Here is a 115000-nt window from a genome sequence, read left to right as displayed (position 1 = left end):
AACTCTGTGTGTGTGTGTGTGTGTGTGTGTGCGCGCGCGCGCGCGCGCGTAGACGAAATGTAACAACAACAAGTAAGAGAGAAAGTTTATACGAAATGCAAGGTGGTATCTGAAAATGAAGCAGATAGATCTGTTCGCTTGTTTGTCGCTATGTAATGTGTGGACACAGATCTGTGTGGTGATGTGGGTGAGTAGTGAACATATGTAATGTGTGGATAGAGATATGTGTGGTGATGTGGGTGAGTAGTGTACAGTGATATGTAATGTGTGAACACAGATCTGTGTGGTGATGTGGGTGAGTAGTGTACATGATATGTAATGTGTGGATAGAGATCTGTGTGGTGATGTGGGTGAGTAGTGAACATATCATAATTCAAATAAAAGCCCCATAATCACACCGTGTCGATTCACAGCATACACATCTAGTGAAGTGCCTTTGGTCCGGTTGCTTGTTGTCCACAGCTGAATTTTTGTGTGACTTTTGTTGTTGTTGTCGTTGTTGTTGTTGTCCATCTTCATTTTCAGTTTGTAGGCTATGTGTAAGACATGATTTGTTGTTGTATCTGTATTAATTTTCATGCTTGATTTTATCGCAAAACAACAAAAATCTCTCGTGACCTTCAGTCACAGCATGTTTTTTGTTGTTGTTTTTTTCAAGCACATCTCCAGTCTACGATAGAAAATGCATCAGCACTATGGGACGACGCTAACACCATGAAGTCATTCAGTTACTGAATCTTCATAAACTGACGGGGGCTCAGGCTGGTACTCCTTAAAAGCACTTCCCTTTTGGACTCAGACTATAAACAAGCGAATATTCTCCCACTTATCCGTAAATTAGAGTGCAACAACAATGCACAATGTTATGACAAGTAATGCACCACCAATACTAATAAACTAAGTTTCTGTAAATTCGTCAAGAAACTCACTCCCAGAGACAATTAAACAACACCATTGCCCAACCACCTTCAAAAACACTACCTTTCCCACCACATGCCATAATGTGTTGTGTAAACTGCTCATTTTATTGAAAATGATTGTGACATGTGTACGGTTGACAGAACCTCCCTCACACTCCGTCCCCCATTCTGGTCTGTAGTGCGGTGTGTGTGTTGTGTGTGTTTGTTTCTTTCATTTTGTTCATTTTTTTCCCTATGTACTTTACTAATATCATGCTTGTACCTGTAAGCGTGCGCAAGTGTGTGTAGCTGTTTGATCAGTTCCCTCTGTCATGGATTTCTATCAACACCACGCTTTGATTTCTATTTAGTATTCCGTAGTGTTGACCATGTATAGGGCGCGGACTGGATGTAAAAAAGGACACCAGTGCTTATCTGTTATTCTCGACATCAAGAATTTTGTCTTAATTGCCTTGTCTTGTCTCTCTCTCTCTCTCGCATGTATTACGCGCGCGCGCACACATACACATACACATACACACACGCACGCGCGCACACACACACACACACACACACACACACACACACACACACACACACACACTGACAAGCATACAGACAGACAAGGAGTTTCAGTTTCTGAAGGATGTATCTTTGCTGTCAGTCAAACTCATATACACGCTCCAACGATCCACAGGTCAGATACCTCACTTTGCAGTCAGGCCTTGAGTGCATGTACATATATATCTATCACTCTCAAACTAGGAGGCAAAGTTGCACTGGCTCTTAATGCTGCAGCCTTGGGGGCTACAGTAGTTGGCCTTTGGGAACCATCCCAAAGCCGACTGTCTTAAATCCCTCTTGGCCGAGAGAGTGGGGATGTAACTTGGGCAAGACACTCTCCACCATAATCAAATTCTAGCCCAAATAGTCGGAACAGCAGTTGCCTCCTCTGCTGTTCTGATGGTCTTAGTCGGACACGACTGACTATCATATATATATATATATATATATATATATATATATATATATATATAGAGAGAGAGAGAGAGAGAGACTTCGTGTGTGTGTGTGTGTGTGTGTGTGTGTGTGTGTGTGCACCCCTCTGAGTGGAATTCTTCTACAGAATTTTGCCAGGGGACAACACTCATTGCCATGAGTTCTTTTTCGGTGCGCCAAATGCGTGCTGCACACGGGATCTCGGTTTATCATCTCATCCGAATGACTGCGACGCTCAGACTGATTTTCCAGTCTAACTTGGGAGAAAGGGGCAGAGCAGGGTTCGAAACAGACTCTCACAGACTCTGTGTTGGCTGATGAGTGTCAATTCAATTCAAAATACTTTATTGTCTGCTTCAACCAAAACAGAAACTTCTCTTTAGGCTCACTTAAAATAAAATACCCGTCAGCAAAAATCAAAGAGAAAAAACAAACAACTGACACACCCTTCATTGATCATGCACACATAAATTATTATTTAAAAAGAAAAAAAAAACCATGTGGGTAAGATACCATTACATTATGATTTAGAGTGAAACAACTGTGTGTGTGTGTGTTGTGTGTGTCCGTGCGTGTGCATGCATCGTTATGTGCACGTGTGTGTGTGTGCCTGCGTGTGTGAGAGTGTGTGCGCGCGAATGTGTACGTTTTAATCATTAACCATTCTGCCGCCTTCCTCCTTACATATATACATACATACAGACAAACAGATAGATAGACATACATACATTCATATATACATACATGCAGACAGACAGACATACATACAGACAAGGCAGACAGACAGGCAGGCAGGCAAGCGCTCACGCACGCACGCACGTATACATACATACATACATATATACGTACATGCATACATACATACATACATGTGAAATGAAATTATGGTGCTTAGAGCCTCGCCGACCACTAAGGCCATCTCAAGGCTCTCGCCACGTTAAAACCTACTACAAGTGTAAAAAAAAACAAACAATTAAAACGAGTCACCACTTCAAACTTTCCACTCAAAGTTTAAAAAACTTCCATAGTTTAAAACCTTCAAATCTGATTAAAAATGTTCACTTCTTTCAAGAAGTCCATCAGCGCCCACGGAGGGACATAACGACAGACATGTATACATACATATATGTCTATGTACAAATGAACTGTCGCGGGCACTTGTTATGATCGAGGCAATTCAAGTCGAGAGGGCAGTAAAAGGCATTGAATACCAATTGATTATTTGAACAAAGGCATAAACAAGCATTAAAGGACGTCGCCGTTCGTATGTCGGCTGACGGTGAACACACACACACACACACACACACACACACACACACTTACACACACACACACACACACACACACACACATACGCACACTTACACACACAAATACACACACACACACACACACACACACATACGCACGCTTACACACACACACACACACACACACCACGCGAGTACCACATATTAGATTAGTATATATCACACTATATATACACCTACTCTATCTCTCGCCCACGGACACACTACGACACAGACACACGCGCGCGCACACATACACACACACACACACTGGGACACACACACACACAACACACACACACACACATGAGAAAAAGGCAGACAAGCATACAAACAGACAGACAGAGATAAATACAGAGAGAAAAGAAGAAGAAAAAGACACGTACATACCCTTAAGTCAGCAGTCCACGACACACACTGAACATGACGGCCAAGTCAAATGCTTTCACGGAAGTGTCCTATTGCGGAAGGGACATAACTGTGTCATGGTTGTCAATAGCAACCAGTCAACACACGCGCACACACTTAGCTCTTTCGCAAGTCTGCGACTCGGTCGATTTGGATTGTTCAAGCATGCGTTCACTGGCTAAAAGCTGTTCCTTTTCTTTCTGATTTCTGTTTTTTCCTCCCTCCAAATCTAAGTGACCTGTCTCGCTTGTATTCTTCATCAGCTTTTCAACACAGAGACCTTTTTATTTATATTTATTTAGTTAGTTTTTTTGTTGTTGTTGTTTTGTTTTGTTTTTTGTAAATAAAAAATAAATGTCTATAGGCTTCTTGTTTGAAAAAAGGCCAGGTATGGAAGCACACAGGCGACCAGTGATGTCACAGCAGTAGTCTGTTAATTATAATTGTCTTCTTCTTCAGCTAGTGTATTCGACTGCTAACTTTGGGAATGTGCGTCTTTTTGTCTTTTTTCTTTCTTATCCTTCTCTTTCTTAATCTGTCTCTGAATGACTGTATGTCTCGTGTGCGTATGTGTGTGTGTGTGTGTGTGTGCGCGTCTGTGAGAGAGAGAGAGAGAGAGAGAGAGAGAGAGAACAAGAACAAAACTTTAATCTCCAGGCCTCCGGCCCCTAGAAAGAGGTCAAAAGTACACAATATGGTGATCACTCAACCACAAGAGAGAGAGAGAGAGAGAGAGAGAGAGAGAGAGCAGACACACAGACTGGATTACTTTTCCACACCCTTTCCTTCACATGCCCACAGATTCACACACACACACACACACACACACACACACACACAGACCTACACCTACACACACTGAACAAAACCATGAAAAAAAAAAGAAAACCCTGCAGAACTGTTCACATTTCTCTTTATTAGTATATGCTCCAATACAGTGATTTCATATCCTTCTCAACGCAGTGAATACTAAACCCAAACAAGGCATAGGGAACAAAGGGAACATAACATATCGCTGACACAATACATTCAACATGTCATCTCGTCACACAGAAAAACACACTGGATCACAATCTGAGACACATACTACACGGCTGCTAAAGCGCCATTCCATAAACCCCAAAAAGTTATAAACATTTCCATGCAAACTATTCATGCAAAATTCACATGAGAAAAAATAACAACAACAAACTAACTGAAAGTCCAGTCAGAGATGCAAAATTCACCTGCCAATTTGGATTGAAACCATGGTGCCAGTACAATCAAATGCAAGAAAAATGAAATAATGAGGACTGCAGTCCTGTTTTCTATGGAAGAAGAGACGTGTAGCAAAGAGGATGTAGCAGCAGGGTGCTCACAGCAACCTGATCAGGAAGTTTGGTTCGGATGGAGATTTCATCGAAACACTGTACTGTATTGTACCTGATCAGGTAATTTGGTTTGGATGGAGATTTCACCGAAACATTGTACTGTATTGCACCTGATCAGGTAATCTGGTTTGGATGGAGATTTCACCGAAACATTGTACTGTATTGCACCTGATCAGGTAATCTGGTTTGGATGGAGATTTCACCGAAACATTGTACTGTATTGTACCTGATCAGGTAATCTGGTTTGGATGGAGATTTCATCGAAACACTGTACTGAATTGTACCTGATCAGGTAATCTGGTTTGGATGGAGATTTCACCAAAACATTGTACTGTATTGTACCTGATCAGGTAATCTGGTTTGGATGGAGATTTCACCAAAACATTGTACTGTATTGCACCTGATCAGGTAATCTGGTTTGGATGGAGATTTCACCAAAACATTGTACTGTATTGCACCTGATCAGGTAATTTGGTTTGGATGGAGATTTCACCAAAACACTGTACTGTATTGTACCTGATCAGGTAATCTGGTTTGGATGGAGATTTCACCAAAACACTGTACTGTATTGCACCTGATCAGGTAATTTGGTTTGGATGGAGATTTCACCAAAACACTGTACTGTATTGCACCTGATCAGGTAATTTGGTTTGGATGGAGATTTCATCGAAACATTGTACTGTATTGTATTACTATTTTTTGTCACAACAGATTTCTCTGTGTGAAATTTGGGCTGCTCTCCCCAGGGAGAGTGTGTCGCTACACTTAAGAGCACCATCCTTTTTTTTTTTTTTCCTGCCTGCAGTTTGTTTTTTAATCTGTTTTCCTATCAAAGTGGATTTTTCTACAGAATTTTGCCAGGGACAACCCTTTTGTTGCTGTGGGTTCTTTTACGTGCACTAAAGTGCATGCTGCACACGGGACCTTGGTTTATCGTCTCATCCAGATGACTAGCGTCCAGACCACCACTCAAGGTCTAGTGGAGGGGGAGAAAATACTGGCGACTGTGCCATGCGGCTAAAAAGGGAACAGTTCGCTGGGTAATGGAGCTGGCAGAAAGGGGGAATCTCATCAAACACTGCCTCAGCATGAACACTGATCTGCCCCAAACCGGGCAATGTTCACATGCAAAGTAAAAAAAAAAAAAAGTTTTGCCACCTGGTGCAAAATAAAAGCCTTGCTTTGCGCAGAGACTGTGCAAGACTCGGGTCTTCAAGATTCATGTGGTGACAAAAAAAGGGTTCTAGCCAATTTCTTTCTTTCAGTGTGAAGTTTGATTGTGAATTTAGCATTTGTTTTTGGGGTCAGTGGAATTTCACTTTAACTGTCAGGTGAAACAACACAACTGTCGCTGAAACATTCTCATAACCAAAGGAAATCAAAGGAAATAAAAACCAAGAACACAAAGTTAAAATAAAAGACTTGACTCAAAGTGGTCTGGGATGACAACTCCTTCACAAAAGGTAAATGAAACAAACCAAAATAATAAATGACTACAAAACAAACAGGACAAAGCCATCAAGAATGTGTATGAAAAAGAATCTTTCTATCTCTAAACCTTGTAGAGAACCTTGATAGCCTGTGGATAAAATAACCAGGATTTTTTTTTTTTTTTTTTTTTTTTTCAATCACCAAGCATAAAATGATCTTTCCAACAAGAAAACTACAGATAACCAACAATATATAACTTCATAAAACTCTTCAGAGAACTACGTACTATCAACAACATAAAACTTGATAAAACTCTTCAAAGAACTACGTACTATCAACAACAAACAAAATAAACCCCTTTTTTCCCCTAGCATGTATGTGTATGATTCTTCATTGCAAAACGAAAAAAACAAACAAACAAACAAAAAAAACCCTGGAAAACCAACACCGTGACCCTGAATAAAACATTCTAACATAAAATGAAGTGAAATAAAATACAAAATAAAATCAAATTAAAAAAAGAAAAAAAACCACACAATCAAATGACTGTTGTTAAACATACACGGTGATGAAAACAAGAAAAAAGAAAAAGAAAAGAAAAACCTGAAAAAATAACATACACACCTCACAACTGAGAACCAGTCAAGCATCAGCAACAGCCCTATAGCAGTTAAAGAAAAACAAAATCTAGACAAAATCATGCCACATCCAGACACTTTCTTTTGTGAATATTGGAAGACGAAACACAAAAACTAAATGATAATGCCACCAATGCTACACACACACACACACACACACACACACACACACTGTATCTTTCCTTAGCAGGTGATAGTCGACAATTATGGGAGACTTGGCAGACCATGGTGAGGTACTTAATGTGATACTTCAAAGAACAAACATGCACATGGTTAATGCCCTTCACCGATCTATTCATTAAAGGCATACAGAAATATGTGCAGCTTCAGTGTGAGCTGTTCATACCACAGCTGACTGCGAAGGACACATATTAAAACAGGACAGACAATGCGTTAAACAGAAAACTTGATACTGTTTCGGTTGCGACTGAGTGGACAAAATATTATCATGAGCACCCAAATACTAAGTTAGAGAATGAACAAAAGAGCACATGACAAAAACGCGGATAAACTGGCTCAACAGCAAAGCTGGCGGGAAAAAAGCTACTTCTGGTTAGTCAGTTTTGTATTTATAGGTTTCTCCACTCTGTAGTCACTAAGAAATGTGGGCTTTTTTTGTTGCTTTTTTCTTTTTTTAAATTGTACAGCCGTCCCACATTCACTCACCAACTGAAACTATTATTAGACTGGGGTTTTCCCATGAGTGCATGTGTGCATGAAACACACATACACACACACATCACACACACACATGTACACACATACACATGCACACACACAAGTACACGCACACACACACACACAGACTCTCTCTCCCATCTGCACACATACACAGTTTCATTTACCAGCGACTGTAAATATACATCTTGCTGACTGGCGTCTTCACAATCCATCAACTTTCAAAATATGTACAAGAAATCAAAACCAGATAGCTGAAGGTAGGAAACTCCCCACTTCCCTGCAAGCAACCACACACACCATCAAGAATGATCAGAACCTGAACAAAAAGCAAACACAGGCTGTGCAGGCAAAGTGCTTGTTGTTTTGGACCCCCCCCCCCCCCCACCCCCACTCCAACACTGACTCTTACAGTCACACATCTTGTGCTTAGCAAGGGCCTGCAAGCAAAAGCCTTTCAGCTCGGAGTGCTTTTCTCAGCTTTCTAAGCAATCACACTTAAGTTTACATACATACAGCATTTACACAGGCAGGACCATTTTGGTGGAAAATGAAAGACACAGAATACAAAAAAAAAAAAAAAAAAGTAGGAGTAGGAGGGTAGGACAAACTTTTGAAAGAAAAATAAAAGTGTGTTTCTGGACTCGGGCAATGACCAAAAACAGAAAAAAGAAAATAATCTGCAAAGTCTGTTCCACCCCTCATTCTCTGCAGGAACTACGGACAACAAGTTTAGTATTTCATTTAATTCATCAAGTATTTGGTTTTGGGGTGTGTGCTGGTCTTCTTTTTGGGGGGTGGGGGTGGGGTGGGGGTCACTCCTGATGCTCCAATACACTCTGTGGTCAAATATACTCAAGGTGAAACAGCAGCCTAGTGGTAAAAGCATGTGGTTATTTGTATTTTGTATTTGTATTTCTCTTTTTGTCACAGCCGATTCTTCTGTGTGAAATTCGGGATGCTCTCCCTGGGGAAAGCGTGTTGCTACACTACAGCGCCACCCATTTTTTTTTTTTTTTGTATTTCTTTTCCTGCGTGCAGTTTTATTTGTTTTCCTATCCAAGCAGAATTTTGCCAGGGGCAACCCTTCTGTTGCCATGGGTTCTTTTATGTGCGCTAATTATATGCTGCACACGGGACCTCAGTTTATTGTTGCATCCAAATGATTAGGAATCAAATATCCATGGATTCAAGTCCCATATACATATGGAGATTTTTACTCAGCTCCCCCTCCCCCACCCTCTGGGAACCCCTGTCCTCCCCACATCAGACCTTAAGCCATGGGCTAGAGATGCTGGTCATTCCAGTGACGTCATAACCAAGGTCACAGTCCAGTGACGTCATAACCAAGGTCACAGTCACATCCTTTACCACCCAGCTGCAAGCAAAGGGTCAACGTCCCTGGCAAAATTCTGTAGAAAAATCTGCTCTGATGATAAAACAGTCACTTGCAGACAGAACAGAACACCACCAACAAAAAAAGAACAGGGTTGTTGCTGCACAGCGACAATGCACTTTCTCCCCAGGGAGAGCAATCCCAAATTTCACACCCAATCTTCCTGTAGAAAAAAAAAAAAAAAAGTAATAAGTACAGCACAATACAATACCATACAATACAATCTAACCTTGCATTAATTAACTTAAAAACAACAACTTAAATCATCAAGCAGCAACCTGGATTAATAATTATTTCAAACATGAAAAGGAAACAAGTATTACTTTATCTAAAAAAAACAACCAAACAAACTATAAACCAAAACAGCTCTCATAAAAACAAATAAAGCATTCCACACCCTGTGTGCCTCTTTTCACACTGAAAAACAACAACAACAACAACAACAACAAAAGCCCCCGATGTTTCCTTTCATTCACCGGCTAAGGAAAACGTTCCTCTGAACTGGAGCTAGCCCAGTGATGGCTAAGGAAAACGCTCCTCTGAACTGGAGCTAGCCCAGTGATGGCTAAGGAAAATGTTCCTCTGAACTGGAGCTAGCCCAGTGATGACTATCATCGTTAGTTTGCCGATAGTTTACTCACACTTGCTGACAGTCTCTGCTGCACCGAGACACAGTCTGAGCGATGTCATTTCATTTGCACGCACATGTACATGATGCTTTGCCCCTGTATGCTCCTCTGCTTTTCGTAATGTACATGGACACACACACACACACACACACACACACACACACACACACAAACACACATACACACACACACAAACTTGCAAGTATGAGTGTGCATATACACAGGAAGACACGAGCATACTCACACACAAACACACACACACATATATATATATACACACACACAGACACATACAATTCTGTACCAAAGTTATTGCTCTGCTCTGTGGACACTGTGGGCATGGAAAGAAGTACAGATATGTTATGCGCTTGTGCACACACACACACACACACACACACACAGGTCACAGTCAGGTTTCCTTTGGACTGACCCTGAGTACAATGACAGAGACTAGTTTGAGTACGTTCAACCAGAAACAAGAAGAAATCAACAATACAAATATACAAATACTGAGAACACATGCAAAAGGGGTTAAAAAAAAGAAAAAAGAAAGAAAAAAAAAAGAAGCATAAAAATAATTTTCACTGTTATATCACTGTTTATACAACAGTTATATTTACGTTATTGTTAAAAAAATAAAAAAATAAAAAATTTTTAAAAGATAAAAAATTTCACTCTTATATCACTGTTAATATGACAGTTATCTTAATGTTATTGTTGTTGTTATAAAAATTAAAAAAAAGGATTAAAATGTTTAGATCGAAGGACCCATACACATAACCTTTCATGGCTACAGGGACAGTGAATTCCAATCCACTGTGTCCAGGGCGCGGTGTTACAGGAAGCCAGGACCCTATTCCCTCCTACCACGCCCTGACTGGTCAGGTGAGGAAAATCCCAAACTCCCAAGGACAGACCGTCGTGACTGCCAAAACAGGGCCCTGAGCCCTGGTCACTGGTCAACACAAGATCATCACAAGTCCACTGCCAAGCCCATTCTGCCAAGATGTCTGATCATGATCATCATGTCACTGATCAGAGTCGTGTTATGTCCTTGTCAGTGCCACTGTCATCGTCTACTTTTCAAGGCGGAGGAGTGGATAAGCAGCATCTTTTAATATTAATAATGCTAATGATAATAATACTAATGTTAACACTGTTAGCCGCTCGAAATTTGGCCAAGCAGAGCAAACCAATAGGCCTAGTTTGCATCAGTTTGACATGGTACAGTATATGACACCAAAATATTGATAATAATGCTAATAATAATAATACAAAATTTATACATGGCGCAATTCCCACTACAAATGCATCTCAAAGCACCAAACCTGATCCAGCTGAAATCATACATCCTCATTATGACAGAATGACATGTCGCGATCACAGTTTTAAAATGTGACATCATGAATGTAGCGCCCTAACCACTGGTGGGGTGAAGGGCACAGGTAAGATGTGACATCATGAACGTAACACCCTAACCACTGGTGGGGTGATCGGTACAGGTAAGATGTGACATCATGAACGTAGCGCCCTAACCACTGGTGGGGTGAAGTGTACAGGTAAGATGTGACATCATGAACGTAACACCCTAACCACTGGTGGGGTGAAGTGTACAGGTAAGATGTGACATCATGAACGTAACACCCTAACCACTGGTGGGGTGAAGGGCACAGGTAAGATGTGACATCATGAACGTAACACCCTAACCACTGGTGGGGTGAAGTGTACAGATAAAATGATAACATCATGAACGTAACACCCTATCACTGGTGGGGTCAGGTACAGGTAAGATGTGACATCATGAATGTAACACCCTAACCACTGGTGGGGTGAAGGGTACAGGTAAAATGATGACATCATGAACGTAGCACCCTATCACTGGTGGGGTGAAGGGTACAGGTAAAATGATGACATCATGAACGTAACACCCTAACCACTGGTGGGGTGAAGGGTACAGGTAAGATGTGACATCATGAACATGAGCCCTATCACTGGTGGGGTGAAGGGCACAGGTAAGATGTGACATCATGAACGTAGCACCCTATCACTGGTGGGGTGAAGGGCACAGGTAAAATGATGACATCATGAATGTAACACCCTATCACTGGTGGGGTTAAGGGCACAGGTAAGATGTGACATCATGAACGTAACACCCTAACCACTGGTGGGGTGAAGGGTACAGGTAAAATGATGACATCATGAACGGAACACCCTATCAATGGTGGGGTTAAGGGCACAGGTAAAAAGATGACATCATGAACGTAGCACCCTATCACTGGTGGGGCGAAGGGCACAGGTAAGGGGAATGGAAGCAGAATGCTTCACAACTCTGCGTGTCTGAGCATAAACATCAGAATAAATGCACGACAAACCCCAAGAGGTCTTAACAGTCTGCAAACACACATGATATAGTTCACTGTCCACCCTCACTGCAGAAACCAAGCCAAGGTTTCAAAGCATGTAAAAAAAAAAAAAAAAAAAAAAAAAAAAAAAAAAAAAAGGTTAAAAAATCAACAAACTAAAACATGAAGGAAACACCCACCACTGACCATTCCTAGACATCATTCAAAAACACAGTGCTGTTGATAAAAGGAGGTATTTTCACTGCACTACCGGAGTCTACATAAGATTAACCCCTTGACTACTGCTGATGACGGTGTTCACCAGAGAAGGGCTGTCATTGACGTCACCTCACTGAGATAAACACAGCTCACAGATCACAATGTCCGTCACAATGCCCTTATTTGGAATATTTCCACCTGGGATTCAACAAGAGATGTAGAGGTCAAAAAGGAAGAATTAAAAAAAAGAAATGATGATTTCACATTGCCATATGGCAGCCTATGTCTCTGATGAGGAAACAGGCGTAGAGAGTTTCAGTTTCAGGGTGTCAGTTTCAGTTCCTCAAGGAGGTGAATCCATATATGCTACACCACATCTGCTCAGCAGATGCCTGACAAACAGCATAACCCAGCGTGCTTAGTCAGGCCATGAGTAGAGTGACGGTCTAGAGGTAACGCATCCGCCTAGGAAGCGAGAGAGAATCTGAGCGCACTGGTTCGAATCACGGCTCAGCCGCCGATATTTTCTCCCCCTCCACTAGACCTTGAGTGGTGGTCTGGACGCTAGTCATAAACCGAGGTCCCGTGTGCAGCATGCACTTAGCGCACATAAAAGAACCCACGGCAACAAAAGGGTTGTTCCTGGCAAAATTCTGTAGAAAAATCCACCTCAATAGGAAAAACAAATAAAACTGCAGGAAAAAATACAAAAAAATGGGTGGCACTGTAGTATAGCGACGCGCTCTCCCTGGGGAGAGCAGCCCAAATTTCACACAGAGAAATCTGTTGTGATAAAAAGAAATACAAATACAAATATTTGTGTACCTATCAGAGTGGATTTCTTCCACTGAATTTTGTCAGGGGACAACACTCTCATTGCTATGGGTTCTTTTTCAGTGCGCCAAGTGTGTACTGCACACAGGACCTCGGTTTATTGTCTCATCCGAATGACTAGTTGCTCAGTTTTGATTTTCCAGTCAAACTTGGGAGAAAGGGCGAGAGTGGGATTCGAACCCACACCCTCAGGGACTCTGTACTGGCTGATGACCATCTTAACCATTCTGCCACCTTCCTCCTCATGGTGTCAGAACATGCCCAGAACTCCCTACATCATACCTGCCAGAAGAAAAAAAAAAAAAAAAAAAAAGCGGCGGATGCCTGACCTCAGTATAAACCTAACATGCTGGTCGGGGCTTGAGAGTCATGTTTCCAGTAATGTTTGTTGTTTTTTGATTTTTTCTTAAGGGGCGGAGGGACGGGGGCAGGGGCAGGGGGGGTGGGGTGGGGGGGCTTCTCAGTTCTCTCCCTTCTAATTTTTATCAAAATGGCCTGTTACGATGATCTTCACCTGAAGTTTTTCTCATAGCAGAACAAAGGCAGAGCACTGAAGATTCATTCATTTATTTATTTTATTATCAATTTTTTTTATTACATAGAATTTCTACACTTAAATCAATGGATCCTTGTTTAAGATTTCTAGTAACCTTTTTGTTCTATGTTCTATAGCCAAAGCAATTGGGAAAAAAATCTAACAAGTTCAAATCTATTGGTTTTTGTTGTTGGTTTTTTTGGTGTTTTTTTTCCTTTTGTTTTGTTTTTTCAAGAGTCTAACCCTAAGACTTTACTCTATTGACAACACACACACACACACACACACACACAATTAAACAAGAGATGTAGAAAACTGAGGACGAAAAAGAAAAAGAAATGAATATTTGACACTGTAGTGTCTGACAAACACTCTTCACCAACGCTGGCGGCGTATGTCTTACACGGGGCAACAGTCGTAGGGAGTTTCACTTTCAGTTTCAGTTTCAAGGAAGTGTCAAAACATGCATGTCCGCACACGCTACAAGTATATTACATCTGCCGCAGGAAGTTTATCAACAAGAAAAAAAAGCATGTGGCTGACCTTGACGTAAGCACAACGCACTGATCTGGCCTTGGGAACCTATCCTAAGTTTGTGCAAAACAATAACGTAAAAAATGAAATAAAATATGACCCCCCACGCCCCTCCAAAAAAGAAAAAAAAAGAAAATACTTTAACTCTTTCACCACCAGGTGACTTTTGTTAACAAGACAGTGCACCGCCATTGGCAACTTTTGTCGACATTGAGGGGTCATGTTGATAAGACCTCCCCCCCCCCCCCCAAAAAAAAAACTTAGCAGTGAAAGAGTTAAAAAGAGTGAGAGAGAGAGAGAGAGAGAGAGAGAGAGAGAGAGTCTCACCTCTGTGGCAAGCTGGTGACAGGCTGTGTGCCCCATACAGGAAAAAAACAACAACAAAAAGCCAAAAATGTCAAAAGAATGGCAAACACACTGATTGATAAAACAGTAGTGGAAGAACACTGTCACATACTTTAAAAAAAAAAAATTAACACTGAGACACTTTTTGAACACATTATTGAGAAAATGCATTCACAGCCTGGTAAGCCAGGAAACTTGGACTGTAACTATCAACACAATGTATCAGTCATACACACAAAACCTGGTCACCACGAGACTTGGACTGTAACCATCAACACAATGTATCAGTCATACACATACTTGGACTGTAACTATCAACACAATGTATCAGTCATACACACAAAACCTGGTCACCACGAGACTTGGACTGTAACTATCAACACAATGTATCAGTCATACACACAAAACCTGGTCACCACGAGACTTGGACTGTAACCATCAACACAATGTATCAGTCATCTTGGACTGTAACCATCAACACAATGTATCAGTCATCTTGGACTGTAACCATCAATACAATGTATCAGTCATACACACAAAACCAGCACTGGGGAAAAAAATCAGTCACAGATATAAATATTCAGTCGCAAAATAAATCGAACATATAGAGACCAAAAATACTGATAAAACAAAAAAGATTTACATTAACCCTTTCGCTGCCACGAAAATAAGATTTAAGTGAAATCTATTTGCCAGGGTTTTTTCACAAAAAACGGGTATAAATTTTCAAAAAATTCTGTGCTCTTTGTTATTGGAGAAAGACTGATAAAAGTATATATTTTCTGAAAGGTAAATGAATAAAGAATATAAAACACATAATGTTTTCCCATTTTATATATTTTTAGTGACATGCTGTTGTTTTGAAATCAGTGTTTTGTTTTTTGTCACATTTTCAACTTGTTCACTGCAAACATTAGTCAGGTAATTTGCACTAAAATATCATATTTTCTGGACAAATGGATATCTGCACACACAAAATCATACTAGAACAACCACTATAATTTTTTTTTTAAAGAGACAGATACACAATGCACTGTGACTTCTCCAAGTGATAATATGGATGTGGGACCACGCCCCCTCAGTCTCCACCCCCCTCCTCTTCACCACTCTTACATGATCACTTGATCCAGTTCTCATCAGACCGCGTTGGCTGAGTGCCAAGAAAATCGCCTACACTGTGTCTTGCTAATAATTCGGTTAGTCTGTGTCGTCTGCTACGGTTGTGCAGCCGGCATCACTCACTGATAGTCGTATCTTGGCCACTCGCTTGATTGCTCCCTTTATTTTCTATCAAATCGTCCTATAAATGTTCATCACTGTCTTCTCCTTCGAATTTACGCTTCAATTCTTTCTGAACATCAGCTAAAGAAAGCAATCTTCATTGATTTAGTTCACCCTGATCGCATGTCTTGAGCACGGCGTCAGTCCGACATTTTGTTGAGCGAGCGGGGAAAGGAGCTAGGCAAAACACTGCGACAGTGACCCAACCAAAACGTTCAAATAAAGGACTGCCTCATGACGTAGATCGGGTTTCTACCCATGAATAGAATCCAGAAAGATTCCCCAAGCTAAAGCAACCAGCATTTTTGTCAACGAAACCTGGGAAAAGTCAGAATATTTTGATGACGAGTTGTCTCGTGATTGTGGCAGCGAAGCGTACATGCTTGTGATGACGAGTTATCTCGTCATATAGGCAGCCTTGGGGTTAAGAGAGACGGTAAAGAAGAAGTAGACATTGAAGACAAACACAAACTTCAACTAAAATGTGATCCATAGCTTGACAAAACAAAGCAGTGAAACAAATCAGACTGCCCCCCACAACAACCTCCATCCTTGTGACTTGGGTTAAAATGATAAAGGTTCCACAGCCTTTTACCACCATCAGGGCAGTGACTTCATGTCCACTGTGTCAAGGGCTGGGCACAGGAAGGCAGTGAATTCATGTCCACTGTGTCTAGGGCTCGGGCGCAGGAAGGCAGTGAATTCATGTCCACTGTGTCAAGGGCTGGGCACAGGAAGGCAGTGAATTCATGTCTACTGTGTCAAGGGCTGGGCATAGGAAGGCAGTGAATTCATGTCCACTGTGTCAAGGGCTGGGCACAGGAAGGCAGTGAATTCATATCCACTGTGTCTAGGGCTCGGCACAGGAAGGCAGTGAATTCCTGTCCACTGTGTCAAGGGCTGGGCATAGGAAGGCAGTGAATTCCTGTCCACTGTGTCTAGGACTGGGCATAGGAAGGCTGTGAATTCACGTCCACTGTGTCTAGGGCTCGGCACAGGAAGGCAGTGAATTCATGTCCATTGTGTCAAGGGCTCGGCACAGGAAGGCAGTGAATTCATGTCCATTGTGTCAAGGGCTCGGCACAGGAAGGCAGGGAATTCATGTCCACTATGTCAAGAGCTGGGCACAGGAAGGCAGTGAATTCATGTCCACTGTGTCTTGGGCCTGGATAGGAAGGCAGTGAATTCATATCCACTGTGTCTAGGGCTGGGCACAGGAAGGCAATGAATTCCTGTCCACTGTGTCAAGGGCTGGGCATAGGAAGGCAGTGAATTCATGTCCACTGTGTCTAGGACTGGGCATAGGAAAGCAGTGAATTCACGTCCACTGTGTCTAGGGCTCGGCACAGGAAGGCAGTGAATTCATGTCCATTGAGTCAAGGGCTCGGCACAGGAAGGCAGTGAATTCACATCCACTGTGTCTAGGGCTCGGCACAGGAAGGCAGTAAATTCATGTCCACTGTGTCTTGGGCTTGGATAGGAAGGCAGTGAATTCATGTCCACTGTGTCTAGGGCTCAGCATTGGAAGGCAGTGAATTCATACCCACTGTGTCTAGGGCTCGGCACAGGAAGGCAGTGAATTCATGTCCACTGTGTCTAGGACTCAGCACAGGAAGGCAGTGAATTCTTATCCACTGTGTCCAGGACTCGGCATTGGAAGGCAGTGAATTCATATCCACTATGTCTAGGGATGGGCACAGGAAGGCAGGTGCCCAATCCTCTCCTTCCACGGTTCTGACCTTCCCCACCCAATGTCAGGCACCCATTCACACCTGGATGGAGTGAGGAAGTCGGGTACCAAATCACCTGGATGGAGTGAGGAAGCTGGGTACCAAATCACCTGGATGGAGTGAGGAAGCTGGGTACCAAATCACCTGGATGGAGTGAGGAAGCTGGGTACCAAATCACCTGGATGGAGTGAGGAAAAATTAGAGCAGAGTGCCTTTCCCAAGGACACAGCACCGTGCCGAAACAGAACCTTGCACCCTGATCACTTCACTTGTGAACACTGGACCACAAGTCCAACGCCTGACCAATTCCACCATGACACCCCCCCAGGTTAGCCGAAGTACTGATAAAAAGAAGTTTTCATCAAAATTACCTGCATACATTGGCTACTGACAAACACAACCAACCAACTAACCAATCCTACAATTCATGATGCATTTCTTAATATGTGGTGAAAAGAAAAAGTGAAAAGAAATAAATAAATAAGAGAGAGAGAAAGAGAAGGAGAGAGAGTCAACCCTGAACACATGAAAGACTTGCAAAAGAATCAAATTCCACTTTGAGCAAGGCCACAAACACACTACAGAGTTCATAAATCAATCATACCTTCAGAACCCCCCCACAACCCCCCCCTCTCTCTGTCTCTCTCTCTCCTTCCTCACACACACAAAAAATGACCCCACCCCCAACATTTTAAATGTGGTTAAAAACACACACAAACAAACAAAAAAGAACAAAAAAACAAAAACAGTGAAACACACAACCTTGAAAAAATTACCTGATCAATCACAATATTCATCTGGTTTAGTCAACTTGTCAAGCTATTCTGTTCAAAACACATCATAGGACCTTCACTGAAATCCAACATGTTAGATTTATGATTATATAATTAATAAAGACCTTTTATCAAGTTAAAGAAAAAGTAAAGAAAACACACACAATCAACTGTCGGAAAGACAGTTTATTTCATGAACACACCCTCACACAAATACATTCATACGTATAGAAAAAAATTACCATAAAAAAGACCCCCACCCCCAAACAAAACAAAAAAAAATAAAAAAACAAAAACAATGTACTTTACAAGTTGTTCTGAGGAAAGAGTTCTCTTTCTGTGCACAAATCTGACCCTCTCTAAGCCAGGACAATCTCTGACCCTCTCTCAACCTGGGCAATCAATGAAACATAAAGTGCCCCTCCACCAATCCCTTAAAAAAAAAAAAAAAAAAAAAACCCACCCACCACGGCAAAATAAGAGACACAGATGGCATTGTGCCAGGGAGTTGGAGCACACGTTACGGGGACAAGGGAGATGTGGAGAGCAGGAATGGGACACACAGACACAGACACACAGAGAGGCTGAGACACAGACAGACAGACAGACAGAGAGGCAGAGACACAGAGAGGCAGAGACACAGAGCGACGGACACAGGCAGACACAGAGAGAGACAGAGACAGAAAGAGACAGAGAGAGGCAGACAAGACAGACAGAGACACTGAGAGACAGAGACACAGATAGCCAAAGAGAGGCAGACAAGACAGGGAGACAGATAGACAGACAGAGACAGAGACACAGAGAGAGAGACAGAGAGAGGCAGACAAGACAGGGAGACAGATAGACAGAGACAGAAAGAGCCAAAGAGAGGCAGACAAGACAGGGAGACAGACAGACAGAGACAGAGACACAGAGAGAGAGACAGAGAGAGGCAGACAAGACAGGGAGACAGATAGACAGAGACAGAAAGAGCCAAAGAGAGGCAGACAAGACAGGGAGACAGACAGACAGAGACAGAGACACAGAGAGAGAGACAGAGAGAGGCAGACAAGACAGGGAGACAGACAGAGAGAGACAGAGAGAGGCAGACAAGACAGGGAGACTAACAGAAAAAAAAAAGAGAGAAAAATCAGAATGACAGAGAAAGTTCAATTATCTGAACGCAAATGCAACATGTCTGAGATTCTCCCACGACTCAGAAGACTGCACAAATGATCACAGCTCGTCGCCCGGACGACGGTCTCTGGTGTTTTCTCCCCTCTCTCCACTCTCCTCCCCACCAGATGGGGAGACCTGAGTCCTGTCCACACCCTCACCCACCCCTGTGGCCCCCCTCCTCCCTGAACCCTCCCCACCCCCACCCTGCATCGCTCCTTGCAACCCTGCTGTCCTCGCCCCGCCCTCCCTGTCTGTGGAAGCTTCCCATTGGCTAGCTGACCGGCTGGAAGAAGCTGATTGGCTAAAAGATGACCCTGAGATGTCTGATTGGCTGGTGATGTCACTGAAAGTGGCTGCCTGGTCCCTGCTTTCTGGAGAGGTATGGTGGTGGTGGTGGTGGTGGTGGAGGTCCTTGGCACTGGCCGAGTCTTGTTGTTGCGACTGGCTGCTATCAGCCACTGTGAAGGACTGGGACTGGCCGGCGGAATCATCATCGTCTGTTATCTTCACACGGATGTTGTCCGTGTGCGCGTCAGCCGACACCTGTACGGAGACTGTCTTTCGTCGTCGCGGCTGCCCACCCTCCCCTTCCTGGCGGCCCTCCCCCTCCACACTTTCCACCAGGTTCAGCCTTCCCTCTCCGTCCACCCTGGCCCCGAACCCAGACTCCTGCCCGCCTTCAGGAGGCACGAAGCGCACGTACCGGTTGGCCTCGGCCCCCTCACTGCCACCCCTCTCACCCTGAGCATCGCCATTAGAGGAAGAGGAGGATGAGGAGGGAGACAAGGAGGAAGACTGTTCGCTCATAAAATCCTCCACCACAGCATATGATTTTCCTCCGCTGTGCTCAGACTCGGACTGGCTGTTGTCATCAGCCGAAGCAGAGCCGGAGGGAACGTGGGGCCTCTGCGGCCGGTCAGGGAAGACGTGCACATACTGCAGCTGGCGGCTGAGGCCCCGGAGGAGGGTGAGGGCGTCACGGTCCACACGGTCCAGGCCGAAGTAGCCGGCCTCCAGGCACCGCGCCAGCGCCCGCAGGTAGTCGGTGGCATGAGGCAGCGCCTGCAGGTTGGTATGGCGCTGAAGCAGCCCCACCGTGTCCACGTACACCTGGTTCAGCTGAGGCTTGCGGTGCTCATAGCCCGGCGACTGGTACGTCAGCCGCACCGTCACCATCTTGGACCCGTCCGGCAGAACGTCCAGTGAGAAGGCACCGCTGTCCCCGTCCCGTTCCGTCAGGGGGCGGGGCTTTTCGGCTGAGGGGCGGACTTCCACGTTGACGTGCAGATAGCGTGAACCAGTCTGGTTGGGTTTTGAGCGAGAGTGGTGGGCAGAAAAGAATGAAAGAAATGATAACATTGTGGGATTAATGTTTGTTTGTTTAAAGTTTGTTGCTATTAACATTGTGGGATGATGTTGTTTGTTTTAAGTTTGTTGCTATTAACATTGTGGGATGATGTTGTTTGTTTTAAGTTTGTTGCTATTAACATTGTGGGATGATGTTGTTTGTTTTAAGTTTGTTGCTATTAACATTGTGGGATGACACTGTTTGTTTTAAGTTTGTTGCTATTAACATTGTGGGACTGATGTTTGTTTGTTTTAAGTTTGTTGCTATTAACATTGTGGGATGACACTGTTTGTTTTAAGTTTGTTGCTATTAACATTGTGGGACTGATGTTTGTTTGCTTAAGTTTGTTGCTATTAACATTGTGGGACTGACATTTGTTTAAGTCTGTTGCTACTAACATTGTGGGACTGACGTTTGTTTGTTTAAGTTTGTTGCTATTAACATTGTGGGACTGGTGTTTGTTTAAATTTGTTGCTATTAACATTGTGGGACACTGTTTTAAGTTTATTGCTATTAACATTGTGGGGTGACACTGTTTGTTTTAAGTTTGTTGCTATTAACATTGTGGGGTGACACTGTTTGTTTTAAGTTTGTTGCTGTTAACATTGTGGGATGACACTGTTTGTTTTAAGTTTGTTGCTGTTAACATTGTGGGACTGACATTTGTTTCCTTTAAGTTTGTTGCTATTAACACTCTGTGGTGACACTGTTTGTTTTAAGTTTGTTGCTATTAACATTATTGGATGACACTGTTTGTTTTAAGTTTGTTGCTATTAACATTATTGGATGACACTGTTTGTTTAAGTTTGTTGCTATTAACACCGTGCGGTGACACTGTTTGTTTTAAGTTTGTTGCTATTAACATTATTGGATGACACTGTTTGTTTAAGTTTGTTGCTATTAACATTATTGGATGACACTGTTTGTTTAAGTTTGTTGCTATTAACACTGTGGGATGACAATGTTTGTTTTAAGTTTGTTGCTATTAACACTGTGGGACTGACGTTTGTTTGTTTAAGTTTGTTGCTATCAACATTGTGGGATGGATGTTTGTTTGTTTAACTTTGTTGTTATCAACATTTGTTTGTTTGAGTTTGTTGCTATTAACTGACATGGAGATTTTCTAATTTATACAAATAATGAAAACAACAGGATCTGTCTTGTCAAGTAATAATGGCACTGACAGCATAATCATAATGAAAATAGATTTAATAATAATGATAACAACAATAATGATAATAGTAAAAATGATAGTACTTCTACTACTACTACTACTGCTACTGTCCATCTGTCAAGTAACTGTGGTATCATGGTATAATAATAATGAAAATAAATCCAACAACAATGAAGACCACAATAAAAATGAAAATAATAGTAACAATAGTACTACTACTGCAACTGCTGCAATAAGTACATTTCTATAGTGTTTTTAAACATCTGAAAGCACTTTATAATCTCATGTCAGATACCAATCATATAAGAATACCCCCTCACACACACACACACACACAGTGCACATGGATATCATGTACATACACATTTGGAGATACATGAATTTCTGAACTTTTTTTTTGTTTTTGTTTTTTTGTTGCAAGTCTCATTTTTGTTTGTTGTTCAATGTGTCACTCTTTTTCATTTATATCTTTGTGTGTGTGTGTGTGTGTGTGTGTGTGTCTGTGTGTGTGTGTTTGTGTGTGTTTGTGCATGTGTGTGTGTGAGTGTGCAAGCATAGGTGCGTGCATGTGTACATTTGTGTATGTGTGAAAGTGCATATGTGTGTGTGTGTGTGTGTGTGTGTGTGTGTGTGTGTGTGTGTGTGTGTGTGTGTGTGTGTGTGTGTGTGTGTGTGTGTGTGTGTGTGTCTGTGTGTTTGTCTCTGTGTGTGTGCATGTGAACCATTTCTTAACTGAAAGATGTACACAAACATGCTTGACAGCATGCATGCAAACACACACACACACACACACACACACACACACACACGATCAGGAACGCACATGCATGCACACACATCACAAAAACACACACTTCAAACCCAACCCAAACCCACAGACCCTCACCTGTAAATAATACAGGTCTCGAAGCTGCGCCTCGTGATGATAAAACTTATCCTCCAGATGCTCAAAGAAGGGATCCTCCTCGTCGCTATCGTCGCTGTCGTCACCACCATCACCACCCTCCTCCGTCGTCATGCTAGACTTGCTGGCGGGAGCCGCAGGCTTCTGGTTGTGCAGCGGCAGAGGGGGCGTGTCCATCGTCTTCCCGCCTGGAGCTGCGATCCCCTGTGGCTCAGTGGTCCCTGCTGTGGACAGCCCCTGGGTGGACTCTGACGGTGGCACTGCGTTTGTCAGATCATCAGAACGGACGTTAAAAAAACACAAAAAAACAACAACCCCAAAACAGGTTTCCCATCAGTGTGGCCAAACAAAATTCCTTCCCCCCCTCCTCCCCAGACCACAATGAAAATTTTCCATACCAATCATTAGGCAATTTTTTTTTTTTTTTTTTTTTTTTTAATTGTCTGCAAAACCACTAACAAAACAGATCAGTGGATATCCTGGCATCGACATTCTATTTTCAATTTTTAAAAAAAAAATTGTTTTTTAAGCTTTTTCTTGAATGGTACTTGTCAGAAGTTTTAATATTCCAAGACTTTCCAGCCCTGGAAAAAGTTCCTTCATTTTTCCAGCACTTTTCCAGACTTCCATGACTGTACAAAGCCTGTAAAAACAAACATGTAAAGACTGCACTGAGATAGAAAAAATAGAAGTAAAAAAAATAAATAAATAAAAGCAAGAAAAAAATAATAAATAAAACAAACGATTCTATGTTCCAAATTCTACAAAAAGAAAAACAATACAATAATAATAATAATCATAATAATGATAGTATTTATATAGCACTGAATCTTGTGCAGAGACAAATCTAAGCACTTTCACACCAGTCATTCACATGCATGCATAACTCTAAAACTGAAGAAAACGAAGACAAGGAAGAGGCAGGGGAGGGAGGCTATCTTGTGAAGAGGTGGGTTTTAAGGCCAGACTTGAAAGAACTGAGTGCGGAAACCTGATGAAGCAAAAGAGGAAGTTCATTCCAAATGCAAGGTCCAGAGACAGAGAAAGAATGGCGTCCAACAGTGGAGTGTTTAAACCTGGGTATGCGTAAACAGAGGGGATCTGAAGCCGATCGTAGAGAGTGAGATGGACTGTAGAGGTGAAGGCAGCTATAAAGATAGGAAGGGGCAGATCTGTGAATACATTTATAACATAGAGTGCTGATCTTATACTTTATTCTGTGTTGAGACTGGGAGCCAATGGAGATGTTGCAAAAGAGGAGTAATATGCTCAGATCTTTTCTTTCTGAGGATGAGTTGGGCAGCAGAGTTTTGTATAAACTGAAGGGACTGAATGGATGATGCAGGCAAACCAGACAATAGAGAGTTACAGTAATCATGGTGAGAGAGAATGAGAGAAACGACAACTCCAGATGTTGCGTTGGTGGACAGATATTTCCAAATGGAACTGATGCATTGCAATTGACAGTAGCAGGATTGACATGTCTGACTGATAAATTTTTGCATGGACAGTGTGTTGTTAAAAGACAATGCTGAGGTTCCTGACTGAACTGGAAAGAGGGATGGACGTACTGCCAAGTTTGATTGTGTCAGTTGTGATGGAAGAGAGTTTTTGGTTAGTTCCTATGATCACTGCTTCAGTTTTGTCTGCGTTCAGTTGTAATTTATTTAGAGTCATCCAGTTTTGAATGTCCAGGAAGCATTCAGATGTTTCTTGCAAGAGTGAGGACAATTTTTCAGGGGTATCACTCTTCTGAAGTTGAGTGTCATCAGTATAGGAATGATGACTGACATTGTGGTGGTTGATAATTTCAGCGAGAGGAGCAGTGTACAGTGTGAAGAGAACTGGGCCTAAAACAGATCCCTGTGGGAATCCGTGTTTGATTTTAACAGGTTCAGACAAGAAATTATCGATGATGACAGACTGGAATCGATCAGTGAGATCAGATTTGAACCAGTTGAGAACAGTGCCATTTATGCCAAATGTAAAATGAAGGCGGGAAAGAAGGATTGAATGGTCTGTTGTGTCAAAGGTGGCTGACAAGTAAAGAAGAGTGAGAAGGGGAATTTTTCCCGAGTTGGACACTAGCAGTAGATTGTTCAGGATGTGGAGGAGAGTGGTTTCGGTGCTGTTGTCAGCACAATATGCCGACTGAAAAGGGTGGGGGAGACTGCTGAAACAAAGATGGTAGTTGAGCTGCTTCAGGACAGATGTTTCAAGGAGTTTGGAAAGAAAGGTTTGAAACTGGTTGATAATTTTTCAAAATGTTTGCATCAAGGTTGGGTTTCTTCAGAAGAGGCCGGATGATTGCAGTCTAATAAAAAAAACAACAATAGACACAATGCCTTAAAGACTCACTTGTGATACACTTCAAAAAAAAATCCAAGCTTTTTATATATTGAGTATAATGCATTTACTGTTATATTTATATCTTTTTGTATTCTCTAAACTTGGCACTTTGATCTGATATTTGACCCAACAAAAGATCTGTCATTATTATCATTTTTTGTTCAAACAGGAACTTCTTTTGCTAAGCATGGAAGTTTTATTTATTTTGCAAACGTTTTGGTGCAGATAGTAAAAAAGGGAAATTACTCTAAATTAATGCTAGGGGACTTAATTTGCTTTAAACTGATCTTTCTCATCTTAAACATTACATTTTGAAACAAGAGAGGCAAGGCCTTCAAGACTCACTTGTGGTGCACTTTTTAAAAAAAATCCAAGCTTTTTATGTATTGAGTATAATTTCAAAATGTAATGTTTAAGATGAGAAAGATCAGTTTAAAGCAAACTAAGTCCCCCAGCATTAATTACAGAGTAATTTCCCTTATTTTACTGTCTGCACCAAAACGTTTGCAATAAACAAAACTTCCATGCTTAGCAAAAGAAGTTCCTGTTTGAACAAAAAATGATAATTATGACTGCTCTTGTTGTTGGGTCGAATATCAGATCAAAGTGCCAAGTTTAGAGAATACAAAAAATATAAATATAACAGTAAATGCAGTTTGCATATAATTAGGCTTCATTTTTTTTTTTTTTTTTTTTTGTGCCCATCCCAGAGGTGCAATATTGTTTTAAACCAGATGACTAAAAAGAACTGAATTTTTCCTATTTTTATGCCTAATTTGGTGTCAACTGACAAAGTATTTGCAGAGAAAATGTCAATGTTAAAGTTTACCACGGACACACAGACACACACACAGACAACCGAACACCGGGTTAAAACATAGACTCACTTTGTTTACACAAGTGAGTCAATGAAATGAACCAAAATGAGAATTAAATACAAAGAGAGTTGTGGGGTGGGTGGGTGGGGGGTGGGTGTGGGGGCGGGGGGATGTACTGCTACCTGTCTTGTACTATTTTAGCTTGCTTGCCACCTTCACCCACACCCCCCACTCTTCCACCCTTCCCCAGGAAAACAACCCTCCAGGTACAGCCAATCTCCAGCCAGTTCTTTTTCAACAACTGTTCTACACCATGTCTCCCTTGATGGTCCTACACTCCTTTTCCTTCACGTCTGGTGTCCAGTGAACAGGGACTGGGTGAGTCTTGGACGTGCATCTGGGGGGCACTGCAACTTGCTGCATGTGCAGTGTGTGTGTGTGTGTGTGTGTGTGTGCTTGTGTGAGCGTGTGCGCAAGTGTGTACAGCCCATTTTTTTTCCTGTTTTATTTTATTTATTTTACTTTCTACGTTATCTTTCACTCTGTGATGTTTTAATGTATTTACTTAATATTAGTTTGTTTATTCTGTATAATGATTGTATGTTAATGTTTACACAAACCTACGGCTAGACTCTTTAGGCCTGACTGATGCATTTGGTTTAATTATGTGAAGGTGGAGCATCTGCTTCATTTTACAGATAGCTATATACATATACACACAGTATATCTGGAAATATCTATCACTCTATCTCTCTCTCCCCACTCGCCTTTCTTACCAACATACTCTCGAAGATAAGGCCGGTTGTGCCAAAAAAAGTGCAATTGCTATCTTCAGAATTCTGTGGTCCACTGGAAATAGATCCAGCGTGTTTTTTAAAACTGTTTGATGGACAGATTCAGCCCATATTAATCTATGGTGCTGAAATCTGGGGTGCAGAAGGGAACCTTAAGCTTATCGAGTCTGTTCATCTCTTTTCTATAAAAAGGTTTCTTAGTTAGAATCCATTCTCCATACATTTTAGTTTATGGAGAAACTGGCCGATATCCTCTTTTCATAAACATTTATCTTAAATGTGTTAAATATTGGTTACATCTTTTGAGAATGCCTTTGAACAGACTCCCCTTAAAATCTTACAACATGTAACTAACTTTGCATAATCAAGACAAGATTAAGTGGGCATCCTCTGCAAGTTATCTTTTCTGTCGTTATGGTTTTGGTCACATATGGCAAAGCCAGGGTGTTGGTGACTGTTGTCAGTTTCTATTAAGTTTTAAAAATAGATTGAAAGAATGTTATCAGCAAGACTGGCATTTTGAGATAACTACTAGAGACAGGTTTTCTTTTTATAGTTCATTCCAGTCGAGAGAGATAAGAGAGAGAGAGAGAGAGAGAGAGAGAGAGAGAGAGAGAGAGAGATATTCTTTTCTTCTTTTTCTTTATACAGCAGATGTGGTGCAGCATAAACAGATCAATCCACACGCTTTTTGTCACCTCTTTGAAACGCACACTGAAACTGGTGGTACTCTGATTAGGAACGTGTACCCTCCCCCTCCCCCCACTCCATACCCTTCCCAACACCACCCAGCGTTTGTCACCTGCGGTGGCCGTGAGTGTGACCTCCAGGAAAGAGTTGTCTGCCAGCAGCCGTAGGAGTTGCTGGCCCTGAGCGTGGTACAGGAAGACTAGTGGGATGGTCACGTCGTTCGTCCCGTCACCCGACATGGCGAACAGCGGCTGGCTGTCGCTCGTGCTGCCCTCTGTGTGGTCTGTCCGCAAGGAAGGCAAAAAAAAGAGGAAAAAAAAAGAGAATAAAGTAAAATAAAATAAAAATGAAAACAAATATAAAGGTTCCAGGGCTTTTTATGGCCAACATGGCAATGAATTTATGTCTACTGTGCCCAGGACCAAAAACACCTTTTAATAAGTTTAATGATCATCTTATAGCCTTTAATGGCCAGTGGGGTGATGAATTCATGTCTACTGTTTCTAGGATCTAAAAAAGCCTTTTATGGTAATCTCATGGCCTTTTATGGACAATTGGGCAATGAATTCATGTCCACTGTATCTAGGACAAAAAAAGCCTTTTATGGTCACCTTTAGCCTTTAACCCCTAGGTTGCCTACATGACGAGATAACTCATCATGGCAAGCATGTATGCTTCGCTGCCACAATGACAAGATCACTCGTCATCAAAATATTCTGACTTTTCCCTGGTTTGCATTCACTTCGTTGAAAAAATAGTGGTAGCTTTAGCCTCGGGAATCTTTCTAGATTCTATTCATAGCTAGAAACCCCATCTATGTAATGAAGCAGTCCTTTATTTGAACGTTTTGGTTGGGTCACTGTCCCAGTGTTTGCCTGACTTCTCTCCTCGCTTGCTCAACAAAATGTCGGACTGACGCCGCACTCAAGACATGTGATCGTGACGAACTAAATCAACCAAGATTTCTTTCTTTAGCTGATGCTCAGAAAGAATTGAAGCGTAAATTCGGAGAAGACAGTGATGAACATTTATAGGACGATTTGAAAGAAAACAAAGGGAGCAATCAAGAGTGTGGCCAAGATATGACTATCAGTGAGTGATGCCGGCTGTACAGATGTTAGCAGACAACAGAACATGACTGAATTATTAGCAGGACACAGTGCGAGCGATATTCTTGGCACTCAGCCAACGCGGTCTGATGAGAACTGGATCAAGTGACCGTGTGAGAGGTGTGAAGAGGAGGGGGGTGGAGACTGAGGGGGCGTGGCCTCACATCCATATTATCAATTGGAGAAATCACAATGCATTGTGTATCTATCTCCTAAAAAAAATATATATATATATATTGTGGTTGTTCTAGTGTGATTTTGTGTTTGCAGATATCCATTTGTCCAGAAAATATTATGTTTTTGTGACTAATGTTTGTAATGAACAAGCTGACAATGTGACAAAAAACAAAACACTGATTTCAAAACAACTGCATGTCACTAAAATATATATAAAATGGGAAAACAGCATGTGTTTTGTATTCTTTATTCATTTACCTTTCAGAAAATATATACTTTTATGGGTCTTTCTCCAATAACAAAGAGCACAGAATTTTTGGAAAATTTATACCCGTTTTTTAAGGAAAAAACCCTGGCAAATAGATTTCACTTAAATTTTATTTTCCTGGCAGTGAAAGGGTTAATGGCCATCAGGGTAATAATTCGTGTCCACTGTGTCTAGGACCAAAATAACCTTTTATAGTCATCCGACTTTTATGGCCATCAGAGCAATGACTCATGTCCACTGTGTCTAGGACAAAAATAAACTTTTACAGTCATCCAACTTTTATGGCCATCAGAGCAATGACTCATGTCCACTGTGTCTAGGACCAAAATAACATTTTATAGTCATCCGAATTTTATGGCCATCAGAGCAATGACTCATGTCCACTGTGTCTAGGACCAAAATAACCTTTTATAGTCATCCGAATTTTATGGCCATCAGAGCAATGACTCATGTCCACTGTGTCTAGGACCAAAATAACCTTTTATAGTCATCCAACTTTTATGGCCATCAGAGCAATGACTCATGTCCACTGTGTCTAGGACCAAAATAAACTTTTACAGTCATCCGACTTTTATGGCCATCAGAGCAATGACTCACGTCCACTGTGTCTAGGACCAAAATAAACTTTTACAGTCATCCGACTTTTATGGCCATCAGAGCAATGACTCATGTCCACTGTGTCTAGGACCAAAATAAACTTTTACAGTCATCCGACTTTTATGGCCATCAGAGCAATGACTCATGTCCACTGTGTCTAGGACCAAAATAAACTTTTACAGTCATCCGACTTTTATGGCCATCAGAGCAATGACTCATGTCCACTGTGTCTAGGACCAAAATAAACTTTTACAGTCATCCGACTTTTATGGCCATCAGAGCAATGACTCATGTCCACTGTGTCTAGGACCAAAATAAACTTTTACAGTCATCCAACTTTTATGGCCATCAGAGCAATGACTCATGTCCACTGTGTCTAGGACCAAAATAAACTTTTACAGTCATCCAACTTTTATGGCCATCAGAGCAATGATTCATGTCCACTGTGACACAAAAACGTGCCAAAAGGAAAGAAACATTAAATTCAAGACACTGTCCCCTGCATTTGTGGGTTACAAACTACAATATCCATTCCATATCTAGAGATGGGCTTTTTTTTTTAGCATGATTTTTTACATGCATATTTGATCTTGTGGAGTCAAGTGGCAGCCTGGTTGAGACGCTATTTGCCGATACAGTGTCCCTGAGGGGCCTGTCTCCTTCTTTCTCCCAAGCTGGACTGGACAACATCTGGTCATTTCCTGCGTTCACTCGTATGCACACGAGTGGGCTTTTAAGTGTATGACCGTTTTTACCCCGCCATGTAGGCAGCCATACTCCGTTTTTGGGGGTGTGCATGCTGGGTATGTTCTTGTTTCCATAACCCACCGAACGCTGACATGGATTACAGGATCTTTAACGTGTGTATTTGATCTTCTGCTTGCATATACACACGAAGGGGGTTCAGGCACTAGCAGGTCTGCACATATGTTGACCTGGGAGATCGTAAAAATCTCCACCCTTTACCCACCAGGCGCCGTCACCGTGATTCGAACCCGGGACCCTCAGACTGACAGTCCAACGCTTTAACCACTCGGCTACTGCGCCCATCCCTCAGATGAGACGAAAAACTAAGGTCCCATGAACAGCATGCAATTGGCACTCTGAAAAAAGAACCCATGGCAACACAGGTATTGCCCTCTGGCCAAATTCTGCAAAAGAAATCCACTCTGATAGGTACACAAATACACACACACACACACACACATGCACTCAAGGCCTCATCAGCACATTGGTTAATGCTTCTAGTCAGACATCTGCCCACAGATGTGCTGTCTGGACACGGACACTTCCATGAGAAAGTGAAACTTGTGCACGACCAGTTTCTGACCCTGTCGTGGAGGAGGCCATGTTCTGACTTAGGGGTAATCATGTCAGGTGTGTATTCCTGTCTCTATTACCCACACATCAGTGACGGAATCTTTCACATGTGCATTTGATCTTGTGCCTGTGCGTGCACATTAAGGGAGTCAAAGCACTGAACACGTCTGCATGCTTGTTGACATGAGAGACAGCCAAAAAGGTCGGCCCTAATCTCCTCCCTTAACCAAGTAAATTTTGGAAAAAATTGAACTTTATACATACATAAGCTGCACTGGTTTATAAGCCGCACTTATTTCCGGTACCGGAACACATACTGATACTACAGAAAAGCTGCCAATACTGTAGGTTATGAAATAAACACAAGCGGGAACAACACAAAGAAAAGCAAGCGAAAATACTGCTAGTGCCACAAAAAAATAAGAAATAAACACAACGTCATCCTGCTCACTGAATCCACTAAAATCTTCGTCTTCAGTTTCCGAGTTGAAGAGAACCAGCACAGCTTCCTCCGCCATCTTGTCACTGACTTCAGCCTCGCTTTCACTTCATGAACATGAAGGTGGAGGTCGCTACTGGTTCGTCGCTTGCACTGTCGTCTGCTAGGTCGATTGCCTTCAATTTGAAGGCTGCATCATAGGCATAACGTCGTGTTTTCGGCATGATGAGGGTGTACGCTTGAGAAGAGTAGAACTGAATGCTGATCTGAAGGCTTTAATGTGTGCGGATTTGATTTATAAAACGTGAACAGTTAGCACACTATCCCGAAGCTCATCTAAAAATTCATGGACAGAAATCATGATTTTGGTGAGTTGAAGGGTAGCTAAGAATAGATGAGAATGTGACACTCCCGGGATCATTAAAATCCGCAAATAAGCCGCATCATTGCATAAGCCGCACAGGTTGAAGCTGGGGTAAAAAGTCGCGGCTTATAGACCAAACTTTACGGTAGTTGCCCAGTCTGGGATCAAACTCAAGACCCTGAAATCAAAGTCCAATGCCCTGCACACTCAGCTACTGTGCTCAACATTTTTTTTTTTTTTTTTTTTTAATCAAAACCTTTGTTTGAGTCAGGGCAATGAGAAGTCCAATACCCTGCACACTCACCTATTGTGCTCAACATTTTATTTTATTTTATCAAAACTTTTGTTTGAGTCGGGGCAATGAGAAATGCCTGCTGACAGATGAAGTAGACATGCTCATTGCTACATTGTCACTGGCATGCTTTTACTTAACAAAAAAACCCCAAAAAAACACCACCAAAACACGAGAACTTTCAAGGCATATATATATACTGTTATACACTGTCATCAAGGAACTAGTACTGACCATAGAAGAGGAGTATTTCAATGGTGAAATACTGTGAAGGATTACACTTTCCCAAACACACTATGCAACAGATGTCTCATTACTGTGCTGTGTAAGAAACAAACAGTACTGTGGAAACTACTGTATTGTAATAATTATACTGTACTGTTTTTCTTGCACTGTATGATCATTTGGTGGAGACCATGAACAAAGGTCCTGATGTGCAGCTTGCGCTTAGTGCACACAAAAAAACAAGAGAGGCAAGGCCTTCAAGACTAACTCGTGACTGAGAGTAAAACACACAAGCTTTTTATGTATTGAGTATAATTTCAAAATGAGAAAGATCAGTTTTAAGCAAATTAAGTCCCCTAGCATAATTACAGAGTAATTTCCCTTTTTTTTTACTACCTGCACCAAAACGTTTGCAAAATAAATAAAACTTCCATGCTTAGCAAAAGAAGTTCCTGTTTGAACAAAAAATGGTAATAATGACTGCTCTTGTTGTTAGGTCAGAATATCAGATCAAAGTGCCAAGTTTAGAGAATACAAAAAATATAAATATAACAGTAAATGCAGTTTGCATATAATTAGGCTTCATTATTTATTTTTTTGTGCCCATCCCAGAGGTGCAATATTGTTTTAAACATGATGACTGGAAAGAACTGAATTTTTCCTATTTTTATGCCTAATTTGGTGTCAACTGGCCAAGTATTTGCAGAGAAAATGTCAATGTTAAAGTTTACCACGGACACACAGACACACACACACACAGACAACCGAACACCGGGTTAAAACATAGACTCACTTTGTTTACACAAGTGAGTCAACAAAAACCCACAGCAACGAAAGGGATGTTGTCACTGGAAACAATCTGGAGAAAACTCCCTCTAACATACATGTGTGTGTGTGCATGAGTATGAATTAAGTCTGAGTTTCAGTTTCAGTAGCTCAAGGAGGCGTCACTGCGTTCGGACAAATCCATATACGCTACACCACATCTGCCTAGCAGATGCCTGACCAGCAGCGTAACCCAACGCGCTTAGTCAGGCCTTGAGAGTCTGACTGAACGACACAGGAAATGATTGATGAACGCCTAAAGGCAGCTCTCAGTAGGCTTTACCCAGGTCCTGCGGTAAGCAGCCTCTTGTGCAAATTGCTTGATTTTCATAAAGCATTTAGAATTTCATCTCTGACCATTGATAGGTGCTGAATATACATCAATGCTAATCAATACTATTAATACCAATACTAATCTTACCTACAACAATGCCACCTCTGGCTCCAATTCGTTGAAGATTTCTCGCCTGAACATGAAAAAGAAAAAAGAAAAATCACACATTCCACATTATAAGGAAAACAATTTTTTTTCTTTGTTTTGGTTCATGCAACAGAATTTTATAAATGAAAGTATTTTACATTTACTACACAGTATACATGTACCACTCTGTGAGCACTGATTTTTGTTGTTGTCCTGTGTATCCAAAAGTGTGGTGTCTTGTGACATGTTCCAAATAAAAATATTGTTAAAACCAACAATTTCATGTTGTTGTTTTTTAAAACTTTTCATACCTTGTATATAAGCTGCAGAATAGTCAAGCTGTGACTCAGCACCTTTGCTTTCTACAACCACGCTATCCCACCACCGTCACTGTTCATACCTTGTCCACAAACATGCAATCCCCGCGCTCCAGAATGACGATGTGTCCCGCAAGCTCTTCCACGTTCTCCACCTCTTTGCACACCCGGAACGGCCGTGCGATGGCCAGCATGCCCGACACCTGACACACAACACACAACTTTAGTTCTCCACCTCTTTGCACACCCGGAACGGCCGTGCGATGGCCAGCATGCCCGACACCTGACACACAACACACAACTTTAGTTCTCCACCTCTTTGCACACCCGGAACAGCCGTTCGATGGCCAGCATGCCGGACACCTGACACACAACACACAACTTTAGTTCTCCACCTCTTTGCACACCTGGAATCCGCTGCCTTTTTCAGTTCTTCACAGACCCTTTCCTAAAGGTCCCACAGCCTTTGATGCTCCTCAGGGCAGTGAGTATCACTGTGTTCACGGTGTTCAGGGCACTGAGTATCACTGTGTTCACTGTGTTCAGGGCACTGAGTATCACTGTATTCACTGTGTTCAGGGCACTGAGTATCACTGTATTCACTGTGTTCAGGGCAGTTAGTATCACTGTATTCACAGTGTTCAGGGCAGTATCACTGTATTCACTGTGTTCAGGGCAGTGAGTATCACTGTGTTCACGGTGTTCAGGGCAGTAAGTATCACTGTGTTCACTGTGTTCAGGGCAGTGAGTATCATTGTTGTCACTGTGTTCAGGGCAGTGAGTATCACTGTATTCACTGTGTTCAGGGCAGTGGGTATCACTGTGTTCAGATCACTGTATTCACTGTGTTCAGGGCAGTAAGTATCACTGTATTCACTGTGTTCAGGGCAGTGAGTATCACTGTGTTCAAATCACTGTATTCACTGTGTTCAGGGCAGTAAGTATCACTGTATTCACTGTGTTCAGGGCAGTGAGTATCACTGTTCAGATCACTGTATTCACTGTGTTCAGGGCAGTGGGTATCACTGTATTCACTGTGTTCAGGGCAGTGGGTATAACTGTGTTCACTGTGTTCAGGGGCTCGGCACTGGAGGGCATGGCCCAATCCTCTCCTTCCACCCAGTTGTTTTTTTCCCCCAGACGAAGTCAGGGACTTATTGACATGTAAGCAGAGTGAATAAAACTGAAGTAAAGTGCCTGTCCCATGAACACAATATCATCGTCAAACACGGCCTCGAACCCCTGGTCACTGGTCAACACTGGATGAGCCCAACACCTGACAAATTCCGCCACAGTGCCTCCCTGTTCCTCATTCACACCCTGTCAAACAGGTCTAAAAACATCCCTTTTCAACAACTGTCTCCTACAGATTGTATGGATACACATCTTTTTTTTCCCTTGCATGCTTGTGTGCGTGTGTGTGTGTCTGTGTATGCGCGCAAGCATGTGTGTGTGTGTGTGTGTGCAAGCATGTGTGTGTGTGTGTGTGTGTGTGTGTGTGTGTGTGTGTGCTCATGCATGCATACGTAAGCACTTATTCTTGTGTGTTTTATGTCCGACTAGCACGTGACTGTAAAGAGCTTTGGGATGTTTGAAAGCGCTGTGTCATTATCACTATTACCACCACCACTACCACCATACAAAAAAAGGAAATATTTGAGCTAAATTCGCTTTTAATCTAACACACTATACTGTGACCCACTGGCGCAAACTCCGGCATGGGTCTAATTCCCTGTCCTGTACAAACTACTAGTCCGCAGAGAAACTGAAAGTAGCTGAAGCCAGTAGCCTCCCTTAGTTTATTAGCTCCCTTCATTAATTTTACCGTTGCACTCTAACACACTGACCGGTGCCTGTTGCTTGAGGTCATAGCCGAACTGTGCAGGACCGGCACGGATTGTCTCCCTTTCCTTCAGGCCTGGAATGCTCACATGAATGAACATGGGATCGTGTTGAGCTGAAAAAAAAAAGCAGAAGAAAGGAAAAAAATAGATAAAAATCATAAGCACAAACAACAATGCAATCTTGAGTAGGTTTCAACAGATGTCTTTTTTTTTTGAGATGTATACTGCAAATGATTTGGAAATGGAAGGATAAAAAGACAAACCGACTGGTGTTGCTGCTTGCTGTGTGGGAATCAGTTTTCAAGTGTGGAAGAGTTAGAATAACAAGTTATAGTTTAGGGTGTGGGGTGGTCAAAAAGCATACTGACGTTCTCGACACTTGTGTCTGGATGTAGTTTCATTTGTAAAAAGATTATAAAAAAAACCAAATCAAATTAGTTTTGGCATGTGGGATGGCAAAAACACATACTGACTCGCACTCTTGATACTGATATTTGGATACTGTTTCAAGTGTGAAGAGATTAAGAAAGACAAGTTACAGTCCTGGGGTGTGGGACAGCGTAAAGACACAATGACTCACGCTCTTGCTGCTGGTACAAGGATGTTGTTTCTGTCTATAACGTGCTCTTGCTGCTGGTACAAGGATGTTGTTTCTGTCTATAACGTGCTCTTGCTGCTGGTACAAGGATGTAGTTTCTGTCTATAACGTGCTCTTGCTGCTGGTACAAGGATGTAGTTTCTGTCTATAACGTGCTCTTGCTGCTGGTACAAGGATGTTGTTTCTGTCTATAACGTGCTCTTGCTGCTGGTACAAGGATGTTGTTTCTGTCTATAACATGCTCTTGCCGCAGGTGTTTGGATGTAGTTTCTGTCTATAACGTGCTCTTGACGCAGGTGTTTGGATGTAGTTTCTGTCTATAATGTGCTCTTGCTGCAGGTGTTTGGATGTAGTTTCTGTCTATAACGTGCTCTTGCCGCAGGTGTTTGGATGTAGTTTCGGTCTGAAATGCACTCTTGCCGCAGGTGTTTGGATGTAGTTTCGGTCTGAAATGCACTCTTGTCGTTGGTGTTTGGATGCAGTTTCTGTCTAAAACATGCTCCTGTTGCAGGTGTTTGATGTAGCTTCAGTCTGAAACGCACTCTTGCTGTTGGTGTTTGGATGTAGTTTGAGTTTGAAACGTGCTCCTGCTGCAGGTGTTTGGATGTAGTTTCAGTGTGAAACATCCTCCTGTTGCAGGTGTTTGGATGTAGTTTAAGTCTGAAACGTGGTGCTCTTGCCGCTGGTGTTTGGACGTAGTTTAAGTCTGAAATGTGCTCTTGCCGCAGGTGTTTGGACGTAGTTTAAGTCTGAAACGTGCTCTTGCCGCAGGTGTTTGGATGCAGTTTAAGTCTGAAACGTGCTCTTGCCGCAGGTGTTTGGACGTAGTTTCAAGTGCGGAAAGGCTAAAAACAAGTTTTGCATGTTTCTGACTCAGTTTTGACTGAAGATGGTTAAAGATAAGCAGCCACCCACTCCCTTGCTCTGCAGGGTTTATGTTTTGTTTAGGATACAGGGACATGTATAGTCTGTGTTCGGACTCACTGTGACTTCTTTAACTTGGGGAGCTAAATGGGGGTTGCTTTGGGATGAGGAATGGCAAAAAGACACAACGACTCACGCTCCTGCTGTTGGTGTTTGGACAGCTCAATCATCTCCTGCATGAACTGCATCCCATCCTCTGCATCCTCTGGGCTCACGGCCTGCCAGCATTAAAAACTTGGGCTTCACACAGGGTTTTTTCTTCTTTGGTTTTTCCCTCCCCTAACAAAAAAAGGTTCGTTTTACTGACATGATCCGCATTCAGCACATGATGAGATACAATATTTGACATTTAATGAAGCCAGCATCTATCAACGATAATGAATACTGACATGATCCACATTCAACACATGATGAGATACAACATTTGACATTTAATGAAGCCAGCATCTATCGATGATAATGAATACTGACATGATCCACATTCAACACATGATGAGATACAATATTTGACATTTAATGAAGCCAGCATCTACCAACGATAATGAATACTCACATGATCCACATTCGACACATGATGAGATAAAACATTTGACATTTAATGAAGCCAGCATCTATCAACGATAATGAATACTGATATGATCCACATTCAACACATGATGAGATTCAACATTTGATATTTAATGAAGCCAGCATCTATCAACAATAATGAATACTGACTACATGGAGTGGATGAATTGTTTTTATTTGCAAATATTGTTGTGCAATACTTTGTGGTCGTAACTCTTGTGTGTGTGTGTGTGTGTGTTTTATCTTCAGTTTAACGTCTATTCACTATAAGTGTTTTTAGACGGAAAGGAGTAAAGAAGTTCAGTTCAGTTCAGTTCAGTTGCTCAAGGAGGCGTCGTGGATAGAGGAAAGGGAATGCATGTGAATATTAGTGTAAAAAAAAATATTCATGTTATGTATCAGAGGAAAAGTATATTATAAGAAATAGGTCTAAAGTGATTGTGGTGTGTATTGAATGAGGTGTCATGGGAAGGAGAATATGTATATGCATATCAACAAGTATTAACCTATAACAATGTAAATATAAATAACAACATTAATTATAACACATCAAAGGAGGATACCAACTGGACTGGAGTTTAAAATTTCCGAAAACATTCTAAGCAATGAATAATCATTCAAAATCTTTTCAGTGGCTAATGAAATATTGGAAGAAAAGTCATCAACTACATCTTTAGGAATTAACTGTCTTATGCTCGGACAATGAATGAGTAGATGACTTACAGTTTTTTGCTTACCGCATATACATTTTATATTTTGTGTGTGTGTGTGTGTGTGTGTGTGTGTGTGTGTGTGTGCATGTGCATGCATGTGTGTGTGTGTGTGTGTGCATGCATGTGTGTAGGGAGGGGCTTGTTTTGGTCTATGGACAGCTATTTGTGGAATCTTACGTAACAAGTCTTAATCTCTTTTTACAGTGTGCATGATCATTTCATGTTTGAGTTCAAAACGAGCCTGTGTTTACACAACTTAATTTCCATGATTAATGAAGTGTTAATGACTGACTGATTGATTGATTGCGTATACTAACTATACAGATTGACAGACAACAAATGATGACTACAGTGCATACCAACTGTTCATATTGACAGTCAACAAATGATGACTACAGTGTATACCAACTGTTCAGATTGACAGTCAACAAATGATGACTACAGCGCATACCAACTGTTCAGATTGACAGTCAACATCACCAATACAGGATTCACAATTATACAGATGTAATGTAGATGTGCATTCTCATCATAATATACAAGACCAACTCACAGTTTAACTTATCAAAAATGTGTTTCTGCAAGGGCTTTTACAATAGCATACACCCTTACCTGCATTCTATAGACATTTACCATATGGGTTTAAAATTAAAAAAAATAAAAATAAAAATAAAAATAAAATAAAAATCACAAATACCAAAAATTCTTAACCAGTTCAGTGCCAGAGAATTTAGTATATATATAAAAAAAAACACAAAAAAAACCCACACCAAAATCTGTTATTCTGTTTCAGAATTCATTCTTTGTGCAAACACTCACAGCCCATAAAATTTGGACCGTCAAGACAAGAAATCACAGCAGACCTCAGAAGCGGTGTGCAGAAGCTGAACTCTGCCGTCAGCCATGGTGGCAATGCGGATACCCATCGTGTGAAGCTGCTCCAGCTGTTCCTTGTTCCCAGCGATGAAGTCTGATGCTCGTAACCGAGGCGTTCGACTGAAACATGAAAGACAAGCTTCACAGAACGGATAGAAGGTTTCTGAGTTTCAGTTTCAGTTTTAACTCTTTCCATACGAACGGCGAAAGAGACAACGTTAACAGCGTTTCACCCCAGTTACCATCATCAAAATATTGCAAGCGGAAGGCTCTTATACTGAAGACGTGAATGTTGACAAAGAATACCACAATTCTGACGATGGAAGCTAAAGGTTGGGTCATTCAGACACCCACTGGACATCCGAGGCGTCTGTGTAGAGGAGAAGAGAGGACTGGCCGTACTGAGTGAGTTAATTTCTCAAGGAGGCATCACTGTGTTTGGACAAATCCACATACGCTACACCACATCTACTAGGCAGGTGTCTGACCAGCAGCATAACCCAACACACTTAGTCAGGCCTTGAGTGTATGCACGTATATCTGTGTAACTATCAGAGTGGATTTCTTCTTCAGGATTTTGCCAGACGACAACCCTTTCCTTGCCATGGGTTCTTTTTCATTGTGCCAAGTGCATGCAACACACAGGACCTTGTTTCATTATCTCGTCCGAATGACTAGACGCTCAGTTTGATTTTCCAGTCAAACTGGGGAGAAAGGGTGAGAGCTGGATTCAAACCCACACCCTCAGGCACTCTGTATTGGCAGGTGAGCATCTTAGCCATTCTGCCACCTTCCTCCTCCTGCCGGTCTATAAACAGCAAGCTTCACAGAATGGACAGAATGAATACAGGGTCTTTGAATCCTGACCACAAGTGAACAGCAAGCTTCACAGAATGGACAGAATGAATACAGGGTCTTTGAATCCTGACCACAAGTAAACAGCAAGCTTCACAGAATGGACAGAATGAATACAGGGTCTTTGAACCTGACCACAAGTGAACAGCAAGCTTCACAGAAGGACAGAATGAACACAGGATCTTTGAATCCTGACCACAAGTGAACAGCAAGCTTCACAGAATGGACAGAATGAACACAGGGTCTTTGAATCCTGACCACAATGAACAGCAAGCTTCACAGTTCACAGAATGGACAGAATGAATACAGGTCTTTGAATCCTGACCACAAGTGAACAGAAAGCTTCACAGAATGGACAGAATGAATACAGGTCTTTGAATCCTGACCACAAGTGAACAGCAACTTCACAGAATGGACAGAATGAATACAGGGTCTTTGAATCCTGACCACAAGTAAACAGCAAGCTTCACAGAATGGACAGAATGAATACGCTCTTTATCCACAAAGTGAACAGCAAACCTCACAGAATGGCAGATGAATCAGCTTTGCAATCCTGCCCATAACAGCAAGTTTCACAGAATGGACAGAATAATAAGGGTCTTTGAATCCTGACCACAAGTAAACAGCAAGCTTCACAGAATGGACAGAATGAACACAGGGTCTTTGAATCCTGACCACAAGTGAACAGCAAGCTTCACAGAATGGACAGAATGAACACAGGGTCTTTGAATCCTGACCACAAGTGAACAGCAAGCTTCACAGAATGGACAGAATGAACACAGGGTCTTTGAATCCTGACCACAAGTGAACAGCAAGCTTCACAGAATGGACAGAATGAACACAGGGTCTTTGAATCCTGACCACAAGTGAACAGCAAGCTTCACAGAATGGACAGAATGAACACAGGGTCTTTGAATCCTGACCACAAGTGAACAGTAAGCTTCACAGAATGGACAGAATGAATACAGGGTCTTTGAATCCTGACCACAAGTAAACAGCAAGCTTCACAGAATGGACAGAATGAATACAGGGTCTTTGAATCCTGACCACAAGTAAACAGCAAGCTTCACAGAATGGACAGAATGAATACAGGGTCTTTGAATCCTGACCACAAGTGAACAGCAAGCTTCACAGTTCACAGAATGGACAGAATGAATACAGGGTCTTTGAATCCTGACCACAAGTGAACAGCAAGCTTCACAGTTCACAGAATAGACAGAATGAATACAGGGTCTTTGAATCCTGACCACAAGTGAACAGCAAGCTTCACAGAATGGACAGAATGAATACAGGGTCTTTGAATCCTGACCACAAGTGAACAGCAAGCTTCACAGTTCACAGAATGGACAGAATGAATACAGGGTCTTTGAATCCTGACCACAAGTGAACAGCAAGCTTCACAGTTCACAGAATGGACAGAATGAATACAGGGTCTTTGAATCCTGACCACAAGTGAACAGCAAGCTTCACAGTTCACAGAATGGACAGAATTAATACAGGGTCTTTGAATCCTGACCACAAGTGAACAGCAAGCTTCACAGTTCACAGAATGGACAGAATGAATACAGGGTCTTTGAATCCTGACCACAAGTGACAGCAAGCTCACAGTTCACAGAATGGACAGAATGAATACAGGGTCTTTGAATCCTGACCACAAGTGAACAGCAAGCTTCACAGTTCACAGAATGGACAGAATGAATACAGGGTCTTTGAATCCTGACCACAAGTGAACAGAAAGCTTCACAGAATGGATAGTCTCTGAATCCTGAATGCATAAGAAAAGCAAACATCTTAGAATGGATAAAATAGATAAAGTTTCTCCTGATCCTGATTGCATGTGAAAAGCAAGCTCAAAAGAATGGAGTCTCTGAATACAGCTTCTCCAAATCCTTACAGCAACATCAAAAGCAAGATCCATAGAATGTATAGAATGGATATGGTTCTCCAAATCCTGACTGCAACGTAAAAAGCAAGCTTCATAGAATGTATAGAACAGGTAGCAGGGTATGGTGTCTCCAAATCTTGACTGCAACATGAAAGACAAACTTCATATAATGGATACAGTTTCCAAATCCTGACTGCATGTGAAAAACAAGCTTCATGGAATGAACAGAATGGATAGTGTTTTCTCCTTCTTTAATGTAGATATGGATAGTGTTTTCTCCTTCTATAATGTAGATATAAATCACAGCAAGTGATGAGTAAAGACTGAGAGGTAACACAGAGAGAGAGCGTGACAGACAGACAGACAGACAAACAAGCAAACCGTCAAGACACAAGAACAATGAAAACAATTCAGACAAATGCAAACACTCCATCAACACTAAATTCTTGCATGCAGAGATACTGTTTGTTAAAACAGAAGCAAACAAACAAAGAGTTGGAGGCTCTGCAAAAAAGAAAAAAAAAAAAAAAGCATGAACGCGGGGAAAAGAACAAAGCGATTCAAAGGGTTGGGAGTGCGGGGTGGTGGCGGTGGCAGCAGAATGGAAAAAGTGTCTCTGAATCCTGACTCAACAAGAAAAGCATGTATTGCAGAATGGAAAAAGTGTCTCTGAATCCTGACTCAACAAGAAAGCATGTATTGCAGAATGGAAAAAGTGTCTCTGAATCCTGACTCAACAAGAAAGCATGTATTCCAGAATGGAAACAGTGTCTCTGAATCCTGACTCAACAAGAAAAGCATGTATTGGAAACAGTGTCTCTGAATCCTGACTCAACAAGAAAAGCATGTATTGCATATCAGAAACAGTGTCTCTGAATCCTGACTCAACAAGAAAAGCATGTATTGCATATCGGAAACAGTGTCTCTGAATCCTGACTCTACAAGAAAAGCATGTATTCCAGAATGGAAACAGTGTCTCTGAATCCTGACTCAACAAGAAAAGCATGTATTGCAGAATGGAAACAGTGTCTCTGAATCCTGACTCAACAAGAAAAGCATGTATTGCAGAATGGAAACAGTGTCTCTGAATCCAAAGGAACACAGACATTACCAGTAGGGTTTTTGTTTCATGTCCATCAAATGATTGTAGATATTCAGGTGTCAGTTGTCACATTTGAATGTTATTGTAGATATTCAGTTAAGTGTCAGGTGTCACATTTGAATGTTATTGTGGATATTCAGTTAAGTGTCAGGTGTCACATTTGAATGTTATTGTAGATATTCAGTTAAGTGTCAGTTGTCACATTTGAATGTTATTGTAGATATTCAGTTAAGTGTCAGGTGTCACATCTGAATGTTATTGTAGATATTCAGTTAAGTGTCAGTTGTCACGTCTGAATGTTATTGTACATATTCAGTTAAGTGTCAGGTGTCCCATTTGAATGTTATTGTGGATATTCAGTTAAGTGTCAGGTGTCACATTTGAATGTTATTGTAGATATTCAGTTAAGTGTCAGGTGTCACATTTGAATGTTATTGTAGATATTCAGTTAAGTGTCAGTTGTCACATTTGAATGTTATTGTAGATATTCAGTTAAGTGTCAGTTGTCACATTTGAATGTTATTGTAGATATTCAGTTAAGTGTCAGGTGTCACATTTGAATGTTATTGTAGATATTCAGTTAAGTGTCAGGTGTCACATCTGAATGTTATTGTAGATATTCAGTTAAGTGTCAGGTGTCACACTGGAATGTTATTGTAGATATTCAGTTAAGTGTCAGGTGTCACATTTGAATGTTATTGTGGATATTCAGTTAAGTGTCAGGTGTCACATTTGAATGTTATTGTAGATATTCAGTTAAGTGTCAGTTGTCACATTTGAATGTTATTGTAGATATTCAGTTAAGTGTCAGGTGTCACATCTGAATGTTATTGTAGATATTCAGTTAAGTGTCAGTTGTCACGTCTGAATGTTATTGTACATATTCAGTTAAGTGTCAGGTGTCCCATTTGAATGTTATTGTGGATATTCAGTTAAGTGTCAGGTGTCACATCTGAATGTTATTGTAGATATTCAGTTAAGTGTCAAGTGTCACATTTGAATGTTATTGTAGATATTCAGTTAAGTGTCAGTTGTCACATTTGAATGTTATTGTAGATATTCAGTTAAGTGTCAGTTGTCACATTTGAATGTTATTGTAGATATTCAGTTAAGTGTCAGTTGTCACATTTGAATGTTATTGTAGATATTCAGTTAAGTGTCAGGTGTCACATCTGAATGTTATTGTAGATATTCAGTTAAGTGTCAGGTGTCACATTGGAATGTTATTGTAGATATTCAGTTAAGTGTCAGGTGTCACATTTGAATGTTATTGTGGATATTCAGTTAAGTGTCAGTTGTCACATTTGAATGTTATTGTAGATATTCAGTTAAGTGTCAGTTGTCACATCTGAATGTTATTGTAGATATTCAGTTAAGTGTCAGTTGTCACATTTGAATGTTATCATTTCAAAACAAAGAAATCAAAGGTGGGAGAGGAGGGGTGTGCAGTTGTGTGGTGAGTTGGGGGACATGGGGGTGGGGGTGGGGGAACTTGATAGAATAAGGGTGGAGTCAAAGATGAATATTTGAAATAGATAAAACTACGATTCAATAAAATTAGCACCACAGTGTTGTGTGACATACACTGTACACTGAAGTCAAGGGTTTTTTTCTTCTCCTGTGTTAGTGGGCTGCAATGTTGCAATGCCCAAGTTCACTTGTACACATGTACAAGTGGGATTATACAAGCATAACCATTTTTACCCCCCACCATGTATGCAACCATTCTCCATTTTGGGGGTGTGTGCATGCTTGTTATGTTCTTGTTTCCATAATTCAACGAACACAAATACGGATTACAGGATATTTCATCATGTGTATTTGATCATCTGCATGCGTAGACACACGAAGGGGGTTCAGGTACTAGCAGGTTTGCACATTATGTTGACTTGGGAGATGGGAAAAATCTCCACACTTAACTCTAACACAACATCAAGACCCCAGCACAAAACAATTTGACACTGGTGAAAACCAAAGGTCCTACTCTACGCTGAACTGCCTTTACAACAGACTTGCCGGTTTCTACTCTGAAAGCTGTTTATCAGTATTCTTCTTTCCAGACCTGAACAGATTTTCACCACTGCAGAACTGGTCAGCAAACAGCACTAAACTGATTCTTCCTCCAACTCATCATTAGTTTCATGAGCGAGTTTCTCAGTGGCACACATAAAGCTGAACGAGAAGTGTTCACGAACGTTTTCACTGTTGTCCAATTTTTTTATTAACTACACACATGTGCCCGTCTTTCTGTCACAGTCTGAGAGATGGCCAAACATCTTCAAACCAAAAATTTCACCATTGTTCTTACAACTGTTTTGGAGAAGGCGCAAATTTTCTTCACAATACGATTCAAATGTACTTGGGGTCACAAGTATAGTGGGACAGCATGGCGAAACACAGACAGGCTGTATCATTACTGGCTTGTTTAAGTATAAAGCATTGATTAACCCTTTCACCGCCAAGCTCACATTTATGCACAGGCGTGGTAGAGGACCCATGTCACTGAAAGGTGACCACTCATTGATCTGTTATCCATGAACCTACTGCTCTTAATGTTCAGTGGTAGGATAGGCCGTATTTTCTATACATCGCTGAGGGAATCCCCAGCTATTCTTAGCCACGGTCTTTTCTGTGTTTATACCACAAGGGAATTTTGGACTCTATATTGACTGGCAGTGAAAGGATTAAACAGCAGGTGATAGATGACTAGACACATCCCATTCATGAAATGAAATGGAAGCAACTTCAGCCACAGAAATAAGGAGGAAATGACAAAGTGTGCCATCAAACTGTGTGAGTGAGCCATTCTTTAGACCTGCTTGCTTGGAGTCTGTTCTAAAACCTCATGACTGTCACTGAATATGTGCATGCAAGCATGTAAGTGCAAGCATGTATTGCTCTCAAGCATGTATGAACCCTCTGATTACATGAATGCTATGTTCCATGTGTGTGTGTGCACTATCTTAACCATAATTTGTACTGGTTGCATCACATATTCTCACATCGTAAGCAACATCAGTGTGAGAAAATAGAACACCCAATATAAATTGAAATGCCCTTCAGTGATTCCTCTTCAAAACTTCCACAGAGTTACCGACATGATATATCTGAAAATTTATGGGTCTTAAAATAACAACAACAAAAAAGGGGAAAAAAAAGTTTTCACTCAATTCCAATATGGACACCCTGAGACATGTATGTGATGCTTCAGGTATTGAGAAGCTAATTACAAAGAACACAATCACATGTAAAGTACATGTACACAAGCAACACACATCCACAAGCGTACACATACATACAACCAGACTGTGTGCGAACACACACACACACACACACACACAAACCAAAAAGGCTTTTGAGTGGTTTTTATTCATGCTTGATAGATTTGTTCTTCAAACACATACAAATACACACACACACACACACACACACACAATGGGGAGGCTTTATGAGATGTTTCATAAATACACACACACACACACACACACAGAAGAGGCTTTATGGGATGGTACAGTCACACAACATACACAGAGAAATGAACACTCACTGTTTAATTAAGAGTCCCACTGGCTCTCTGTTGTAATTTCACTGGTTGAGTAGCTAGTTTGTTATTCTATTTCATTCATAGGTTTTTGTGATGCAATGGACAGGGGAGAGGATTAGGAAAGCAGTAACGACAGGATGCATGGGTAGCGTAGTGAAGGGGATGGATTTTCCTCCACGGCAAAACCACAATTGTGGATAGACGTTAAACAAAAGAACAAACACACACGCCCACAGAAACACTGACACAGACACACATGCAAAGTGGAGACTTTCAAGCTGGTTTTTTTTGTATTTTAATTCCTTGGAAGCAGAGAGGGAAGGGGAGCAGGGGGAGGAGGAGGAGAGGGGGGGAACAGTCAGTTCTACAGGGCTGCCTGTCAAGTTTCACTTCATGGAACAAACTGACACCAGTATTCACACATTAACCCTTTCACCGCCAAGCTCGCATTTATGCACAGGCGTGGTAGAGGACCCATGTCACTGAAAGGTGACCATTCATTGATCTGTTATCCATGAACCTACTGCTCTTAATGCTTGGTGGTAGGATAGGCCATATTTTCTATACATTGCAGGGGGAATCCCCAGCTATATTTAACCACTGTCTTTTCTGTGTTTATACTACAAGGGGATTTTGTACTCTAAATTGACTGGTGGTGAAAGGGTTAAAGTACAACAAACCATCAAACACTGTCATCAAAGTGCTTTCTGTACAGTGAGTCAAAAGGTGAAATAAACAAGTAAACAACAAAACAAAAATAAAATGAATAAAATAAAAATGAAAATAACAATAGATACATGACACACACACACTATGCAGTGACAATATCCAAACTCTCCAGGCCTGGCAATAACACCATCAGCTGCAATCCTGTAGCAGGGGGAATATATGCTGCGTGGTATACTTTCTCTTTTTCCCCCCTTGTTTTCCTCCCCCTACCCCCCCCCCCCCCCTCCCCCCCCCCCCATCCTTCCCTTTCACTATTCCCTCCCAACAACCCCCCATCCCTGAATCCTCTCCCCCCCCCCCCCCCATCCTTCCATTTCACTATTCCCTCCCAACAACCCCCCATCCCTGAATCCTCTCCCCATCCTTCCCTTTCACTATTCCCTCCCAACAACCCCCCATCCCTGAATCCTCTCCCCCCCCCCCCCTCCCCATCCTTCCCTTTCACTATTCCCCCCCAACAACCCCCCATCCCTGAATCCTCTGCCCCCCCCTCCCCATCCTTCCCTTTCACTATTCCCCCCCAACAACCCCCCATCCCTGAATCCTCTGCCCCCCCCTCCCCATCCTTCCCTTTCACTATTCCCTCCCAACAACCCCCCATCCCTGAATCCTCTCCCCCCCCCTCCCCATCCTTCCCTTTCACCATTCCCTCCCAACAACCCCCCATCCCTGAATCCTCTGCCCCCCCCTCCCCATCCTTCCCTTTCACTATTCCATCCCAACAACCCCCCATCCCTGAATCCTCTGCCCCCCCCTCCCCATCCTTCCCTTTCACTATTCCCTCCACACATCCCCCACCCCTCCCCCTGAACCCTCTCCCCCTCTCCCCATCCTTCCCTTTCACTATTCCCTCCACACATTCCACCCCCCACCCCCCCCGCACCCTCCCCAACCCCCCTGAAACCTCTCCATCCTCCCCTTTCACTATTCCTTCCCAACATCCCCACCCCCCTCCACCCCACTCCCTGACACAGCGATACAGTTGTCACAACCAAGGTCTCCAATAACGCCCCCTGTCTCTGTAGAGCTTGACGGAGCAGCACACACACGCACACAAAGCGACAGCGACCCACACATATCCGGACAGCACACTCTTCCCATTCTCTCCTTCCTCAGCACCATCAGTCTGCCTTCTTCTTACTCTTCTCCTGCACTCCTCCTCCACGCCTACAGGGTAAAGCTCCACCTGAATGCTGCTTACAGAAGGGAGAGACAGAAGGTGTCGCCGTGCACACACAGAAACAGACGTTAATGGTCAGATAAAATTTTAAAAAATTTAAAAAAAAGCAAAAAGATACAAATTATGATGGCAAAAGAGTTTTTGACAAAGCAATTATAAACTGCAAGCAAAGCGATATGAAAGTGAAGCGAGGGGAATGAACAGGCATGCACACAACATATGCGCACATACAATACACACACACACACACACTCTTTCACATACACACACACACAACACTCTTTAATTCATACAATAACATTTCATACACAAAAAAATTCATGCAGTAAAATAAATATGGATAACACGCACAGAAAAAAAATTTTTTAAAGTTCCTCTCAACTCAAACAGTAATCAGCTTCTTTCTCTTGCTGCTTTCACTGACTGTTGACAAAGTATAAAATCCAGGGCCCACTAACATCACAAAAGGTAAAAAAAAAAAAAAAAATCCTTTTCCAATACAACACTTGCACACCCACAATGCACACAAACAACACCAACACAAACACACTCACTCACCCACACACCAAGCCACACAAGACAACACCCACAATACAACACACCAACACAAACACACTCACCCACCCACACACCCAGCCACACAAGACAACACCCACAACACAACACACCAACACAAACACACTCACCCACCCACACACCAAGCCACACAAGACAACACCCACAACACAACACACCAACACACACTCACCCACCCACACACCATGCCACACAAGACAACACCCACAACACAACACACCAACACACACTCACCCACCCACACACCCAGCCACACAACACAACACACCACACCAACACAAACACACTCACCCACCCACGCACCAAGCCACACAAGACAACACCCACGACACACCACACCAACACAAACTCACTTTCTGCGCTGTGGGTTGGCGCGGTTCACCATGTTGTGCACCTGGGAGCGCACGCTGTGAGGATACCGCTGCCCCGCCGCGTGCGTTGCGTGAAGCGCAGGACACATATTTTCCCCCGCTTTACTCTTCTCCTCGTCGCTGTCGTCATCATCATCGTTGTCATCGTCACTTTGGTCTGCGTCTCCTCCCGTAGTGGCGGTGGTGGAGGAAGCGGCGGTGGTGGTGGTGGTGACGTAATTGTCCGACACCGGAGGGCTGATGTCCACTTGGAAGGAGTACGCCTCTCTGCGAATCTGTGCACCACCGAGTTATGAAATGTTTTTATTCTATTTTTTATCATCTTTATTCTTCCTTTTTTTCCCCCCCTCAAGGCCTGACTTCGCACACTGGGTTTCGCTGCTGCTGGTCAGGCATCTGCTTAGCAGATGTGGTGTAGCTTGTTTGGATTTGTCCGAACGCTGTGATGCCTCCTTGAATAACTCAACTGAAATGAACTGAACTATGAAATGAATGACTGATGTTTTAGTTCAGGGAGGCGTCATAGAGTGTGGACTAGTTTCAGTTTCAGTTTGGTTTGGTTTCACGGAGAGTGTCAAAGACAAGGCGTGTGGACCAGTTTCAGTTTGGTTTGGTTTTACGGAGAGTGTCAAAGACAAGGTGTGTGCCCCCCCCCCACCCCCCTCAACACCCCACCTTGGGCATGGCAGCAGTGGAGAAGAGGTTTCTATCACTTTTTCACACACACTTGCACACACACACACAAACATACTCTCACACACATACACCGAGACCCCCCACCCCCACCCCCAACCCCGCACACACACACACTCACAACACCCCACCTTGGGTATGGCAGCAGCAGAGGAGAGGTTTCCGATCACTCTTTCATAAACACACTTTGACACACATACACACACTCTCATATACACACACACCTATACTTAAACCACAACCCCCCCCCCCCGCCCCCCAACACTTTCACACACACACACACACTCACACACACACACACACACACACACATACACACACACTTCACACACTTTCTCTCTCTCTCACACACACACACACACACAACTTTCATACACACACACTTTCTCTCTCTCTCTCTCTCTCTCTCTCTCACACACACTTTCATACACACACATAACTTTCATACACACACTTTCTCTCTCTCTCACACACATACACACACACACACACACAACTTTCATACACACACTTTCTCTCTCTCACACACACACACACACACACAACTTTCATACACACACACTTTCTCACTCTCTGTCTCTCTCTCTCACACACACACACACACTCACACACACTTTCTCTCTCTCTCACACACACACACACAACTTTCATACACACACTTTCTCTCTCTCTCTCTCTCTCTCTCTCTCACACACACACACACACACACACACACACACACACACACACACACACACACACACTTTCACACACACACACCCCACCTTGGGAATGGCAGCAGCGGAGGAGAGGTTCCCGATGGAGAGGGTGAGGGGCAGCAGGTGGGCCTCCGTGGTGAAGATGAAGTCGTCAATGTCCACAGCCAGGTCCCCCTTCTCCGCAAACAGCAGGTACAGGTACTTGAACATCTCCGCCAGCACGTACGAGTCCATCCTGTCCACACAGTCCACAGAGTCAGATTCTCCAGGAAGGGGGTGTCAATGACACTGGGCAGATCCATCATACACGTTACACAACGTCTTGCCAGGCAGATGCCTGACCAGCAGCATTACCCCAACACACTTAGTCTGAGGCTTTGAGTGCACACATGTATTTGTGTACCTATCACCTTTGCTGCCATGCGTTCTTTCATTCTTTTTCAGTGTGCCAAGCGCGACCTCAGTTTATCGTCTTGTCTGAATGACCAGATGCTCAGTTTGATGATTCCAGTCACACTAGGGAGAAACAGTGAGACAGATTCTCATGGACACTGTACGGGCAGGAAAGTGTCTCAACCATTCTGCCACCTTCATCCCAGCACAACGTCCAACAGGGTTCCCACAACTAACAGATTCCATACACACACCTCCAACCCCCACCCCCCGCGACCCCCCACCCCCACACCCCCACCAGACCCTCAAAACAAAGTCCCATACAAGATAATCAAGATTTAGTCAGGTTCCCGCAACTAACAAATTCCACACACACACACACCCCAACCCCTTCCCCAAGACCCTCAAAACAAAGTCCCATACAAGATAATCAAGATTTAGTAAAAACCCATGGACCCCCCCCTCCCCCCACCTTGGGAATGAATCAAATTTCTAACAAAAAAAATCCAAACCACAACTAGATTCCTGATAACGTACGCATCAAAGGTAAAGTAAATGCTGACACTCTTTCACAGAAACCAAGCTACAAAACAAGAGTACACACTCTGGACATCAGTACTGAACGCGTCACAGTTTGTTCCCAGTTTCAGAAAAATAGAGATAATCCAAGATAAAAATGAAATTCAGGCACCTACAGTATTCATGTCACATTTTCTAAACATTTGGTTTTCTCTAAGGGATTCCATCTGCCCTGCCATGTTTCAAATGGCAAACAGTTCTGTGTTTCGTGGGATGCATTCACTCATATCTACTCATGGGCTTGTATGTGTATTATTGTTTTCTTCTTCCCCAGCACATACTTCAGTTTTCCTGCCCAGCCAACCCTACAAACCCCCATCTCACTCCCTCACTTTTCGGAGCATGCAGTACAGCTTTCTGCAGACTGGAAAGCTAGATTACTGTCAACAGCTTTTGAAAAATCCAGGACTTTTCCAGGATGTGTTGGTTTTTTTTGCCTGTGCTATTGTTCCAGCACTGCTGAAGCCCTGGGTTGGGTTACTACACAATCCATCCTTACAGCACAAAGTTTTTTTGTTTTGTTTTTTTTGTGTTTTTTTTTGCTGCCCCATAATCTGCGCCGTTTCAGTGGCATTACTCCCACGCCGCTCATTTAAATTCCCCCATACACGGCCACACCCGGGTTCGTCCGTCGCAGTTCCAGCGTCAGCAGTCCACAGGAACCATCGATGTTAGGTCGCCCGGAGGCCACACACCAGAGGAGACCCTGCACTGCTGCTGAGTCACTTCGGTGGTGTTCAGTGGTGCCTGTTCTGTTTTAACGTACTTAGGACACCACCTACTAAGCCCCCTACTAACGACAATAATGGCTTAGTCGCAGAGCCAGGCTGAGTGAGCGTCTCTCCCAGAGTGGAGACCGCCACCACGTCCCTCAAACAACAGCCCCACATGAATCTGCCGACACTGACGACACTGACTGGAAAGCTAGATTACTCTCAACAGCTTTTGAAAAATCCAGGACTTTTCCAGGATGTGTGGGGTTTTTGGGGTTTTTTTTTTTTGCCTGTGCTATTGTTCCAGCACTGCTGAAGCCCTGGGTTGGGTTACTACACAATCCATCCTTACAGCACTAAGTTTGCTTGCACTAAAAATTCTTCCAAATTTGCGCTGATCATGTAGACTAAGGCAAACCTGTAAACCTAAGCAAACTTATTTCTGCCAAGATCAGTCTGTATAGTTCTCAAGGTCTGCTGGACCTGAGCCCGATTCAATCAAGGTCTGCTGGACCTGAGACTGATTCAATCAAGGTCTGAGACTGATTCAATCAAGGTCTGCCGGACCTGAGCCTGATTCAATCAAGGTCTGCCGGACCTGAGCCTGATTCAATCAAGGTCTGCCGGACCTGAGACTGATTCAATCAAGGTCTGCCGGACCTGAGCCTGATTCAATCAAGGTCTGCCGGACCTGAGCCTGATTCAATCAAGGTCTGCCGGACCTGAGACTGATTCAATCAAGGTCTGCTGGACCTGAGACTGATTCAATCAAGGTCTGCCGGACCTGAGACCGATTCAATCAAGGTCTGCCGGACCTGAGACTGATTCAATCAAGGTCTGCCGGACCTGAGACTGATTCAATCAAGGTCTGCCGGACCTGAGCCTGATTCAATCAAGGTCTGCCAGACCTGAGACTGATTCAATCCAAAGCTGCCTCAAATCAGCAAAGCTCACTGGCTTCACACACACACACACTCTCCCCCAAGGAGGAGAGAAAGTCCGACCAACAAACACCTGGCCAAGAGACCTCCAGGTAGACACCTAAAACATGGGCCTTACCTGGAGCCAGATGAGAGGCACAGGCACAGGATAGGGGACTATGGAGGTCACGTGTTTAACTCACTCAGTACGGCCAGTCCTCTCTTCTCCTCTACACACACCCCTCGGATGTCCAGTGGGTGTCTGAATGACCCAACCTTTAGCTTCCGTCGTCAGAATTGTGGTATTCTTTGTCAACATTCACGTCTTCAGTATAAGAGCCTTCCGCTTGCAATATTTTGATGATGGTAATTGGGGTGAAACGCTGTTAACATCGTCTCTTTCGCCGTTCGTATGGAGAGAGTTAAGGTCGATGCCCCAAGAGGGGTGAGGGGCCCTGTGTAAAGCAGGTACTCACTGGTCCTCATGGGCGCCGGTCTTGACATTCTTGATGGCAGCCAGGCCACAGGTGACCCGGGCATGCTGCTCCAAGTTGTCCAACACCTTCCTGCCCACCTCCAGGTAGTAGTTGTCACCTGTCGCCTGCAGCACAGGGGAAAAAGAACAATAGGGTAGTCATCACATGCAGCACAGGTGAAAAAAGAACAATAGTGTAGTGGATGTCACCTGTAGCACAGGTGAAAAAAGAACAATAGGGTAGTTGTTACCTGCAGCACAGGTGAAAAAAGAACAATAGGGTAGTCGTCACCTGTAGCACAGGTGAAAAAAGAACAATAGGGTAGTCGTTACCTGTAGCACAGGTGAAAAAAGAACAATAGGGTAGTGGATGTCACCTGTAGCACAGGTGAAAAAAGAACAATAGGGTAGTCATCATCTGCAGCACAAGTGAAAAAAGAACAATAGTGTAGTGGATGTCACCTGTAGCACAGGTGAAAAAAGAACAATAGGGTAGTCGTCACCTGTAGCACAGGTGAAAAAAGAACAATAGGGTAGTCGTTACCTGTAGCACAGGTGAAAAAAGAACAATAGGGTAGTCGTTACCTGTAGCACAGGTGAAAAAAGAACAACAGGGTAGTTGTCACCTGTAGCACAGGTGAAAAAAGAACAACAGGGTAGTCGTTACCTGTAGCACATGTGAAAAAAGAACAATAGGGTAGTGGATGTCACCTGTAGCATAGGTGAAAAAAGAACAATAGGGTAGTCATTACCTGCAGCACAGGTGAAAAAAGAACAATAGGGTAGTCGTCACCTGCAGCACATGTGAAAAAAGAACAATAGGGTAGTGGATGTCACCTGTAGCACAGGTGAAAAAAGAACAATAGGGTAGTCATTACCTGCAGCACAGGTGAAAAAAGAACAATAGGGTAGTCGTCACATTCTTACAAATCTATAAATTTGTATGTGTGGAGTTCACACTCTCTCTCATTTCAGATTCTTATCCCTTCTCACACTCAGACACAAGCGTTTAATAGAAAAATAAATGAATAAAGTTTCTTAAAAGTCTGCCAAGTCTGAACTGCGAATGAGTAAAAATAATTATCATCATTATCACAGCTGCTTACAGCCCAGCTGACTGCTCAAGACAACATCAGGATTGAAATCATTGTCCTAACTGAGCCCGTAGAACCTTAAAAAAAAAAAAAAAAAAAAAAAAAAATCAGGCTAAAGTACAGTCTTATTCGTTCATTGTGAGGGGCGCAATAGCTGAATGGTTAAAGCATTGGATTTTCAAGGTTCGAATCTCGGTGGAGCCTGGTGGGTAAAGGGTGGAGATTTTTCCGATCTCCCAGGTCAACATATGTGCAGACCTGCCAGTGCCTGAACCCCCTTCATGTGAATACACACGCAGAAGATCAAATACACACATTAAAGATCCTGTTATCCATGTCAGTGTTTGGTGGGTTATGGAAACAAGAACACACCCAGCATGCATACCCCTGAAAACGGAGTATGGCTGCCTACATGGTGGGGTAAATAAGCAAAACGGTTATACACGTAAAATTTTGAATGTTAAATGTTTGTTAGATGAGTGTGTATGTGTATGTGCCTGAAATCTGATTGAATGAGACAGGAAATGAATGATGAGCGCCCAATGGCAGCCATCAGTCGGCTCTACCCAGGTAGGCAGCCTGTTGTGTAAATGACTGTGTTTGTAAAGCGCTTAGAGCTTGGTCTCTGACCGAGGATAGGCACTATAAAAGTATCCATATCAATCAATCAATCTATATATAAGTATCCATATCAATCAATCAATCAATCAATCAATCCACATAAACATAGCACGTGCCTCTGAATGTTAACACTCCATAGATTGAAAAAAAATTTTTTTTCTTTCTTTCTTTTTCTTTTGGTCAGGGGTTAAAAATAGTGTGAAAACTGACCCTCTTCTCCACAAAACATACAAACAAACTTAACTGTACTATACTTCATTTATTTAAAACAAAATACAAAGAAACAACAACAAACACAAGAATTCTGAACGGATTACCTTATAAAGGAAATAGGTAGACTCGATGAACTCTGGACGCAGTGGATGGTGGCTCCAGTGCACACGGAAATCTGTGGTGAATGCCTGAAATAAAAAAAACAACATGCATTCAACATTCATTTGATGAGTGCAGTGACCACATGGCCGATCTGAGTGCTGTATGCTTGCCAGAGTTCCCTAATTTCTGTCCCTGGTTTCCACACACATGGTGGGTCATGGATGCAGATTTTTTTCCCTACCTCCAAGGTAAATGTATGTTTTGACCTGCCAGTGCGACGGGCGCAATAGCCGAGTGGTTAAAGCGTTGGACTGTCAATCTGAGGGTCCCGGGTTCGAATCACGGTGACGGCGCCTGGTGGGTAAAGGGTGGAGATTTTTACGATCTCCCAGGTCAACATATGTGCAGACCTGCTAGTGCCTGAACCCCCTTCGTGTGTATATGCAAGCAGAAGATAAAATACGCACATTAAAGATCCTGTAATCCATGTCAGCGTTCGGTAGGTTATGGAAACAAGAAGATACCCAGCATGCACACCCCCGAAAATGGAGTATGGCTGCCTACATGGCGGGGTAAAAACGGTCATACACGTAAAGGCCCACTCGTGCGCATACGAGTGAACGCAGAAGAAGAAGAAGAAGAAGAAGACCTGCCAGTGCCTTAACTCCCTTCATGTGTGTATGCAAGCAGGATAAAACATGCATATTAAAGATCCTGTAATACATGTCAGGTTTCAGCTGGTTTGGGAAACAAGAAAATACACAACCCTGAAAACATAGTACGGCTGCCAACATGGCAGGGTAAAAATGGTCATACACTTGTACATTTGTACACAAGTGAACACGGGTGCTGCAGTCCACAAATGCAGAAGAAGAAGAAACGTGTCACTCAGTTTGATGTTCATCATGCACTGCCAATCTTTTTTCAGCATTCATTAACTAAAGGCAAAAAACAACAACAAAAAACAAAACAAAAAACACATGCCTAAAAACCTTTACTTACAAAAAACAACATGATGTTTTTCTAGCACTTTACTGCTAACCCATCACATGTACCTATCTCCCACTCACTCAAACAGTCAAAATAAGCTGTACATGGCCATAACGAACAGAACAGTCTTCATTTTTTAACATTTTTCCCAAACAAATATGACCAATCTAGAACTGTAGGCATGCATCCATTCCTGTAGTGTAGTGCATGAGGAAGTCGATGTTTCAGCCTCTTTACCTCAGGGATAAAGTTGTGTCTCTGTAACACCTGGTACAGCATCTCATGGGTCTCTATGGCCGGCACCAAGTCTCCTTTCAGAACCTGCAACACACACAATGTCATGACTTGTTTTTGTTCGTTTGTTTGCTTTTCAAACATTTTTATTCAAATTTTACATTACGATAAGCATACAGACATAGAGTGATAATGATACCAAATAGATTAGCCCTTAAAGTGCCATAGATGAATTATATATCTACATAGTGACATCACTGATGACATTATCCAAAGAAGGGAAATAAGTCAGAAGGTTGAAAGATTCACACATTTGATATGGAGTGGTATATCCCAAGACCATTTTCTTGAAATACTACTTTCTTATGCCATTTCCCCCAGGAACTCAAGGGGTTAAACATAACTGAAAGAAGAAAAACAAACAAAAAAAGACCAGTAATTATGTGGTACTTAAACAAATAAAAAACCAACCAAAAACAAAAACAATTGACATTTTTCCAAGCATTATCCAGTACATTTGTTTTTCACATTTTCCTGTAAATGTCTTTTCCACTTTTATGAAGGCACACAGGAAAGAAAAACCATTCCTCAAGGCTTATGAACAAAGAAAGCAAGTTGAACAAGTGTGCCTTGCAATACAGTTATTAGCCAGTACAGAGCTGACAATCTTTTATATCAGTATCTCCATGACCAGTTTGGAATTACATACAGTATAGACAATGTTATGTCATGCATGACAAAACGCGTAACTATCCCAATTTATAGTGCAACAACATAATTATGAATCTTGTGACATTGTTAGGCATTAGTATGGTGTTCTGCATAATATTTTTACATGCTATTTCCAGTCAAGTTATTTCAAAGCATCAAAACTGGTCTCTATTTTTTTTCTCTCATTTTCAAAGTTTTGTTTTGTTTTGAACATTTTAAAGCAAGGCAGTTTTTCCTGTTGTCTTCATTCAACAAACTGGCGTCAAACTTTGGTTTCAACACCAGCAAAAAGTTAACAGTGAATCACTTTCAACTTCAATACAAAATATGTCCCTAAAATAAAGAAATGAAGTAAAAAAAAAATTCTCATCTTCAAACAATGAGATTGTTTCAATTTCTTTTATTATCTTTGTTTCAGATTTTTTTTTAAAACAAAATTAAAATTAGCTAGGAAAATAGTAGGTAAATGATGGGGGTTGGTGTCCTTGTGTTTGTGTGTGTGTGTGTGTGTGTGACTTGTGATCCAGTGTACACCAGTAATCAGGATTTAATGAACAGGTCTGGCATGGTGCCGTGTCCTTGGGAAAGTCGTTTAACTCCTCACTCCACCACAGTATGAATGGGTTCCTGAATTCGGTCAGGGGAAGGTGAAAATGGCAGAAGAGGTCAGGGCCCTGCCTTCAAGTGCTGAGCCCTAGACTCAATGGATGTCAACTTACTGCTCTGACGGCTGTTAAAGCTGTGGGACCTTTAACCTACTCTGTCATCAAGTACCTGCAATCCAGGCCAGAAGGCCAACAAAACATCCATCAAGTATCTGCAATCCAGGCCAGAAGGCCAGCAAAACATCCATCAAGTACCTGCAATCCAGGCCAGAAGGCCAGCAAAACATCCATCAAGTACCTGCAACCCAGGCCAGAAGGCCAGCAAAACATCCATCAAGTACCTGCAATCCAGGCCAGAAGGCCAGCAAAACATCCATCAAGTACCTTCAATCCAGGCCAGAAGGCCACCAAAACATCCATCAAGTACCTGCAATCCAGGCCAGAAGGCCACCAAAACATCCATCAAGTACCTGCAATCCAGGCCAGAAGGCCAGCAAAACATCCATCAAGTACCTTCAATCCAGGCCAGAAGGCCAGCAAAGCATCCATCAAGTATCTGCAATCCAGGCCAGAAGGCCACCAAAACATCCATCAAGTACCTGCAATCCAGGCCAGAAGGCCAGCAAAGCATCCATAAAGTACCTGCAATCCAGACCAGAAGGCCACCAAAACATCCATAAAGTACCTGCAATCCAGGCCAGAAGGCCACCAAAACATCCATCAAGTACCTGCAATCCAGACCAGAAGGCCACCAAAACATCCATAAAGTACCTGCAATCCAGGCCAGAAGGCCAGCAAAACATCCATCAAGTACCTGCAATCCAGGCCAGAAGGCCAGCAAAACATCCATCAAGTACCTTCAATCCAGGCCAGAAGGCCAGCAAAACATCCATCAAGTACCTTCAATCCAGGCCAGAAGGCCAGCAAAGCATCCATCGAGTATCTGCAATCCAGGCCAGAAGGCCACCAAAACATCCATCAAGTACCTGCAATCCAGGCCAGAAGGCCAGCAAAACATCCATCAAGTACCTGCAATCCAGGCCAGAAAGCCAGCAAAACATCCATCAAGTACCTGCAATCCAGGCCAGAAGGCCAACAAAACATCCATCAAGTACCTGCAATCCAGGCCAGAAGGCCAGCAAAACATCCATCAAGTACCTGCAATCCAGGCCAGAATGCCAGCAAAACATCCATAAAGTACCTGCAATCCAGGCCAGAAGGCCAGCAAAACATCCATCAAGTACCTGCAATCCAGGCCAGAAGGCCAGCAAAACATCCATCAAGTACCTGCAATCCAGGCCAGAAAGTCAGCAAAACATCCATCAAGTACCTGCAATCCAGGCCAGAAAGCCAGCAAAACATCCATCAAGTACCTGCAATCCAGGCCAGAAAGCCAGCAAAACATCCATCAAGTACCTGCAATCCAGGCCAGAAAGCCAGCAAAACATCCATCAAGTACCTGCAATCCAGGCCAGAAGGCCACCAAAACATCCATCAAGTACCTGCAATCCAGGCCAGAAAGTCAGCAAAACATCCATCAAGTACCTGCAATCCAGGCCAGAAAGTCAGCAAAACATCCATCAAGTACCTGCAATCCAGGCCAGAATGCCAGCAAAACATCCATCAAGTACCTGCAATCCAGGCCAGAAGGCCAGCAAAACATCCATCAAGTACCTGCAATCCAGGCCAGAAGGCCAGCAAAGCATCCATAAAGTTGCGGGAGACAGCGTTGGGTTTGTGCATGTGCACGTCCATGAGTAGTGGCCCCTGGCTGACGTAACGCATCACCGCATCGTAGTGCTGCCACAACACAACACATGCTCATCAATCATCTTTTACAGGCATGTACTTGTGACACTTTGTACTGAACAGGTAACGCAACATCTCTTGTAAACTGAACTGTCTGGCACATGTATTCAAGGCTGACTGTTGACGTTTCACATTACATATTAATACTGAATGCATACAATATGCAGTGAAACATTATATTGTGCTTCCAGTTGCAAAAGGTCTTTAAATGTCTAAGATTCTACTCCAAATAGTTCTGTTTATTCAATTCACAACACTAAAAACTGACATCATTAATGTTCATTTTCTGTCTCCTATTCATATCAAGACATTTATATTTATTCTATTCATAACATAACTGAAGTACTTTTTTTTTAAAGTTTACCATGAATAATCAATCATTAAATTACAAACAAATGTCTTTCATTATTAATAATCATCATCATCAAAATGATTATTAGTGATCATAATGATATTAACACAATGATTCAATTACTCAATCAATATTTTAAGACTTGTTACCCAAAAAAGAACGAGCACCCACTTCTCAAATAAACAACAACAAACTTTTCAAAACTTCACAGTTAATGAAACAACAACAAAACAATTATAAGAACCATCACCACCATCACAAACTCACCCATAAACCAACTGACAGACCAACACACATGCTCTTACCTTGTTAAAGCGGTCAAGGTAGTTGTCATCACCCAAAAGGATGTATGCTTTCAAGACGTATTCATAATACGAGTCAATGCCAGCCCCGACACCACTCTCTGATAAAACAGAAAAAAAATAAAAAATAAAAATATGATGGGCAAAGTTATCTAGTGGAGCGATTAACAGTCACATCCAGCTGTCTGAATTTAAACAGAATGTGCAAGTCACATGATTATGATCAACTGTCAAAAACATATGAATCACAGATTGCAGATCTTCACTAGACACCAAAGAGTAGGTGCAAGAGATGTTGGCCAAAGAACACCTGGTGCAGAATGGTAAAAGAACTGAAGACCCTGATGCACCTGGGGTACCATTGGGAGAATGGCCCCAAACAGGTTCTCCGTGGCTGCCTTACACGCCACAGGGTGTAACGGGGGTTAGGGGGTGCACGGGAGGGGTAGTACCTCTAGAGGGGGGCTTGTCACGCTCTTCTGGGAGTGGTTCGTCCTCTGTTGGTCCCCACCGGCACCCAGCTCTCACCTATGGGTCCTAGAAGCTGCTAGCATGCGGCAGCGCCCAACCCCCGGGCAACGGCTTTGACAGGTTGGCTAAACTAGGTGAGGGTAGCCGATGGGTCTCAAACCCTCGGTGAGTTAGGGCTTGTCTACCCAAGCATGTGAAGACTGGATCCGGCGGACTCTGCGGAAGAAACCTTCATGGTTCAACGGAGAGGAAGGTGGTTGCAGTAGAGCACTGTGGAGTGCTGAGGGCAGGATGAGGCACATAGGACATCCTGGTCATCCACTGCATCCGTTTCCAACGGGCAGTTAGTAAGCCAAAAACATGAGGAGAGTTGCCAAATTTTAGCAACAGCCAACATCAGTGTATATGGTTTAAATTTTCCATGTTTGCTTGAATGAGAGTGATAGTGAGTGGCCTTGTGGTAATGCAGCCAAGTAAGGAGTGTGTGGCCATGGGTTCCAGTCCAGAGGTTTACTTCCCGTTCCACAAAACCTTGAGGGGAGGTTTGGACTGTAATGTACTGTATTGTATTGAATTGTATTGTACGGGTTTGTGCTATATTGTATTGTACTGTACTGTATTGTATTATATTGTATTGTACTGAATTTAATTTTATTGTACATGTTTGTGCTGTATCGTATTAGATTGCATAGTTTGATGTGGATGTCTGACACAGACTTTGATGTATCTAGTCTACCTTGTGTAGTGTAGTGTAGTGTAGTGTAGTGTAGTGTAGTGTAGTGTAGTGTAGTGTAGTGAAGTGTGTTTCACAGACCTTGACAAATCCAGTCACCATTACAAAATGATTTATATTGTATTGTATTGTATTGCATTGTACTGTATTGTATTGTGTGGATGTCTGACACAGACCTTGACATATCTAGTCTCCATTGTGAAATGTATTGTACTGCATTGTATTGTATTGGTATGGGTTTGTACTGTATTGTATTGGTATGGGTTTGTATTGTATTGTATTGTATTGTGTTGCACTGCATTGTATTCTATCGTATTGTGTTGTATTGTGTTGCATTACACTGCATTGCATTGTATCATATTGTATTGTATTGTACTGTGTTGTATTGTGTTGCATTACACTGCATTGCATTGTATCATATTGTATTCTATTGTATTGTGTTGTATTGTGTTGCATTACACTGCATTGTATTGTATTGTATTGTATTGTATTGTATTGCCAGGATGTCTGACAGACCTCGACGGATCCAGTCCCCATTGTGGATGTTGATGATGAGTCCCATCAGGTCACTGGAGCGGTGTCGCTGTTGCCACAGGTAGTCCATGGCTCTCCGGGCCTTTTCCTGCACACCACGCCATCACAGCTTGTATTGATAATCACTTTTTTTTTGGTTTTGTGTTACAACTGATTTCTCTGTGTGAAATTCGGGCAGCTCTCTGCCCCGGGAGAGTATGTCGCTACACCGAGAGTGCGCAACACTTTTTGTGTGTGTGTGTTATTTTTTTCCTGCCTGCAATTTCATTTCTTTTCCTATCAAAGTGGATTTTTCTATACAGAATTTTGCCAGGGACAACCCTTTAATGCCGTGGATTCTTTTATGTGCGCAAAGTGCATGCTGCACATGGGACCTCAGTTTATCATCTCACCAGAATGACTAGCGTCCAGACCACCACTCAAGGTCTAGCAGAGGGGGATAAAATACTGGTGACTATGGGGTTTGAACCAGTGCGCTCAGATTCTCTCGCTTCCGAGGCGGAAGTGTTACCACTAGGCCATCACTCCACAATAGCAACAATAATAAAAATATCACATTCATCTAGTGCTTTTAAATATCTCAAAATGTTTTAGAATAACAAGTCAGTCAGACACAAGAACACACAGGCACACACAAGCACACATACACACAGTCACACACACATTCATGTATACATGCACAAACGCACACATGCATGTGCAGGGATGACAATGATGTGGATCCAATCAATGTGCATTGTATAGTGTCAAGTATGTTATTCACTTTCATGTGGTATACAACGAGTTGTCCTGGGGACGATGTGGCGAGTGTCCTTGATCAGTGCGTCCGGCAGAAGAACAATCACTGTGCGTTGTTTGGAGGGGTGGAACCTGCCTCCTACCCGGGCGTCAACTTTCCTTTTTTTACTTTCTTTCTTTTTCCCAATAATTAATGTTGATCTTTTGACGTATATGTATTATACTAAGATGATTTCGATGATTATCCCACACACAGAATCCACAAACTCACATCAGAGCAACCTAAATCTCAGACAACTCCAAACACATGTATAATGTTAAAATATTCACTGAAATTGTCCATGAAAACCGAATATTCAGACAAAGAACTTAGTGTATTTGGAAGAATACTACTTCGAATACAGTTAGAAACAATGTAATAATTGAAAACTGGTGCCTGGTGGGTAAAGGGTGGAGATTCTTCCAATCTCCCAGGTCAACATTATGTGCAGACCTGCTTGTGCCTGAACCCCCTTTGTGTGTATGTGCAAGCAGAAGATCAAATATGCACGTTAAAGATCCTGTAATCCATGTCAGCATTCGGTGGGTTATGGAAACAATAACATGCCCAGCATGCACCCCCCCTCCCCCCAGAAAACGGAGTATGGCTGCCTATATGATGGGGTAAAAAGGGCCATTCATGTAGAAGCCCACTAGTGTACATGCGAGTGAACATGGGAGTTGCAGCCCACGAACGACGGAGAAGAGTATAAATGCTGAGGAAAATGTATTTCACAAACAAACAAAAATACAACCAACTAGTGGATTGGGCTCTAGCCTTCCCCCAGACACAACCAACCTGAATTTACTGCCCCAACAGCCATAAAAAGGCAATGGGACCTTTAACTATAGAACACACACACATACAAACACGCATGTTGTATTGTATTGTATTGTATTGTATTGTATTGTATTGTACTGTACTCTGTTGTATTGATGTCTGACACAGACTTCTATTGTAATGTATTGTATTGTATGGTTGTATTGTGTTAAGTTGTATTATATTTATATATGTATTATATTGTATTGTATTGTATTGTTATATTGTGTTGTGTTGTTTTGTATTGTATTGCTATTGTACTGTACTGTGTGACACAAACAACAGAATGTGGAGCATACACCCAAAAAAAGCTTCATACCTCATACACTGAGATCCCGGTCAGCCGACTAAGGGCAGCGAACTCCAGGATCATGGAACCGGCACAGGCGGTGCAGGTGTCATGGTAGGAGCTGGTGATCTGAGGCACGATGCCATGCTTCAGGTTGATCTGGAACCCAAACGGCAGACAACAATGTTTCTCTGACCGACTGGTGCACAAGGCACAAGCTGGGCTGGTCTCCCACTCACCTGTATCGGTCAGAGAGTGAGTGTTTGTGTGGTGTGTGAGGGTGGGCCTGGGGTGGGCGGGGGGGCAGAGGGGTGGGGTGGGGTGGGGGTGGAGGTGTAGTGTGTGTGTGTGTGTGCGCGCGTGTGCGTGTCTGTCTGTCTAAAAATTCAGAAATTCTGTCACCAATGAATTCACAGATGAAAATGAAAAAGAAAAATATATCACGGACTCTTCACCAACAGCATCCTTCATCCTTCATTCAAAACAAACATGTAACTGGGTATACTGGATTGGGGAATTTTGGTGGGATCAGCTTTAGTGCTGACTGTTACTGTTTTAATTTCATCTTTTTATTCTACTATCATAAGCATTGTATGTTCTTCATAATACGAATTTGAATTTTCTTTTAATTGAAAAGAAAAAAGTACTATCATTATGAATGGATGTCCATCATAATGCATAATTTGAATAAAACTGTTTAAAAGAAAATCAGTTCCAATACTATCATTATAAATGCATATCCGTCAAAATATAACATCTGAATAAAAAATATTTGGAAAAACAAAACATTGTCTTCATTCAACTGACTATCATTATAAATGTATGTCCGAGAATGTGTTAATGATGTCATGAATGAAAATGTTTGGAAAAAAACAACGCAAAAAGGATTATTACCCTGGGGTAGGGAATCCCCGTGGAGGTGTTGAACGCGGGCAGCAGACGATCCCCCACCTCTTTCGCCCTGGACAGAAGCTCGTCGTTGTACCAGCTCAGCCCCATTCCCCGCCGCTTGAAGTAGGACGCCATCACATGACCTCCCAGCAGCCCCCTGTGTACACATACACACACACACACACATTCACACACACACACACACACAAACACACACACACAGAGTAAAATTGTGGCCCAGCAGTAACGCATCCTCCTAGGAAGTGAGAGAATCTTGCCATGACTTTCTCCCACTCCACTCATCCTTCAGTGGTGGTCTAGACTCTAAGTCATTCAGGTGAGATGATAAACTGAGATCCTGTGTGCAGCATGCTATTAGCGCACAGAAAAAAACCCACAACAACAAAAACGTTGTCCCTGACAAAATTCTGATGGAATCTCCTCTCCACTGAAACATATACACCAGCTTGTATATGAAAGGAAATAAAAGAAAGGTGGACCTGCACTGTGTCGAAACCACATGTGGCAGGATCTACTGTAATGAAAAAGGGAAATAAAAAGAAAGGTGGACCTGCACAGTGTCCATAAGACCTGTATCAGGATCTATTGTAGTGAAATAGGGAAATAAAAGAAAGGTGAACCTGCACTGTGTCCATACGACCTGTATCAGGATCATATCAGGATCTATTGTAATGAAAAAGGGAAATAAAAAGAAAGGTGGACCTGCACTGTGTCCATACGACCTGTATCAGGATCTATTGTAATGAAAAAGAGCAATACATTACAACACAATGCACAGGCTTCACAAAAGTTAAGGACCACTTCATAAAAGCAGATTATGTTTTCATAAATGTATTCGGGAAAAAAAATTAAAAAAAAAACAAAACAAAAAAACAGATGATTTAACCCAAACAAGCTGCATGTTGTCAAGCACTAATGAAATTTTGACTGAAAAAAAAAATATACACAAAAAAAAAAAAAAAAGAAAAAAGAAAAAAAAGGGCAGGGTATAAAAATAACAAAAAGTAAAAAAAAAAAAAATAAATAAATAAATAAATAAATAAAGTCGAAAAGAAAAAAAAGACTGGAAATATAAACCTGTTTTGTGCACACTTAAGCTTACATACATATGACAGTCAATGGAACTGTCTCTTTAAAACTGCCTTACCCGAGGATTCTAATGTTGGTCTCGAAGACAGAGACGATGACATCGCAGTCGAAGCGAGCATCCTTGATGATGTTCAGGACAGCTTCTTCGAAGCCTTCCACATCACCCAGCACCTGCCATGGTACTGGTCACATCATCATCTGAATACTGTCTGACTTACTGGTCACATCATCTGAATACTGTCTGACTTACTGGTCACATCATCATCTGAATACTGTCTGACTTATTGGTCACATCATCATCTGAATACTGTCTGACTTATTGGTCACATCATCATCTGAATACTGTCTGACTTACTGGTCACATCATCATCTGAATACTGTCTGACTTACTGGTCACATCATCATCTGAATTCTGACTTACTGGTCACATCATCATCTGGATACTACTGGTCACATCATCATCTGAATACTGTCTGACTTACTGGTCACATCATCTGAATACTGTCTGACTTACTGGTCACATCATCATCTGAATACTGTCTGACTTACTGGTCACATCATCTGATCTGGATACTACTGGTCACATCATCATCTGAGTACTGTCTGACTTACTGGTCACATCATCTGAATACTGCTGGACTTACTGGTCACATCATCTGAATACTGCTGGACTTACAGGTCACATCATCTGAATACTGCCTGAATTACTGGTCACATCATCATCTGAATACTGTCTGACTTACTGGTCACATCATCTGAATACTGTCGGACTTACTGGTCACATCATCTGAATACTGAAACTCAGTGCACAAATATATATCATATCATACTTACCGCCAGTGTATCCACTGAGTCGATCAGAGTGAGAGTAAAGCTGCAATACAAAACATCAACAGCCATCCATGATCCAAAGTATGAATTGTGCATCTATTTACTTCCATCCATGATCTTCACACATTTATCAGTATCTGTATACATTCAAAACTGTTTCACACAGACATGGAAATAACATAAGTATTATGTACGATGCATCAGAAATTCTGAATAGCATAATCACCCTTTAACTGATGACAGTAATGGTGCTATAAATGATAGTTCACCTCACTGATTACTGTCAAATTCGCTGTTAATTAATAAACTATTGGTATTCCACTCTGGAACAAAACAAATCCAAAATAAGATGAATACCAAACTGAATAACAGACATGCAGCCAACACACACAATCACACACACACACCATCACTCCCTCTTCCAGTCTCACTCCCCATAGCTCTTGTCTTACCACTATCACTTCCCATAGCTCTAACAACTGTCTCTCTCCTTTCCAATCTCACTTCCCATAGCTCTAACAACTGTCTCTCTCCTTTCCAATCTCACTTCCCATAGCTCTACAACTGTCTCTCTCCTTTCCAATCTCACTTCCCATAGCTCTTACAACTGTCTCTCTCCCTTCCAATCTCACTTCCCATAGCTCCTACCACTATCTCTCTCTCTTCCAATCTCACTTCCATTAGCTCTTACAACTATCTCTCTCCCTTCCAATCTCACTTCCCATAGCTCTTACAACTATCTCTCTCCCTTCCAATCTCACTTCCCATAGCTCTAACAACTGTCTCTCTCCTTTCCAATCTCACTTCCCATAGCTCTAACAACTGTCTCTCTCCCTTCCAATCTCACTTCCCATAGCTCCTACCACTATCTCTCTCCCTTCCAATCTCACTTCCCATAGCTCTTACCGCTATCTCTCTCCTTTCCAATCTCACTTCCCATAGCTCTTACAACTGTCTCTCTCCTTTCCAATCTCACTTCCCATAGCTCTACACTATCTCACTCCTCTTACAACTGTCTCTCTCCCTTCCAATCTCACTTCCCATAGCTCCTACCACTATCTCTCTCCCTTCCAATCTCACTTCCCATAGCTCTTACCGCTATCTCTCTCCTTTCCAATCTCACTTCCCATAGCTCTTACAACTGTCTCTCTCCCTTCCAATCTCACTTCCCATAGCTCCTACCACTATCTCTCTCCCTTCCAATCTCACTTCCCATAGCTCCTACCACTATCTCTCTCTCTTCCAATCTCACTTCCATTAGCTCTTACAACTATCATTCTCCCTTCCAATCTCACTTCCCATAGCTCTTACAACTATCTCTCTCCTTTCCAATCTCACTTCCCATAGCTCTTACAACTATCTCTCTCCTTTCCAATCTCACTTCCCATAGCTCTTACAACTATCATTCTCCTTTCCAATCTCACTTCCCACAGCTCTTACAACTATCATTCTCTCTTCCAATATTGATCTCCCACAGCTCTTACACCTATCACTCTCTCTTCCAATATTGATCTCCCACAACTCTTACACAGTGACAACAATCTCTCTCCCTTCCAATTTCATTTCCCACGCCTCTTCCCACCATCACGATCCCTTCCGACTTCACTTCCCACAGCTCTTAGTCTTACTTTCCAAGCGTGTCATCCACATCTCCTCTCGATGGTTCAGACCCACGGTAGCGGCCCTTGCATGACAAGGGCATCAGCTCGTCCGCTGGATATGCATTTTCCTGCGAAACAAAGACAGTGCTATGATTATGGCACTGTTAATTCCACTGTCGAAAAGAATGATGGATTTCAATCATCTTTTAGTGAAACACAGCTGCAGCGAAAAGTTCTGTGTTTTAACTTGTATGACAGAGCTGAAGAAAATCTTCTAATAAAAAAAATAATATGACTTTTTAAAAAATCATTAAATCATTTCAACCCCACCTTCTGCCCCTCCTTCTAATTATTTTTTTGTGACTCTCTGGAGGATTGATACCAATCCATTGTCTAACCATGTGACGCCAATCACAATGAATGCCCATGTTGTGTAGTTCTTTCCAATACAGTAAACATAAGTACAATGATGATAAAATCCAATGTTATGCCTTGGTTCATTCCATTTCCCATCATAAATGGGGACAGCTGTTCCAAGAGTTTTATCTGTGGGCTTTATCTTGATATGTAAACCTACTATTTTTTATGTTCTTCCTTCATTCTCATGATAAACAGTTGCAGAGCTCTAATTACAAACATAACCTTTGGGTTTCATTTTCAGTTACATAATAAAACCATTGTTCTGTGTATTCTTAAATCTGCATACACTGGGCATTCAAACAGAAAAAGCAATTCATTTTTGGTTTTTGAAATACAAAAGGGGCAGCATCCTTTTCTCGTTCGAATTGCTATAACGATGAATATTATCATTGAGAGGAAGTACACCAAGTCTGATCTGCGAGAGAGCAACTCTGAAGCAGTAAATACCAGCATTCATTACATATTTTTCTCTCTCAAAGACAACCTCAAATGATCGATAATGTGAATATGTCTCTTATGATCGATAATGTGAATATGTCTCTTTCTCTCAATTAACCCCAGACCATTCCTGAATAAATATGTCGACCAGATGTTATTTGAATATATTTAGAAACAATTCAACATCCCCAATCCCTTGTAGCCACACAAAACCGAAACCAGTTTGACATAAAATTTCTCTTATTTGTATAACCCAGCAGTTCTTTCGCTTTTCATCTAAATACTGTAACATGTCATAAGCTTTTCATGGTAACCATTGCTGATCCATTTCCGGAAGTTTAAACCAGTACCTAAGGCAGTTTATGTACGAGTTCAAGTACAATGGATAACATCCCACTTCGCCATACACCATCTTGTTTGGTGTGCGCAAAGGAACCCCTAAAAACCTTTTGCATGCCATAATATGAACCTTTTTGATATGATCCAACAGTTGCATTCCCCATATTTCAGAAGAGTAAAGTCATATTGGTTTTATTTTTGTATAAAAAATCTTGAAAAACGTTTTGGGCAACATATCTATATTTTCGAAAGGCTCTGTTTAGATTTAACAGTGCTTTCTTGCCTTTCGTAACCAAATGATTAGTGCCCCATTTAAGACTGATTTTGGTGGTGTAACTAAAACCAAGATATCAATGTTCATTCACAACTTCTAGTGGTATGCCTTCATAAAACCATTTTTCTCTTTTACCCAAGAATCCGCCTTTGCAAAAAATGATAATTTTTGTTTTGTTTTTATTTACACTAAGTTTCATGCTTTCACAGCAAGCCTTTAGACAGTTTAATTGTGTTTCCAGACCTGAAGGAGTGGATGAGAGCAAAACAACATCGTCTGCAAAAAGTAATATAAACAATTCCATAATTCCAGGAAGCATTTGAATACCATGCTTTCCATTTCTTGATACGTAATCTGCTAACTGGTTTATAAAAAGAGAAAATAAGTTGGGGCTTCAAACACATCCTTGATGAACACCAACAGGACAGGCAAAATAATCTGAGAGCTGATAGTTTATCCTTAAACATGACATTAAACTAAAGAATCATACATAGCCCAAAGTGAACATAAAAACTTTCCATTTATTCCATTGTTTTTGGGTTTTTTTTAAAAATACATTTTAACATTCTTTTATGTCTAACAGTCAAATGCTTTCTTAAAATCCACAAAAGCAACATATAGTTGTTTGGTTTTTTTAATCTTTTTTTGCTTAGACTATTCTGGACTATAGCATGGAGAGTAAAAAATGTGATCTATGAGAGAGAGAGAGAGAGAGAGAGAGAGAGAGAGAGAGAGAGAGAGAGAGAGAGAGAGAACTCTGAACTGGCTTAATTCGTGAGGCCACCGACCTGTACACAAATTAAGTTAGCCAAAATTAATGAAGGGGAAAAAAGGACAAAAAAGGAGAAAAACATGAAGACATTGCATCAATGCATACAATACATCAATCATACAGTATACTATTGGAGTGTAAGCAACTGATCTCGCAATCCAAGGCGTAAAAGAGAGAGAGGAGAGACAAAGAGAATTCAATGATTCGAGACCTATGCCTGTGGGCAAAAAACAAACTGAATGAAATCTTGCCAATGTGCATGTGTACAAATAAAAACTATAATTATGTAACATGTGGGCATGCACTCCTGCTTCTTTCACACCACAAAAGCACAGCTACCAAAAGAGAAAAATCTATAAAAAGGCCGGTTAGTTTAACAAATTCAGCGTTATGAAAGCAGCGACAGCGAAGGGATCAGCTTGAAAGATATGAATTAAGGTGAAGGATGACACTTTGACTGAAAGTGGGAGGGGAGACTGGAAGAAAATTTTCATTCTTGCATTAATCTCCTTTCATGGCTAACATTTTTTTCCCTCTCTCAAAATGTAGACATAAAACCATAACACATACTAAATGAGTAAATCTCCATTTCCAAGAAGTCTCAAAATACATAGATTATTGATCTGCCTTCAAGATAACAGAGTAACACCTTGTTAAAAAAAAGATCTGTTGGTTTTATCTCACTGTGAATGTGATCTTGGGCAATGAATAGGGTGACTCACCATATAAGCATTATACGCATGGTAAAACATCTCCACCACATGTTCTCTGAAAACAAAATCACACAGATTGTATGTCTCACATATTCAATTTCAATTGCAAAACTAGTTTAAAAACAATGACACATACACTGACACTAGACTGACCAAATGAATAAGACAAATTACATAGATCTGTTGATCAATTAGTGCCAGTACTAATAACTAACAACCAGAAACATATATTTATATTATATCAACATTGTCTTACCTACAATTACTGAATTAGTACAAATGACAGACATGGGCAACAAAATATCATTGGCAACCACTTACCAACCATAATTATAAATTACTTCATAACTGAGTGAGGTATAACTGACAGAAATTAGATATCCCCCTCAACCCTCTCTCCACAGATTTTCAGCAAAGACCATGAATAGATCTTGGAAGTAATTAATATAGTAAACTAAGTAGAGTACTAAATTAGCGTACAGCTTGCAAGAAGATTATGATAAGGGTACCACTGTTAATACAAACAGTAACAGTAGTAGTGGTAGCAGTAATACTGTTCGAGTAATAGCATTTTACTACTTAGCACTGATACTGTGATAGTAACAGCAATACGAATTATACAAATTATGGAAGATGCAAAGTAGTTTGGTCTTATTCTCTTGGTTACATGATAAAGTTTCAAAGGTTTATTATCATTTTTAATTTAAGTTTAAACACTCCAGTTCCACCAGTTTCATTAAGACCAAAACTACCATTATTATTAGTATTATTGTTGTTATTGTTGTTGTTATCATTATTATCATCATCATTTTTTCTTCTTCTTTTTTCTCAAGGCCTGACTAAGCGAGTTGGGTTACGCTGCTGGTCAGGCATCTGCTTGGCAGATGTGGTTTTGCGTATATATGGATTTGTCTGAACGAGGTGACGCCTCCTTGAGAAACTGATACTGATACTGATACTACCAGATCTGCATCTCTTCTATATATCTAGTATAATGTATATACTTCCAAAATCCAAGACAATCCTACTATGAGTATGACTAAGTAAGTTAAAAATACTCCATACACAACAAAGTATTACAGATACATTTGGTAGTCTTTTTTTCTGATCTGATTATTCAATCCAGAATTTTATTAGTAAAGTGCAAATTGCATTTAATTAATTTATCATATAACCAGTTTTCTTCCATGTACTTTGTTTTAAGTTTATCTAATATATTCTTAACAGATGATAGTATCAATATCATAATTTTCTCCTTTCAATAGTGAATTTGGCAATTTGGATTCTAAATCACTGTGGAAAGTTCTGCTGTTTGTGTCGTACTGTAGATGATGCACATTTAAAAAAAGAAAAAATATTTTTTTCTTTTTAAAGGGGGTAGAGAATAGAGATGATAAAGAATTCTTGTATCTTGTATGTTTTGTGCGCATATATGTGTATTTTTTCTTTCCTAAATTTAACAGTGTGTGTGTGTGTGTGTGTGTGTGTGTGTGTGCGTGTCTGTGTGCATGTCTGTATATGCTTGTATGTGTGCATGGATATGCTTGCATGTGTGCATGTGCATGCAAATAAAAAGGGAATACTGAAACATGCCAATAAAGGATGAATTAGAACAGTGGAATCAAAATCCTGTAATCAGTGTAAATTCCAAAAAAAATATGTCATTGAATGAATCAAAACAAATACCAGTGATGTATAAGTCACATAGCAGGACACTCCAATCAGCTATGAAACAAGATTCCTGCAAATCAGTGACTAGAGAGAGAGAGAGAGAGAGAGAGAGAGAGAGAGAGAGAGAGAGAGAGAGAGAGAGAGAGAGAGAGAGAGAGGAAGGGAGAGAGAGAGAGGGGGAGAGAGAGAAAGAGAGAAAGAGAGAATATACATTCATTATAATATATATATATATATATATATATATATACATTATACATCATTACATGTGTATATCACTATGAGTATGTGTGTGTGTGTGTGATTGTGTGTGTGTGTGTGTGATTGTGTGTGTGCATGCTTATGTGTGTCACTGTGTGTGTGTGCGCATGTGTGTGTGTGTGTGTGTGCGCGAGCGCGCGCACGTGCGTGCGTGCTTATGTGTGTCACAGTGCATGTGTGTGTGTGCATGTATGTGTGCGTGTGTGAATGAACTTATGCGCACATGTCACTGTGTGTGTCTGTGTGAACATGTGTGGATGTTTATTGTTTTTAAACCTCAGGGCATTTAATGATTTATGCACTGTTGGCTTTACTGAAAAGTTTAAAATAGTTTTCTTGAACATTGTCAAAAATGTTTATAAAATTCTTTAAATTCTAATGGAATAATAAGCATACATTATTGTGTGTGTGTGTGTGTGTGTGTGTGTGTGTGTGTCTGTGTGTGTGCGCACAATCACTACTATCAGTTTAAAGTTCATAGGTGATCATACACGTGTGAAAAAGCGGCTGAGAGAGACAGACCATATCCTTCCAACACGTGTTATACATAATTATTCAGCAACAGTCCATATTCCTATTTATAACCGAATATATTATCAGATCATCAATCAAAACAAAATATCGGTTCCCGGTGAAACAGAGTATCATATTACGTTGATGCTTTGGAACGTCAGTCCAGGTTACACTATACATGTACTTACTTTGCTTTCAGTTTCTCTTCTGCGGACATGGTGTGAGTCAAATCAAACAACAATAACAGAACAAGAACTCCCAAACAGAGTGCCACGCACTCTCTTGATTTACATGGCTTCATCGCTGGAAACTGAAGCCGCGGGACTAAGGAGTTCTTAAGATGTGGATTTCTTTCGGAGATCACACTCAGTCGTTCTTCCTACTTGCCATGTTGTCATATTAAACTCTCGGGGTCGACGAGAACACCGATACGTGGTGAGATTTCATTAATGCGCATGAGTCGATCTGGGCTGATGGTTTAGTTGCTTCCGGTACACACTTTCGGCTATGCAAAGGACACGAGATGGCTTTGCACGCTAGACTATTCACGCATAATATCTTGCGAGCTTCCAAATTGAAGAAATGGTCACATACGGCTCAGGCGATTGAGCGAAACAGTGAAAATAGTACTATCGCCTGTTGCGCACAAACGGTACGTCATGTTTGCCCTTGCCAAAATAGTGAAGTTCTAATAAGTGACTTTCACTGTTTCTTTGATTATTCACGTCTTTGAATTTGATTCTTGGTTTGTTGCTGTTGTTACTTTGTTAATAATGCTGCATAGTATTAGCATCAGTGAGTCATTTGCAGTAGTGAAGAGTATCATTGTTATTCCATTAAGAAAATCACAGCAATGCCAATAGCTTAAAGCTATTTTTTGCTCACGCACAACACGTGTGCTTACACACAACGTGACTATAATTATTATAACCCGTGTTTCAGTTGTGTGTCAGTGTGTATGCATAATGTTCCATCTGATTTTTTTTTAGCAGCCTATATTCATATCATATGTACATCAGTACATGGTGTTTTCATCAATTCATGTATCTTGCATAAGTTGCAATGCAGGCATGAAGTAAATATAACAATTCATTTCCTTGTAATCCACTCTAAAGTAGCCATGAAAGTCAAACAGTTGACTTTTATTTCTTTAATACTATAACAGCCACGTTTCGGTCAATTGCCATGGTGTCACAGGCGCATGTATACAGTTACTCACAACTCAGATTGGCTCAGTTACCCTTAAAATAGAGTCAAAAACCAATGAAAATGGTTTTCAAAATCTACTAATGGCAGTATGAATACTGTTTAATCTGTGCACAAAAATTGCCATTAAAATGGGTCCCTAAGGTAAAACATGCGACGTTAACTCACTCGGGACGACAAGTTTTCTCCTTTGCTTTTCCCCACAGCTCATGCATTCCTTCATCCGGAGAGAGTTAAAACAATAGCGATAACTGAAGGCCGGCATCGGGCATCAATTTGATTGGTGTACAGGGAGCAGCTCAACATCGGTCATGAATAATTAACGGATGAAGCATATAATTCTTGTTCAGTGAAAGTCTATGCATACTTTAGAAATTAATTCTGACATTTCAGGGAGATGTGGGCCTTTTTTTATTCTTGAGTTTGCTTTCGCTGCTGTCCGGCATGAATTTTCACAAAAGGCTGATAGAACAGGTTCCAACAGAAAAGTTAACCAGGAATCAGACTCTTCATCCACCGCCTCCTGACTCCATATTTGCCAAATCTCACACCAAAAACTTCCACAATTTTTTTTTTTTTTTTTTTTAAATTACCGATCGACGAATTTCCACCAACTAAAATTATTGGATGTAAAGATCACAGATGTCATTCACTGACATACTTGTCGGGATCTCCGCGAAGCATCAAGCTTTGTATCGATCGAAGATCGATGCTCAGCTACTTTGATAACTGTAACATGGTGACTGGAGAAATAAAGTCTGTTGATCTTGTGATATGAAGGTGATTTTTAAGGCAAATTACCCACTTCAGTGTGGATTACAAGGTCAAACAAATGTTATATGATGTAATTTATGCCTGCATTGCAATATGTATATATATATATATATACATGAAAATTGCTGTGTAGATAACTTTGTCAATAGACTGCTGGAAAGTTCTGTGGTCATCTTGGATCTTGCATGGAGCATCTAACTTTTATTCAAAATAGCAAGACGATTGACATAGGCAAAAGCAACAAACACATGCTGTCCTTCGTTTCTTAAGTTGATAGCCTCCATTGCGCCAACCAAACTCTCTACATTGAAGTGCCATCATGTGAACAATAAGAAACAAACAAAATATTAAGCAGAAAGTGGAAAACAGAAGCCCGCTGTTTCGCACGTTCTACCTCCATTGATCGCCTTTGTTGCTCACACTTTCAGAGAACTAAATTTTGAGAGCACAGTTCTATAACTTAGTATAAGTCATGTAAGCACAGAACTCTCCAGCGGCCTATTCAGGATGCTAAAATAGGACATTACCCTGTGTATTTCTTCGTGTGTGTGTGTGTCACTGTGTGTCCCTGATGGCTTCAAACTGGGGAAAAAATAGCAGTTCTTTTAATTCATTCTGATTACATCTGAAAAGGGTTTAAAAAAAAAGAGAAAAAAAAAGAGAAAGAAATAAAGAAAAAATAAAAAGAAGCAAAAGTGTTTCCAGTCAGGTTATTCTTTCATTCGTATTTCATTTTCACAAAACATTCATCGGACATACTGATACTCACTAATAACTCTTTTGCCACCAAAACACTCCCTTGGGCCAAATATTTTCAACTTGCACTCTCTGTCACACGATTTGATTTATATCAAAACAAGACAGTGGACTTTTTCACTTCAAATTCAGTCAAGAGGACAAGGTTTGTCAATTTCTGATTGTACAAGACAAGTTGGCTGCAGCTGTTAATGTTATGCTTTGTGACAACAGTATGAAATACATTCCATTTAACATAACCCCTGGATATCAACTTAAGTCGCCAGGCTATGGTTGTGAATTGTCTGGTCCACTAAAATCATTTGTAGTGGCGAAAGTGTAACTTAATCAGTAAATGGCAGTCATTTAAATTTTTGTCATTTTTTGCAAACAAATCTCACTCATCCTTGAAATTCTTAGCATCACTTTCCACACTGCTCTGTCATTCACAAACCACTTACATATATAATATATATGCCTGCTGTAGGTCTTCTGATCACTTTTCAATAATTTCCACTAATTTGTTTGCTTTTTTTTTATAATTTTTTTTTTACTGTGAGCTTCAAGGTATAAAAGTTGGATCAAAACATGTAATTTACACATGATCTTATTGCAGTAAATCAGTTATAAAAACTGAAGAAAATAACCTGAAATAGAATAAAACTGAAAATTTGTTTTGTTTGAAGTGTTTGTTACAATTTATCAAAGCCAGAAAGCATGAGCAGACAGGGGAAATTTGAAACTGACAGTGTGTCCAGTCTGTTGAATTTTGACCAAAGAAGTGGACTTATATGAAATGGTTATCATGTTAAGTTGTATATTACGCCCAAAAGTCAGTTTGGTGATTTTGTTACAATCTATTATTTTAATTCTTAATTGATTCATCCTTTGCAAACATAATGAAAATTGTATGAGGGCTTGTTTGTTTCCTCAGACGAATGCCACAGAGGAAGAAGACAAACTAGGAGGAGACCTATCACCCGTTGATTCATTGACTCAGGAGCTGTCTTCGTCAACTTTGCCAGTATGCCATCACCCCGCACAGAAGGAGGGACCCCCCTGCCTGCCTTTCCATCCAGCCACAGACGCAATGACCAGCGAGAAGCTGAAAGCTCTAGAAAAGAGTTGGACAGGGTTGTTGTTCATTCAGGAGTACCTCCCATCGGTGGTAAAGTCGGTAAGTTACACGACGGATGACATCATGGCATGTCCTGTGGACCGAGAGCACCACGACAACCACAGCATCGTCTATGAAAACCACGCCGTTACTGTGCTGACAGAAGGCAGGAATGCCACACAGCAACTGTCCCAAGCTGCCAGAGACGTTTCTTGTAGGGGAGACACACGCACTGGAGGGGAGACGGACTTTACAGTGCTGCAAAGGAGCGGTTTCCGAAGACACTCCATCTGTGATTCAACCCCCACCTGCTATCTTCCAGACTCCACGGACTGTTCTTTGCTGCCGTGCCGGGGGGAATCCCACATAGAGGCGGTGTTTAGCAGCCCTGTGTCTGACCAGGGTGCTGCATTGTGCAGCTCTGGATCAGGGTCTGGTGGTCCTCAGGGCAGTGTTGGGGGTCAAAAGTCGGCAGGCAGCGGGGGCCAGGGTCCCAGCTTGGATAAACTCAGAGCTGTGGAGGCCCACTTCATTGATTCAGTGAGTTGTGCTGTGTGGGTTTGTATTGATCATTAGTTTAAATTCTGCAGCATTTGTTGACAAGATGAAGTTGAAGAACCAAAGTTACAAAGTTTGAACATTCCCGAAAGGACTTGGTGACCAGAGTATGTAATGTGATTAAAGCTAGGAAAGGTAAAATTTCAGTTAACATTAACAAAGAAGAAGCCTTAATCAAAATCAGATTAATCATTTAACATTGTGAGTTGAACTTGAAGATAAACAATATGATTTTATGACCAGTATACATAGTAACTACAGTTTTGACACTCAAACACACACATACACACATGCTCACACTAATTGCCCATTGTCAGTTAGGGGGTATGACGTGTGTCTGTGTAAATTTCTGCAAATTATGTTGATTTTGTTAATAAATATTGTTATTGTAGTTTTCATGTAGCTCATGAAGTCATACTGCTGTATCAGACTCACATTAATTAATGAATTGATGCAGATCTTATCTTTGTCCACAGCTACCCAAGTTTTTCAAGTCCCGGTTGGATTACAGTGTGTATCATCCTCACATTGTTTTCGAGAATAATTTCTGGGGTGAAAATCAAACTACAGTGTGAGTATCCATGTAAATGTTCATGTTTAAAACTGTTAACTTAATAAATGTTTCTATGAAAACTAGGTAAACATAAGTTTTCTTTCTTTTTAGTTGTAGCGCTTAGTCCACAGCACCTTTGTACTTAGAAAATGGTTAAGCTAAAAGGTCTCATAACCTTTTACGGCCCTTAGGGCAGTGAATTCTTATCACTGTGTAGCCTCTAGGGCTCGGCATAAGATTACGAAGGCAAGGATCAGTCCTCTTCCATCATTCGATCCTTCCCCTACTGAAATCAGGTAGCAAGCATACTGATTCACACACGGGTGGAGTGAGGACAATTGGAGTGAAGTGCCTTTCTCAAGGACGCAATATCATGTCAAAATGGGGCCTCGAACCATGGTCACTGGTGAACAGTGGGTCAGAAGTCCAGTGCCTATATGATCTGTTACGGTGCCTCTTGCTATAACTGGATACAAATCCAAGAACTTCAGTACGTCCTGGAAGAGAACAATCAATCTGTTTAACTCTATGGAGACGTAGTTAATTAGTTCATGTAGTTTTGCTGTGACAGGCAAATATGGTCAAAATTGAAAAATTCAGCACACTTTCACACAGAGACAAAGACATACAAATTATATATCACTAGAAAGTTTACTGTATCTACTATATATTTTTTTAACACTTTAAAACAGTTTTCTCATTAAATGCTGCTATATATTTTTTGTATATTTTAAATTATGTCACTAAATACTGAAAAACAAAAAAAATTGAAAAATAGGTATACTATTCTCACAGGCATGTCATATCCATCAGCTAATCTGGATACAAAGAAACATAAGAGGATTTTCTCACACAGCAAGGTTCCCTGATTCTCATGAATCAGTTTAAAGTCAAATGTTGCACAACCAAATTGTTAAAAAAAAAAATCACAACACTGGAAAAACAGAAAATGCAAAACCATACAAATCCATCACTTGAAAAAAGAAGAAGAAAACCTATTTACACATTTCTACTGCAGCTAGATCATTATTTACTGTAGTCCTTGACTGTGTGGAACACCTCAAAGCATGGAACAGCACAGAGGGGCACTTTACACTGTTTGCACATGATTGTGTTGGCTTTTTTTTCTTTTCTTTTTTTCTTTTTTTTTTTGTGTGTGTGCGTTTTTCAGCTCTTGACGTGACGCTCCTTGTGCTTTGTGTTTGGCGTAACACACCTTGCACCCTCTCTGTGTTTTCCTGGTCTGCTGCTCCTTGGTGGGTGGAATGTTAGCAGGCCAGTGACTGCCTGGCCTCAGTCTCCCCATGTCTGCTCCTGCATCTGGCAGATTTCCTCCTTATGCGTGTAAAGTGTTATGAATTTCTGTAACAGACATTGCTGTCATAAGAAAAAAAGAAGAAGAAAAGCTTTTGCATGTATTGCCAAAAACAAAAAAGGGGGGGGGGCACAAAAACAAATGCAAAATAAACATCAATAATATTACACAGCATATACACATGCATAATAATACAGGAGTGACAGTATAAATAAGTACACATGCACAGACACGCCCACACATAATAGATTAATACACTGACACACCCATTGCACAGACATACCCCTACACAATTTAATAAGTGCACACACAGAAAATGATAATTTTACATTAATCTGTACAGATTATTCATGAAAAATTGTAACAATCAAAATTATTTACACACGAAATAAATTAGCAACAATATCAAATTGTAAACACACTCACCTCAACAGGAGTTGGCGTGTATGGAAAGTCAGTGAGAGTCCTGGGGTCCCATTGAAAGGTGCAGCCAGTGGGAAGTTTGTCAGGTCTTTTACCCACTCATACAAGAACTCTTGTTCCTCATTGTCAATATCTGCAGTCATCAAGTCATCTTGTCTTGCAGGAAGGCCGTCACTTGTGTCATTGTTGATTTCTGTCTCAGCGTCGTAGGGGTCAGTCAGCAAAGTTTCGTCGTCACTTTCAAAATCATCATCTGGTACTAACTGAATGTCATCATCATCAGAAATATCATCAGAGAATCATCAGAAAAATCATCAGAGAATTCGTCACAAGTGTCTAGGTCAGGTTCAGTGTCTGGTCCTTCTTCTGTCACAATTGTCTGTCAGCCTCTCACAGGGAGTACGTTCGCTGCGCCTTTATGTTTGTTGTGTAAGGGTTGAGACCCCTGACCCAGTCAAGAAAGATGAGAAAAAAAACCATTCACGTGGTTAACAGTCAAGGGGAAATAACTCCATTTTTCATAGACTGGTCTCTCAAGAAAGCCTGATTAGTTTCCCTTTAATTGAACACTGCTGAGTGTATGGAAAAAAAATTCAGAGATTCGTCATATCTTACAATTCGGCATGTCTTTCTGAGCATCTCCAATGAGTTAAAGTTTGCACTTTACAGATCTTCAAGAGATTAATTGCTTTTGATTCAAGCAGTCAGCAGGTACTTTCTTCTCAGTTTGTGTGTGTGTGAGCGAGTGTGTGTGTCTGTGCGTGTGCATCACTGCATGTGTCTGTATATCTCTCTGTGTAACTGTGAGTGAGAAAGAGGAGAGAGTGTGTGTGTGTGTATGTGTAAATAACTTTTTTTTTAATAAGTGTGTGTATGTGTCTCTTTCACTCATTCATTGTGCTTGTGTGTATGTGTGTGTGTGTGTGAACTGATTCTAAGGCAGTGTGTGACGTGTTTGGATGGAAGAATGCTTTCTTGACCTGCGAATGAATAGAATCGTTAGAACCACTTGAGGACTCCCTAAAATGACTGAGTGAGAGTCCTGTGGACTCTCTAAGCAAATCAACTGTAGGAAGCCTTGATGAGTATCCAGCTGTATTATGTTTCAGTTGGTTTGGTTTAAACTGAATGCCTCTGTTCAAGTGGCATGAGTCAGTCAGTATACCATGCAGCTGTGTTACTTTTTTGTTACTGTTTTAATTCAATATTTAAAGACTGAAAGCCTTCTGTTCCCCTTCAGTGGCATCAATCAGTACGCCATCCAGCTGACCAAGTTGAGGGCGCTGACCCACCTGAAGTACGCGCACGTCCACATGGAGGTGATCTCCTCTGCCTGCCTGCTGGAGGAGGGGGCGCTGCGCATCCACTGGAGAGTCGTGGGCCTGTCGCAGCTCAAGGCGCTTCGCTTCTGGAAGTACACTGCCTGGAGCTACAAAACGTCCTTCCGTGATGACGCTGAGTCAGTGACACACTTACAGAAATGAATTTTGGTTTTTTTGTGTTTTTGTTTGAATTTTCAGTAGTGCATTTGCAGTTTGAGAGAAAATTCAAGCTTTAGGTGTATATTTTCTGTAATTGTGAGGATGCCAGTTCTGGAAGTGAGTGTGAAGTTGTGTGTGTACATGTCATGACTTAGTATGTGTGTGTGTGTGTAGATCTCACTGATTGTATTTTGTCAGATTTTGTGAAGGTTTCCATAGTACATGGTGTTTTTGTGTGGTGTCAGAAGGAAGGAAGCCACAGAGAATCATTGAAATATCAGGCAGACCCCATCAGTTAGTCATTTCCTAAAAAAAAGGTTTATAAGTTAAATCTACATGTATGGGTATTGGTCCGTATGTTTGCCCATGAGTTAGTCATTTCCTAAAAAAAAGATTTATAATTTAAATCTACATGTATGGGTATTGGTAGGTGTGTTTGGAACTGACAAAGCTGATTGCCAGATTCTTGATAAATAAAATGAAATTGGTTACAGATGGAAGAAATAGGATATTGATTTCGAGTGATACCAGATTTATAAAATATTGGCATTTGTTTCAGATGGAAAGATCAAAACTGATGATAAGGTGATAATAAGATTCTGAAATAATGACATAGGGTGTACTATATATATATATATATATATATATATATATATATATACCATGTATGTATTGAAGCTGACAACAAAATTTTTAAATAATGATAAATGAATGACTTTGCTCACAGATGGATAGACGGTATATCGATCCTCTATGTCAACAAAGATGGACAGGTCATCAAACATCGACTAGACCGGGTAAGGATAGCATGTAGCTTTTTTCATATCTGTCTTAATATCACCTGTAAACAGATGCCCAAAGAATTGCCACTTTGTCGTGGTAGGGAAGAGTGAACGCCTCTTGGACCCCTACAGCGATGCCAGCACAAGCTTATGCTTTTGGTTGGGCTCCCCGAGTGGGACAGGTCGAAGGGTAGAGGCCAGACAAAGTGTGATACACTGATTCTTCAGGTCGGAATTAGAGGGAGAGGAAAACATTTATAGCCATTATAATCTTGCTTAAGGTTTTGTCCGTAATTAATTGGTACGCTAATATTAAGTACGCTTAAGTTGTAAGATTTTTGTGTGTATTTTTATTATAATATTGTTTTTTTTGTTTGGGTTTTTTAATTTCTTAGGTGTGAGTTGGACTGCTATTTAGGTTGGCAGAATAATTGGCTGCATTCTTCCCCTTATTGTTTGATTTTACCTTTTTTTTCAAGTAGAATACATACAGTATCTGGTAATAACTAGATAAGCATTTGTGATGGGGTAGTTGCACTCAGGACTGTTGTTCTGGTATAACTGACTTGAAGCAATACTGCCTTTGTTTGAGGGCTGTTGTACTGGTATAACTGACTTGAAGCAATACTGCCTTTGTTTGAGGGCTGTTGTACTGGTATAACTGACTTGAAGCAATACTGCCTTTGTTTGAGGGCTGTTGTACTGGTATAACTGACTTGAAGCAATACTGCCTTTGTTTGCAGATGACTCCCAGTGAGGAGCAGTTTGCTAAAACTCCGTCCTTGGCAGGCAAACTTGCACTCCTGTTTGGTGTCACCGGTCCCAAGCCTAGCCTCTCCGACTTCAACTCTTTACTATGTCGACGATAGTCTGCTCCCAGCTTGTACAGCATAGCCCAACTGACCATTGTACCTTCCTAGCATCATTTTGACCATTCTTTTCTTGTGTTTTTTTTTGGTTTTTTTTGTTTGTTTTGTTTTTTTGTTTTTCCCTAGACTATGTTGCACTTGAACCAGAAAGACCTCAAAGAAAAGCTGTTTTCATAGTGTTAAGTATTGGACCACTTTGTTTCATAAATGCGTTTGTTTGATAGATACTTCACAGAAAGTTTCAGCTGGAGTCCGTTTTGCTGCGAGTCAAACAAAACAAATACTTTACTAATTGAGCTTAAATACCAAGTGCTGATATATAGCTTGTGGACTTAGACTTGCTATTGATCTTGTTCCAAGCTGTTACTGATTGGAAAGAGACGGTTGTGTGTGCTGAAGACGCCAACATGCAGCAGGTCCTGTTACATCACACGTTCCACAGCTTGTCACATTGTCTGCTCAGAATACATTATGGGATACACTGAAAGTTAGGTTTGGTTTGGTTTGTGTTAGAGGGCATAAATACGTGGACTGTTCATGTGTATTTTGGAATGTCAAACATGTAGTCAGGAACTTAGAATCAAAGATCACGTGATGTTAACAGATATGGAAGCTTTTGGGTATCTGTGGTGATTGGCTTTCTGTTTTGAATTTAATACTTGTTTAGCATTGTCTGGAACTGTGTGGTCAGTTTCAAAATTTTACTGATTTAATAGATTGTTCTTTACGTTAATTAATGCATGTCCTGAATGTGGTTGGAATCAAAGGCATAACGTAAGTGTTAGGTGGTTGGTTTTTTTTGGTTTTGTTTTTTGATAGCTTTATCACAGCTGTGTGGCTGTTGAAAAGATCAGTCTTGTGAGTTTATAAGTTTACATGTGATGGCTCAAGCCCCAGTTTGACTAAAGTAGCCTATGTATAAAGTGTGGTGCAGTTGAAAGTTTGAAGTTAAATTAGAGCTTAGAAAGAGAGAGTCTGTGTTAACTTTGTTTAGAACACAGATAAGTTTGCTATTTTACCATCACTGAGATATGGAGTGTGTCCATGAATATGGTACAGCACCGTTGCATGGACTACTAAACTGAAAATGCTGATACAGCATGACAAAATGGGTTAGGTGTTAAGACTTGTTTCTTTCTGATCCAGTGTTGATCAGTGTTCATTGACCTGTTCTGGTGTGAATGGATATCTGACTTTGGTTGGGGGGAGATTAAAAAAAAAAACAACAACAAAAAACAGCATAAGGGGATTGGGCCCTTCCTTCCTGTGCCGAGCCCTAGACTGACCCGATGGCTGTACAAGGCTTTGAGACCTTCAAACTGTGGTTTGTTCTGAACTGATTATTTCTTTTCCACTATGGTGTGTGTGTGTGTGTGTGTACTTTTTGTGTGTATGTATGTGTGTGCTTTTTTTTCTTAATATTTATTCCTTTGTATTTTTTCAATAACAATTGAATGCATCATGTCGTTGTGTATGGTAGTTTAACAAGTTGCAATGTCAAACTAGAATTAATAGGAAAATAGTAGACATTTTGGATATATTTAAAGCACCCAATGTATTTTACCTGCTGTTTTGTTGCAACAGCAGAACGATGCAATAATGCACAGGAATGCTGATCATGGTGGTAGGTGCCAGCCACCTATGGGATGACTGAAGCATCTTTCAATAATGCATAGTATTTGCCGTTGAGGAATTTTGTGCCAGGAATTTCTTCTTTTTTTTCCCTCTTGTTTGCCGAATGTTCTTTGCAAGAAACATCCTCTTTAATTTTGTTTTTCTTGCTTTCTTACTTCGTTTCTGTGATCTTTCCACTGTCCTGGTCCATACTTGTGGAAATTTATTTACCAGGTGTTTCTCCTTTTTTCCTGTCATCTGGCAGTGTATAATGATTATTTATTTTAATCTGCATGCAAAGCTGCTGTACTGTATTGTTCAGTGTGATTGTCGATAAGAAGACTGGCACTAGTTGGCCATCCTGCTATTGTTTTTTTCAGTACATATCTTTCATATTGATTGCTCACTAATTTTTTTTTTTTTTTTCTTTTTAACCAGCTCACTAAATGTATTCATTTCTGGATTCATTTTCTTTTCTTTTCTTTTTTAAATTTCTTTTTTAGCCTGGAAGGTGTTAACTTTAGCAGAATGATAGGTCTGTAGAATAGTCTTTTTTTTCTTTGAGTTGAAGATCCTTGAGGATGACTGAGCTGTTGCTGTGTAAGTTCTTTAAAAAAAAAAAAAAAAAAAAAAAAAAGTATCTGGGCTGTACTCTATGCTGCCTGTCATGATGTAACTTGGCATCAACCAGGCCAGAGAGATACAGACACCTGCTGTGCTGGATCTGAAAATGAGTAACACTTCCAAAGATGTATCCATAAAGTGGATGATCCTTGACTGTGTACTCACCATCTTCTGATTTGAGTCCATAGCTGACAACTGTGGTCACGCACCTGTAGAGAGTTAAAATATCCCTTGACATGCCTCTGATGGGACTCCCTATCAGTTTGTGACACTAACCACTTTACCAAAGCGGCAGGTCATGGCATGTTTTTTTTTAATTATAGAATTTTGTAGTAAACAGCATCATGGAATATTTGTCGTGACTTTTATTTTGAACTTTTGTGGGGGTTAGGAGCATTATTGATTTGACTTTGAGGATTTTATTTTTAAATGATTTTCTATCCTGTGTAGTTGGCTTAGCTAAAACTGATAGCAACAGTTAATAAATTGCTTGTTCATATAGTGATCTCACGACTTCACTATCCCAAACAGATGTTTTAGTATTGTGATTAGAGCTGTGCCATTGTTTTGAAGGAATAGCTTGCTGAACCTTTGTATTGGAATTGCTCATCGCAGATCTTGTTTTCGTTGACAAGAGTTTATATTTCTCAGCTCATAGAATTTGTTCTTCAGAGCAGAAGTAAATGTAAGGCAGATGAGGTTTCTGTGAATTTTTGTTTTGCTTTGTATTGTTTGTGTCTCTTACATAAGCATATGGCAGTGGTGTACTCTGGTCTCTCTTTAAGTATAGTAAATTTAGGTCAAATAAGAAGTTGATGAAGACTGTGATATATGATAATGTAATATGTGAATGTTAATCTAGTACTGATGGTGGTGAAAAAATTGTCCAGCCGTTGTTTTGTTTCGTGAAGAATTATTTCTTAACTTATTTTTGGAGGGTTTCATGAAGTTTAAAAAAAAAAAAAATTAAATTTTTTTTATGTTGAGTTTGTATTCCTTGGGATGTGGCCGCACATTTTTTCTTCCTTTCTTTTTTTTTTTTAATAGTCTCCCTTACTATATAGTTGTGTTGTTTTTGAAGGTCACCTCTAATGACATAATTGTAAATGAATGAAATTTTCCATTGAAAAAGTATTTGATAGTAATGTATTTATGGAAACCAACAGTAATGGCTCTGGTGATGCTCCAGTTTAAAAAGAAAAAGAAAAAAAAGCAATTATGTTGTGCATATTTTATTCTTCATCACCTGTGAATTGATGGAAATTTGAATTTTCCAGTCATGTAGGTTATATGTTAAAGTTCTTGACCTAAAGCCAATAGAATTTTTGAAGTGTTTGCAGGCAGTTAAGTCAGGAGCCCATAATATCTGTGAACACATACACACAGAGGCACACAAACACACACAGAGATCCACACAGGCACACATGGAGGATATTTTTTTCATCTTCATAGTTAGAATGAAACCATGACAGCTGGGGACAGCAGGAGAGGAGAAGCAGATGATCTTCACAAAATTTCTGTCACTCCTGAAGAGACTGGATCACCAGTCACATTGATCTACAACTAAAAATGAAAAAGTTTTCTTTTATTTTCCTTTTTTTTTTCCCAGGGGGCACACATCAAGTCACTTGCCATCCTGTTTAATATATTCAGTAGGTGTAACGGTTGCGCAGGGTGGATGGATATTTTGGCCTGGCTGGACAAATTCCCACAACAGCATTGTAGAGTTGTTGTTTTCCTCAGCTGTCATTTCCACTGAAGGGGTAGTTAAATGTCACTTGTGAAATGCTGAATTATGTACGGTTCAGTTCTGCCCGGTTTTCCAGTAACGCTTATTGGTCACATTTTCTCTGTTGCTTAGTTCAGCAGTTTGGAAGCATGCATGGATATTTAACTGCATTGAACAGTTGTGTTTCTTTCATTTTTGGTGCTTGTTGATGTCGGATTCCAAGGCACAGTAAAAAGAATGTGTACAATTGTTGTATTTTTTCCTTGCTTTTGTTGTACACCTGATGAATGCTAAGGTTTGAATGTTGAGACTTGTTTTGTTTAGCATTTTATTAGTGTTGACTGATGACAATCCTATAAAGAACGCAACACGCACATTTTTCTTTTTTATGAAAAAATGAGAGGGAAGAGAGGAAGGAAACTTAAATATCCATGGAGGAACACAAGGTCTCTTTTGTGCTTTTATTTGCAAACAATGATTTAACACAAGATTTTCGCATGCATGCATCCACTCCAACAGAGCATAAACACACCGGCCACTTTTCCCATATCCTGTTCATTTCAACACACACACACACCCCCTTTCACCAACTAAAAAAACTATGAATCTGACAGTAAACAGAAATACTGTAAGCTGCTGCCATACAGAAATGTATTTGCATAATTCTGATCCTGACCATATGCAAAAATATTTAACCAAATGTTACAACACTTTCAATGCCAAAGCTGCTACCATAAAGAAAAGTGTCTGAAACTGTAACACATTCTCTGTGTGTATGCATGAATAAACAAACTGTGTACATCATCACACGATTTCAGTTTGCACACCAGAAACACATAAAACCCAGTTCAATTTATTAGTCCACACAAATTCAAGCGTATGTCTACCTGACGGCTGTCACTTGAAGCTATATGCACAATGCTTGATATAGATGTTGGCTACCAGAAGGTTACTTCAGAACACATGAGGACTTTGAACCTCTTATTTTATCTCTTCAAAAAGTATAAATGGGAGAGGGGGAGAGAGAGAGCGATTAGCTGTGAAGGCCGAAAGACAGGAAGGCAATGACTGCAGATATGCTAATGCAGGATTGTAGATGCACCAATATAGGACTGCAGATATGCCAGTGTAGGATTGTAGATACACCAGTCAACATAAGACTGCAGATATGCCAGTGCAGGATTGTAGACACACCAATATAGGACTGCAGATATGCTAGTGCAGGATTGTAGACGCACCAATTTCGGACTGCAGATATGCTAGTGCAGGATTGTAGACGCACCAATTTCGGACTGCAGATATGCTAGTGCAGGATTGTAGACGCACCAATTTCGGACTGCAGATATGCTAGTGCAGGATTGTAGACGCACCAATTTCGGACTGCAGATATGCTAGTGCAGGATTGTAGACGCACCAATATAGGACTGCAGATATGCTAGTGCAGGATTGTAGACGCACCAATATAGGACTGCAGATATGCTAGTGCAGGATTGTAGACGCACCAATTTCGGACTGCAGATATGCTAGTGCAGGATTGTAGACGCACCAATATAGGACTGCAGATATGCTAGTGCAGGATTGTAGACGCACCAATATAGGACTGCAGATATGCTCGTGCAGGATTGTAGACGCACCAATATAGGACTGCAGATATGCTAGTGCAGGATTGTAGACGCACCAATATAGGACTGCAGATATGCTAGTGCAGGACTGTAGATACACCAATATAGGACTGCAGATATGCTAGTGCTGGATTGTTGATACACCGATATAGGACTGCAGATATGCTCGTGCAGGATTGTAGACGCACCAATATAGGACTGCAGATATGCTCGTGCAGGATTGTAGACGCACCAATATAGGACTGCAGATATGCTAGTGCAGGACTGTAGATACACCAATATAGGACTGCAGATATGCTAGTACAGGATTGTTGATACACCGATATAGGACTGTAGAGATGGACGTTTCCTTGAACAGTAAATGGACAGTACCTCAAGGTGACTGGAAACAGTCAAATTTAGAACCAGACAAACATTCTAAACGTCACTCCAATGCTGTCTGTGACTTAGACAACACACAGTATCTGCACAAAGTATGATATGTTGGACTATTGTACCTGTGAATACTGTTGAAGAATGTGGACAAGCCACTGACTAATAGCTTCTGTCAGAGTACAAAGGTCTGCAATTCACTGCAGTGAAGAGAGCAACAAAGCAGTTGCAGCAATGTCAGTCCTGCGGTCTAATGCACCAATCGATCCTGACCGTAAGCTAGCCTTGAGGCATGGCTTTTGACTTTGTTGGCTTTAGCCTAAGTCGCCGCCAGTTTCTTATGCATGGACTGAGACACTGGTCGAGACAACGGAGTCAAAAGCCTGCCAGCCAGTGCAATGACGTCATGCATTCTTGTGTCTGGGATTCCCGGGCATCCCTCAGAATTTTGCGCTGTGCGCATGCCCGAGCACCGTTTCCTCTTACCTGCGTGCTTTTGTTGTTGGTGCTTCATTCGCGTCGCAGATCATCAATCACAATGGAAACAAAAAAGAAGCGCCCTAGCTTCTCCGATTGTGAGACACAAGTTCTTTTGGAGGAGGTCGCTACAGAGCACGCATTAATAAATTCGCGTTTTCAGGCTGGCACCACTATTAAAAAAAAGAGATCGGTCTGGCAGAAAATCGCGGATCGAGTCAATGCTGTTGGAGGCCACAACAGTGACGCTGACGCTTGTAAAAAGCGTTGGAAGGACCTCAAAGAGGCCTACAACAAGAAGAAGAAGGTGGCCACAGGAACCGGGGGAGGACCACCACCTCCATGAGTACCATTTGAGGAGTTACTCGATCAGCTCCTTGGGAGCTCATTTTTTTAGAACACTCAAGCACTCACAGACCTGAAAGAAAGAAGCCATCTGTTTGCACAAGGACTGGCAAGGGCTGCGAAAGGCCTGTCCGTTATCTGTGTGTGTTCTGAAGCCCAGATATGTCTTGACCACATCAAATCAAATCAAATTATGCTGCTTAGAGCCTCGCTGACCACATAGGCCATCTCAAGGCTATCGCCACATTTCCATCGACTTCAAGTCAAGGGTAAAAAAGTACAATAATATCCATTAAAGAGAACCGAAAATAATGTTAACAGGTTCATCAAAACAATGTTTAAAAGACATCACTGTGATGGATGCCATCATATCAATGTGTGCAGGCCTATTTTAAGTACAAGACACAATTGTTTATTAATTTTATACTTTGTTTTGTTTCGATGCCTTTTCGAAACATGCATTGTAAAACATCACACAATCAACACTAATGACAATGAAACATGATGTAATATGAATGACATACACATGTAATCAACATATGAGATTAAAGACGTACAATTATCGTTTGGTGCGGTGTTTGTTGTATTGTGTAAGCCATGGGTAACCCGTTCTGTACCCGAGTGTACAGGTCAGAATATAATGATTTGGGAATATATTTCACAAAAGTATTTTAGAGTACATGGAATATTGTTATAACATAATACTACTTGGCTTTCAACTTGATTGTAAGATTGTTTATTGTTGTCAAGGTTTTTAGAAGTCATTTATGTAAATGTCAAGGACAAAATATTACGTTAGCTTTCGCTTTGATGGATTATATATGTGATAAAAGGTACGATAAGAAGAAGCTAGAGGTTATTACTATTGTTGCAACTTCTATGAGTAAACAATTATAAATTCTTAACAGATAGATGATATGATTATGTGGATGAAGTGCAAGTGTATGTAGTAAGATTAGTGAAATTGTACAGGGCACACACGCACACACACACACATGACTGACAGGACCAAATGGACAATACAAAACAATACAGAGACACCAGCACAAACATGTTCATTTGCAACAATGCACAGAAAGTGTTATTTTTCGATTTAAAGAGCTTGTGGTGTGGCGCTGGACCAAGGACCACCACCAGCAGCAGCAGTAACGGAACTAGGGCGCCCTGTGGTTGGCTGCCCAGAGACACTGAGAGAGAGGCGCCAAGGATTATGCTGCCTATGTGGACTGGAACATTTATATTATCAATTGTGTGGCGATGTGGTGTGTGTTGTGCCTTTAACATAGTTAGTGTGAATGTGTGAATGAATGAGAATAAATTCTATTAGTTTTCTATAAATTTCACTCTCTGTGTGTGTCTATATGGCATGACAGATGAGTGAGGATATATTTATTAACACGAGAGCATGCGCTCTGAAAAGGAGTGAGATGCGAATGAATTCAATCACAAATTGTTTTTATTCGTAAAAAAAAAGCATTACAATCACTAACATCCTCCTCAATCTATATGTACACTAGTACAGGACTGTAGGCAAAGACTACACCAGTCCTATATTTATGAAAGATCAGCAAGTAAAGCACACAGTGGTCTGCTGTCAAGGGAATGCAGTGGATACAGCGGGGGACAGCAGGTGACAACACTTTTCCAGAAACAAAGATGACACCAGTCCTCCATGAATGATCAGCAAGTACAGCACACAGTGGTCTGCTGTCAAAGCAACACGGTGGTTACAAAAGAATAGAAAGGACAGCTGGTGACAACACTTTGCAGCAAATCCTACATTTAAGATTTAACAAGTACAACAAAATAAAATCAAACCATATATCCACACCAGTACAGACTATAGATAGGGACTGTAAATACACAAGTATAGAACTGAAGATATAGACTGTAGATACACCAGTATATGACTATAGATATGGACTGTAGATACACAAGTATAGGACTGTATGCACCCCAGTATAGACCTGCATGTACACCAGTACATGACCGTAGGTACACCAGTATAGGACGGTACATACACCAGTACAGGATTGTAGACAAAGACTACACCAGTCCTATATTCATGAATAATTAGTAAGTACAGCACACTGGTCTGCTATCAAAGCATCGCACAGGATACAGCAATGGAACGACAGCTGATGACAACACTTTTAAAGTTTTTCAGCAGATCCTATATCCAGGACTGAGCAGCAAGTGCAACAAAATAAAATCAATCCATGTTGCTTTCAGCCCAGCCGACCACAAAGGTGCCATTTCAGGGCTGTATACCCACCAGTTGAAGAGAATCAAAAAATGATACTGTGATTGTAAAAAGTTCATTCTGTTGACTGACTGTGGATAGACCAGTATAGGACTGTATGTACACAAGTATAGGACTGGACTGTAATTACACTTGTATAGGACTGTAGGCAAAGACTACACCAGTCCTATATTTATGAAAGATCAGCAAGAAAAGCACACAGTGGTCTGCTGTCAAGGGAATGCAGTGGACACAGCGGGAGAAGGACAGCAGGTGACAACACTTTTCCAGCAAATCCTACATTTAATATGGAGCAACAAGTACAGTAAAATAAAACCAAACCAAATAGCTAATAACCTAGTCAACTACAAAGGGGCCATTTCAGGGCTGAATACCCATCAGTTCTAAAAACCAGCTGACGAGAACACAAAATAATGTTAAAGCCTTGATCAAAACGATGTTAAACAGCTGGTGACAACACATTTTCCGCAAGTCCTACATTTAAGACTGAGCAGCAAGTACAGCAAAACATAATCAAACCATACAGTTATAGCACAGCCATCCACAAAGGGCCATTTCAGGACTGAATACCATTAATTAATAAACAAAGATGACACCAGTCCTCCATGAATAATCAGCAAGTACAGCACACAGTGGTCTGCTGTCACAGCAACGCAGTGGTAGCAACAGAATAGAAAGGACAGCTGGTGACAACACTTTTGCAGCAAATCCTACATTTAAGACTAAGCCGCAATACAGCAAAATAAAATCAATGCTGCTAATAACCCCGCCAATCACAAATCAAATAAAATCAAATTACAGTGCTTAGAGTCTCGCCGACCACCAAGGCCAACCATGCACAAATGTCCACTTCAGGGCTGAATACCCGTTAGTTCTTGAAACCAGTTCAGTTCAGTTCAGTTACTCAAGGAGGCGTCACTGCGTTTGGAAAAAATCCATATATGCTACACCATATCTGCTGAGCAGATGCTTGACCAGCAGCGTAACTCAAACGTCAGGCCTTGAGAACCAGCCGAAGAGAACACAAAATCATGTTAACAGGTTCATCAAAACAATGTTAAAAAGACAAACTAACTCATGTCTTGGCTCAGGAGCCCTGACCAACCCCTTTTTCCTCAGCAAAAAAAGAAGTGTAAAAAGTCCCTTGGCATGGTGCTGCTGGACCTGCGGTCTAATGCACCAATCGAGCCTGACCGTAGGCTAGCCTTGAGGCATGGCTTTTGACTTTGTTGGCTTTAGCCTAAGTCACCGCCAGTTTCTTATGCATGGACTGAGACACTGGTCGAGACAACGGAGTCAAAAGCCTGCCAGCCAGTGCAATGACGTCATGCATTCTTGTGTCTGGGATTCCCTGGCATCCCTCGGAATTTTGCGCTGTGTGCATGCCCCAGCACCGTTTCCTCTTACCTGTGTGCTTTTGTTGTTGGTCCTTCATTCGCGTCGCAGATCATCACAATGGAAACAAAAAAGAAGCGCCCTAACTTCTCCGATTGTGAGACACAAGTTCTTTTGGAGGAGGTTGCTACAGAGCACGCATTAATAAATTCGCGTTTTCAGGCTGGCACCACTATTAAAAAAAAGAGGGCGGTCTGGCAGAAAATCGCGGATCGAGTCAATGCTGTTGGAGGCCACAACAGGGATGCTGACGCTTGTAAAAAGCGTTGGAAGGACCTCCAAGAGGCCTACAACAAGAAGAAGGTGGCCACAGGAACCAGGGGAGGACCACCACCTCCTCGAGTACCATTTGAGGAGTTACTCGATCAGCTCCTTGGGAGCTCATTTTTGAGAACTCCACTGACTTGCACTGGCACAAAGGAAGTCCTGAAGAACCTTCCTCATTTCGGTGCTGTGATGGCACACTCTCCCTTCCCAGCAATCTTGAAAATTCCACCACTTGACCAATAATAACCAGCCAGTTCAAGGCAATCCTTATGATAGTTATATTACAAGTGGTTGCTCATGTGCAAGGGAAATTCCAAGAGCTTTACACACAAGCTGAAGTCTGTGAGGCCAAAAGCCTGCTACACTGGATGGACTGTCTCCTTTTCAGGCAGAAATTGAAATCAGCTCATGTTGCTTATAGCCCAGCCGACCACACAAGGGTCCATTTCAGGACAAGCAGTACATATGTGACCCTCCATCACGAAATGAGTCGTTTTGCACCTGACCAACTTTGCCGCTAGTGGCGATTTTAGGCGGGTGGGGGTCAGGTTGTCGATTTTCAGATTTTGACTTCATAGTAAACTTTAGGTTTCTTTTATCTCATATTGAAGTATCTAGGCATAACTATGTCTTCTTTTGCCTTAAAAGTGTGCTTAAAATATCTAACCCATCATTCTGACCGCCTATGACTTCGCAAAATCGATCAACTTTGACAAGCTTGTCCTCCCTAATCTCTTGGAATCGACCGGTTGAATCATACATCGTTTTAAAGGTCAAGGCCGTATCTTTCAATCTATGTTCTTCTCATTGGTTAAGTTTTAAACTACAAGCCAATAGTCGCTTTCAAAATATGGACACACTAAGTAAACAATGCGTCACTATGAAGGAAAACCCCGTCTGTTATTGGCAGAGAGAGACAACGTGACGAAACCAGCCATTCAGCACGCTAGCTTTAATAAACATGGTCGCAGTGAACGGAAGCACGGATTTCAACAGAGACTTGGAAATTTGCTGACAAGTTACACTTGCGTTGCAAACATTTTGCCATTAAGTGAAGACGACGACATTTGTGAGTTTCTAGCCCAGTACTTCATTGATGGAACTGACAATTCCAACTAGGCTGATGGTCATGAAATCGATCTCAGTGAATACGAAGGCGACACTGATTTCGAAAGCAGACGACGCAGGATTGTCGTTCAGCTTTCAGCAACAATAATATCAATTTTGATGTAGATGACGAATCAACATTTGCACTAGATACAGAAAGGTTGGAAGCCTTCACCTGTAATTGCCGAAATCACATGTGCCAGGTGCCATCAGTGGTGTGACTGACATGGAAACGAGTGGAACTGACTTGCTGCACTGAAGTGAGAGAACTGTGTTTCTCACAGTTCACACAAGGAAATGCAAGCAAAGTGACTGGGGGACTGGATATAGCTGAAGTGTCTGAAGGTAAGCATTCTTATTTTACCCACACTGACAAATATTGAAATGTAATGATGGTATAACCAATAATCAATTGCTGATAATTTATTTAGCAATGATTGACTCAAGACTGATTTATTGTCTGTACATTGGTACAGAAATTCAGTTTGACATGTGGAATAAAAATGATTAAAATAATAAAGTGAATCTGAGGAAATTAACAGAGTGTAATTAAAAGAAAATATCACACACACACACACACACACACACACACCAGTACAATGTGTGACACAATGTGTTTACATGTCACTCACAAACACACACACACACACAATGTGTGTCACACACACAGTGTCACTCACACACACACATGGTCCCTTCACAGTTTAACCATGACATGTAACTGAGCAGGGGTACAAGGGCATGACATATGAACAGTTTTCAGTTTCAAAGTATTTGCTTCAATGGATATATTATGTGTATGTTTGTCAGGTTTGTGTGTGTGTGTGTGTGTGTGTGTGTGTTCTGTGTGTGTGTGTGTGTGTGTGTGTGTGTGTGTGTGTGTGTGTGTGTGTGTGTGCTGTTTTGAGGTGAATAAATGTAGTTGCGTCAACAGTAAATACTATCAGTATTACTAATAGTTCAACTTTTTTTTCAGCCCTGAAAGATATGATGGTACTTTATATGCCTGCCTGTACACCAATGAATAATTCTGAGATCACTGCTGGCAAGTCATGTCATCAGAAGGAAAAGCAACACCACCACATGAACCACACTGTCAACTAAAGTATTATCTGCTGGTGAACTCCCATCAATGAGTGAGTGATTCTGTGGTCAACTGTTAATGTACTATGATTTATAGTATAAATTTACCATGAAGTCTGCAAACGTATTTTCTTTTTACAAACTTTGTATAGATGTACATATATGGAATTTTAAAGTTTTGCATAGACATTTACATAAATGATATCAGTGCGCATGTGCTTGACATGCCACTATGCATAAAGTAACTTAATGGATTGCAGCATGTCATGCACATGCACACTGATATGCACACTGATACTCATAGTAATACAGCATTAATAATCACTATTTCATACTTTTATTATCAATAAACTGCTTTATCTGATTATTTATGAAATAAATAAATAAATATATATATAAGTGTTTTTTGGGGTTTTTTTCAGATAAAATAGATGAAACTATAAGTAAAGCATTTTGTAAAGTCCTGTGTAAAGAATGAAAGCTGTGATGTCGATGTACAAAACTGAAATTACTGTTTGATATTTCATCTAACATTATTAACATTAATTCATGAATAAACATGAACTTGTACCTTTTGTGTGAGCAGTTTTGTTGTATGGATCTTTTTGTGTTATTTTGTTGTGCTTGTTGCATGGATTATGGTAATATCATAAGCACAGTAAGTCAGTGAGCACACTGAATTACAATTACATAATTTGGCATCATGATTTAGCACTTTTTCCCCTTTAATCTGGCATAAATTTTAGTACACATACTATACAATGCAAAAGTTTCATAGCAATTGGACCACAAACACCACCACAACAAAACTAATCTTAAAACTGGTAGGTTTCTAGTCATGTTGAGCTGATTAGAAAGTAAGTATACTTTCCCCTCAGTCACAATTCTTTCAAAAAAAAAAAAAAAAGAAGAAAATTCTTATTTGAATAAAATCAAGTGCACTCAATATTTTTCTTTCGAACTTTGAGCAATTGTCGATATTGCCACTAAGTATGTGTGTGCCAAATTTCATGAACATATCTTGCTTAAAAGTATGTGGTTGCTATGAACATGTTCCAAAGTTTTTCGGCCTTGATTTCTCAGTTCGTTACATTCGTGACTTTAGAACTTCAAATCACAATAACTCTTCACAGAATCATCCGATTTACAAACTTTTTTTTTGCTGTAAAGCTCATTTATTGCAGATTTATGATATACCAATAACTAAAAATTGACCTCTCGTGCAACCAAAGCGACTCATTTTGTGGTGGAGGGTCACATATTTCAGAGGCAGGGAGGACAAGCATGGGCATTAGGCTCCTTATTCACAAGAACATCATGAACGCTGTCATAAGTTGCTGACCAGTTTCCGGCCAACTTGTCACCATCTGACTGAGAGCAACCCCTCTCAACATCACTATCGCACAGGCAAATCCCCTACAACAGATGACGATGATGATCATGCTGAGGACTTCTACGATCAGCTGCAAGAAGGTAGCAGGCTTCCAAGCAGTGACTGGAGAGAAATTAGCATCCCTCACCTCACCATGCATTCCATGTGGATAAAAAATGCTGATTGACAACTTCAACACAGCATTCACCGCAACAGCCAGTGAGCTCCTTGACAAACACAGACCAATCTGATGAGGCAATAGACAATACCATGAACAAAACTGTGAATGTCCTTGTCAGATACTTCCATGAATCAGATGGTCAGGTGAAGAGGCACCATTCTGCCCCAAAGCAGAGAACATTCATGCAGCCATACTGGATTCCCCACAAGAGGAACTTCCCAATGAAAACAGCGAACTTCCCAATGAAAACAGCGATCACCAGTTCAAGACGCCTCTAATGCAGGTGATTTCTTGCGTGATGGACAATTGTGCAACAATGCAAGGAGTCAGAGAGGGAGTTGAAAATTGGCTGCCATCCAACAACAAAAATCTGCAGGATATCAATGGTGACAGTGTCCACAATGTTTCAAATTCAGCAAAGGAACTGCACAAACCTTTTGATGGGCTACACTAAAGAGCTGTCTTCCAACATCTATCACGACACTGAAAAATCACCAAAGATGAATGATTTGTTTGGAGAAATCCACACTTGGAAGCCCTGTGGTGTGGGTCCTGACATCCTGTCCAAGCTGCTGTTTACACATGCTGGACAATACAGAGAGATCTTTCAGACTAACAGATGCACTTCAACTGTATTACTTTGCCTTCCTGTCAACAGGAGAATGGCAGCAAAAGAACAGAGTGGTTGGTAGAAAAGGTCCTGACCTGCCATAATATGTACTATCATGTATTATCACACTACACAATGCTGTATTCATAACTTTGTGTGAGGTATTCACATTAACATATGCCTGCATGTTTTTTCCACAGCTGCTGCTGCGAGCCAAATCATCATGCACTAAAAGCAAAGACAGACTGCAAAGCAGAACAACTGAAATCATCATGCATTGAAAGCTGCTGCCCCAAAACAGCATGAGATATTGGTGGGTGAAGGGAGCAGTTTCCAGAGCAGTCTCCACTTTCAATGAGGATGTCAATGCCCTTGTTGATGTCATGAACAGGCTACACACTGACGTCTGTCATGTGACACTCAAGCTGCTGGCAGACACAGATAAAAAGAGGATGTCAAAAGGTGATGCTGTTGCCTTTGCAGATGCCCCGAGAGTGTCGTCGACAGTATGCGCTTCAACACAGAATCAACACTAGGGAGGAAGATACTAGAGATTGTGAAGTTTATGGTGCTGGCCTGCATTCATACTCTTTTGATATCTTAACCTCAAATGGCTAGCTGAAAATTATGTGAGAATGTGGTGTGAAAGAACTGATTCTATAAACAGTACAATGTAACCCTTCAGTATATTGTTCCGCAGGTCTGCATCACATTCACCTACCAGAGAAAAAAAAATTTTTTGGGATATATATTTCAACTTGTTCTGTTGTGAGTACCTCAAACAGATGTTATCCATTCATATCACCAGGCTATAAAAACCCTAGAGTCAGTTTCTTTTCTTTTCTTTTGTTTATTTTATATATATATTTTTTAATTATATATATATATATATATATATTTTATTTTTTTTTTTTTCTCAAGGCCTGATCAAGCACATTGGGTTACGCTGCTGGTCAGGCATCTGCTTGGCAGATGTGGTGTAGCGTATATGGATTTGTCTAAATGTCTACGCCTCCTTGAGCTACTGAAACTGAAAACTGAAACTTGTTTTGTTTGCCATTTTCTCAGTTCACTGCCTTTACAACACTTTTTTGTCTGTACCTTTATTTGCTCAATAAAAATTAAACCTACACTGCATGACTATCCTATAGGATATTATTCAAGTTTTGTCGGGAGGATTTCTGAAAATATTTTAAGGGTTTTACCAAATTTTGGAAAATCGTAAAAAATTAACCAACTGAACAATTGACAAAATCTCTCAACACAATGAAGGTAATATCATTGTGTATCCAGTCCATATAACAGAAAATGTGTGCATACACCACAAAAAACCACAAACTCCATTCGTCTGGTGCATTGTGGGTGGCCATTTTGATTTGTTTCCACAGCAACAGGTATTCACAGAATTCTAAAAAGGAACCATATAATTATGTGACCTGGTTCGAGACAAAATTTGACAAAAAACAAGAAAGCCAGAGAATCGACAGACAGACAGAAAATACGAAAAAACTCAGCCGGATGGAGAGCACAGGAACAGGAGTCATAATGGCTGCTGGAAAAAGAGGGCGCTAGCCAGCGGGACAAAGGAGAGGTTACCTACTTCCGGGAGGTTATCGGCCGTAGTTTCGTTTTCTCCGCATAGGCGGATAGTAGTTTGCACAGGCAGGAATGTCAGACCCCTGCCGGAGTCTGCACTTGTTGGGTCACGGTAAAGTATGTGTAATTAAATAACATTTTTTGTGATCCACAAGTCATGATACATCTGGTAGACAAAAAAACAGATAAAGTAGGAGAGAGACCTGCAGCGTCTGACCATAAATCATTTTTCTGGTTAATCCGTTCCCTGGCCCCTACGATAGGCCCTGTCCTTCTACCCCGCATGGGGCCTAGGTGGCACCAGGATCTAAAACTTTCTCTTTTTTGCTTTTCCGACAGTTGCACTCGTGTATAAAAAAAAAATAAATAAATAAATAAAAAATAAAAATTAAAAAGAGGCCCCTTCATGCCAGAAGAACACTGATTTCAGTCACATGCCGCCAGCCTCACCCTCATCATTCTGTTTACAAACCAACACTATTCTTTTTTTTCCTGCATCATCCATATCCTGTGACATACATTTGATAACCAATCTTGACAACAAAACCACTAAAAAATGAAATAACTTTTTTTTGGGGGGGGGGGAATGAAAAAAAAAAAAGAAAGAAAGAAAGCGTCCCAAATTACTCTGCTGAGGGACCATAATAAAACTGAAGTTTTCTCCCCATGCAATTCACAGACAGAACTTCCACACCGAACTGAAAGTGCTGAACAACACACAGAAAAAAAAAAAGAACCCATTCCTGGTTATCTATAAAAACCAGATCCCCTGATTATCCTGTAAAAAAAAAAATCAAAATAAAATAGAACAAAATAAGTGCATATGCCTCACAACTCCATAGGATATCAACATCACTACACATGATAAAATCACAAGAAAACTACATGAAACCTGAAAGATTTTTTTTCTTTTCTTTTTTCTTTTTTTCTTTTTTTTTTTGCAACCAGGTTCCATGCTCTTTGTTAACTGCATTGTACAGCACAGAATTTCATTGCATTGCATTATATTACTTACTGTCACAAGAGATTTCTAGGGGCTGCTCTCCCTGGGGGAAAAGCATCACCAGAGATTTCTAGGGGCTGCTCTCCATGGGGAAAAAGCATCACCAGAGATTTCTAGGGGCTGCTCTCCCTGGGGAAAGAGCGTCACCAGAGATTTCTAGGGGCTGCTCTCCCTGGGGAAAGAGCGTCACCAGAGATTTCTAGGGGCTGCTCTCCCTGGGGAAAGAGCGTCACCAGAGATTTCTAGGGGCTGCTCTCCTTGGGGAAAAAGCATCACCAGACATTTCTAGGGGCTGCTCTCCCTGGGGAAAGAGCGTCACCAGAGATTTCTAGGGGCTGCTCTCCCTGGGGAAAGAGCGTCACCAGAGATTTCTAGGGGCTGCTCTCCCTGGGGAAAGAGCGTCACCAGAGATTTCTAGGGGCTGCTCTCCCTGGGGAAAGAGCATCACCAGAGATTTCTAGGGGCTGCTCTCCTTGGGGAAAAAGCATCACCAGACATTTCTAGGGGCTGCTCTCCCTGGGGAAAGAGCGTCACCAGAGATTTCTAGGGGCTGCTCTCCCTGGGGAAAGAGCGTCACCAGAGATTTCTAGGGGCTGCTCTCCTTGGGGAAAAAGCATCACCAGACATTTCTAGGGGCTGCTCTCCCTGGGGAAAGAGCGTCACCAGAGATTTCTAGGGGCTGCTCTCCCTGGGGAAAGAGCGTCACCAGAGATTTCTAGGGGCTGCTCTCCTTGGGGAAAGAGCGTCACCAGAGATTTCTAGGGGCTGCTCTCCTTGGGGAAAAAGCATCACCAGACATTTCTAGGGGCTGCTCTCCCTGGGGAAAGAGCGTCACCAGAGATTTCTAGGGGCTGCTCTCCCTGGGGAAAGAGCGTCACCAGAGATTTCTAGGGGCTGCTCTCCTTGGGGAAAGAGCGTCACCAGAGATTTCTAGGGGCTGCTCTCCCTGGAAGAGCATTACCAAAGTGCAGCACCACCCATATTCTTTTTCTTTTGTTATTTGCGTCACAATGAAAGTGTTGCTTTTTCTACAGAATTTTGCAAGGGACATTCCTTTTGTTGTAGCAGGTTCTTTTACATGTGCTAAGTGCATGTTGCACATGCTGTCTTGTTTTATCATCTCATCCAATGGACTGGCACGCAGATCCCCACTCAAGGTCTCATGGAGGGTGGGGGGGGAATCAAAATCCTGGTCCCTATATGGGTTTCCAACCCATGGAACTAGCTTCCAAGTCCAGCACATAAACCACTAGGCCTCCTCCTCACGCTATTTCTTTTTCTTTCAATATCATCATTCATCAATAAAGGCACATATCTGTCATCCAGATGAGATGATAAATTGAGGTCCCTATGAGTAGCATGCAGTTAACATGCATAAAAGAACCCACAGCGATAAATGGTTGTCACTGGCAAAATTCTGCATAAAATGGACTTTCTAATAGGAAAACAAATACACTCACTGGCAGAAAAAAACACAAGGCAGCACTGCACCATAGCTATGCATTCTCCCTAGGGAGAGCACCCCAAATTTCACAAAGAGAAATCTGTTGCCCTAAAGTGTGTATGTAGGATAGTCGTGTCCAACTATAATCACCAGAACAGCAGAGGAGGCAATTGCTGTCCTGATTATCTGGACTAGAATCTGATTATAGTGGAGAGTGTCTTGCCAAAGTTACATCCCCACTCTCTTGGCCATGAGGGCTTTAGGATAGTTGATGCTGGGATGGTTCCTTAAGGCCAACTGGTCCCAAAGGCTGCAGCATGCAGATCCAGTGCAATCCTGTCTCCTACTTTGAGTCTCAGTCTTTCACAAAAGACTAAGCTGTAAATGAATTCTCAAGACAATGGAGGCACCACTGATCATACAGCTCCCTCTTTGCTGTTGGCCCCACTGAAAGCTTATATCAATGTATAAGCGGAGCGTGGAGACAAAGTGCAACACAACAGAACACATTCTTCACTCACAAGCAGCACCAGTACCTAGTCCCCACCCACAGCAGAGCTGCTTGCTATGGAGGGCATGGACGGAACAACTGCTTGCTGATTGGCTGTGGCGGAGGCGGAGGAAGACTCTGGCACTGTAGGGGATGCGGAAGCCGTGTGGAGGCCGGGCGGCAGGGGTACAACACGAAGTTTCATGGCGTCCACTTTGCCGGTCTGAATGTGGAAGGCCGGGGCCACCCATGCTCCACATGGGCACCTCTCTCCTGTTCAAAAAAAGAGTTGCTTAAATAATTTTTTTTTCTTCTTTTTTTTTTTTTTTTTTTTTTACTATTTGTTTAAAGGGTAAAGGTCCCACAGCCCTGGATCAGATGCCTCACTGTTTCTGCCACAGCTTACTATTTTTTACTATCATCATCATCATCATCATCATCATCACTGTCATTGTAGCTTAAAGCCCAACTGACCACACAGGGCCGCATCAGAGCTGACAACAACTGTCAATATTGATGTAGTAGAAATTGAAAGAAAATCTACAAAAGAAAATAAGGTTGACAATTAAATACAACCACATTCAATGCACATAAACCTGGAACAAGCCCCTGGCACAGACCATTCCATCTCTTCTTTTTGTCACAGAACCTGAGCACATATCACTGTAGATCATACACACAAATTATACACAAAACAGGCATACAAAACCCCCATATTGCCAGAGGGCAACTGTCATGTCCTAGAAGCAAAAACAAATATAGAAAAAATATCCAATTTTATATTTCATAAATGTGTATATACATATATATATCTATATATAAATATATATATATATATATATGTCTCTTTTTCTATTTTCATTTTATGTTTTAAAAAAGATCAATGGGACTCTAACCAATTTGAAATAAGAGAGTTCATGAACAACAGAAAACAGAAACGAACACTTCATTTTCTAATGTCAAAGAAGGAAATTATCTTTTTTTGTTTTTTGATCATGTGATAAGAGTTTCCGCTGTGTGTGTGTGTGTGTGTGTGTATGTGTGTGTGTGTGTGTGGCTGTGTGTGCATCTGTGGCTGTGTGTGTGCATGTGTGAGCCTCTGTGTGCAAACACAATTGAAAGTGGCAATTTTTTTTTTTTTTTTTTTTTTTTTATAGAAAAACAGATGACACTCCAACAAACTGCATGAAACATTCAATGAACTTTTGAAAAAATATCTCTCTAAAATCAAAAATACTTACCATACCAAACAAAGGATCCAAGTTTTGCACTGCATTTAGGACATGCCAGCTGAAACAACCCCGATCAAAAAATATCAGTGTTATGTTTCCAACTTATCAATTTCTAAGTTTCTAAAACTTGTGTCTGATAATACCAGCTGAATGGAAATTTGTACTTAATTATGATTTTCTATGGACTCAAATTTTGCATGAACACAATCAGAAATATTGGAAAGAAGAGCACGCACACACATACAAATATGCAAACACATACCCACACAGAGTAATAACAATTCGATGATAACAGTAATAAAATCAACACATCTTAAATTCATACATCAATAATAAATCTCCCTACATGTTTTGAAAGTACTGCAGAAATGGCAGGATTTCAGCGTGAGTTTGGCCTGATCACACTGACACACCAGGTAATCATGTGACCTACTATATGATCAAAAATGCAGTACAACCTGACCAACAGAGAAAAATCCAGGGGAAAAATAAAGAACAAAACATAGCCGTAATGATCACAGAGAACAGGAAACGAAGACAGCTGTCAGAAAAGAGGGCACTTCAGAAGAGAGGTATGTGGAGGAAGGTAACTGGCCGCTGGCACTTTCATTTTTGTCCATCACTATTTCACCATAAAATACAGGAAACAGTCCCTGCAGGTCCCAGTAATGTCAGAAAATTTCTCTTCTCTTGTATGTCTTCATGTGCCGTTGCATGTTGAACACTATTATGCACTACTGTGTATGTAGTGTTCCATGTTGAATGGGGAGTGTACCATAGGACCATGTATCATTATTGTCACTATCAACACAAACACACACACAAAGCTGAAAGCAAACATACCTTTCCCTCCACCGTCTCCACCTGCCCTTTCATCCACGCCATGGGTTCCACAAACAGCGACATCTCACACTTCTCCCCCCTTCCTCCCCCCTCCCCCTCTCCAGTCCCCCCGGTAGACTCGTCCCCGTTCTCCTTGCCAGGGGCATCGAGGGTTCTCTGCTGGGGTCGCTGGCTGGAGGGCATCTTACTGTGCCAGTCGTATGCCGACGCCCAGTCCCCTTTTGTGTGAGGCATCAGGGCGTCTGACTGGAACAGGACTCGCCTGGAGACAGGTTTACCGTTTTCTTTTGTTGAAAAAAGGACATGGTCATGAGTGACTATCATTTATCGTGTATGTGTGTCTGCATGTGTCTGTGCATGTCAGACCATGTATGTGTGTGTGTGTGTGTGTGTGTGTGTGTGTGTGTGTGTGTGTGTGTGTGTAACATACATGCAAAGCATTTGTTTGATTACCTGGTTGACTTTTTTTTCATCTTTTTTTTGTTTCATTTCCCCCCACCCACCAGCCCAAAGGAGTTTCTAAAATCACATATTGTTTAAATATCTTTAGATCTGAATGACTAGTTAAATTCCATGTCTTTGGATACGCAAATTTTATCTGTTCAAAAGACTTTTTTTCTATTACAATGTTATTGTGTTTTTTTGTTTTTGTTTTCTATCGGTCTCCTTCCATCAACCAGGCCTGAGAAATACAGACACTTGCAGCACTGGCTAGGAGATAGGGGCAACACTGAAAAACACACCAAGGTACGAGATAACATGTGACTATGTCAGTGTGTGGTTCCAGTCTTCTCATGCCACACTCATTTCTGGGTTGGAAGCCAGATATGGCAAAGAACCCAACAACCATGATGGGGCTGGAACTCACAACCTCCAAGTTGCCAGTCTATGTCATTCACCTCTTCGCCACGTCAACAGGTACAATTGTTGTGCCTTTCTTTACAATGATATCTGTTCTGAACCTCTGTGTTATTTTTGTTTTGTTTTTGTTTTTCTGAAAACAGAAATTAACGACAAAATACAACAAAGACGAGCAAAACAACATTTTTTTCAGAATATTATCATGGATCATTTGATATCAGTCAACAGCATACATACATAAAGCATGCATCATTTCATATAAACTTTTTAACAAGCACACAACTAGCACCTGTATACGCAGATTTTCATCCACTAACATTTTAATATATACAATATACATTATGGTATAAAGAATTTATACCTTTATTACTTGACTAATCCGCCATTGTCGTCCTTACGTTTTGTTTTGTTCATTCATCTGTATTTGAAGCATGCCCCTACAAATTCTATGCAGTAATATGCATGGAAGGATTTACATGTATACAATATACATCATGACACAAAGCAGTCATACCTTAATAACATGACTAATCCCTTATTGTTGTCATTTGGTTTGGTTTTGTTCCTTCTTCTGTATTTTACACATGCCCTTCAAAATTCTATGCATGCATAAAAGCTAGGAATAAATAGGTGCACACATTGATACTCTTTGTCCTCCCTTGACCTACCACTCCAAGTCAATGTAATCTATACTATGAACTGAGGAAAGAAACAATAGTGATTTGTCTATTACTCGAGATGGCTAATGTAACACTGTCGCCGTTGCTGCAGTTAGCTATACTGTTAACAGTTAATAACTGTACAGGCCAGCTGTTAGTGGCTGAAAACTTGTTGAAAGACACTACTGTACCTGCACTTGCGACACTTGTAGACTGTGCCAGTGGCAGCCGAAGGGGAGGATTCTGGTCGATAGATACTGGACAGAAGTTGATCCTTACGGAAACCTGAACACAAGTCAACATTGCTAACATGTTCAATAAAACAGTAACAATAATCATTATGTAAATAAAACATATGTCTTAGTGGAGTGCTGGCCTAGCGGTACTGCGTATGCCTAAAAAGCGAGAGAATCTGAGAGCATCGGTTCAAATCCCACACTCACCATTATTTTCTCCCCCTCCCCTAGACCTTGACTGGTGGTCTGGACAAAGTCATATGGATCAGATGATAAACTGAGGTCCTATATGCTGCATGCAACTTGCGCACGTAAAATTACTCACAGCAACAAACAGGCTGTCCCTAGAAAAATTCCACAGAAAAATCCACTTCAATAATGAAACAAATGCACCTTCAGAAAAAAAAAAAAAAAAAAAAAAAAAAAAAAAAAAAAAAAAAAAAATTTATACATATTCACATTGAACTGCCGGTCTTATCTCTTTACCTCTCTCTCTCTCTCTCTCTATATATATATACACATATACACATAGATATATAGAGATGTAGATATAGGAAAGATAGACGGGTGGTGCTGCACTCTTGTGACGCACTCTCCCTGGGGAGACCAGCCTGAACTGAATTCGCAGGAAAACACCATCCATCAAGCTTTCTGAATTCCGGCATTTATAATGTGTGTATGATTATGCATAGGAATACATGTGCACATATATGTATTTATTGTTGTTTATTTTCTTTATATCACTGCCAGCTTTTCTCCTTTCTATTCATTTTGTTTTCATCGATTATTTAAATATTACCCTGTTTTCTCTCTTTTAAAAATTCTATCATACTTACTCCACTTTCCATCACAATTTTTAATGTGTGTCTGTTGTAAAAACAACAACAAAAAAACAAAAAACAAAAAAAGTAGTAAAATTTAATTTCAAAAAGTTTAACACACACACACTCACACACACACACACCCACCAACCATAAAAAAGAAAACGAAATAAAAAAAAAACCAGCAGCCACTATGCCCACCTGACTTGCTCCGAAGGGCTATTTTGTTAAGCATGTATCGTCGGAACTCCTCATGGGCTTCGTTCACCTTGTACCCCATCAGCTCAAACAGGTCCAACTGCTGCAGGAATCCCTGGTTAGGACTGGCAGACACACAACGGATGTTCCATCAGTTAGCATTTGATTTGACTTTTGGAACAAAGTACTACTACAACTGCGTTCATCTATTTTGTGCCCAATCAAATGACTTTGATCTCAGCACTTTACAATAACACTAGTTCCAATTTATAAAAGACATACATACATATACATATATATACCGGTATACACACATATGTATACATGCATACATACATACATACAGACAGATAGATAGATAGATAGACAGACACAGACAGACAGACAGACAGACAGATAGATAGACAGATAGATAGATAGATATATCCATCAATGATGTCAGAATCCTACATCACAATCACCAAAATACAACAGATGTAAATTTAATGTGGCCTGTGGAGCAAAGTACTTTTCATGCCGGACTTCCTCACCACAACCAGCAAAATACAGTGGATTAAGGTCAACATTTTCATTTGGCTTGTGGAAATATGTACTAATGTACAGATCCCTCATTAGGACTTTTTGTGTATGGAGTAAGGCTTTGACAGTGCACTCGGCTGTTATATAGGGCTGGTCCACAGAAACTATAGTGCAGCTGCACTGTTAGGGTACAAAGTGCTTTTTCAACCACTTGTATTCTCACACGGTGATTTCAGCTTGCTGACTTCACCTCCTACACTGTTCACTGGTGCTTTTACCAGACCTTTTCAAGATCAAACAGAAAATGTTCCATAGTTTGGCTTTCTGTTTGGTATGACAGCTAATAAAGAGCTACACAGAATAAAAACCCATCTGCTACAGCACTGATAAAAGGGACTAGCAGATATCCCTGTGTCAATGTTCCCTTTTCATCATTCTGTGTTGACTGCTACTGGTCTAGGGTTTTCACTAAAACTACAAGACGTTTCAAGATCGTGAACTCTGTAAATCCTTGTTCATTACTGTACTCAGTCACAATCTGTTCACCTGACTGTACAATACTTGTTCATTACTCAATTTACTGTACTCAGTCATTATCTGTTTACCTGACTGTACATGTTCATTAGTGTACTCAGTCACAATCTGTTTACCTGACTGCACAATACTTGTTCATTAGTGTACTCAGTCACAATCTCAATCTGTTTTACCTGACTGTACAATACTTGTTCATTAGTGTACTCAGTCACAATCAGTTTACCTGACTGTACAATACTTGTTCATTAGTGTACTGTGTACTCACATCTCAGTCACAATCTGCTTACCTGACAATGGGGCGACGAAGCTGGACAAACTCCAGTGCTGCCGCTCTGCTCATTGTGTAGGTGCGCATCACATAAGCTATCACCACTGTGGCACTGCGAGATGCACCCACCTGACTGCAAGTGGAACACAGATATTTGATGTTTGACATTGCTGCTGCTTATACTATTGACGTATTATCCAGCCGACCGCGCAGGGCCATATCAGGACTGTCCAACTCAACAAAATATTCAGCTGTATTCAGCAAAAAAAACCTTGGTCAGTCACTCAGTGTCACACCTGAGAAAAAACGACAACAAACAAACAAAACCTGCAAAAAAAGACAGTTCATGACACATTACATTAACCATTAACTCAATTAGCCCTTAACCTGATGGGTGCAATAGCCAAGTGGTTCAAGCATTGGACTTTCAATCTGAGGGTCCCGAGTTCGAATCTCCGTAAATGGAGCCTGGTGGGTAAAGGGTGGCGATTTTTCCCATCTCCAAGGTCAACATATGTGCAGACCTGCTTGTGCCTGAACCCCCTTTGTGTGTATACGCAAGTAGAAGATCAAATACGCACGTTAACGATCCTGTAATCCATGTCAGTGTTCAGTGGGTTATGGAAACAAAAAAAATACCCAGCATGCACATCCCCGAAAGTGGAGTATGGCTGCCTACATGGCAAAGTAAAAACAGCCATACACATTGCAGCCCATGATCGAAAAAGAAGAAAGCCTTTAACCCAAACACTGCTCTCGCATCAAAATTCATCTCTTTAGAACAGTTTTCACATTACAAGATTTGCATAAACTGTAAGAAATGGGAACTAGCATCTACAGTTTTTCTGGATGCATCCACATGTAATCTGGAGGAAAAAAAACAGTGTATTTTCTGCCGTTTTATCTGCATTAACATGGCACGGAAGCCTGTCGTGACTAGTCTGCTCCCCCGGGTTGAATGAGTTACACTCCATATGGCAAAGAAGACTAGGCTGTGCTCAAGACAGCCTTCCGGCTTGATCTATCATACCCATATAACAAAAAATCTTTAAAAAAAACCCACTAAAACAAAGTTGACACAAATTACTGACCAGTAAACCAGCACAGCCCCTTGCTCCATCCCTTCCTCCACAAAGACCAATACAAATGCCCCGACAACAACCAATAAAATTTTTTAAAAAAAGAGTGGCGCTGTAGTATAGTGATGCGCTCTCCCTGGGGAGAGCAGCCCGAATTTCACACAGAGAGATCTGTTGTGATAAAAAGAAATACAAATACAAATACAAAATCATAAAAAAAATTCTAAAAGCACTAAAACAAAGATGACACAAATGACTGACCAGTGAACCAGCACGGCTCCTTGCTGCATCCCTTCCTCCACAAAAGCCAGACACTCTTCCATGTCCCGCAGCAGGTCATGATCGTACATGTCCAGGGCAAACACATGCTGGTATGTGAACCCACTCATCAGCTCCCCAGGCAGCGCCCTGTCCATCAAAGTCAGCACGTGGGTGATTCCCCTTTGCCGGAGCGCCGAGGGCTCGAAAATGCCTGTGATGCCTCCCAGGAACAGCTTGGGCATGATCTCGTCCAGACTCGTCATTCTGCTACAGTGTGCTGTGTGCAGTTAGCTCTGAAGTTTCCTACTGCACAACCCTAGAAAATAAATAAATAAATAAATAAGTAAAAAAAGGTCTGGCAGTCACCATTTTTTCATGTGTGTGTGTGTTTGTGTCACTGTGTGTATGCATGTGCCTATGTACGCACATCTAATCCAATCCCATTCAATCAGTGCTTACAAGTTGTAGCCCAGCCGACCACAAAAGGGCCATTTTAGGAGTGATCCCCAGTCATTTCTTAAAACCAGTCCAAAAACACAAAATACTGTTAAAACAAAAAGTTGACTGAAATGTAAAAAATAGATCAATTCACTCACTTCTCAACTGATCCATGTAAAGCTGATATCATAATCATGTTAAAATATTGTGACGGTGTAAAAAGATCATATCAACAACATCAGTCCCAGACCATATAAAATTCAAATCAAGTTAAAGACATTCATTTCCGTCAGATAATGAAAAATAGTGTCTGTATTTGCATTTGTATTGTATTTGTATTTCTCTTTTTCATCTCAACAGATTTCTCTGTGTGAAATTCAGGCTGCTTTTACCAGAGAGAACGCATCGTTACACTGAAAGCGCCACCCGTTTTTTTGTTTTTTTCCTGCATTCAGTTTTATTTGCTTTTCCTATCAAAGTGGATTTTTCTACAGCATTTTGCCAGGAACAACCCTTTTATTGCTGTGGGTTCTTTTACGTGCACTAAATGCATGCTTCACACGGACCTCAGTTTATCGTCTCATCCGAATGAATTGCGTCCAGACCACCACTCAAGGTCTAGTGGAGGGGGATAAAACATTGGCAACTGTGCCGTGTTTCAAACCGGTGCACGCAGATTCCCTCGCTTCCTAGGTGAACGCGTAACCTCTAGGCCATCACTCCACGTGCAGCATCCCCCAGGATCTACATGGAGCTAACAGTAAATTATTTGTGCCTGATATCATGCATATCCCAGCAGCTGATCAGAAGATGTCTGACACTTAGAGGCTGGTTTGTATGGCTTACACTATGGAGGTTCTTAACCTTTCCGAATAAAAGAAAGCGTAAGATATGTTGACCCATGAGCAGACTGATAGTTTGCTATTTCCTGCAATAGTAGGAAGTGATTCCTTCAGATCAAGACTGTTTTGAAACAGCCTGTCTGTCTGTCTTCAGCTTCCATTCCTGCTGCCAAAGGCATCCCACCACATGTGTGCATGAGTAAGGCCTAAGGGTATGCATGTGTGTGACACAAAGATCAAAGCTTTTCACTTTCAACTCAAGTTGATCAAAAAAACAGTTATATGGCAAGTGTGTCAGCGCTGTCTGCACACTCAGTAACATAGAGGTACAAACTCAAGTCACACACTATTTACTGTCACTTAGAACTTAGAACATAAGAAAGTGGCTAATCTGCACCAAACTCAGCTTAAAAAATTATCCTTGCTGGCTTCTGCATCACGGGAAACATGCTGGCTCACACAGTGGTCTGCCATTTTCACAGGTTTCACCAGAAACTAACTACCCACTCCATTATATCCCAGTATGCTTCCCTGCAATATCCTGGAAAGGAACAGTTCTCGAGATAGCCTTTGGCCTTTCCCTTGAGCAGCTCAAATGCTCTGTGAACATTTCTCCTCGTCAGGTAAATTCAAACGCACTGAAAAACGGTTGATTTCGGACTCAGCGTGCCCTTTGTAATGTGTACCGCCATCACACCATGGTGTGATTTTTGATCTGCTGGGGCTGCCAAGTCTGGAACACCGGAGGCTGCGAGGGGACATGATCGAATTATTCAAATACCTTCACGGGCATTACGACGCACAGAGGCCAGTGTTCCAGTCGTCACTTAGTGGAAACCTCAGAGGCAACACCCTAAAACTCCAAAAACAACGCTTTCGCCTTGATGTCAGGGGGAATTATTTCTCTAACAGAGTAGTGATACAATGGAACGGTCTCCCAGACTCCGTGGTCCTGGCGCCATCAGTCAACGCCTTTAAGACCCGCCTAGATAAACACTGGAGGGGCCTACCTGGCCTGTACAACCCAGCTTGTCAGACAACTGATTTGGTCTAGCCGCGCTCGCCACGCAAGCAACCATTTCAGTAATAGTTCTCAGGAACACGAACAGGCCTCGGGAGAGGCCTAAACCGTCGTCTAGTCAAGTCATGGTAGCCAACGTTTCCTAGACAAAAATTCTGCACGTCAGCATACTAAACTATGCACTGGCTACAGAATACAAAAGAGTAATAACCAAGTCGGTATCGATATTCATATTCAGTAACTTTCGGTTAACTACACACAAGAAGTCAACAGTCAATGAAATTCGAACTATCCCCACCTTTCACCGTTTGCTTCGAACCTCAATAGGATGCCTGACTTCTCGCCCCTTCTGATCCAGTTAGTGGGCAGGATGGAGAGTGTGAATGTGATTGGAGTAAAAAAAAAAAAAAAAAAATTTAATTTTTTTCCCCCCAAGCAACCGGTCTGCGGAAACCCCTCCAGAAATGTGGCAAAATAATCAACGTGTTGATTGTGGCTACACAACAGAAGAAGAAGAAGTCACAGCTGTCGTGTGATCTCGTGCTACCATGAAGCCGGAAATGCCACTACGAAACCGGTGTAACAGGCCAGATCTTACCCTGGCCAGAGTAGGCCAGGGAATTTAGATTAAAATTTGCGTTAGGTCAAAATGTCTGCAACAAAACCGTTCTTTTTACGATAAAATAGAATAAATCATACTAATCACACTGACATAAAGTTGGCCACTATAGGGGGGCGGGAACATAGGTAGATTTTGATTTTTAATGTCCAGAATCGAATATTTTTACTGTTACTTCTGCCTGTGTGAGAGCCCCTTACAAAGAGTCGCAAGGCAAGCACAGGCGAAGGTTACGCAAGCGCGGTATAAGGGTCGCCAGAGGAAAGCGTTCAGCGCGGTACAGTACATGTGACTGACTGCTGCCGCGCTGATGCTGATCTGTGAGCAGGTCACTGAATCTGAACAGTATGCTAGGAACAGAGCTCTTTCGGGTCAAAAGGAAACAAACATTTTCAATTTCATGTATTTTTTCTGAAGTGGTAGAAGACGCAAATCCGCTTTTATGAATGTTTTCCAGTTTCCTACCATTCATGACATATCATAAAGAATGAAATCAGTATTATACCAACTGCAAAGG

General features: G+C 41.3%; 4 protein-coding genes and 1 long non-coding RNA gene across 5 annotated transcripts in view; 2 read left to right on the top strand and 3 right to left on the bottom strand.

The window, feature by feature from the left end:
- The window catches only part of LOC143289546 (uncharacterized), a 23210-nt gene extending 19569 nt beyond the window's left edge, over window positions 1-3641 (bottom strand). Inside the window, exon 1 of the mRNA XM_076598553.1 lies at window positions 3578-3641. The gene's annotated coding sequence lies outside the window, so the exon portion shown is untranslated. The remainder of the gene's footprint in view (window positions 1-3577) is intronic.
- Window positions 3642-4497: 856 nt separating this feature from the next.
- LOC143289917 (uncharacterized) lies at window positions 4498-6926 on the top strand. The gene is made up of 2 exons (XR_013056293.1): window positions 4498-5025; window positions 5200-6926. It is a non-coding gene; the product is annotated as an uncharacterized LOC143289917 (long non-coding RNA).
- Window positions 6927-18376: 11450 nt separating this feature from the next.
- Window positions 18377-75015, bottom strand: LOC143289647 (ER degradation-enhancing alpha-mannosidase-like protein 3). Its single transcript, XM_076598695.1, has 24 exons — window positions 74834-75015; window positions 72210-72255; window positions 69272-69372; window positions 67647-67686; window positions 66871-66983; window positions 65706-65859; window positions 64842-64970; window positions 62908-63013; window positions 61191-61288; window positions 60399-60524; window positions 57412-57495; window positions 56187-56270; window positions 54156-54280; window positions 51141-51309; window positions 49666-49958; window positions 39429-39561; window positions 37422-37503; window positions 35767-35876; window positions 34003-34122; window positions 33603-33648; window positions 27678-27848; window positions 22897-23174; window positions 19692-20790; window positions 18377-18381 (listed from the first exon to the last, which is right to left on the bottom strand). Exons 1-24 carry the CDS (start codon window positions 74944-74946, stop codon window positions 18377-18379), a joined length of 3825 nt encoding a protein of 1274 aa, XP_076454810.1. The 5' UTR covers window positions 74947-75015.
- A 95-nt stretch (window positions 75016-75110) lies between these two features.
- Window positions 75111-88674, top strand: LOC143289916 (uncharacterized). The gene is made up of 6 exons (XM_076599159.1): window positions 75111-75297; window positions 78295-79017; window positions 79512-79606; window positions 82567-82785; window positions 83535-83604; window positions 84333-88674. Exons 1-6 carry the CDS (start codon window positions 75169-75171, stop codon window positions 84456-84458), a joined length of 1362 nt encoding a protein of 453 aa, XP_076455274.1. The 5' UTR covers window positions 75111-75168; the 3' UTR covers window positions 84459-88674.
- A 14231-nt stretch (window positions 88675-102905) lies between these two features.
- Window positions 102906-114350, bottom strand: LOC143289545 (dual specificity protein phosphatase 12-like). Its single transcript, XM_076598551.1, has 8 exons — window positions 114163-114350; window positions 111564-111879; window positions 110243-110356; window positions 108906-109027; window positions 107839-107932; window positions 106128-106389; window positions 105294-105342; window positions 102906-104325 (listed from the first exon to the last, which is right to left on the bottom strand). Exons 2-8 carry the CDS (start codon window positions 111824-111826, stop codon window positions 104099-104101), a joined length of 1131 nt encoding a protein of 376 aa, XP_076454666.1. The 5' UTR covers window positions 111827-111879; window positions 114163-114350; the 3' UTR covers window positions 102906-104098.
- Between the last annotated feature and the right edge of the window lie 650 nt (window positions 114351-115000).

The sequence above is a fragment of the Babylonia areolata genome, chromosome 14 (genome assembly GCF_041734735.1).
Source record: "Babylonia areolata isolate BAREFJ2019XMU chromosome 14, ASM4173473v1, whole genome shotgun sequence".
NCBI lineage: Eukaryota > Metazoa > Mollusca > Gastropoda > Neogastropoda > Buccinidae > Babylonia > Babylonia areolata.
The sequence above is the reverse complement of the archived record's forward strand: the minus strand, read 5'-3'. Positions and strand labels throughout refer to the sequence as shown.

Bases quoted from the DNA above. Each gene is read 5' to 3' on its own strand.
- LOC143289647 (XM_076598695.1), bottom strand. From the start codon at position 74,946: ATGAAGCCATGTAAATCAAGAGAGTGCGTGGCACTCTGTTTGGGAGTT. The intron at 61,289-62,907 runs GTCTGTCAGACA...CTGTTTTATCAG, and splicing joins TGGGGACTGGATCCGTCGAG to AGAGTGGTGTCGGGGCTGGC. The intron at 35,877-37,421 runs GTGAGTCGTTGT...TTTTTTTTTCAG, and splicing joins CAAACACCAACAGCAGGAGC to CTCAACACGATCCCATGTTC.
- LOC143289916 (XM_076599159.1), top strand. From the start codon at position 75,169: ATGGCTTTGCACGCTAGACTATTCACGCATAATATCTTGCGAGCTTCC. The intron at 75,298-78,294 runs GTACGTCATGTT...TTGTTTCCTCAG, and splicing joins TCGCCTGTTGCGCACAAACG to ACGAATGCCACAGAGGAAGA. The intron at 79,607-82,566 runs GTGAGTATCCAT...GTTCCCCTTCAG, and splicing joins GGTGAAAATCAAACTACAGT to TGGCATCAATCAGTACGCCA.
- LOC143289545 (XM_076598551.1), bottom strand. From the start codon at position 111,826: ATGACGAGTCTGGACGAGATCATGCCCAAGCTGTTCCTGGGAGGCATC. The intron at 109,028-110,242 runs GTAAGCAGATTG...TGTGTCTGCCAG, and splicing joins CTTCGTCGCCCCATTGTCAG to TCCTAACCAGGGATTCCTGC. The intron at 105,343-106,127 runs GTATGTTTGCTT...GGGTTGTTTCAG, and splicing joins TGGAGACGGTGGAGGGAAAG to CTGGCATGTCCTAAATGCAG.